The 121,896-nt window shown below is 39.0% G+C and overlaps 2 protein-coding genes, 1 long non-coding RNA gene, 1 other non-coding gene and 1 pseudogene across 9 annotated transcripts; 3 read left to right on the top strand and 2 right to left on the bottom strand.

Moving 5' to 3' along the window:
• Positions 1-10,003: 10,003 nt before the first annotated feature.
• Positions 10,004-44,483, bottom strand: LOC139440774 (uncharacterized). Its single transcript, XR_011650932.1, has 3 exons — positions 44,372-44,483; positions 43,431-44,064; positions 10,004-10,274 (listed from the first exon to the last, which is right to left on the bottom strand). It is a non-coding gene; the product is annotated as an uncharacterized lncRNA (long non-coding RNA).
• LOC112318567 (short/branched chain specific acyl-CoA dehydrogenase, mitochondrial pseudogene) lies at positions 15,538-18,409 on the top strand (annotated as a pseudogene).
• Positions 44,484-54,101: 9,618 nt separating the features above from the next.
• On the top strand, positions 54,102-104,030 carry AMN1 (antagonist of mitotic exit network 1 homolog). Its single transcript, XM_024575437.3, has 7 exons — positions 54,102-54,255; positions 78,488-78,620; positions 84,488-84,632; positions 86,121-86,338; positions 86,654-86,710; positions 92,433-92,544; positions 103,842-104,030. The coding sequence occupies exons 1-7, from the start codon at positions 54,227-54,229 to the stop codon at positions 103,913-103,915; spliced, it is 768 nt and encodes a 255-aa protein (XP_024431205.2). The 5' UTR covers positions 54,102-54,226; the 3' UTR covers positions 103,916-104,030.
• On the top strand, positions 59,206-59,308 carry LOC112318703 (U6 spliceosomal RNA). Its single transcript, XR_002976231.1, has one exon. It is a non-coding gene; the product is annotated as a U6 spliceosomal RNA (small nuclear RNA).
• A 2,993-nt stretch (positions 104,031-107,023) lies between the features above and the next one.
• Positions 107,024-111,457, bottom strand: ETFBKMT (electron transfer flavoprotein subunit beta lysine methyltransferase). 6 transcript variants are annotated; one of them, XM_045184105.3, is made up of 5 exons: positions 110,744-111,254; positions 110,206-110,272; positions 109,469-109,889; positions 108,573-108,703; positions 107,024-107,772 (listed from the first exon to the last, which is right to left on the bottom strand). In XM_045184105.3, the coding sequence occupies exons 3-5, from the start codon at positions 109,792-109,794 to the stop codon at positions 107,429-107,431; spliced, it is 801 nt and encodes a 266-aa protein (XP_045040040.2). In that variant the 5' UTR covers positions 109,795-109,889; positions 110,206-110,272; positions 110,744-111,254; the 3' UTR covers positions 107,024-107,428. The 6 variants fall into 6 exon arrangements, with proteins under 6 accessions (XP_045040040.2, XP_045040037.2, XP_024431521.2 ...); XM_045184102.3 differs by having other exon boundaries at positions 110,206-110,359; XM_024575753.4 differs by lacking the exons at positions 110,206-110,272; positions 110,744-111,254 and adding an exon at positions 111,266-111,457.
• Positions 111,458-121,896: the final 10,439 nt, after the last annotated feature.

The following is a 121,896-nucleotide window of genomic DNA, read 5'->3' on the forward strand; positions in this document are numbered from 1 at the left end:
AGCCACTGGCCAAGATTGAACTGTAAAATATTTATGGAGTTTGAGTGACAAAAATAAAAATTTTTTAAAAGCAGGCACTGGATTTAGAGACAAGGAGGTCATTGATAATCTCGGTAAGGACCATGCTGAGGGAGAGGGCAAAGCCAGATTGCAGTGGCAGAGGAGTAAGTATGAGGTGACAGGGAGTGTAAATGACTGAGAAACAGATAAAAAAAAAAAGGAGCTATAGACTACAGAGTAATCTCTCAATAAACAGTTTTAGTTATTGCTATTTTATAGTCACTTAATAAATTTTATACATCCTTGGGAATGTTCACTTAAGTATCAAATTTACTTGCTTAGTCCACATAATGTTTGATATTAATTTTAATTTAAAAAATATGTGATACATTCAAATGATTCCAAATTCCCACCCTGTCCTTCAACTCCTAGTTTCTTTCCCAGAGGAGCCAATATTGTGTGTTTAGCTGCTTCATCCTTTTTGGAAGCTACATGGTGCTAAACTGAAACCATGGGTCTAAAAGGGAGTCACTCATGCTGAAAGCCCAGGATACCAAACCTAGATTTAATATCTGATCTAATTGCAGTTTCAACCTCTCCCAGAACCAGGATCTCAATCAATCACTCTGGAATTTCCTGATAACTCCAGTGAGGTATTTCACCTGACAAGACACCCTGCCTTCTCCCAAGGGAAGACATCCTTGCTTAAAATAATCCACTCTTAACTTCTTAGGCCCACCCCAATCCACTCATTTAACTTCCTCCACCCTCTTCCTGCTAATAAAAACCTGCCATCTGTACAACTGTAGTTGCTAGATGGGATGCTGCTGATTCATTTAATTAAAGCCAATTAGATCTTGAAATTTAATCAGTTGAATTTTGGTTTTTTTAACAATGGTAAGTATTCAACTATATGTTATATTATTGTGCTTTGTTTAAGCAGTATGCTAGTGATAGACATTTAGCGTATTCTTTTGTTATTATTGTACAAATCATGAAGCAATGAATAATCTTGTGTCATTCCACATGTGTGTGTCTTAGGTCTGTCTCCCCAGAAGCAGATGCTGGTGGAGGGCTTTGTGCACAGGATTTATTAGAAGAACACCCTCAGGGGAAACCTAGGAGAGTTAGAAAGCAAGAATGTAGTTCAGATGAAGTCTGCATTCAGTCTGTTTCTTCAGGGAGCTCGGAAGCACTAACTGCAAGCAGAATCTGTCTGCTCTTAGGCTAGGGACCAAGGCATTTATTACACCTCCCCACCCACACTCATCCCTAGTCAGTCACTGGCTATGGGCTGGTCTCAGGTGGGAGGGCAGGGAAGGGAGGGGTGTGTATGGGGGGGTCAGCACAGAACTCTGGTTATCAGGCACTTCTGGTTCAGAGGCTCTGCTCATCTAAGGGCAATCCTCCGGGGTTGCAGGTGGAAGCCATTCCCAGGAGCACCCACAGCTGCTAGGGGCATGAACACACCAAAAGGTAGTGAGACTGGAAAAGCCGGTGTTTGTACCACCTGTCACCTACCAGACCCAATAAGCAGGGACAGGGATGGACTTTTTATGGACGCTTTATTCAGATGGCCAGCGATCTGAGAAGACAGCAGTTTTGTACGCTAACAGACCATCTTAAATTCCATTTTAAACTGACTCTTTTTATAAAGAGAAGAAAATTATAGGTGAGGGACTTAGAATTCAGGGGAAAGGTTAAGCAGATAAAAGATGCAGCATTCTTTCTTCTGTGTCCTAGGCAGTGGTCTTTATCTGTGCCCTGGGCAGTGGGTGTCTCACCCTGGAGCACAATGGCTCAGATACCGTCCCAATTGCTTGCAGTCCTCTTGAGGCACAAAGGTGAACTGCTTATGGTCTCCTGAAGTCAGGGTGAGTCATACCTTCTGTTTTTTACATACTTTGATTACTAAGCTTATTAGCTATCACCTGAAAGTAAAATTTTTCCAACATTTGAGTCCCCATCAGTCCCATGGACTGCCAGGAATCTAGGTGAAGGCATCAAACGGTTCTGTGACGATGAATATACTGCAGGATCAATTCTTAGAAATAAAATTGCCATACGGGCCTAAGATTGCTTGTTGCCAACTCAAATAATATCCACCCCAACCCCTGCTGACTCCTTCTTCCTGATAAAGCCTTGATTTTATTTGAAGTAGTGTTAATATTAGCTTTTTCCCAATAAAGAAACATTTCCCCATCCTCCTTGGCATTTGGGCTGGTCTTGTGCCACAATTATGTGTAATAAGATGAAGCTAGTAGTTCCTGAGGATGGTATCCCTTTCCAAATAAAAAGGCCCAGCTTATTTTGCCCTCTTCCCCTTTTATTTCACATTCTTCTTTCTGCCAGGAATACATGGCAACATGGCGGTAGGTGCAGCAGCCCTCTTGTGACCAAGAGGCAGAAAGCAGGAAAATGAAGTCCCATGCACTGAAGTGGGCAAAGTCAAAATGCCCAAAGTCAATGGGAAAAACCATGAATTAAAATAGTGTCTTTGCTTATGCAGGCCTCAGTGTAGTAGTATTAGTAATAATTATTATACAGATTGACATTTATCTATAGGGCATTTTATAAATATGAGTGTGTTTTCACAACATTTATCTCATTTCATTTTTTCAGTTCCTTCCCTTCCATGTGATATGCTTCATCACTCTTGGAGAAAAATATCTTCCACGATATCAAGAGCACATAATTCATTAATGGTCCATTTTGAATTTGTTTGCTTTCCTTCTAGCAACTAGCTAAGACCTGCTACCCTAAGAGTGTGGGGTTTTTTAATTTGGGGATATAGGACAAAAGTAATGTTGCAGCATAGAGTATTTTGGGAAGGGGCCCATACCCCAAAACTAAAGTAACGGGAGAGTCCCACAAGAGCACCAAAGGTGGAAGAAAAGATGCACTAAATAGAAAGAAGGAAAAGGGCAGAAAGGATGTCCACGTTACCAAACACAAATTTTACCCACTTTGAAAATTGGCACTGTCATCTGTGGGAAAATTATTTCTGTGTTCCTGCAAAACCGCAGCCTCCTGAGCCATGGACACTGATCTACTGAGTGTTTCCTTGTATGTCCCCAGGAACATTTATTCTTTACAGCCTGGATTGTGGAGCCCTTTACTGGCGTTTACAGGGTAATGAAACTTCTCTATCCTACCTGGAATCAGTGCCTTACATTCCAGGATAGGGAGCTGCTTTTTGTCCTTCCTAGAAAGAACCCAGAAGGATTTAGAGAACTATCTTCCTTTGTGTTTACAAAACAAGAGAAAAACTTGGTTGTAGTCTCAAAGAGGCTGTTTTTATCTTCTCTAAGAGACAATTTAGATAATTTGGATTCCAAAAATAATTTACCTTCCAAAGGGTAAGAATCCAAGAGAGTGACATCACTCTCTTGATTCCCATCTTTTCTCCCTGGCTACTTCTCAGTGTCTTTGCTAATTCCTCTACATGTCCCCATACTCTAAATTCTGGTGCGTCCCAGAACTCAGTCTTTGGGCATCTTCCCTTCTCGGTCTACTCTTGCTCCTTAAGCGCACTTCACTAGTTGTATGGCTTTAAGGATGATCTACAAGCTAATAACTCCCCAGATTATATGTCCAGCCTAGATGTCTTCTCTGAACTCCTGCCTTTTCAACATTCCATGTGGATATCAGATAGTCATCAAATACTCAGCTTACCTAAAAACAAAGCCTTGACTTCCTTTGGAACCTACGAATTCATTATACATCTCATGAAGAAAAACTTTTACGTGTTTAGGGCAAGAATCTTAGGGTCATCTTTCTGTCTCTCAAGCTCATTATTGGCTTTAAATTCAAAATGTAATATATCTCTAATCTGACCACATCTTACCACTTCACCACTACCACTGTTCCAAATCATTTCTTGCCCAGATTATTGCAGTAACTTCCTAATTAATGTAGCCCAGATTAATAGTAACTACCTCTATTTCTCTGTACCTATTCTTCATGCTGTAAAATAGACGTCAGATCACGTCACACTTTGCCTCAAATCCTCCAATGACATCCTATCTCACTTATGATCTTATAAGCAACACCCGGCTCTAACATCCCTAACCTCATCTTCTTATGTTCTTCCCCTTGGTCCCTCAGCTCCAGCCATACTGGCTTCCTTTTTGTTCCCTGAATGCAAGCGTGCTTCTACCTCAGGACCTTGGTGCTTACTCTTCCTTCTGTTTGGAGCACACGTTCATCATATAACAACAATTAATATACAGTTTGAAGATGTTAATTAAATTTATTGTGGTGATCATTTTCTAATATATATAAATATTAAATCATTACATTGTATATCTGAAACTATAGTTATATATTAATTATACCTCAATTTTATAGACTTATACATATTTATATACAATTTGAGACACACAGTGACAGTGTTCTAATGTACCAAAGACCTCAAGTCAGTCATGTCAGTAATAATAAGTATTGCAAAGGTGTATTTATATGGTACTTTAAAAATTCGGGTGTGCACTGGGTGCTTATTACCTTCTTACAACCACCCCATGAGCTAGGTGTTAACACTTCCATTTTTTCTTTCTGGGTCTGGTTGATGTAACTTTATTTATTTATATAATCTTTCTTATTTTTTTTCCCCATTGCCATTTAGTCCCCTGATACTCCTATCCCCCAGCAATTGCCACCCTGTTGTCCATGTCCATGAGTCCTTTTTCCTTTTTGCTCAATCCCTCCACCCCTAACCTCCCCTCACCACTAGCTTCATCTGTTCTCCATCTGAGCCTTTTTCTGTTTTGCTCGTTAGTTCAGTTTGTATAATTGATTCCACATATGAGTGAGATCATATGGTATTTGTCTTTTTCTGATTATCTTATTTCACTTAGCATAATGTTCTCCAGGTCCATGTATACTGTTTCAAAGGGTAAAATTTTTTTTACAACCCAGTAGAGTTCCATTGTGTAAATGTCCCAGAGTTGATTAATGCACTCACCTATTGATGGACACTTGGGCTGCTTCCATATCTTGGTGATTGTAAATAACACTGCAATGAACATAGGGGTGCTTATGTTCTTTTTTGAATTACTGTTTTGGGTTCCATTGGATGTATTCCCAAAAGTGGGATTGCTGTGTCAAAGGCATATCCATTTTTAATTTTTTGAGTTATCTCCATACTATTTTCCACAGTGGCTGCACCAGTCTGTATTCCCACCAACAGTGCAAAAGTGTTCCCCTTTCTCCACATGCTCAGCACTTGTTCTTTGTTGATAGCCATTCTGACAAGTGTGAGATGGTATCTCGTTGTGGTTTTTAATTGCATTTCTCTGATGATGCTGAGCATCTTTTCATATGTCTATTGGCCATCTCTATGTCCTCTTTGGAGAAGTTCAATGCTTCCATTTTACAATGAAGTCATCATTGCTTTGTTTCCTCCACTTATAGCAACTCAGGATAGTCATGACAGCCTAAAGGGGTGGCTACAGACCCCTAAAATCACTTCATTGAGAAAGGACATACCATTTTGAAAACAAACAACTCAACCAGTAACTGTTCAAATAGAAAACTACCAGTATAGTATGGCAGTTAAATGATCACAATCTGAATCCCAGCTCTAATACTTCCTAGCTGTGTGACTTTGGGGAAATTAATGTGGAAATAAATCAACCAGAGCACTGTCAGCATAAGACTTTAATTAAAAATGTCTGGTCATCTGGCCAAGATGGCAGCAGAGATAAATGTAGCAATCACCTCCTCCCACAACCACGTCAAAATTATAACTGAACTACTGAACAACAATCACTCAGAACTACCTGAAATGGAAGTCCTACAGCTAAGGAATTAAAGAAGAAACCTCACTGAGACTTATAGGAGTGGCAGAGAAGCAGAACATGCTGGTCCCACACCCTCATGTGATGGATAAATATTGGGAGGGATATTTTGGCTACAGAGGTCCCCCCTGAGGAGCGAGGGGTCCTGGCCCCACACCAGGCCCCATAGCCCAGGGTCCCAGTGATTGGAAGAGAAGTCCCCATAACTTCTGGCTGTAAAAACCAACGGGGATTGAAAGTGTTTGATAAATGTTATTATTATTTTCTTTCACTTACCTTTGCCTTCTGAAGGAGGGTGGAATGGGAAGAGGGTGCTAGAAAGATTATGGCAGTGCCATTGCCAGAATTTTTATACAGGGCTTAGGGCTGACTATTTGCTTGGAAGGAGAGCACAGTGACAAAAGGTGTCTTGAACTGACATTAGCACCTCCATAATTTTAATGAACTCTCCCACGTGTATCCTTTGATGTAGACAAACAACTTTTTCTCAAAACACTAGCCCAACACAAACCCCCATTACACTGTCCCATTTGCCACTTTTTTCACCCCAACCAAGTTGCCATCCCTAAAGACCAACATTCTGAGTCTGGGAGGGACAGGTAAGGGGTTTTGTTGACAATTTCTTGTCTTTGCATAGTAAGTTCACCAGTTTCTACTTAGATTATATGTTATGGATCAGTAAATATAACTCAACTTACTAAAGAGGATTTTATTTACACATTTCAGGTTTGAAAAAGTATCAACTATTTATAAATAAGAATGAAAATTCCAAAAGACATTTGAGACATGGTTTGAGGATGGCATGAAGATTACGGAGGAAGGGGACCTCCCAAGCCATACTTGGGCCTTCACCACTCAGATTGGAACACGGACTGGTGATAACATGGTAGTTTGAAGGTGCTTTATTTGTTACACGTTACTCAAAGATTCTACTATGTTTCCCTGAAAAAAAAAAATCCTTTTTTTGCTTTTGGAAAATCAAGGTGATTTCTTCATATTTCAAGATATTAATGACAAGTCCAACAGCTTTTCTTTAGCCCTAAAACTAAAATAGTGATTAACTTCCATCTACTGCATAGCAGTTTCATCCCCAGCATTCACAAATTTTCCATCATTTTCTTGCTTTACAGCTCCAATTCTGTCCAGAACCAAAGGCTCTCGTAATACTGACGTTTTCTATTGTGTCAATGTCCTATACATTCTTAACTCTCTATCTCTACAGCAAAAAGGTCCTTGTAGAGACATGTGCTGCTATTAAGCAAGGTCTGGAAAGGCTGGCCATTTCCCCCCCATGTTAAAGCAGTCTCTTCTGAAATCTGAATCTTCTGAAAGCAACAGAATTTCAAGGCACAATTCTAAAAGTTAAAAGCTTACCTAACAAAAAAGATATTTCATGTTTTACTCCATGGAACAAATATAACATAAAAATGTAATAATGAGCCCTGGCTGGTGTAGTTTGGTGGATTGGGCATGGGCCTGTGAACCGAAGGGTCACCAGTTTGATTCCCAGTCCGGGCACATGCCTGGGTTTCGGGCCAGGTCCCCAGTAGGGGGCACTTGAGAGGCAACCACACACTGATGTTTCTCTCCCTCTCTTTCTCCTTCCCTTCCCCTCTCTCTAAAAGTCTTTTAAAAAAAAGAAATGTAATATTTTTAAAAATTCACATTTTTATTTCTGAATTTAAGGTTTATAGTTTTGGCATCAGACTAGATGGTCCTCCCCCATCTCAAGATTATACAAATATTCAACTCGTTTTTTTTAAAAAGATTGTATTTATTTATTTATTCTTAGAGTGGGGAATGGAGGGAGATAGAAAGAGAAACATCAATGCATGGTTGCCTCTTCAGCTCCCCCTATTGGGTGCTTGATCTGCAACCCAGGCATGTGCCCTGATTGGGAATTGAACCAATGACCCTTTCGTTCGCAGGCCTGCACTCAATCCACTGAGCCACATCAGCCAGGGTAGTTTTTTTTTTTCTTTTGTATTTACTGTTTTATTACAAGTGTACCAATGGTTCAATTTGCTCCTCTGTATTTTCTGTATTTTAAATTGAACAAGTTTTACTTTTATACTAATAATAAAGAATATTACAATAAGAAAAATACATGCACATGTGAGATTTACATAGTATCAGAAAGAGTTCACAGAGGAAAAAGGATGAAGACTAAGGTGGCTAATAATGCTTCATGAAGGAGGTGGGATTAAAACGGACCCCGAAGAATCAAAATGATGTAGGTTAAGAGGACAGGAAATGGAAAGATCAGTGGAAGGAGAAATGGGATCAGTTAAGAAGGAAATAAGTCAATTTGTCCTAAGTGTTCTCTTTAGGCAAAGGAGAAAACTTAGTGGATGTAGGATCCACATTGTAAAGAGCTTGGAATTAGGATTTAAGGAATTTTATACTTAGAGACAAACGCAAGAACAGACTAGAGTTTTAACTTGCATTTACAAAAGATACAAGTTAGAATGAAATTGGCTCACCTAATCAAGAAATTAACATGTATTTGGGTAGAAAATCATAAGGACAGGTGATAACTCATATTGTTCTATGGTAGTAGACAATTATGATTGGATAACTTTTGGGTTCATTTTGCTAAAAAGAAAAACAAGATGTTTCTGTCTTTTGAGTAAAAAATGACCTTATGTCTTAATCTTGTAATTCAAGGCTTTTAGATATTCCTGTTTTTTAAGGCTTATCTTAGAGTACAAGGCTTTTAGGAGTGTCAGCATTTTTTCATGCAATGGTACAGGATGGGCTTGATTAGTCATTATCGTTAGATAAGATAACAGGTTTTTTTCTTATATCATATAGGCTACAGTGTAAACTCTGAAATACTTGTAGGCTTCAGCAGGGCCACCAGGTAGAGTTGGGTTGACAGCACAGGTTGTGCCCTGGACAATTCTAGGGACGCTCAGTGCACAGTGCCCCCTGAAGTTACACAAGGCAAAATCGGCTCAGTCATACCACAAACCCAGAGGCCAGGCAGGTCACACAATCAGTGAAGATATATGGCCCATCTCAAGGGTTCCAGCTAATTGAAAAGCAAGGTTCAGAACACTGAGGAGTTGTAATAAAACAAAATCGTAGTCTATATCTAGCTTCGAAGCTCCAGTTTGGGACCTTTGCTCCAGATTGTAGAGTCAGTCCATATTTTGAGCAGGGTAATTTTGCATGAAAAAGGTTTGTAAAATAGACTATAGAGAAAAGAGACTAGAAAGAAGACTAGCCAGAAAACTAGCTCAATAACTTAGAGTTGAAGAAACATGGGCCATGGCAATAGGAATGGAAAGGAAAGAATTACAAGGATTCAGCGGTAGATTTAATATTTGATTTAGGATAAAGTCCATTCTGGCGATATCCCACATGAAAGAAAGAGAAGCCAGAATGGTGCACGGATTCGAAATTGGGTCCTTAGGGAAATACTTGCAGGGAAAATATTTATGTTTGAAAAAATTCAGATCTTTTAAAAAATATTTTTAGATTTTGTATGCAAAAAAATTTTATAATATGATATTAAAATCATGTTTTGAAAGATTAATTAATGCTATGGTACTGATAATAATTAAAATATTAAAAAAACAAAGAAGGAGAAGAAAATTGGAAAAACTGTGCAAAAATGCTAAGTGACTATGAGTAATGTGGTTATGAACTATGATAATTCTTTATACCTGTATGTAGTTTCCAAAATTTCTACAATGAATGTGTTAAATTTATAATCAGAAAAAAATTTAAGTCTCTTAACGGACTTTCTTTTTACATGATCCAAAAATTAAATCTAGATTATTTGTTTTTGTGGCATCTATTTCCAACAGCAAATTCCAATACTCTGGCCTTTTGGTGCTGGGAAAATGGCTTCTATCCTAGGGTCCTAGATACAAACTCCAGGAGTTAAATATTTAATGTTTCTCATTAATGTAGATTTGGTTTAGCCATTAATTTCTGATTCAGAAATTAATTTCAAATGTGTTTTTAAAAGACACAGTTATTTTTCACTTTAGCTATTAGCCTTTCTCAAGTTATATTCAAGATTTAAAGCCTATCTGAGCTTTTGCCAAGAACTTAAAGATACAAGGTAATAAGGAATGATAATAGCATCAACAATTAAAATAATATGTTTATAGTTCTTTGAAGTTTAAAGATGGCTTCCACATATGTTTGATGTGAGATTCATTTGACCAGTATGTCATCATGGCAGGATTTTCTTAGTTTTATTTTGTGAAGGAGACATTGAGACTCAGAGAGGTCAAGTCTCTTGCTCAGTGTAACACAGCTACTAAACAGTAAAACCAGAATTCAAATCAAAGTCTTGCACTTCCAAGTACTATCATTTTTTCCACAGATTTGGAATGGGAAACCGTGAAAGCCATGCCTTGCCCACAGGGTCAGAACCTTCTCTGCACTGACAACGGGGCCTGTTAACCTGGGACCTGGTCCAGCTCCAGTCGTCACTGTGGTCCAGCCTGCTCCAGTCCACTGAAACCCAAAACACAACAAAGAATAGAAAGTGATTAAAAAGTCTTTGGTTAAATAAATAAGTAAAAATTTTTTTAAATCCACTTTCTTTACAGCATATTTTGACAGTTTAAACTTTGTACAACGGTTTGCACATAAGTCCTTCCTAAAATGAATGTAAGAGTAAAGGTCTGAGCTAAATAATGGAAATGACTGAAAAATTTAAAGTTTTTACCACAACGAGTCACATTCACCAGCAGAATAATTTCTTATGCATGAATTTCATACTTACTGTAAATGGTTAAAAAGGGAGCACAATTCTCTTGACTAACCTAAAGTCGAACCTCAACAATCAGCTTCAGTTCCACCTTGTTATAACCTTGAAATTAGTTTTCCCTTGATATTTTTTGATATGATCCCATTCGGCAGTTACACCCCCTTGCTGGAAGAATTTCTCCTTGTTCTGTGATCAAGGGTATTCATTTGTCTTAACTGAGGCTCTGTTCGTCATGCAAGCATGATTTTTGCTTTGAACATAGTTTTCATTTGATACATTCTCAGATTGTTCTTCATGCATGCATAGGTTTTTTTGTATGCATTTTTTTTTTCTGCCTGGATAATTAACTTCTCACTGTTTGTGTATTTGTTCGTGCTTTTACGCTAATAACCGCACCGCTTTGTCCAGTAAAGACTTATTGCTGGATAACTTGGATATATTAGCAGATAGGTCCTCTATCACTCTGCTAATCACTCTAAGAGGTAAATTTAAAGAACAGGAACTTGTAAAAATGGTCAGACATGACAGCTTCTCAGAGGAAACAGAATCCATCATTCTGCCCAAAGTTAATCCCCTGTATTATTTATCTATTTCTGCTGATGGGCTCAGGCTCAGTAGATAAATAGGGCTTTGCTTCTTTGCCTAGTACACTTTCAGTCATCTCTAACCAAACCACGCAGATATGAATTACTCCAGCTTAATACAAAATCTGCACATCATTTTTTAAAATCAGCAATACAGCTATGAAACTACCTTGCTTATTTCCATAGTTTTAGTAAAATTTGTGCTCTGGGAATCACGAAAGTAGAAATTTAGATTTTTTTTTCTTACTCAGCCTATTGACAGGGTTCAGGATGTGCCACCCCAAAATATGGCATGTTGGCATATTGAATATATATTAAGCGGAAGTAGTGTGAAAAACAGCAGAAGCAAGAAGGTCACTCTGACCTTACCCTTCTCCCTTGAAACTGGTCATGAAACCCTCATGTCAGAGTGCCCGCCCTATACCCAGAGGAAAGCAGCATCTTTATCTCTAAAGACAAAGGGATGTCAAGCCAAGAAACATCCAAACAAACAGGCCTCGCTAAGTGTCCCCAATTTACAATTACCTCATATTCCTCACCCTATCATATTTCTCTTCAAACTGTCCACTCTTCACCAAACTCAGCATAAACACTCAGTTTTAACTCTTTCTTTGGGTCTTGTGTCTTGTAAAACTTATATGAAATAAATCTGTATGTTTTTCTCCTGCTATCTGTCCCTGTCAGTTTCATTTTTAGACCCTGCCAGGGACCGTAAGAGGGCTGAAGAAAACTTTCTCCTCCCCTACACTGCATAACTATTTGAGACTTAGTTTAAAACCATAAACATTTATTACCTCATGCCATTTCAAGTGGTGAGGAATCTGGGAACACTTAGCTGAGTGTTTGTGGCTCAGGGTATCTCATACTGTTACCGCCAAAATGTCAGCCAGGGCTGCAGTCATCTGAAGGCTAACTGAGCTGGAGGATCTACTTCCAGGCTCTCTCACACGGCTGTCAGCGAGGAGCCCCAGTCCCTCAGCGTGTGTGCCTCTCCATAGTGTTGCTTATGAAATGGCAGTTGGCTTCCCCAGAGTGAATGAGGGGATGGGGGCGGGGGGCTGTGCAAGGAGCACACAAGCCACCAAGATGGAAGCCACAGTGTCTTTTATATCCCGTCTCAGAAGCAACATAGCATCACTTCTGCCATATTCAATCTGATATGCAGACCATCCCTGGTACAACATGGGAGGGGATGACAGAAGTGTGTGAATACCAGGAGCACAGACCACTGGGGCTATCTTGGAGTCTGGCTACCATGCTGCCCTTGAATCTTTCATTATCTTTTCCTATTTCCAGCAATCAGCCTTTTGCTCTTAGACTTTGACTACCTCCTCTTTACTGGTTCTTCCCTATCTTGGTTCTGGATATCCTAAAACTATACTCAGAAGCTTCACTTTTGTACTTTCCTGGGGAAGAAGAAAAAACACAAATCTTTGTAGACTGTAGGTTCTGCTCTAGTTTCCATTCTGTTCCCAAAGCTGAGTCTCCTGAAGGAGAAGCCCATAAACACCTCTACTTCCCCACTTCTCCAGTCCACAATAATTTGACCTGCACCCCAACTTCTCTAATGTAACTATGATCCCCAGCTCACTGTGACATCACAAGGACTTCTTGGTTGAAAATTCCAGTATATTTTTCAGTCCTTAATCTGTACAGATTTCCATGAACCTCTTTTCCCTCTGCTGCTGTGACACCATTCTTTCCTGCCTTTGGTCTTAGCCCTTTAAAGACTGTTTCTCAGTCTCCATTGCTCATCTTCTTCCTTTACCACTCTATAAATGTTGGTATTCTTCACAATTCAACCCTCTCCCCTTTTTTCTTATTATTCTAAAAACTCTCACTTTCTAACTTCTTTTGTACTTGAGGCTTGAGCTACCATCTGTATGTTGTGAACTGCCAAATCTAAATTTCCAAATTAGTTCTCTTTTTTGAGTTCCACTATAATCAACTCCTTGCTTAAGAATGTGAAAGTTCCGGATTTCTGGCCAAGATGGAGGCGTAGGTAGACACACTGTGCCTCTTCACACAACCAAAAGAAGGACAACAACAATCTAAAAACAAAAAACAACTAGAACTGACAGAAAATCGAACTGTATGGAAGTTCAACAACCAAGGAGATAAAGAAGAAACATTCATCCATACTGGTAGGAGGGGCGGATATGGGCAGCCGGGTGGAGAGGACTCGCGGCAAGGTGGTGGCTGGCAGACCCGGTGGCCCCACATTTGAGCACAGATAAACCAGGAGGAACAAAGGGGAAGCAAAACAGACTTCGCAAATCCAGGGCTCCAGCATGGGGAAATAAAGCCTCAAACAAATGAAAACACCTGTAGGGGTTGAGGTGGAAGCGGGAGAAATTCCCAGCCTCACAGGAGAGGTCATTGGAAGAGACCCACAGGGGCCTAGAATGTGCACAAACCACCCACTAAGGAAGCAGCACCAGAAGGGCCCAATTTGACTGTGGGTAGAGGAGGGAGCAACTGAAAACTGGCAAAGAGCGGAGCAAGCAACATTGTTCCCTATCATACCCCTCCCCCACATACTGTCACAGTGTAATGACGAGTGTTACCCCACCCTGGTGAATGCCTAAGGCTCCGCCCCTTTACATCACAGGTGCACCAAGACAACAAAAATGGCCCAAATGAAAGAACATATCAAAGCTCCAGAAAAAATACAACTAAGCAACAAAAAGATAACCAACCTATCAGATGCACAGTTCAAAACACTGGTGATCAGGAAGCTCACAGAACTGGTTGAATTTGTTCGAAAACTAGATGAAAAAATGAAGCCTATGCTAAGAGAAACAAAGGAAAATGTACAGGGAACCAATAGTGATGTGAAGGAAACTGGGACTCAAATCAATGGTGTGGACCAGAAGGAAGAAAGAAACATCCAACCAGAAGAGAATGAAGAAACAAGAATTCAGAAAAATGAGGAGAGGATTAGGAACCTCCAGGACATCTTGAAACGTTCCAACATCCGAATTATAGGGGTGCCAGAAGGAGAAGAGGAAGAACAAAAAATTGAAAACTTATTTGAACAAATAATGGAGAACTTCCCCAGTCTGGCAAAGGAAATAGACTTCCAGGAAATCCAGGAAGCTCAGAGAGTCCCAAAGAAGCTGGACCCAAGGAGGAACACACCAAGGCACATCATCATTACATTACCCAAGATTAAACAGAAGGAGAGAACCTTAGAAGCAGCAAGAGAAAAGGACACAGTTACCTACAAAGGAGTTCCCATAAGACTGTCAGCTGATTTCTCCAAAGAGACCTTACAGGCAAGAAGGGGCTGGAAAGAAGTATTTGAAGTCATGAAAGGCAAGGACTTACATCCAAGATTTCTCTACCCAGCAAAGCTTTCATTTAGAATGGAAGGGCAGATAAAGTGCTTCTCAGATAAGGTCAAGTTAAAGGAGTTCATCATCACCAAGCTCTTATTATGTGAAATGTTAAAGGGATTTGTCTAAGAAAAAGATGAGAACTATGAACAGTAAAAATGATAGCAAACTCACACCTAAAACAAAAACAAAAGCAAACTAAGCAAACAACTAGAACAGGAACAGAACCACAGAAATGGAGATCACATGGAGGATTATCAGCAGGGGAGTGAGAGGGGGAGATGGGGGAAAGATACAGAGAATAAGTAGCATAAATGGTAGGTAGAAAATAGACAGGGGGTGGGTAAGAATAGTATAGGAAATGTAGAAGCCAAAGAACTTATACGTATGACCCATGGACATGAACTATAGGGGGGGGAATGTGGAAGGGAGGGGGTGGGCAGGATGGAGTGGAGTGAAGGGGGGGAAATGGGACAACTGTAATAGCATAATCAATAAAATATATTAAATAATTTTTTTTTAAGAATGTGAAAGTTCCACCAATTTCTCAATTGATAAATGTGCCGGCTCAATTTGAGGGGATCGATTACTTCTGAGAACTTCTGATTGGGAGGAGAAACTTTTTAGAAAAGTATTCTAAAGGGAATCTTACTTCCTAAGTTTTATCTGTTTGGTACAACCTTTAGTGCAGAGACATAATGGAATATAGATACAGCATACATTTCCCTCCCTTCCTAAAAGTGACCAATATGTCCACCAGGCCATTATTTATAGCTTTAGTTCAACATAAAGAAGAACAGAAGGCTCACCTAAAATCAGTTTACGCAGCGAATGATAAATGTAACAGCTGTACCCAGACACCTCATATTCAACTGCTAATCTGTGGCCCACTTCAGATACTTCATTCATGATGGCTGTCCTTCTAGACATAATTGCTCTACTAAGACCAACTTCTTCTTGGAACACTCAGGGTTTCAGACCTAACCTTCTCCTGAACCACTGTTATGAGGCCAAGTTCTAAGAGTCTTGACCCACAGTGAGCTATTAGCATAGACACTGGTCCACATTCTGCACCTCTTACTACTATGGCCGCTCCTGCTGCCGCTACATTTCTACCACATAAATGTGCTGTGAGCAAGAGGTCGTCATCTTCAATAACATCGTAATGCCCAGTCACAGGACCCCAGGCGGCAGCCTGCTGTTTGTGCACATATAAGGTTAGACAGTTTTAACATTTCCATGTTGGTATATGCCCTTCCTCAAGAGCAAAAGCAGATGTCAGGTCAACAGGTATTTCCTCTCACTGAAGCCAGGAATTTTTGCCATTGACATCACTTGGTATTGAGACTGAGCACTCAGAATTTCTCCAAACATTTGACTCTCCAGAGCCTACTTTCTAAGACTGATGAACCTCCTCTGTATTTGAAGCTCATCTAGTCAGAAACTGCCCAGAAACCAGTCAGCAGTGTTACTGCTGCTCTAAGGTTTAAAACTGGTCAGGGACTACAAGAAGAAACTCATGTTTCATCCAGGAAAATACCTAAAATAGAAAAAAATCAGTAGCCTAGGGAAAATGGCAAAATAAAATGAACTTGTTTTGTTTGTTTTTTAAATATTTTATTTATTTATTCTTAGAGAGAGGGGAAAGGAGGGAGAGAGGGAGAGAAACATCAATGTGTGAGAGAAACCTCAATCTCACACACCTCTCACACACACCCAACCAGGGACCGGGCCCACAACCCAGGCATGTGCGCTGACTGTGAATTGAACCAGCGACCTTTCACTTTGCAGGACAACACCCAACGAACTGAACTACACCGGTCAGGGTTAAAGTTTTAGATAGGAAGATAATTGGAATCATATGTCCTGAGAAAATGCCATGTCTAACAAACTTAATGCTTGCTCATTATTTATTGCAATTTAAATAGGCAGAGAGGAAGGAAGGAAGGGAGAGAGAGTGGGAGGAAGGAAAAGAGGGATAGAGGGAAGGAAGGAAGGAAAGAGGGGAAAGAGAAAAAGGAAACCTTCTTATCAAGAAATCAATGACAAAGGTACAGGGCTTGTTTGTGAGATACCCTGAAACTGTATTTTCAAGTTAGCCAACATTCCTTCATCTCATAGTGCCATTTATTACTCATTATTGGCATTCCTTAGATTTATGGCTGAGATTCTATACTAATCTGTATGTATTTTTGTAATGTTGAGAATGCCTTACAGACTCTTTGTAATTAAGACATAATTCTGATGCTTTACCATAAAAATTGTCTGTAGCTGCATGTAATCTTAATGTTCTAATATTAACGGGGAAGAAGGCACACAACATTTCTAATAGTATCTCTGGTTCCAGGACAAGCCAGGAATATTCTGATCTTGATAGCCGTCCAAACAAAAACTGGATAGTACTGCTTTGCCAGCGTACCAGAAGCCCACAGTAATAAAATAAGCTACCAGGCCACCTGGCCTGCAGCACCTACTGAGGGAGCTGCTGTGAGGCAGCATGCTGCTAAGAAGAATCTCCCTAACTTGCCTGTCTTCTTGAAGCCTCCTGCTTGTGTCCTAAAATCTTCCCAGCCAGAAGCTCTGCTCAGTACAACAAACAATGGGCTACCCTGGGCCCCATGGCAAACACTTAGAGATGAGGAGAGAATAATGAAAACCACAGTCAACAAATTGCTCCTTTGGTTTCAACAATGGCTGAAAATTCAAAAATGGAGAAATCAGTAATACAAGGATTATTCCAACAAGAGTGATGACTGTTGAAACTGACACAAAATAGGGAGGAACAGGAGTTCATTTTCTCTTCCCCCTGTCCTAGTGACAGAAGACTTAGCCTAAGCTGATGTACCTGCGGCTTTGTTAATGTGACACCCAGAGTTAGAGGGCTGATTAGAAAACATGGAACAGAAGAACAAAAGGCTACCTATCTGACCCAGCTAGCCACAGAAAAAACAGGAAGTCTTTGCCTGCCAGAGGGTAGAGCAGGTAGCCATTCATTTGCTTTAAATATCAGAGCTGATAATAAAGGAAACCCGCTGTCAGTGGATCAAAGATGTGGATCAGCAATGCTAAGGACACATAGTTCTTCCTGGTGATGGTGAAAGTAGACCCTACCATGGGGTATACAGGAATTACCTGCTTCTTAGCAGATCGTGATACTGAAAGCCTGCGTATAGGAAAAGCAGAAAACAAATTGGGAATCAGAGCTTCTTCCACCTGCCCACTAACATTCGAAAATGTCAAGGTTCCAGAAGCTAATATCCTGGGGCAAATTGGACGTGGCTATAGGTATGCCACAGGGAGCCTTTAATGAAGGTGGAATAGGAATTGCTGCACAGAGGCTGGGAGTGGCTCAAGGATGTTTTGGCTACACTCCTCCATTTATTAAAGAAAGGTTACAAAAGAATATTTGATTTTCAGGGGTTCCAACACCAAGTGGCAGATAGCCGCCCAGCTAGATTACTAACATAAAAAACCGCTAGGCTTTTATTATTTTTTAAGATTTTATTCATTTCTTTTTTTAGAGAGAAAGGAAGGGAGGGAGAAAGAAAGGACGAGAAACGTTGATGTGAGAGAGAAACATTGATTGGTTGCCTCTTTGTACACATCCTGACTGGGGAATGAATCTGCAACCCAGGCATGTGCCCTTGACTGGGAATCCAAATGGCGGCCTTTCACTTTGTGGAATGACGCCTAACCAACTGCGCCACACAGGTCAGGGCTTTTCGAAGCTGGAAGGCCATTCATAAAAGCAGCATCAATGGCCAAATACTATGCATCAGAGATTCCAGGACTAACAACTAGTTAGTATATCAAGTGGATGGGAGGCATAGGATTGGTTATACCAAAGATTACCCTGTGGAAAAGTACTTCTGAGATGCAAAGATTAGTACAATATATGAAGGAGAGTCAAATATTCAGCTGAACACTATTGCAAAGAACATCAATGCAGAATACTGATGTCTGCGGGAGAGGGACCACTCCCAGACACTGGTGCAAAATTTTAAACTCTTGCGCCTTTTGGGCAAAGTAAGCCACCAGAGTTTTAAAGTACTTTATTTAAGTCCTTAGTTATGGACCTTGGAGTGTACCTTTTCTATTTTATCTTCAGGTCTGCTTAACTTAGATACAGAAAATCATTTTAAAAAACATCCACATTTTCTTGAAAACTGATTTAAAATTTTTTTTTATTGATTTGAGATTGAGAGAGGAAGGGGGGACAGGGAGGGGGAGAGGGAGAGAGAGAGAGAGAGAGAGAGAGAGAGAGAAAGAGGTGCGTCAATTTATTGTTCTACTTTATTGTGAATTCATTGATCACTTCTTCCATGTGACCTGACTAGAGGTCAAACCCCTAACCTTGGAATATCAGGACAATGCTCTTAGAAACTAATCTGCCTAGTCAGGGCTTAAAAAATGATTTTTTAAAAGTTCTATAGGTATTATTTTAGCTTCAGGGTATACAGGAGTTTCACTTTACCAGCCCTTGGAGTATTACTGACAGAAATGACTACTTTTTTAAAGTATATTTTATTGATTACAGTATTACAGTTGTCTCTTTTTTCTCCCCTTTTTTCTCCCCTTTATTCCCCTACGCCCTGTACCCCTCCCCTCCCGACACCAGCATTCCCCTCCCTTAATTCATGTCCATGGGTCATACATATAAATTCTTTGGTTTCTCCATTTCCTATCCTATTCTTAACTTCCCCCAGTCTATTTTATACCTACCATTTATGCTTCTTATTCCCTGTACCTTTTCCCCCACTTCTCTCTCTTCCTGCCCATTGATAACCCTCCATGCGATCTCTATTTCTCTGATTATGTTCCTGTTCTAATTGTTTGCTTAGTTTGTTTTTATTTTTCAGTTCAGTTGTTGATAGTTAGGAGTTCGTTGTCAGTTTACTGTTCATAGTCTTGATCTTCTTTTTCTTAGGTAAGTCCCTTTAACATTTCATATAATAAGGGCTTGGTGGTGATGAACTCCTTTAACTTGACCTTATCTGAGAAGCACTTTATCTGCCCTCCCATTCTAAATGATAGCTTTGCTGGACCGAGTAATCTTGGATTTAGGTCCTTGCCTTTCATAACTTAGAATACTTCTTTCCAGGGCCTTTTTGCCTGCAAGGTTTCTTTTGATAAATCAGCTGACAGTCTTATGGGAACTCCTTTGTAGGTAACTGTCCTTTTCTCTTGCTGCTTTTAAGATTCTTTCCTTATCTTTCATCGTGGGTAATGTAATTATGATGTTCCTTGGTGTGTACTTGTTTGGGTCCAACTTCTTTGGGACTCTGAGCTTCCTGGACTTCCTGGAAGTCTATTTCCTTTGCCAGATTGGGGAAGTTCTCCTTCATTGTTTGTTCAAATAAGTTTTCAATTTATTGCTCTTCCTCTTCTCCTTCTGACACTCTTATGACTCGGACGTTGGAGCGCTTAAAGATGTCCTGGAGGTTCCTAAGCCTCTCCTCATTTTTTTGGATTCTTGTTTCTTCATTCTTTTCTGGTTGGATGTTTCTTTCCTCTTTCTGCTCCAAATTGTTGATCTGAGTCTCGGTTTCCTTCCCTTCACTGTTGGTTCCCTGTATATATATTTTTATTTCACTTTGCATAGCCTTCACTTTTTCCTCTATTTTGTGACCATACTCAACCAGAAATGGCTATTTTTATATTCCTATTTGATCTTCATTTTGTGATATCAGTAAGAGGAATGTTTATAGTATAGCTGGCACTTCTATAAGATAGATAGATTAAAATATAAGCTGCTAAACTAGGTAGAAACTGATAAAATTTTCTGTAGAAAAATCTAAAAGTTCTATTTCTAAATACCTGAGAATGGTGGAGAATAAGTGTATAACTTCATAGGACATACAACTGAAGAAAACATTATTTTAACAAAGTAAAGCAACATAATTTGCTATAACTGACCTGTGTAAAAGATGCATTTCATGATAGTTTCAGTGATCATTTTAAAAACAAATCTCTGCATTAGTTTTAAGTGTAAAGCTTAAATAACTCTGTTAATAATCAAAACATATTCAACATTATAATATTTACCCTATCATGTACTATTTTTCAACAGTACAGTTTCTCTCTGTATTAAATTGAATACTGTCAGAAGGAGGAGAAGGAAGAAGAGGAGGAGGAGGAGGAAGAGGAAGAGGAGGAGGAGGAAGAGGAAGAGGAGGAAGAGGAAGAGAAGGAGGAAGAGGAGGAGGAGGAAGAAGAGGAAGAAGAGGAAGAGGAGGAAGAGGAGGAAGAGGAAGAGGAGGAAGAGGAAGAGAAGGAGGAAGAGGAGGAAGAGGAAGGGGAGGAGGAGGAGAAGAAGAAGGAGAAGAAGACAGGAGGAAAAGCTATCGGATATGACCTTCAAGTCCAACATCATCAAATTAGGAGGAGGAATTTCAGCAGCAGAGCCAGTTATAACCTCACTCCATTGATCTACCATCTACCTACTGCACATTACGAAGTGGTACATGTGTGCGAAAGGAAACACAGAGTCCCTCTGAGCATCACAAACACTTATTACTGGATGTAGATAATGGTAAGCAGACTCTGATTGATGTTGTAAGCTCGGGACGGCTTTGATCATATGTTTTTCAACAGTTCATTTTTATGAGCTGGGTTTGAGAAGTCGTGACACTGGCATGAACCACAAGGTCAATAAAACCTTTGGAGATTCTGCAAGCCTGGTACTTCTGTGTTCTTGACATTCTCCTGTAACACTTGAGACAGGCTGTTGAGATTGAGGTGGAGGTTAAATGAGCAGCTTGAGGAAAATTATAAATGTTTATAAAATCTGCTGAGGGGATTTTAGAGAAGCAGATGGCCCAGAACAAATAAAAAGATTGTCAAGCTCTGTGGCAAGTTCACCTAAGTTTAGTGGTCATGGACTTATTGTGGCTATTGCATGCCAGACCCTTTAAGTGTGTTTTCACCCTTAAGTCTCATGACATGCATATATGTAAATATAATTTTCTTGATTATACAGAATTTAAGTCACTAATACAAGCTTCCACAGCTAGTCAGTTTGAATTTTGTGCTACACAGAAAAGAAAATTACTCTGGCTAACATAAGATAATGCCATTTCATGGAAAGGATATGTGAACCTATCGAAACAAAGGGGAGGCTAATAAACCAATATGTAAAGGACGAAACCAAAGTATTTTCACAGGTGCCACTCTTAAGAACAGATAGATGATTTTTTAGGACACTGTTATCTATGTGATTCACTTAATGTCTTTGGATCACTCCACTCCTGAGTCCAATTCCAGAGAGAGAAACTCTGCCCCAGCAAGGGCCACATGCTTAGTTAGGGAAGCTGCCTCCCAAACTGGAGTACGGTGTTGGAGATGAAATTCACCAAAGGAGAACTGGAATGTTGCTACCAACAGAAAAGGGATTGAATGATGGTGAACAAAAATGAGTAAGTGTCTACTGCAGATGAAATAGCAGACTTAAGATCTGAATCTGTATTTGTTGGATGTAAAACCTAATGTTGTATCTTGTTTTCCAATTGCCTCCTAATCAAACTGGAGCAGGTAGATTGTTATTTGGGGTGGGGGTTAAGGGAATAGCACAAATGAAAGAGAAGAGTAAAAATGTGAGAGAACTGAGAATGCTAGAAATAGTGATGGATGATGGGGCCTCTGAACTAGGCAAGAGAGTGAGGCTAGAAGGGGACTGGAAAACCAGAAGAACTGGAGGGACAAGGTGGTAAAACCTGAGGTGAGGACATTCCTGAGAATCTTCTGAGATGATGCTAGAAACTCTATGATCTAAACCAAGGGAGAGACATGTCCTGAGAGGCTGAGGTATGTCATGAAGGGTCATCAAAGAACAAGTAACGTTCCAGCTGTGTTTTAGTTTCTGATACAGTCAGAAGCAAACTAGTTTTTTTTTGTTTATTGAAAACTTAAGCAGGAGGCAGACAGTTAATTACCATAGCCATCTTTAAAATAAAAGCTACTCCAGAGATTTTATGGGTTAAGTTGAACAAAGGAAAAATGAAAACTGTATCAATTATGGTATTCACAAACAACATGGAAAATGTCTGAAGAATATTTTATGAACACATTTTTCTACACAATCTCTTCCCCCAAAAGAACTGTTTTATGACTCTGGGTAATTTGCTCAAAACAACAGTGGTAACACAAGCCCAGCAAAAGGGTTTTGGTGGCTAAAGACAGTTTTACTGCTAGAAGAAATTGAAAACATGTGTCTTTATTTGCATTGTATTAATAGCAAGGAAAATACAGCAAAGGAAATCTGTCATTTATGAGAAGAACAGAGCATAGTTAAAATGAACCTTCCTGGAGAGGGTAGGGGTGGGAGACAAATGAGTGTGCCTATAAAAGGGCAACATGAAGGATCCTTGCAGGGACGGAAATATTCTGTATCTTGACTGTATAATGCCAGTATCCTGGCTACAATATTGTAAAGTTATGCAAGATGCTACCACTGGGGAAAACTAGATCAGGGCTACATGGGATCCCTATTATTTCCTACAACTGCATGTGAGTCTATAATTATCTCAAAACAAAAACATTTCATTGAAAAGAAAAACAATGCACACACATCTACACACATACACACATCGAACTTCCTTAGTTATAAGGAAGAACAGTTACCTCCACCCCTTATACTTCCATATACAGTAACTTTGGCAAGACCAGGGGTTCTTCAGCCTAGCTGCACATTTGTCCCCTGGGTGACCTCAAACTCCCAGGATGGCTGAGAATCACTGAGCCTCTTCCCACCCATCATTTTCTCTTCCCCGGGGGAAGAGGAGCAACTAGTTGGATACTTGGGGAGAATAAATAGCTCAGCCCTTCCCTTCCCCCTTGTTAGACCTGTATCTTGCAGAGAGTGGGTCTGCTCTCCTAGCATGGGCCTGCACTGTTCTACTGGGAAGCCTGTGTTGTTCACTGTGCCAGGGACTAGGGACAAGTATGAGCATGCCCACTTGGCCACATCTTCTGGTCAGCTTTATTAAGGTGACATTTTGACCTCCATATCTGGTTCTGAAGTCAGGAGGAAAAAAGGGACAATACTAATTAGCCCAGGCAAGAAAAGGGTTATCAGAGATCTGAATGAACTCTTATTACAGACTCGGGGGCCCTAGAGAAATGACCTCACATTTACCTTCTGGTCACTCTGCTCTCTAGAATGTAGAGAAGACAAATGTGGAATGTTAGTGAGTCAGGTTATATCTGGTTTACAGAAACATTCATTATGAAATCTCTGGCTGATGAGTTCAGCCACACTGGGAGGCATGTGACTTTAAAGAGACTGTGCAACAAGCATAGGCTACGCACAGGTAGGGAATAGAAAGGATAGCTGGCCTATAGTGGTGTCACCTGCTCCAGGTTCAACGTCATCCCTTTCAGAATGAGCCCTGGGTTGTGGAAGAGAATGGAAACCACACTAACCTGTTGCCAGATGTCAGAAGGACTCTGCTCTTTGGCCATGTGCATTGCTTACTGTGTTTTGTTTTTTGTTTTTTGTTTTTTGAGGACATGATCCATATTTTATTTACATTTTAAGACTAACTTTAATTTCAAAATCACATATTCACACACCTATTTCCTTGCTGATGTCACTTAAACTTAAATGCATGTTTGCCAAACAGAGACTGTAAACAGATGCTTATCACGTCTGTTACATGTAACACACAGAAACAGCTTTTAACGAAAATTTATCAACTGTCCCCACAACATTTTTTATTATGAATACAGGTCTCAAAACTATATTCAAATATATTCTGAATATATTTTTGGTGCTACTGATAGTCAACACCCATACCAGCTCAAAAATTAATTTGTGACAATATCCATTGTACCTCTACTTTAGATGATTTAAACTGAAGCCTTTTCACTAAGATGGATAAAGTATGCCATTTCTCCTTTTCCTTCTTGAGATTTTTACTTGTTAGAAACATACATGCTTCCACAGCCATCTGACATTTCTCACCACACTTTCAAGTTGTAAACCTGAATTCTATTCTGAGTACACCAGGCTTATGTTTAAATGAGAGTGCCTTCAGAAAACTGTGCTGCATTTTTCCTCCTGTTACCTGAGAACACAATGTGTATACGTATATTAACTCTATCTTACAAATGTCCACGTCATGTTTACTAGCTGGAATTCTTTCACTTAACGTGTGGGTATTTTGCATTGTGATATTTAATCAAGACATTAACATGAGTAGACGATTGATGATGTAAGACAAGTATGAGATCACTACAATTAATAGCCGTACGTTTGTCGTTCTGGTGGCTGTGGAAGCTTATATTTTCTTTGGACATCATTAGATGCCGCGGTCCAGCCGCAGCAGAGTCTAGGGGGTCCCGAAGGTGCTATGAGGCGTCAGCGCGTGGAGATCAGGCAACTACACAGCTCAGAGGCAGGTGAAGCACTGATTCGTTTATTGCAAATACAAGTGGATTTTTATATTTTCCTTGTTAGCATAGATTAACATTTGCAAGTGTATAGCATGATCAGTTAAGCAGAAAAATCAATACAAAGGTAACCAGGAAAAGTACGAAAGTTTCCATGGATTTAATTATATTAAACAAGGATTGTTTCGACCAAAGTTTTCATAGATTCAGTTATAGTGAACAAAGATTATTTTAACCAGGAGAGTCATAAATCAGACGATTAGACATTTTCAGAAATTGTTCATAGGGCAAAAGTATATGGTAGATTGAGCAGAGGCAATAAGGCCTTTGTGATATCTAACTTAGCTATCTATCTTTTCTGTCTAAAATGTTTCTCTGTGTACTATAAACTTTAACTTCATAATAATTGTTTCTACATGCTTAATAGCTAACCAGCTTTTCTTATTTCTATGGCTGTCTAATTGATATATATTCTTATTTAAGGTAAAGGAGGGGCTGTTACTCTAACAACTTTTAGACGTTCAGGGACTTGTTGACCAGAGACGCATTGGTCTGATTTTATCCTGTTTGTGTCAGCTGCTGGTCAATTCTAAGAGTGGTGATCATTTCTAGGAGGTTCCAGATGATTAAGGCAGTAAAAATACAGATTCCAAGAAAGAGAAAGAACAAAATCACACACAGATCCCAAGTAATGCCACGTCCTCCAGGCCAGGATACACTTCTTTGAAGATATATCCCCCATGTCTGGACTTGGTCAGACAACATGGTTGACTGTACCGGAACTGGACGTGGCAATTAGACATCTTAGCTCTTGAAGTACAACTTCAATGCTATCTGAATTTTGCCATTTTGCTAACACTGTTATGCTCTACATATCCACATTATTCCACTGGGATTATTTATTCCATTCATATTAATTTTGGTTACAAATCTAATTGATGGAGGAACTTCTGGGTATTTAGGTCCCCATTCTACTTTCAGGCTCTATATTCTGTTTACATAATTTGTCTTTGGAGATGGCCATCTTCTCCTGCACCCAAACACAACCATCTGCATGCTACTGTGTATCTTTAAAGCTAAGTAAACTGGTGTGGGCAGTAATATACCATGATTTGTGAGTCTTTTTATCAATTTTGAACCTAGGAACAACTGACATTGAGTAATATCTGTAGCAAGTAGTCCACTAAAATTCTAACATCTAGTAGCTACTCTTCAATAACTGGATAAAGTTCTTTGTTAAGTTCACTCAGTTGTTGCAGCCATTCTGTAGGTTAACGTATCTCTCACTGACTGCAGCCCTAATTTCAATTTCCCTTCCTTATTTGAGAGAAGCTAAAAACTTCCCTTCTCAGATTGTCTTGCAGTCAGAGGTGTCCCCATGACTCAATTACAGCTGATGGAATGTAAAGTGAACTTCTCTAGTACTGCCTTTTCTGCTTCAGTCTTCTTGCCTAGAACATGTGTGATATGTAAGGCTTTGCAGTCATTGCCAAGAATGAGAGACAGCAAGACAGAATGAGTCAGTTTCCCGGATGGCATTGTTGAGCTACCATACCTGTCTTGGACCTCCCATCACCAGACTTCCAGTGCATGGGACAAAGAGATCCCTTACTTATTTTTAGAAAGTCAAGTACAATCCTAACTGATTTATTTATCGATTCCATTTCCAAGTGTGATGGGTAGAATAATGGCCCATAAAGATGCCCATGCCCTAATACCTGGAACCTGTGAACATAACATCTTCACATGGCACAAGGGACTTGGCAACCCAGATTAAGTCAAGGAACTGGGTGGCAGGGGGTGGCAGTCTCCTGGATTATCCAAGTGGAAGCAATGTTACCATAAAGGTCCTTATAAATGAAAGAGGGAGGATCAGAGAAGGGGATGAGACAACAGAAGCAGGGTTAGAGAAATGCTGTGTTGCTGACTTTGAAGAAGAAGGTAGGGGTCCATGAGCCAGGGAATGTAGGCAACATCTAGAAGATGGAAAAAGAAATGAAACGGATACTTCCTTGAGCCTCCAGGAGGAACACAGCCCTTCTGACACCTTGGCTCTAGCCTGTGTCAGACTTCTAACCTATCGAACTGTAAGATAACAAAAGTGCACTGTTCAAGCCAGTATATTTATGGTAATCTGTTACAGCAGCAGTAGAAGGAGAACACACTGTATTACAGCTTCTTAATAACAAATCATAACTCCAAGGAAATTACTTCCTCTCAGTGCAAGACATCTCTAGTTTCTTAATCAAAGATGGGTAAAACAATTTTTAAGAATAAAAAAAATCCACCTAGCCATGACTGGTGTAGGTCAGTGGCTTGGGTGTTGTCCTGCAAACTGAAAGGTCACCAGTTCAATTCCCAGTCATGCTCATGCCTGGGTTGCAGCCAGGTCCCCAGTTGGGGGCATGTGAAAGTCAACCAATCAATGCTTCACTTGAACATTGGTGTCTCTCTCCCTCTCTTTCTCCCTCCCTTCCTCTCTGAAAATAAATAAATAAATTCCTTTAAAAATAATTTTAAAAAAGTCTGGCCTAGGCAAGTGGTTCCGTTGGTTGGAGTGCCATCCTGTACACCATAAAGGCTGTGGGTTTGATTCCTGGTCAGTGCACACACCGAGGTTGCAAGTTTAATCCCCAGTCAGGGACACGTGGGCGGCAACTGATCAATGTTTCTCTTTCTCTCTCTCCCTTCCTTTCCCTCTAAAATCAGTAAACATCCTTGGGCAAGGATTTTATAAAAAAAAGACTAAAAAGATTCCAGTGAAACTGACATTTTGCTAGCCATGGTAACAAATAAACACCAATACTATTTTAAAACAAAGACAGACACATGAAGGAAAAGAACCAATAGAGGAACAGAGGTTATCGGAAGAAAAAGATAAAATGGCTATAGGAAATCCTCATACATCAATAATTACCCTAAATGTAAATGGACTGAATTCAGCAATCGAAAAAGACACAGAGTAGCAGATTGGATCAAAAAACAAAACCCAACCACATGCTGCCTTCAGGAGAGACATCTAAGCTGCAAAGACAAAGAGACTGAAAGTGAAAGGATGGAAAATCATTCTCCAAGCAAACAGTATCCACAGAAAAGCAGGTGTGGCCATACTTATATCTGACAAAATAGATCTGAAGATAACAAACCTAATGAGAGACAAAGATGGACATTTTATAATGATAAAGGGGACACTACATCAAGGACACATAACATTTCTTAATATATATGCACTGAATCAGGGAACATCAAAATACGTAAAGCAACTACTAACAGAACTAAAGGGAGAGGGATCCAAGATGGCAAAGGAGTAAGTGGAAGCTGCACAAACCTCCTCCCAGGTCCAAACTGGAATTACAACGAAATTGTAGAGAAATCATCCTGAGATGGTTTCCTCAAAACATTAAGAATGCCGTTACCATACGACCCACCAACCCCTCTTCCGGATAGCTGCCTGAAAATTTTTAAAACATTTATTTGCAACGACATAGGCACCCTTATGTTCACTGCAGCACTATTCACAGTGGTTCAGACGTGGAAACAACCAAAGTATCCCATAGACACACACAATGGTTTGGTGGTTACCAGAGAGAGGGAAGGGATGGGGGGACTAACGGGTAAAGGGGCTCTAATATATGGTGATGGAAGATTTGACTTTGGGTGGTGAACACACAATACAATATACAGATGATGTATCATAAAATCATACACTTGAAACCTATTTAGTCTTATTAACCAGTGTCACCCCAATAAATTTAATAAAAAAAGAAAAATAACAAAACATTTTACTCTCTAGTTTGACTAGTTCTCTCTCATTTCTCTTATTCATCAGACATGTTCTGATTTTTCAGTTTTTCTGTATGAACTTTAGAATTTGTCTGACTGAAAAAAACCCTTAGAATTGGGGAGGTATTATAGATTAATTTGGGAAGAATTTTATACATTATGATCTTAAGTCAGCCTATCAGGTAAATTTTGCCTTTCCATTTCTTCAAATTCTTTTGTTTCCCTTAGTAGTGAGTTAAACGTTTTATTTAGATTTTGTACATTTCTCATTAGATTATTCCCAGGAATTCTTCTTTTCTCATTTCTATTGTAAATAGAGTTTTTCAACTCCTTAAAGTTTGTACATATGAAAATTATTGATTTCTAAATATTAGTGTCATACCAACCCACCTGATTCTCTTATGATCTATAAAATTGTGTGTTTTTCTTCCAGATTTTCCAGGTATATAATCATATCATCTATAAATAATTTATAAATTTACCATTTCCATTCCCCCAAATAAGTCCTTTGTTAAAAAGTTTATTACCATATAAAAAGCTGAAAGCTTAGCAATGCTTTTTGAGCTACAATTAAAATATGATAAAATATGATACATGATTTTAAAGTGTGTAAGTTAGTGATTTTTAGTATAGTGACAAGATGTTTCCAATATTTTTTAACTTCTAATTTTCCCCCAAATTATAAAGATACTTTCATTAGCTAGAAAAATTTTAGTGGTAATAATAGTCATCATTTTTATAACCTTTTATTAATAGGAGTGCTTTTAATATTTTCCTACTGAACATAAGCTGGCCTATGGCTTAAAATAGATTCATGTCATCAATTATTATTCTTTTACGAATGTTTTTTATTTAAAAGATGTTAAAAGTTTTTATTGACTGTTTTTCAAAGTCTGTGGAGTTGATCTTGCTCACATCTGTTCATAAAATAGATGTCCTAATAGTTAATAATTTTTCTATATATGAAATAAGTCCCATTTTGTCATGTTATTTTTTACAGATATTGCAGGATTCTTTTTTCTAATATTTTACGTAGTATTGTTCTATCAATATTTTTAGGTGAGATTATAGTCTTCGTCAGATTTAGTATCAAAATGATCTTGTTCCAGATAAAGGACTCGGAAGTTTTCTCTAAGTACTGGAATAGCTGAAATAGTCTTAAAACGTGCAGCATAATCAGCTATGGAAAGTACCTGGTGCTTTTTTGTAGGGGGGGACAGTTCTTTTATGTACTTTCTTTTATGGTAATTGATTTGTTTGTATTTGTTTCTTTGGAGATCAGTTTAAGTTATACTTTCTCTAAAAATCCATTTTATCTGGAATTTCCAAATTTTTGCATAAAGTATATTTTTGCTATTTTCTTAATTAACTTAGCTAAGCGTTTATCTATTTTTCCCTCAAGCAACCAGCTCTTGAATTATTTAATTCTACCTTTTTTCGTTTTCTAATTAAGTAGTTCCTGCCTTTATCTTTTTAACTTCTTGTCTCTGCTTTCTTATTTATTTTGCTGATTTTTGTTTAACTTCATGCAGGTGCTTCCTTCATTTGTTTTCATTCTTTCTTATTAATGAGTTTTGTGAAAAATTTCAGCTGCTTTGTGATTTATTCACCTCTGGCTAAAACCTAGTCTGCAATATTTGTAGAACCACATTCTAGGATATGTTTGTGTCGCTATGACCTGGAATGTAAGTAATTTATTTCCGCTTAAAAGCCAAAATTATTCAAGCACTGAAAGCCAATGACAGGGCTGGTCAAACTTAGTGCTTGACATAACTTTGATCTGCTAAAGGGTGACTAGGACCTACACTTGATGCAAACTTTTTTGCACAGTGACTTGTTTGCTCCATCTCAGACCCAAACCCCACACATGTGCCTACCACCAGCTAAAATATCCTGCCTTGATCTTACTGTTTTTGCAATATTTGACACAGTTCATTAAAGTCAAGACTTCCCCCAGCAATTTTGGTATGCCCTTCCCCTTCGTACAACCACCTGTCCTGTGGTCTCTGCTTATAAAAGCTTTGCCTGCTCATTCCTTCTCAGAAGTGTTTCTAGCTTAGGCCTTGAGTATCTCCTTACTGCAATAGTCTCCCTTAATAAAGTCTTGCCTTGCTAATACCCAGACTTGCGTCTTTGCATGATACCATATGAATTTGAAAGATACTTTGATTCCTAAAATGCTATTGATTTTGGATTACAATTTTGCTGCTAGTTATTTTTGCATATGAAATAATATATGTATAAATGTAGTAGGTTTTTGAGATCTCCTAATATAATTCCTAGCTATTCTGAATAAATCTAGGTCAATATAGCTGCTATTGTGGCATATTATAAAAGTATTTAAAATATAATGTTTTCTCTAAACACTGCTTTAGCCGTATGACATGGGTTCTGATATGTTTTTATTATCATTATTTTCTAAATAGTCTACCATTCTATTTGGATTTTTCTCTTGGGCCCCAGAGCTGTTTAACCCAAGATATTTTATTTCCAAGTGGGTAGGGGCTTTTGCCTTCTCATGTTATCACATTGCTCCTAGAAAAAGTTGTCTGTACTATTTTATCTTTTTGGAATGTAGTGAGGTTTCCTTTATATTTCTTTAAAATTTTATTTTATTTTACTTTTTATCCTCAACCAAGGACATTTTTTCATTGCTTTCAGAGAGAGAGGGGGAGGGAGAGAGAAATAGAAATGAACATTGATTGATTGCCTTCTCGTGTGTGCCCTAACTGGGGATTGAACCCACAACTTGGGTATGTGCCCTAAACTGGGAATTAAACCCACGACCCCTGGGCTATGCTCCAACCAACTGGGCCACATTGGCCAGGGCAAGGTTTCCTTTTTTTTTTTTTTTTAAGATTTTTATTTTTATTTATTTTTAGAGAGAGAGGAAGGGAAGGAAAAAGAAAGGGAGAGAAACATCAGTTGCCTTCTCACATCCCCAAATGGGGACCTGGCCTGCAACCCAAGCATGTGCCCTGACTGAGTTCAGCCAGCAACCTTTCAGTTCACAGGTTGGCGTTCAATCCACTGAGCCACACCAGCCAGGACACGGTTTCCTTTTTAATTGGGAATATAAATAGGAAGTATATCTCTTTGTAGAATCACAGACTTTGGTATGCATCAATTAGCTCTGTCTTATTGTGTTATTTAAGCATGTAAAGTGACCCTCTTTGCCTTATTTAATGCCTTTTGTTCTGAACTCTGTCATATTTGGAATGAAGATTGTGATCACTTTTGTTTGCATTAGCCTAGTCTGGTTTACCCATTCATTTATCACTTTTTCTTTTCATTTTCCATTTTTCTGAATCTCTTAGTTTTGGGTTTTTCTCTTTATACAGTGTAGAAATTTTTTTTTTGTATCCCATATGACATTTAAGGGTGAGTTTAACTTATTTATAATTGTTATAATTATTTACAATTATTGATATAAAAGACATGTTTAGTCATGGGTATGTCATTTTATTTTGTGTGACAGTTCATGTTTTCAAAATTAAATAAAATTTGCCTGTGTGAGATTTTGCTTGTTTATACATGCATTTCTTCTGATGATTATGAATGTTTGTATTTTTGTCTAATGTCTAATCTTCTCTTTTCTCTGGACAGTATCATAAATGTTCTATTCTAAACAATAATGAAATCGGTAGCTTTCCTCCTCTTTATACCTCTCCTTTCTTTCCGTAACTTCCCAATTTTAATTAATTATATTACCTTTATGTTATCTTTCTGTTCAATAACTATAACCCCACATTTGTTTCAGTCTTAGTCCTTATCAGTAATCCTCATACTATCTACCATATGCTTTCTAGTCACCTCTTCTTTGATAAAATGTGTCCATTGGCATATTCTTCAAATGAGTTCATGGAAACTATCTCTAAGGTCTTATGTTTTCAAAACTGTTTGCCTTTATACTTAAGTGACAGTATGACTGGGTATAAAATCCCTGAGTCACCCCTCTTTCCTTGAGGATTGTGTCTCTTTTACTCCGTCTACAATGTCTTCTAGGAAGGAATGTGGAGAAGAAATTTGAAGCAGGCCTAAGTGTTCCTCATTATAAGTGACATATTTTGACTTTCAAAAAATGCTTTATTTTTTAAATCTAAAAAGTTTATGAGCATATATACTGGCGTTGACCACATGGGGCCATTTTAAAAACAGCATATGTCTTTTTACATTGTCAGACTCAAGTCCCCTAGTTCTGAAATTTTTTCTTGAGTTATATTAAAAATTTTTTTCTCATCTTGTCATTTTTTTCTTCTTTGCTTTCAAGGTCTATGGATTTATGTTTTCTCTCAGTTCTCAAAAATTCACACTATTATCCTTTCATATATTGCCTCTCCTCCTTTCTCATTCCATTTGGAACAATTTTATTTTAGCTTCCATATCTCTTTACCTTTTTTTTCATATTTTCCATTTCCTTGTTTCTCCTTATTGCATTTGAGATCAGTACTTCAGATATATCTTCTGGTTCACAAGTTCTCCCTTGAATTATCTAATCTAGTCAGTCCCTCTACTAAGCTTTTTGGGTTTTCCTTTTTTTTCCTTTCCTTTTCTTTTTTTTTTTTTTTCTTTTTTTGCCACCAACAACCATACTTTTTATTTCTGGTTTCTTTGGAATTGTTTCCATACTGCTTCTGTTTATTCATTTCCAAAGTGTTTCTAGTTAAATGTTCATTTTTTAAAATTACATGCTTCACATATAGCTGTTTTATGTTGTATGTATGTAATTGTAATTCCAACACTTGAAATCATTGGGGAATCTAAATCTGTAGTTTCTTGTTTCCACTGACTCTCACTCATGGGTATTGTCTTCTTGTATCTTTGGTAATCTCTTTTTGAGTTCATTGTTTGATCATAATCTGTGGAGTCCTCTGAAAGAAATTTGGAGTGCTTCCCTCCAGACAAGGTTTGTTTCTATTTGTGTTAGTCACCAAGACCACTTCCTCTTTGGGGTTTTTTTGCTTAGAGCGACCCATGTTCAGCTTGTTCAAGTGGCTGCTGTGCCAAAGTTTAGAACCAAAACAATTGTCTTGCTGTAAGAATCCTTTCTCAGGCCAACATTGTACTTTTTGGCATCTTGCCCATCCAAATAGCTTCCTGTTACTCTGACTCTCTACTGTTTTCCAAGCCAGCAGAAATTTGGTTTATAACCAAAATTTTATTTCTGAGTTTGACCTTGACTTCTCCCCAGCCAATGGAGATAGGACATTAGAGAGATGTTCACAATACAAACTTTATGTGCTTGCTCATTGTCACAGGTGCAGACTGTTTTCTGCAAGTACAACTTCTCCATGTTGCTGCACTTTTTCTGATTCTTGGAATCTTATCCAGTCCAGGGAACTTTCCACAACCAGCCTCTGAATCTCGTTCCTGCCTTTGAAACAAAAGATTTAGGCTCTCCACAAGAGATTTAAGTTATGTTCTTAACCTTCAAGCAGTATATTTTGCTATTTAACCCTAACCCTGACCCAAATCCAATACCAAACCCTAAATCTCATGAGACCTTCCTAAAATATGCACTCTTAACATCTTCCCATATTCAACTTTTATACTTCTTTTGTAATTTAGGGATTTGTCTCATGGTATTTTCTTCTCATTCTGCTTATGACTTTTAGGTGATTACCCCTCCAAAAGGAAAAATGCTAACTTTACACAACTGTCTTCAAATCTTAAGTCCCACTACATTCATGTACCTTAAAAACTGTATTTGGCAGTGTGACTCCATTAACATTCAATTACCAGGTGCAACTCATCTTGGTTTAAAATATTTTCATAACACTTCAATTTTACATGGGTTGCCACTGTGTGGTCTCCTATCTCCAGTGCTCAAAAAATGTTATCAAGGACTTTGAAAGTATTTTGCTGAAGCAAAAACATACTGATGAAATAGTAAATATTAAAGTTCAGAATATCAAATATAAAAAGTGAACAAGACTTCCATTTTTAGATAAGTGAAGAGGCAACTGTGATAATTTCATAGAAACATGTGAAAAATAAAAATATGAATAGAAGTATAAGAGTGGATATCTGAAAATTAGCAATCCAGCTATTTTTCCTTATTATTTCCTTAGAAACTTTGTCAAGTTTTGGCATGAAGTGAAGTATGCTTTAAGTTCAAATTCTAACAAAACACTGCGACCTCTGGCAACCCAATTACATTTTTTTGTTACTAACATAATACAGTTTGGTACAAAATTAGATAATTATTTTTGCTAAAGTCAGAAAGAGGCCAAAACTACAGATATTTTATTCAAAGTTGCACTCCTTATATGCTGAAATAAATAGTTCTTGCCATTGTTAAAAGATTTGTAAAAAGTAGCTGCAAAGTTATTGCAAATATGCTTAGAGAGAAAGTAAAACAAGGTACTAGCAAAATTCCATTGTCAACTTATTTGTCATTGTGTAATGTCAATGGAATTCAACCTGAAAGAGGAATTACTGTCCTATGCTAGCAAATAGTGTGTTTAGAGTTGGAGGAAGCCACCAGTCACTATATGCACTATTCTGTGAGCCATGACATAGACTGGGAAGGGTGTGCTGGATTCCGTTCTGATGGTATATCACCTAACTACATGTAACAACAAAGGGTGCACATTAAAGCCAATACAGGCATTGCTTCATCAAGAAGAATGGGTGCTCAGTAATATGCCTCCTAATCTTTGAAGGAAACTGTAAAAAGAAATGTGAATAAACCAAATGGTGGTCCCTGAGTGTTCCACTCCACTCCACAGTGTGCCATTTAAAGCCAGTCAGGCTTTTACCTGCTTCCCCTACAAACAGCTCTTAATTGAAGTTGCCAACCATCGTTATCTTGTAATGTCTAATGATTAGTTCACTCTCCAAATCATAGTTGATCTCTCAGCAGCATTTGACCATTCTTTTGAAACATTTTATTCTCTAAGCTTTCCTGAAACCACTCTCGAATTTTCCTTCTTCATCACTGGCTGCTGCTTCTCATTCTCCTTTGCGGTACCTATCACTTTCTCTGCCCATCCTCCAAATCTCAGCACACTCTAGACCTGGGTCCTTGATACTCTTCCAGGAGCGTCCAACCCGCAGCCTGCAGGCCATGTGTGGCTCAGGTTGGCTATGAATGTGGCCCAACACAAACTAGTAAATTTACTTAATACATTATGTGATTTTTTTGTGATTACATGTCACAATGTATTAAATGTGTGGCCCAAGACAACTCTTCTTCTTCCTGTGTAGCCCAGAGACACCCAAAGTTGGACACCCCTGTTATCCTTTTCCTGTAATCCAAACCAGTCCCATGGCTTTATGACAACTATATGTCACGGAGTCCCGAATGTATATCCTGTTTTATCCCCAACTCCAGATTAACAAATCCAACTGCCTTTTTTTTACTTTTCCACTTGTATGCTGAAAAAGGCACTAAATATACTCTAAAGATAATTTTGTCTCTCCCTCCTAAACCTTGCTCCTTCTGCATTCATTGCTATCTCAGTAAAAGGTTCCACCCTGCTGCTTCAGCCAAAAACAGAAAATCCAACTGGTCTTCCTGATTTGTCTCTTATTTCACTACAACTTATTCTCCACAGACAGGGTACTCCACACAGTCTCAAAAACAACTGTTTCCTATTTGTCCCTTTAAATCTATGAAATATATTTCACATACAGAATAATATATACACTGTATTATGAAGTAAATATCCACACACAGCTTTAGAAATGGAACACTAGATGCAAAAGAATGATGTTGGACTCTCTACCTCACACTATATAGAGAAAGTAACTAAAAAATTGACCAACGATCTGAACATAAGAACTAAAACTATATAACTCTTTGAAGAAAATATAGGAATAAATCTTTGTGTTCATAGATTTAGCAAAGATTTCTTAAATATGACACCAAAAGCACAAGCAACCAAAGAAAAAAGTTGAACTTCATCAAAACTAAAACCTTTTCTGCTTCATACAATGGAACATTTCCAGTACCTCATAAGGCTGCTTCCTGCTTACATCTCCTCCCTTCAAGTGGAAATATGGCAATCCTTGTATTTTTTAAAATTCTCTCACTTTACTTCAGTTTACCAACACACACACATGTCCAAGCAATATATGAGGGGGATCTTAAAAAAAAAAAAAAGGAAATTATCTTCTGGAGGGTGGGCCCCTTCTAGCACAGGTTTCCCCCACTAGGTGAGTGTTCTAGGAACCCATCTGTATCAATGCACCAGCTGGCGTTGTGAGAGGTTGTGTTCCACTTCAGTGAATTTTTTTTGAAGACTCTTTCAACATGTTTGCCCATTTCAGGATGGGTGATTTACATGCACACCTGCCCACACCACCCTGAGCATTGAGCACTTTTTGACCAAAAAACAACATGACCCCCATGCCCCACCCTCTGTATTCACCCAATCTCACCCCTCACCCTGGAGCAACTTTTTTTCTGTTTCACCAGATGAAAAATGTCCTCAAAGGGAAATGTTTTGCTGATGTGGAAGCAGTGAAACAAAAAACAGAATAAGCACTAAATGGCATCAAAAGCGATGAATTCAAAAACTCTTGTGCATTGGAAAAGTTTCAATAGGTATATTGCATCAAATGGAGAGCACTTTGAAGGGGACTAAAGTTTAAACATGTAAGAATAAATACACAATTTTTTATAAATAAATTCCAGGTTTCTTTGGGTCTCCTTCATAATTTAGTTTTATCAATCTTGAAATTATATAAATGGAGTCCCACTGTATATATTTTTTGTGACTTGTTTCTTTTTGCTCAGTGTATGTTTGTGAACTTCATCCATACTGATCGATGTAACGGTAGCTCTATATAAAATTTCATAATATATCATAATTAATGCAATTAGATTATACTATTTATGGACTAGGGGGTGTTTTCAATTACTAGAGCTACAATGAACATTCTGATACAAGTCTGCTGGTCCTCACACGGAAGAGTTTCTCTAAGACACATATCCAGGAGGATATAGATATTGGACTAATAAACGTGAAGGCAGGCGTGAATTTTCCAAAATGGTTATACCAGTTTACACCCTGACCCCCAGAGGGTGATTTTTCATTGGTATTGACAAAGTTCTTTGGTAATGTAATATATATTTCTTTCACTTTTTTCAATCTGGTGGCTTATACAGGAATTTTTTGTGTTTTAATAGGTATTTCTCTGGTCAATTAAGAGTTTGAATATTTATTATGCTTATTGATTATCTGGATTTCTTCTTTTGGGAAACTGCCTACTTAAGTATTTTGCTAATTCTTCCTTTTTTTTTATCATATTAATTTGTAAGAGTACTTTTCATACTCTAGATGCTAGTCTTCTTTAGTTATTTGTGTCACAGATATTTGCCCCAAATTTATGGCTCCATATTGATCTGTTCAAAATGCTTATCAGACCTTACATCCTTGTTTAAAGACTTCCAGTGACTTTCATTGCAGTTAGCTGTAAACTTTCATGATCCTCAGGGCCCCATATAACCTAGTCCCTGCCTACCTCTTTGTCATTATCTCCTTTCTCCCTAAGCTCCAGCAACACTGGCCTTTCTTTGGTCCTCAGTTATGTTTATGAGATAGATTTAAGCTCCCACTCACACACAACTTTGGAAAAGTGCCAGTTCTTGGCATATATTCACTTGCATCCCTGTACCTCTGCGGGAAGTTAGAAAGGCCCACCTGAGAGGTGCATAACACTAGCTCTGATAAAAAATATTTTCTTACAGCTGTGTAAAACCGGAAAACAACAACAAAAATAATCTCAACTACAAAAGAGGAAGACAGAAATTAACTTGGGTAATATCTATCGTTAAAGCTTATATCCAATGAAAAATTATCAGCTTAACTAGTGGACCAGATGTCATGTGTAAGAATTATATAAATCACAAAATAAGGCCCTGGCTGGTGTAGCTCAGTGGATTGAATGTGGGCTGCAAACCAAAGGGTCAATGGTTTGATTCCCAGTCAGGGCACATGTCTGAGTTGCAGGCCAGGTCCCCAGTGGGGGCCACATAAGAGGCAACCACACATTGATGTTTCTCTCCCTCTCAATCTCCCTCCCTTCCCCTCTCTCTAAAAATAAATAAATAAATAACTTTTTAAAAAATCACAAAATAAGCCCTTCAGATGAGACAAGGTACACCTACTAAGGGTTGGAGGTCTGTTGGAGGCCATACATGCTGAGTGGCTTGAAGCCTAGGAAAACTGTGCATTCCTGGGAGAGAAAGAGTAACAGGGACTATCACACCTGAAAATACAGGGTTTTTCTCTATCTTTTATTAGAAGTTCTGAAATTGAGTTCCATACCCTTTGTTAATACATGAACTATCACTAAGGTCTGCTATGAGAATTCTCCACTGAATCTGACCCACTGAATTAAACAATTCTTGTAATTCATACCAAGTTTGTCTAACCCAAGGCATTTGGGTTACTGTTATTTTTTTTTAAAAAAGCTTTGAGATATCATTCATCTATTATACAATTCACCCACTGAAGTATATAGATTTTTAGTATATTCACAGAATTGTGGAACCATCACCACAATAGATTTTAAAACATTTGTATCACCCCCAAGGAAACCCGGTTCCCATAAGCAGTACTTTTGCTCTTCTTTCCATTTGGAATGTGAGTCTCCAGATTTCCTAAGACTGGCAACTACTTCTTGAACAAGACTCAAGTAAAACATGACCATCTCTAGGGATATCACCCTACCACTCCTTTTAATTATTCCCTGACTGTGGATGGTAGTGTTTGTTGCTTACAGTCATTTCCTCTTGCCTCCTCTTCTCTTTCAACAGAATCCTGATTTTGTTCAGGTATTGGTAGCCACAATACCTGATACAGGGGTGGTCAGACCTGTCCCCAATGCCATGGGATAAATCACAACTGATCTAAGCCAAAAATGATGTCTTTATTTCCTCTGGCAATGACTGGTTTTGTCATGGTAAGCGCTACAATACAAAGGGTACTGCTGGAGGTTGGGGGGGGGGCATTCTTCTAGACAAAGATTTTTGTGTATTTAAAAAGAAAGATTAAACAAAGGTACGTTTTCCCCGCCTCCAGACACCTTAATGCAAGGATGTATTGCTTAGATCCTTAAAGCCGTCTTACAAGCATTTGAGGAAAGCTCAAAGAAAATCACAGAGTTGCTGGGCTGGAGTCATAATGTCATTGAACCACTGAGTAACCAACCCAGGGGAGATCCTACTCTGAGTTTTCATGTGAGATAAAAACCTTAATGTTAAAGCTATGTCGAATCGGGTTGTTAGCCACATCTGTCCTACATAATAATCAAACATAAGTGTCCTCTTTTAGTTTCCTCTTAGCACTTAACATTCTCTGCAACATCTTGTTCATTTATTGCTTGTCTCCATCAATATGAAGAATATGAATATATTCTAAGAATATGAATATAAGCTCCTTGAGATCAAGGACCTTCTCTTGTTTGCTACTGCACCTGAAGCATCTTAGATAGTACCTGGTATCTTGTCAATAGCCAATAACTATTGGTTGAAAGTGAATGAATGAACAATGCTTTGCTTTCTCTTTCCCTCATTTCCAATCCTTCAGTAAGTCTCATTGGTTCAGTCTTCAAAATGTATCTAGTCTAACCATCTCTGGGCTATCATCAGTGTGTGTCCAGGTTGGAAATGTTTTCTCACCTTCCTATTCACCTGGTAAATTTCTCACTTCTCTTCTTATTTTTATTTATTCCACTTCCATGGAGGTGCATGCAGGACACTGGGCTGCCCTCATGAACCCATAGTCTAGTGGAGGAAGTGGGAGAAGTATACTGATATGGATTATTACTGTCCAAGAAATGGGAGGTGCGCAGATGGGTATGGTGGTTTGGGCAGATGGAGACCCACAGTCTTTACTTCAGTTGTTCAGCACACTAGGTGAGAAACAAGAAGCCACTCTATGCTCCATGCAGGGGTGGAAGATTGGGGTGGGTAGAGAAGAAGAGGCCAAGCAAACCCTTGCATCTGTTCTTCCCCTCAAGTGATACTAAAAACAAAAATAATCCCTCAGTCCAGAGTGAGTACACATTATCATAACCTCTCCTCTCATATATTTAGGTGGGAGGACAAGCCAGCCCCAGTTGACGGAGAAATTGAGACTCTACAAGGAGAAGTCAGCATGCATCCTTACCAGTAAGGCCACAAGCAGACCAAATGCCTTTTTGCTCAGGAGCAGCTCACATTACATCTTGCTAGGCACCCAGTCAGCCTCCCCAGAATAGAAGCTCAATAAATAAGAGTTGCTTGCCCACATCTCTTTCTGGTCTCCTCTGAGAAGCCTTCCTGTTAGAGATGGGGAAACTGAGAAATGACTTGCAAGGAATAACAGAGCAGACAGACTGACCTGCCCAAGGACCTCTGATTCTCTTCATAATAATGGCCAATATTTATGGTGCATTTCCTATGAGCTAAATCCTGTTCCAAACCCTTCACACATAGTATCTTTCTCCATCTTCCAGAAACCCTATACGGTCAACCCCTTATCTGTATTTGGAAGCCCCCAAATCTCTGAAAACCAATTGACTTTCTCTATATTTGCTGCCCAAACTCTTTTGGTAACAAAATTTGTCCTGAATGAATGTGAGGTTATTTATGTTATTTATAATTTATAAACAATTTTTTATTTATAAAATTAAAAAATCAGGACATAAAGGCACGAATATCTATTATTAGTTTTCTATTGCTGTGTAACAATATTGCTATAAACTTAGTGACTTAAACCATCATGTATGTACTATCTCTAAGTTTCTGGTGGTCAGGAATCCAAGCCGCGGTCCTCTGCTTAGGGTCTCACAAGGCTTCAAAGTGTCAGCTGGGGCTGCTGTCTCATCTGGATTCAAATTAGGAAGGATCCACTTCCAAGCTCAGTCATGATACCAGCAGAACAAAGAGATCAAGGCGAGGGGGTTGAAAAGTTCTCTACGTGCAGACAAGCACAGTCCGTTCTGATAAGGCAAATGATGGTCCAGTGTGCATTATCCTGGCTTAGTCATCCTGGCTGCACGTCATCCCAGCTCCATGTTTGAAGTTCAGCAAATCTTCCAGAGCTCAGATGCCTGAAGGTTGGAGTCTGTATCTCTTGAAGTTAGTTCTAAGGATTCTTATACAAACATGCTGTTTATCTCTAAGCTACATATTAGTCAGAGTCAGCATTTATAGAAAAAATGTTAAAAGAAGGGTAGGGTGGGTTACAATTCCCCACCGTTACAGAACAAATGGTCAGAACAACAGACAGCTAGCTAATACATCACAACGCCCTATCCTCCCGAACTGAAGATGCCTGAGAATGGATGGTTTAAACCACCATAGTCAGGAAGGAAGATACCAAAAACCAGTAAGATCCAGACTAATCCAAGATAGAGGTAAAATTGAACAGAGAATGACCCCAAAGCTCATTGTACCATCATTATAATAAAAATTGACACCACAAGTAAAAAGGAGGCCAAGGGGGACAAATGCCAAGACATTTCCAGAATGAACCATTTTAGTCAGAAGACTCCCTCCCAACCAGAAGGCAAAGTCAGAATTTGGTTCCACAAAGCTTGGAAACAACCCCTCCCAACCTGGAAACACTTAAAACCTCAAGAACTAACTGCAATTCAGGCGTGAGTGCGCCCACATCCACTCAGGCGCATACTTTTGGCTTCTTTCACAGTGGCGCCTGTGCTCTCTCACGCTTTTCATTTTCTCTACCTGAATAAAAGCTGCTTTGTTCTCACTCCAACTTGTCCTTGAAATTTTTCTTGGGTGAGTCAAGAACCCAGAGGTTGCCTGACACACAAAGGCGCTGGACCAGACCAGACAAGACTGTGCCAGGGCAGGGCTGATAACAGCACTGTATTACTATTCTCATTTTACAAATGAAGAAACTGAATTACCAAGAAGTGGTTCAGTCCAAGGAAAACTCACCACCATGTGTTTCTCATCTATACTTCACTACTACACTACTTCACTTCTGATGCCAGCTGTGTGGGGCTTCCACACATCAAGCAGCTGGGTATCCTATAATTTAACTCAATTCTGACACTGTCTACCTGGAGACAGCATCAGATCTACCTGGAGTAGTAGTTCAGTCCCACAGGTGCCCTCCCCACCCTGTCCCCACTTCAGATGCCAATGACAAGTCCAGGTTGTTACCAGCCTTCTAACCTGCTGTCTATAAATTGGAGGTTCCCATGAACCCCTCCTTAGGTTCAATTTATTTGTTAGAGCAGCTCACAGATCTTGAGAAAGCATTTTACTTACTAAATTATCAGTTTATTATAAAAGAATGTATCTCAGCAACAGCCAGATGAAAGAGATGCATAAGGCAAGTTTTGTGGAAAGGGGCACAGAGCTTCCAGACCCTGTCTGAGCACACCATTCTCCCCAAATTTCCAAGTGTTCACCAACCTAGAAGCTCTCCAAACCCTGTCCTTAGGCCTGATTGATCAAATAATTGGCCATTGGTAATAGATCTAACATCCACCTCCTCTCCCCTCCCCAGAGGTGAGGGAGGAGACTGAAAGTTCCAGCCCTGTAATCACAAGGTTGGTTTCCCTAGCAACAAGTCCCCATCCCTAGGGGTCCCCCCCTCTAAAGTCACCTCATTAACATAAACTCTGGTTTGGCTAAAAGGGGTTTGTTATGAATAACAAGACACTCCTTTAACATTTATGGCCCTGGAGCTATTTCAGGAACCAAGGACAAAAGACCAAATACCATAACAAAAGATGTTCCCTTTGCTCTTAGGAAGTTCCCAAAGTTTTAGGAGCTCTGTGCCCGAAAAATGATGAAGACCAAATATGTATTTATCATAAATAATATCACACTCACCTTAGGCAAAAATAAGCGTTCAACTTCCAGGTCAGAGCCCAAGCTTTTGGCCACATGAAGTTTCCATGGTTCTGAGATTTAGGAGTCTATGATGCAGAGATTCCAAGAGCTATTGTTGCCATGACGATAGCTGAGGATTGCAGGCATCAGGGTCCCAGGTAAGAAGGTTCGGGAGACACACTTGCTGCTTACCACCAGCCCACAGAATTCTTTTCCTGGAGGTTACCTTCCACCTGCTCATGGAGTGGGCTGAGGAGGCTAGATGGGGGCTAAGGAGAGGTATAGCTCCTGGGAAAGCCACCACAACCAGGCTCAGCTCTGTTCAACACATGCTGTGAGTCACTCCCCACAGCCCCTCCATTCTTAACACTGCAGCCCAAGTGGTATCAATCCCCTTCTTTAAACTTTCAATGTTTTCCATTTCATTCTGAGTAACACTCAAACTCAGACCTTTGATCATCAAGGTTTTACCTGGTCTGGCTTTTCTAATCCTACCTCCTATTCTACTCTTCATTCAGCCACACAGACCACCTTCAATCCTTCAAACTTTACCAAGCACATGTTTTGCTTCAGAGTCTTAATCTTCCTTTTGTCCCAGGTCTCTGCACGGTTAGCTCTTTTTTATCCTTCGTATCTGTTAAATTAATTAAATAAGGAGGCGCTTAGACTGTGGTGGCTCTAATGCCATGGAGGCCTACATGAGCAAAATAAAATCTAAACCTGTAAATGCCTCAAGGTTACAATATCAAAACACTTAGGGCAAGCAATCACAAATAGCCAACTAGGCTTTAAGTTATAGCCAACCAAATAATTTCCTTTCTTTACTTCTACGCTTTATACTTCTCCTTTTCCTTCACCCCCACCCCACCACATCCTGTCTGCAGAGTGCCCCTACTCTAGGTTTGCCAGGGGATCCCGCTCAAGCCACAGTGTGTGCATACCTTGGAGATACTGTGCGCGCAGTTCCAGACCACTGCAGTAAAGCAAGTGTTACAGTAAAGCGAGTCGTAATCCTGCTGCTGGTGGAGGATCCTGCCTTCAGCTTGTAAAAAAACCTAAACAGCTGTAAAATGCAATTAAGCAAAGTTTAAGAAAACAAGATACACCTGTAATCCTCTCTATCCCTTCCCCCTCTCTCCCCATTCCTATGTTGCTCTTTGTAATCCTCGTCTCCACATAGTTTTGCTTGTATAGTTGTTTTCTGTAATATCTCTCACACTACAATGTAAAAACTCTAAGAGGGCATGTTATTATTTTGGCTCAGAGTAAGCTATTGTTCTAATTTTCAAAATGTTTGTGATATTTAATTACTTTACCTAAAAATTAGTTGTCTGTTTATGAATTGGAAATTTTTCACTCTTGTCCTTTTTTATTCTGGGCTGTAACAGACTAACTTGATAAAGTGCATAAACTGGGATCCTTGACCTTTAATTTCTGATTGGGTTGAAGCTCTGACAGGTACCAGCAGGTCAGCATGAGGAGGATGGAAAAGGGATTACAGTATTTGTTCTTCAAGCTTTCTCCTGGCTGGTTTAAAACAGACTGACTATGTCCCTTTACTGACCCGAAAGCCATAGCTCCTTTTAGGTGGCCACTCTCCCCAGGTTTTGGTAACTACTCCCTCCCCATCCTTTCAGGACCAGGAGACATAAGGGCTTCCTTCTATTGCTAGTTCTGGGATATTGAACTGCCCCTACCCTGCTTTCCCTTAATTCTGCCCATCCCTTGGTAAGCAGCCTCTTTATTAATATGAACTTGGCCAGCTTTCTCTTGCTTGGATTTTGAGTCATACATTGTAAGCCTCAAACTCTTGAGAATTTGAAAGACCTGGATTTGTAGTGAAGGAAACCAGAGTTTTGCCACCCTGAGGCTGCCTTTTGGGGATCTTGGTTTTAAGCAGGCTATTAAGAAACAAGACGTAGAAAGAACCTTTGAGCCTCCCCTTTCTGGCCTAAGAGGTTCAGATGGAAAGACCTACACCAGGCAGGGACATCTTAGGATGTTCTCCTTAGCCTGAATAGCCTAATTTGGATGAAGTGTGGTAAATAGGAGGGCTTTTGACAGGGGCCTGTTAGCTAGATAACCCCTGGGTCCCATTGTTTCTGGGTTGCCTAGCAAGGATTTGCCTGCCATGTGTTTCTGCTCTTCCTCAACTACCTGTAATCGCCCATTTTCAGTTTTGAAATCTAATACCCAACCCTCCTTCCTCCTTTGTCCAAAAATGTCATATGTACCCAATGTTGCTTCACTGTCTTTGGAATTTTCATGTTTATGTGAATTCATCATGCACATGTATTAAAATTTGTTCTTCTCCTGTAAATCTGTCTCTCTATTCATTTAATTATTAGCCCAGTAGAAGAACTTAGAAGGTGGGAGGAAAAGTGTTAATTTTTTTAGCACCCACAATAGCCTAGAATCAAATTAAATCAAGGGTCCAGCCAATGAAAAATTTTAACAATGCACAATAATTCATGAGCATGGGCACTACTGTTTCCAATTTAGAGTAAAACATAATATGAGATATAAAAAAATTAAATTAAATAGCACATGTTCTTTTCACATTGGCACAAGTTAAGGTCACTCCTACTTGGAAATAACCTGTACATAGTAGGTTGATAAGTAGTGGCTCATCTGGCTTACCTTTATTCTGTTTATTTTTAGTCTTCTTCACAGTTATAACCTAAAGATCAACTTTAAAATTATATGTTGACTAAGAGATTGGCAAACTGAGGTTCTAGTCCCGTCTTTGCCATTTGTCTGCACACATCTTGAAAAATCAGTCAATGTTTCTGAAAGTCTCTCAAACTGTAAAATTAAGATGTTGGAATAAATTATAGCCAAGATATCCATTAGTTCTAAATCTTTGATATCTACCAGTATATTTTACAATCATGAAAATGGATAAGTTTTTTATCTAGAAACATAAAGGTAGAAATATACATAGTCATGCTTAAGAACCCAGCTGTAATTGTTGGGTAAACAATCCTAATTGTTTCATTTCAAATCCCAGCTCTACCACTGACTAGCCACATGAGCTTGGGCATGCTTCTTAATCTCATTGCAGCTGTGCTTTCTCATCTGGAAAATGGGCAATAATGGTAAAAATACCTACCAATCAGGGTTGCTTTGAGGATTAAATAAATTAGAACTTTCAAAATGCTTACTGTGTGCAAGGCATTATGCTAATCACTCAATAAATGTTCGCAACTATCCTTGGTAACTGTGGAAAAAAATTTCCACAGACAATTTACTGATCTAGTAGGCTTTTATTCAGCAATTCATAATGAGGTAGCATCTAGTCTAGCAGACAGAAAGGAGCTTTGAAGAACTGTACAAGCCCTCAAATGTTTACAGACCTAAGTGAGAAGGAAATTACACTGGGCGTTTGCCGATTGGTTAAAGTGGGGTTACTTTCCTTATTTGGAGCAAAGGGAAGTGTAGGAGAGGAATCAGGTAAATTATGCTGAGCAGGCAAGTATTGATTGGTTGGCTTAGGACTTCCTTTTCTGGGAGAGTAGGGCACAGAAATTTAGTTTGTTCCAGTTTGCAGATATGGGGAGTAGTATAAGTGACTCCACCTTAGGCCTAGTCTGGGCATTTTAACAAAACCCAATTGAAATGATTTGGGATTAGTAATAGATGATGATGTATATGTTATACTGAACTGAAAATTCATACTAGAAGAGCAATTGCTATTTTGAATCAAAATAAGAACGGTATGGCTTAAGAGTAAAGAACCTCACTTGTAGCCTGTTCTCGTGTTTTGAGATATGACATATAAAGTCAATTTGAACAACAATTTTTGCCATCTACTTGTGTGGACACACATTCTTATTGACCTAAGATTGTATATATGTAATATATATAGTGTAAGAGATATACTTGGTCAGTTAACATATACATTTATTATAGATTTTTATACACACAAACACACACTAGAAATGAATAGCATTATTTAAGAAAAGTAATTCAGAGGAACAAACTATAATAAAGTTTTCTTTGCTTAGTACCCAGTGTAGAGAATGGAGAAGGTTCTGAGCTAGAGAAAAATACAGTGAAGTGGGCACAGCAAGCAAAGAAGTGAGAAAGGAAAAATAACACCCTGTCCTTAGCCTTGCCCTGTCCACAAATCACTTACCACGTAGCAGAAAAGGCTTTTGCTCTTAACCTTGCATTCCAAGATAAACCATGAATAACAGGAACTTCCTAAAAGTCTTGACTTAACAGGAAATCCTAAAAACTTTGCCTCCCAAGATAAGCCACAAGAATAATAACATCCTGTTTTCCTTTCCAAAAGACAGGAACATCTTGTTCTTAGCCAATCTGAACTGTCAACTGCCATATCTGAGCTGTAAATATCTGCCCTATCATGCGATCTACAAATTCCTCTTATTCTATTTAATGAGCCACTACTTCTGAAAGCCTGGTTCCCTGAAACAGCTAGTAAAGATGATTTCCTGTGTTCATATCTGTCACTGAATTTTATTTCGACAGAGAGTTCCTGAACAGTCAGTAGATGGAACTGGTTTTCTTTGAGAAGTCCTGACCTTGGATGCACCAAGAGCCATCCTCAGGGATGGGCCACTTGTGCAGCTGCACAGGGCCCTGCTTTGGCTTAGTGCTCCGCTGTCACCATCTTGAAATTCTTCATAACTTTTTAGAAAGGGGCTCTGCAAGTTATATTGCTGGTCTTGGAGGCACCATAAACTTCTCTCCTGAGCGCCCGAAATGGAATAGAAAGTACACGGTCTTCTGAGTCTGACAAACTTTTTTATTTGGGAAGCTCTCACCTTTATCTATAAAATAGTATATCTCAGACTTATTTGATGATTCCATGAGATCACATAATATTTATCACATTGGATACCTAGAAGGTCTATAAATAATAGTTCTGAATTGTCCCATTATATTTGCTTTCAAGTGGAGCTATGTCCTTATACAATCTACTTTTCTTCTCAGCATGAGTCTAAATAGAAGCAGCAATTCATTCGCACAAGTATTTATTGTGTGAGGCTACTTCTTTGTTCATTTCCTCACTTCCCATTCATTCTTCCCATTACAATCAGCCTGCACCCTCCACCACTGCCTCAGTGACTACCAATGACTTTCTTGTTGCTAAATCACCTTCAAGTGTTACCTTACTTGACCTCTCCACAGCATATAACAATTTTGATCACGTTTATCTTCTGTAGCACCCTAATATTCCTTCCCTACCTCTTTGGGTGTTTCTTCTCAGTGTCAATCACCAGCCAATTGCTGTTCCTCGGCTCTCTCATCCAAGGTTGTTGTTCTCACTTTACATACACCTGTTGGGTGAACTCATCTATTCCTATACCTTCGATTTCCATCTATATGCTGGTGACTCCTGCTCTGAATTTCTAACTGTTAGGGTGTTTTTGACTGCAAGATACAGAAAATTAAACTCTATTGATTTTATAACAACAAAGGAGATTAACTGCATTATATAACAGAAAGTAGTGTTAAAATACATTTCTAGGCCCATAATGGAGACCCTCCTGCCCAGGGTGCCATGTCAGCAAACCAAACCTTAGACAACTTTCACGTTCCAGCAAATGCTCTGCCTGACCAGAGGTACAGTATATTTAGCCAGCCAATACCCAACCGCCAAGAATCTATAATGATTTCCTTATTCTCAGATTTGCAGCCCCAGTCTATCAACTTCAGCCAAATACTCTTTGCTTATTCCCCAGCTAACCTGCTAGCCTTGTGTGGAAACTTCCAACCTCCTCGCCAGTCATGCGTTTCCTCGTTGTTGCTTCATTCTGTAAATCTTGCTCTTGCCCAAACATCCCTCAGGAATAGTGCTCCACTGCTTGTGAGACCCTGTTTTCCCTCAGTCCATGAATTGTTTTCCTTTGAATAGAAGACATCAAGCTTCTGGCTGAATTGTTTTATTTTTGTCATTTGACAGGAGAGAGGAGGGGTGGTGTTCAGGAACAGTTCAATCGGAACCCTGGCTGTTCTCCTGAAATTCTCTTTCTGTCTTCCTCTATTTAACGTCACTCAACATGGCGATGCTGAGAAGACAGTGTGCTGCTTCACAAAGCACTGTCGTAAATTTGAGAAAACTTCTTTCCCAGAAATCTTCAGCAAAACTTTTCCTGCTTCTTATTGGTCTCACATGGGTTACATGCCCACATGCCCATTCTTGAACCCATCCTTGTGGCTGAAGAAATATCCTGACTTCCTGATTGGTTTAGGCCTGCCACACCCTGTATCTATCACTACAGCAATCACTGATTAGCTTAATCTTATCCCACCTTGGAAGATGGGGTCAATTCCCCAAACTACCAGGCTGCTATAAAATAAGGAAGGAATGAAATGAGCATGGCAAGGCAACCAAAACATATATCAGATCGATCTTATTCAGTGGCAAGAGACTCAAAGTAAATTCTTTTTTAAAAAAACAAAACAAAACAAAACATTTTATTTATTTAGAGGCACGCTCCTAAATGGAGACTTGGCCCACAACCTAGGTATGTGCCCTGACCGGGAATTGAACTGGCAATCCTTCAGTTTGCCAGGACGATGCCCAACCCACTGCACCACACCAGTGAGGACTCAAAGTAAATTCTTGAAACAGTTATGCCAAGTATCTAAGAGGCTTGTGTATAGATACTGCTGGCCCTAAAATCTGCAGGCAATCATTGTAAAACTAGTTCTAAGAATTGTAATATCATGAGGGCTTACACATCTTTGACCTTTGAAATAATTGGCTAGAAAAGACTAGGACTTACATTGTTATATAACTGACATTTTCTTAAAAGGAAAAAACACCCAGCTGTGATTATTTTTTTGACTACTGAGAAGAATACACGCACCCAAAGCTGAACATTTCATAATACTGGGGTAAGTGATCTGAATTTTTCTGGTCTTGAAGAATCAAGTAATCACTGGGAAGACCGAGATAGACAGCTGGGCAGCACTCAAGCTGGGCTGTATTCAATGGGTAGGAAGGACCATGAAGTTCTGCCCTTTTCTGCTCTGTCAAGGTCATCTATGGTCTTCCAAGGTCTAATTTGCTCCCAGAGCAACAGAGGATTCTTTCAAAAAATCACTGTATTCATAAGCAAATGCGCGTACTGTCACTGCTATTCGACCTCTTCTCGAAAAGCAAACCAGCACAATTTCCAGATTATAGTCCCAAAACTTCATTTTCCACAGACACTTCAATATCCATATGTCCAAATTTTAAATAATCTCCCCCTTTTAAAAAAAAAAATCCCTTTAGTCCTCTTAGCTCAATAAATGGCACCACCATATGACACCCAATTCTCCAAAGCCAAAACCTAGAAATTAGCCTTGACTCTTCACTTTCTCCCACCCAACCCCAATCAATCTCTAAAACCTATCAGTTCTACTTCCATTACCTCTTGAATCTGTCTATTCCAGTGCTATTACTTAACGTAAGATATCAAAGACTCCCATGGGGTCTCTGAACCTCCACCTGTGACCTCTACAATTCCCTAACCACTGAATAGCTTTCAATTTCCTTCTAAAACTCATCTATCCTACGCATGCTCTATCCTTGCTTAAAACCTATCTGTGACTCTGCCCAAAGTCCTCTAAACAAAGCCTAAATTGTTTTACATAACACAGACCATCAGACCCCATTTTAGCTTTCCAGATCAGGAGAGGGCAAACCGCCGGCCAGTCAAATCCAGCCCACTGCCTGTTTTTATACAATTTAAGGTTTTTACATTTTTAAGTGGTTGAAAGATATCAAAAGATGAATATTCTATGACACTGAAAACTATGAAATTCAAACTTCTGTGTCCATAAATAAAGCTTTATTGGAACACAGCCCCTCCCATTCATGCTGATGTACAAGTTGAATAGTCATGACTAAACCAGTATGGCCTACAAAACCTACAATATTTACCATCTGGCCCTTTATAGAAAAAGTTTGACAACCCGTGCTCTACACTCATCTCTCACCACTCTCCACTGCAGCCATCCCAAACTATTTGAAGTCCCTAACAGATCACTCTTTTCTCTTTGACCTGCTCGGCACCCCCCTCTGTGGGTGCTCTCATAGAAGTAACTCCACCTTAGCATTTAACAGTTACTCTGATTGTCCTTTTACTTGTCTGGTGCAAGTGTTCACCACCAAATCCTCAGCACCCAGCACAATCCCTGCTCTCCTTCAGTGTTTCATAAACGTGTGTTGATGAATGAATGAGCAGCATCCTGAAGAGATGAACAACATTGGCTGGTGTAGCTCAGTGGATTGAGCGTGGGCTGCGAATTAAAGGGTTGCCAGTTCGATTCCCAGTCAGGGCACATGCCTGGGTAGTGGGCCTGGTCCCCTAATGAGGGCCACGTAAGAGGCAACCACACACTGATGTTTCTCTCCCTCCCTTTCCCTCTGACTAAAAATAAATTAAAAAAATATTTTTAGAGATGAACAAGACTGGGTTCCAACTTTCAAGAGATTACAAAGGGAAATCAGTAATATAAATAACAAGTTAATCTACAAAGAAAAATGAAAAAGCACTAAAAAGTAGCATGTATGCTGCAGCATATCCAAGGAGAGAAAATTGCACCTGGGGAAAGTCGCCCCTCCTTTATGAGGAAAGACTAAAGAAATAAAATGGAATCACTATGGTCAAGTTGCTAAATTTGAAAAGCAAGTAGGCTGAGATATGACAAAGAAACACTGTTCTTGCTTTAACTAGCCTGGAAACTTAAATGTTTGAACTTTTCAGTTGTATCTGAAGATAAATATATATATATAATTTATCTATTATATCTCTATTATAATATATCATATTTCATATATATTATATATAATAGATATATAACACATCTATTATACAACATATAATTATATTATATAATTACATATTAATTATATAATTACATATTATAATTATACTGTATATATTATATAATATATACCGATATGTGATATATAGAGATATATATTTATACATACATGTTTTATGAAAAACATCCAGTCTAAGAGAAAATTATATAAGCATTTATTTGTACCAAATTGACAATTGCCAGGAAGCTAAATCTCAACAGATCAAGAAAATACTCCAGAGAATGGCACTTTCACAGCTTATTTTATACGTTACAATCAAAGGAGAAGTCATAAGGAGGGGTACATGAAATTTATTGTTGGTAGATTAGGGAGGCAGGAGAAAGCAAAGTAGGGAAATCTCTGAGACTGGATCAAAAGCAAAACGAAGAGAAACAGATTTCTTTTATGTTGGTGGGTACACAATAGTTAACAGTTCCAGCAGATAGAGATGGTAGGTGGGCAACAAGACAATAACCAGAGGTTCGATGGTCTCCTGCTCTGGTGCCCAATGTTGTGCCTTCGAGAGGTCTGGAAAAATACTATTCTGACATTTCAAAGGTATGTTATCTTAGATGCACAAAGACAACAGACAGTTTTAAAGGCAAAGATTGACCTTTGTCAAGGAAGCTACAGGCCTAAGATGAGACTACCCACCATGACCTGCTTTTAGTTAGGAATTTTTACATTCAGACCACTCTGTGTCTTTACCTCCAGTCTCTGGGTTTATGAGGCCTGCCTGGGCCTCCCCTGAGCTTGTCAGGTTTGCTAAGTGGCCCCTTCTACATTCAAACCCTCTGAAGAATTTAGGAAAGAATGTTCACATCTCCAGACCACCTGACAGCCATCATCCAGACCACTTGACAGCGGTCTGATTACCATCTTGAGCAAATTCAAAGGCTGAGCATGCAGGGCTGATTCTTCTCAAGAATGTGACTTTTTATTGTAAAACTCTCATCTTAAGATTGCAATAATTTGGCGCAGTAACAGATGGTTTTAGACAGTGCGGTGATCACATCATGAGGTACATAAATGTCAAATCACTATGTTACACACCTGAAACTAATATAATATCGAATGCCAACTACACTTGAATAAAAACATTTTAAATATAAAACTCTCAGCTTTTCTTCTTCACAACACTATGGGTAGTGCTTAGTTTTGTTTCTGACTTGACTATCCTAAGATCCTTTAGTAATTCTTTATCATTTATTTCTAGTCAAAGCCTTCTCACTGTGCTGGGTGGACATTTAGAATATTTTCTGATTTGAACATAAAACCCCTGCCTCCATGATGCAATTCTTATGGGGTTTTTGTGAGCATATAATGTCCTCATCTGTAAAATTAGGCTCAATGATTCCAACTTCACAGGATTAAATGCACCTGGTTAATTATTGAAGGCACGTAGCGCAGTGTGCGCTTCACAGAAAGTGCTCGGTAAAACGCAGTCCTCCTGGGATACTACAATGCTCCATTTAACGGTAATGGACTCTGTGTCCAAGGGGCTCCCCAGTGTGCACTACCAAATGTATGGCCCAGCATCAAATGCATCCTTCTAGTGAGTGCAGCAATTTCCCAGCAGTGCACGACAAATAAGACCAGCAACTCTCAACAGTGCGCGACTAAAGATGCACCTGGCTAGGCTGGGCGTGGGGCTGGAACTGCCGGGAAACCGCCCAGAGCCGGAACCCTCCAGGTGGAAGAACTACAACTCCCACAGTGCTTCACGCGAGTTAAGGGATACTCTCTATTTTATCACTTCAGCCTCTGCGCGGAGCTCTCAAAGACTCCGCCCCAAGGGTTCTCTCGCTGCCTTTTCAGTCCCGAGCGTGGTCCCGTCCCAGTCACCGGAAGAACCCGTATGACGTCACGAGGCCCTACTCGTTGTGTGGGGAGGAGTTGACGGACGGTCTCTGACTGGGTTCCGGCGGCCCTGGAACCGCGGAAGAGGCTCTTGAGGACCGCCGCGATGCGGCGGGTCCATAAGCTCCTGGATCTGTGAGTCGACCCTGTCCCCGCCTCCTCTTCACCCCGGCCCGGCACCTCCCCTGCCCGGCGGGGTTCCGCGCTGCTCTCCCTCTTCTGTCCCACCTCCTGGGTTCCTGATGTGTCGTCCACTCGTCTACTCGTGGATGACAGTTGTTCCCCAGCGGGCTGCTGGGCAGGGTTGCCCCTCCGTCCCCTGCCTGGGACGTCCCCAGATGGGAGTCTGAATTCTCAGTCATCCTTGACAGCTCGACGCCCTGGTAGTTCTTGGCAGTGGCCTGTTTGTGACTGGAGTTGAAAACCTTGGTAGAACAAAACAGTAGATGGGGCTGTCAGAAGCCTTCAGCCAAGTTCAGTGACTGGTATAAACATTGATTCTTTGATTCTTTGAGGCAGCATGGATTCTTGCTGCGATAACTGGGTGCAGCTCCCGGCTCTGCCTTTCACCAGCTGTGTGACCGTGGGAGAGTAACAGCTTCTCTCTGTGCCCCAGTGCTTGATAAACAAAATTAGTATAATGATACTGGTCTCGTGGAGTTGTAGTGAGGAAGAAATTTGACATGTGTAACGTCCTTAGAAGGATGCCTAGTGTCAAAAGAAATTTCAGAGAGCCTTACTTGATATGAATTTTTTTTTTTTTTTTGAGGGAGAAACAAGGAGCTCAGAGACAGGTAGTTAGGATGGCTTATAAAGTGAGTGAGGAAGTTGTTCAACCTTCAGGATGGTTATTACAATGTAATGAGACACAGGGGGTTGAATAAAAGTGATTATGTTATGCTTATTTTTTAGAAAGAGGGGAAGGGAAACATTGATGTGAGAGAGAAACATCCCGGAATAGAATCGGTGACCTTTCACCTTGTAGAAGGATGCCCAACCAACTGAGCCACAGGGGTCAGGGCCAATAAGCTGGTTCTAATGTGTGCAGCTCATTGTCTTCTTCTGGAAGGGAATCACAGAACCTTTTTGGACCTGGTGAAAATAAACCTTTCAATATTCCATTAGTGCCTTACCATATTGATTGCACTATGTCATGATTACTTAGGATAAACATAAGGAGGCCTTATTTCAATAGAAGTCAGTGTTAGCAGTAAGTTCCCATGTAAGTTAGGCCTTTATATGGTATAAGCAATTAGGTGTTTAATAAAAAGCACTTCTATGAAACAAAAGACAAAGATTAATAGTTAGAGCAATTATAAATTTAGATCCGGAGTCAAGAGCAGCCAGTCGAGAAAATTTCTGAATTTGAACTTGAATCTTTAGATGGTGGAATTAGGATGGCAGTTTTAATCTGCTGGATTTTCCTGGTTTGCAGTGTGAATGCCTTTGATGATGTCATCAGGTGTTCTGGTGAACTTTCTCAGTGGTCCACACAGAAGTAGGTATGAATATTGTTTACACACGATCTGTTGTGGTCTCGGCTCTGCCATTATAATGTGAAAGCGGCTATAGACATGGCTGTGTTCAAAGAAAACTTTATTTACAAATGCAGGCAATAGGCTTTGGCTAATGGGCCAGAGTTTTCTTACCCCTGGTCTAAGGTAAGGATAACAGCTTTCACATTGCCCTGATCAGCCCATACTGCAGTCTCATTGTGTCTTCCAAAATTCTGACTCAGCTGGACACCCAGTGAATACCATCAGCTTTCACCTGAGCTGAACCGTCAGTGAACTACCTAGGCCCAGATATTTAGGGAAACTTCTGTGAATCAAGGGCTCTATTGAACCAATGGCTTTGCTTCAGGTGGTATGAGTGGTAGATAAAGTGCCCCCCAAAGCTGTCACTTTTTCACAAAAAGCAAAGATCCCTCCAGAGCCAGGCCAACTGTGATTTTTTTAAAAATTATTTGTGACATACATCTTATTTGTTTCAGGTGTACAACACAGTGACTTGACACCTGTATACCTTACAAAGTGACCACCATGAAAAATGTAGTAACCATCTGTCACTGTACAAAGTTATTACTATAGTATTGACTGTATTCCCTATGCTATACATTACATCCCTGTGACTTATTTATTTTATTACTAGAAGTTTGTATCTCAATCCTCTTCACCTTTTTGCCCTTCCCCTTTCCACCCTCCCCTTTGTAATAATCAGTTCTCTATCTCTGAGTCTGTTTCTGTTTTATTTGTTCATTTCTTATTTTTTAGATTCTACAGAGAGGTGAAATCATATAGTATTTGACTTATTTCACTTAGCATAATACCATCCATGTTGTTCATGGCTGAGTAAATATTACATTGTACATATATATGTATATATATATATGTATGTTGTATCTTATATATCCATTTATCTAACACTGGACACTTAGGTTGTTTCCATATGTTAGCTTTTATAAATAATGCTGCAGTGAACATAGGTGTACATATATCTTTTCAAAAGATTGTTACTGTTTTCTTTGAATAAATACCCAGAAATAAAATTGCTGGGTTGTATTGTAGTTCTGTTTTTAATTTTTTTTCCATAGTGGCCATACCAGTTGATCAACTTGAATATACCATTTCCATATGATCAGCAAGGCCTTTGGGTCCTTCTCATATAAGTTATAGAGTCCAAGTTGATCCATGTCAAAATAAGGATATCAGGCCATATAGTCAATCACAAGGTCTCATGATCAGGCATTCAACAAGAACTTATTAACAGGTTAATAGCTGCCTTAAAAAAAATATGTGGTGGCAGCTGCATCAGGCAGGTAGTGATGTTATATAGGCATACCTCATTTCATTGCCCTTTGTTTTATTGCTCTTTGCAATTTTTACAAATCAAAGGTTTGTGGCAAACCTTAGCTGAGCAAGTTTGTCAGTGCCATTTTTCCAACATTTCCTCACTTCATGTTTCTGTATCATATTTTGTTCAAACTTGCAATATTTCAAATTTTATTATTATTTGTTGTGGTGATCTATGATCAGTGATATTTGATGTTACTATTGTAATTCTTTGGGTCCTCCACAAACCACATCCAGATAAGATGGCAAACTTAATTGATGAATGTATGTAGTCTGACTGCTCCATCAACTGGCTGATCCCCCTTCTCTTTCCCTCTCCTTGGGCCTCCCTATTTCTTGAGACCCAATAGTATTGACATTAGGCCAATTAATAACCCTAAGTGTGGCCTCTAAGTGCTCAAGTGAAAGGAAAAGTCACATGTCTCACTTTAAATCAAAAACTAGAAATGATTAAGCTCTGTGAGGAAGGCATGCCAAGAGCCAAGACAGGTCAAAAGCTAGACCTCTTGCTCTAAACAGCAAAATTGTGAATCCAGAGGGAGCATTCTTAAATAAAATTTAAAGTGCTACTCCAGTGAATACATGAATGATAAGAGAGTGAAACAACCTTATTGCTGATATGGAGAAAGTTTTAGTGGTCTGGCTAAACAGCTACAATATTCCCCTATGCCAAAGCTAATCTAGAGCAAGGCTCTAACTCTCTTTAATTTTATGAAGGCTGAGAGAGATCAGAAACCTGCAGAAGAAAAGTTTGAGACCAGCAGACATTGGTTCATGGGGCTTAAGGAGAGAAGCTAAATCCATACAAGGTAAAGCAGCAAGTGCTGATGTAGAAGCTACAGCAAGTTATCCAGAAGATCTAGCTAAGATCATTAATGAAGGTGGCTACACTAAACAACTGGTTTTCAATGTAGGCAAAATAGCCTTCTATTAGAAGAAAATGACATTTAGGACTTTCATACTCACAGAGGAGAAATCAATGCCTGGCTTCAATGCTTCAAAGGACAGGTTGACTCTTTTGTTAGAGGCTAATGCAACTGGTGACTCCAAGTAGAAGCCCATGCTTCTACCATTTACCATTCCAAAAATCCTAGGGTCCTTAAAGATTATGTTCAGTTTACTCTGCCTGTGCTCTATAAATGGAACAACAAAGCCTGGATGACAGCTCATCTGTTTACAACATGGTTTATCAAATATTTTAAGCCCACTGTTGAAACCTACTGCTCAGGAAAAGAAATTCCTTTCAAAATATTACTGCACATTGACAATGTACCTGGTCACCCAAAGGCTCTGATGGAGATGTACATGAGATTAATGTTGTTTCATGCCTGCTAACACAACATCCATTCTGCAGCCCATAGATTAGGAGTAATTTAGACTCTTGAGTCTTATTTAAGAAATACATTTTGTAAGGCTATAGCTGCCATAGATAGTGATGGTAGATGGTAAATTATAGATGGATCTGGGCAAAGTAAGTTGAAAACATTCTGGAAAGGATTCACCATTCTAAATGCCATTCATGGGAAGTCAAAATATCAACATCAACAGGAGTTTGGAAGAAGTTGATCGATAACTTCAAGGGGTTCAAGACTTCAGTGGTGGAAGTAACTGCAGTGGGGTAGAAATAGCAAGAGAACTAGAATTTTTATTTATTTATTTTAGAGACAAAGAGAAAGAAACATCGATATGAGAGAAACATCGATTGTTTGCCTACTACATGCATCCCTACCAGGGATCAAATCCACAACCCAGGTATGTGCCCCTACTAGGGACCAAACCCACCATCCTTTGGTGCATGTGACCATGCTCCAACCAACTGAGCCTCCCAGCCAGGGCAAGAGAACTGGAATTTTAAGTGGAGTCTGAAGATGTGACCAAATTGCTGCAATCTCATTTAAAAAAACTTCAACAGATGAGGATTTGCTTCATATGGATAAGCAAAGAAAATGGTTTCTTGAGATGGAATTGACTCCTGGTGAAGATGCAGTGAAGATTGTTCAAATGACAACAAATGATTTAGAATATTACATGAACTTAGTTGGTAAAGCAGCAGCAGGATTCGAAAAGATTGACTCCAGTTTTTTTTTTATTCCAATTTTAAAAGAAGTTTTACAGTGGGTAAAATGCTATTAAATAGTATCACATATTACAGAGAAATTGTGTGTGAAAGAGTCAATCAATGTGGCAAACTTCACAGTTTTTTTTTTTTATTTTAAGAAATTGCTGTGCTCGCGTGCTTCAGCAGCACATACACTAAAATAGGAACGATACATAGAAGATGAGCATGACCTCTGCACAAGGATGACATGCAAATTCATGAAGTATTCCATATTTTAAAAGAAAGAAAGAAATTGCCAAAAGCACCTCAGTCTTTAGTGGCCACCACCCTGATCAGTCAGCAGCCATCAACATCAAGGCAAAACCCTCCACCAGCAAAAAAAGTTACAATCCACTGAAGGCCCAGATGATGGTTAGCATTTCTTTTGGCAATAAAGTACTTTTATACTTAGGTATGTAAATTTTTAGACATAATATTACTACACAATTAATAAACTACATTATAGTATAAAGTTTTATATGTACTGAATAACCAACAAAATTCATGTGACTCACTTTATTGCAATATTCGTTCTATTGTGGTGGTCTGGAACTGAGTCCGCAATATCTGCAAGTTTGCCTGTACTTGAAAAAGGCTTGTCTGAATGCTGTCGTAGCTTTAAAGTCTTTAAAGCTGTGATTTCTCTTTCTCTTCTCGTGGTTCTATATTGTTTCTGCTGTATTCCTCAGCAGAGGACAGAGAGGTAGGTTACATGTTCCATATTACCACTCTACACATGGCTGTTCTAAACAGGAGAATCAGCTCTGATGCTTATGTACTAGGGAAATATAACCATGTAACACATTTATATCAATTCTGCATTCAGTAGCATAAGCTGCAACAACAATTTATTGATAGACCCAAAGGGCCCCACCCATAAGATCACTTTAGCTTCTCTTCCTCATTGAGAACTTTACCCAAGCCCCATCAGTTGAATTTGTGTACCTTTTCCCCCCTAAGGTATCAGAAACCAGAAGCTTTTTAAAAAGATTTTATTTATTTTTTAGAGAAAGGGGAAGGGAGGGAGAAAGAAAGGGAGAGAAATACTGATATGCAAGAGAAACAGCGATTGGTTGCCTCTAGCATGCCTTTTGGTTCACAGGCTGGCGCTCAACCCACTGAGCCACACCAGCCAGGGCAGAGACCGGAAGCTTAATGAATGTATAAGTTATGAATTACAGCAACAGTCAACAGGAGACTATGTTATTCCATGGCTATCAGTTTGAGAAGTGCAGAGTGGTTGGAGAGGCTAGCTCACAGGGAATCTTAGGAGTGTCAAGGGTGCTTTTTTCCTCCCTTGGCTGCCTAGTCTAATATTGGTGCCTGAGCATAGGCACTGCTTCCTCCTCTGGGTACTTAGAATGATCACTGTATAGTGATCATTCTAGCTCAGAGGTGCCTTTCTTTATGCCCCACTGGACACCACTGCGTTTTATCTTATAGTCATTGGTAATGTTGGCCATCTTAATACTCACCACATCATGATCCTCACCAGTCACATTGGGCTGTGGTGGGAGCAAGATACCTGAGCAGCTGGCTTTGTACTATTTGGCAAGGATTTATTATTCCCTTATGTGTTGAGGGGCTGTTCCCTGTGGCTCAACAAGATGAACTTGTAATGGTTTTGATTCACCCAAAGCTCTGTCAGATAGCAAGATCCTCACTACTGATACCATTTATTTCAGTTTACCTCAGAAGCCACAATAATGTTGCCATTTAACTAAAGCCACAGGGTTTGCTACCCTAATTGTCATAATAACATTCCTTCCACCTCTCATATAGAGGAGAGTGAGCAACAACCAAACACCACTCAGGTGGCTTGTTTCAATCCTACTTCTCATCACTCAGCCTCATCAACACTCAGGACAGTGGACAACTCTTACTCCTTTTGCCTTCACCCACCAGCTGGGTGAGAGCATTTGCTTCAAACCTCAGAGAGTCTTCTCATATCCCCAAACCTTCCCCACAGGACTTTTGCCCTTCCTCTTCCATAAAGCTATGTTTTGGTCAGCATCCAATTCTCATTACCAAACTGTCAGATCTAGGATTTGATTTTACTTCACTTACACACTAACAGGTTAGACTGGTACTGTTTCATGGATGCTGACAGAAGACACTAGATTCCTGGGCTAGAGACAAAGGACTTTGTTACTCACAGTACAGCAAGTAGCATGAGTATTAACATGTTTGCCTCCGTTCCCCTTCTTCCCTAAATCCCATGGGGGTGACACAGAGGTCTCAGATGGATGCCTGCACATATCTGTGGGTGCATTACAGAAAAGGAACACAGAGCTTGGGTAATACACTGTTTTATAGCAAACAATATGCATACTTGTCCTTTGTCCTGGAGGAAGACAACACCTAATCTCTCAGAATTGCTTGTTACAAAAACAACCAACCTGAGAAATGATGCAAATAAAGAGCAATCAGGGCCTTTCATTTGTGGCATACTCACAGAAGTGTGAAAGACCTAACTGTGACCAAAAGGCAGAAGTTGGGACATTATCTCACCTCAATTTTTAACCCAATTTAACAATTTATAGGGTTTTAAAAATATACAGTACATTAGTATGTCTCTCCCCCATGCCTCTCTTTCTGTTTCTCTCTCACACACACGCACACACAACACCCTTTCCAAAAATTGTTTAGAATATAGTGAGATGGAAAAACTTTATACTCAAAAGTAAGCAAACTTAAAATGATCAGTCCATTTGAAAAGAAACCAAGTATGTATTTGAAAGAAAAAGAATCACAGCATTTCCTGCTAATGGGATTCAGATTTCTGTTAAATGGATGAGAAGGTTGATGAGATTTGGAAGACTTACAAAATGGTAGAATGAGGAAGTTCCATGGATCTGCGCCCCAGTAAAATAAGCATGAAGTTGAAAGTAACAAAACAAAAATAACCACTTCAATTCTCTGGAAATCCTCCTGAGGGCATGCAACAAATAAACATTCATTCAGGATAATCTATTAAAATTCAGAACAGTGAGAATCGTGGCATTTCAACTACACCTGCTCCCTCCCTGCACCAATTCCCCCACCCCAGCTTGACTGGAAGCTTCACTCCAGGTGAGTGTACCCCAGATAATGGGGCTACCTCTCCTCCAAGCTCCCAGTTGAAGGCTTTGGTATCTTCCTGACAAGGGCAGGATGCCAGTGCTTCTTATCATCTCCCACTCCAGATACTTTTTCTCAGGCTAAATTGTAGTCAAGTATGGCTAAGAGGTTGGGGGGGTGCTACTTCCACCTACCCCACACTCATAGGGCAGAGGCTTATCTCAGCATGTTATGCCGACTATACTGGGGTCTCAATCTCCCTCATCCGAGCTCATTCATGGGTGAAGTTTTCATCCTATGAGAAGCAAGCCAAGAAGACCGGAGGTTATTGCACAGCATCCTGCTCCTAAACCAGGGTGTCACTCAGAAGCAATCATTATTTATTAGAATGGTCAGTGACACGGGCTGTGAAAGAATTCACAAAGAGAAGAAAGTATAGAGAGTAAAGTTTTTCACTCTCCAAGAAAGGAGAGGGGTGTGGTATGGAGAGATACACCAGCATTGAGCTGGTAGGGGCTTTGTGCTTTTATTGGATTATAAAAGGGTGGTGGCTGCTGTTGTGAGGCCCCTGGGCTGTTGAAGGTATTGTAACAGGAGGCTGCAGTTTGTTTTCTTTTGCCTGTGGCTGTAGGGAGTGGTTAATTACATTCTGTTCTTGCTTTTCAGTAATTTCCAGTCCTAGGGACAAAAGCTCAGAAGGGTAAAATGGCAGTTATGTTTACCAAGGTCATAGGCCTACTAGGCAAATGGTGCCATTTATTCTTTCATTATCCCCACTCCCAGCTCTGAAATTGTGTCTCAGAGGTTTTTTTCCAGAGGGAGAGGCAGACTGCAAAACAAAGAATACCAAAGCTCCCAAGAAACTGACTTTATTTGAACAGAGGGTGGGTGAAGTTCAAGCCTAAGAGCACTCTGAAAATCAATGGAGATTTTTGGCATTAAGTAATTACAAAGAGGCTGATAGCTTCATGTGAGATACAAGATAAACATAGGCCAGCAAGTTTATTAGAGAAAACCCAAGAAAGAGACATCTTACAAGTCTGCCTGAGGTCAAAACAAACCTTAGAAACTAACACTGCAAAGGAGTCCAAAGTGAATTAGATGACATTGTGGAACAATTTATACTCCAGGAATTGTTGAAAACATTATAGCAATCGATCTGCAATAAGTGAATGCTAACAGCTGGCTTAATAAAATAGTGAAAGAAAGAGATATAGATATAGTCAAAGAGAGCCCTGCCAAAATCACAGTCATCCCAGGGTGACTGTACTTACATCCAAGGCTGTGCGTCACAATACAAACAACACGAGAATACTGCAAAACTACTTGTGCAAAAGAAGAATTAACAATCAAAACCTGCAAAGCATGAAAAGAAAAAAAAAATAGCATAAAAGAGACTCAAAAGAAAATAAGAGAATTGACTTTAGGAACAACAGATGATAGAACAATTTGAACGATATTTTAAACCAAATATATTAGAATGTTCAAAAACAAGGAATAGTTATATTTCAAGAAAGAACACAAATAAAATCACAGACATTTTAAAAAAATTAGAAGCCCTATGAAGGAAAAATACAGTCTTTGAAATAATATCTAAATTACCTTGCATGTCTCATAATGGGTCATAAACTGGATACATTGATCCAGTCTATGCATACATAGACTTGATACATCCTGTCTATCTAAAATAAGACCTACTGGTTCCGCTTTCTTTTATACTTATGCATAGTAAGTTGAGTCTGGGACCCTGGCGGCACCTTTGAGGTCTTACTGAGGGTTGGCCTTATCCTACTATTTGGCTTACTATTCATAGTAGCCTTATTTAAATGCTTTAAGAGACAAATTGAACAGATTTGATTTCAGCATCTGTTGGTCAAATTAATCTAAGTAGCTGACAGTGGCATACTTATATTCTTCCATGGACTGCTACATTCCTGCTGAGTATACCCAGAATGCAGGGCCCTGTTTGCTGTTCACCTAGGTCATTTCTCAAGGTTGCATTTGTAGCAAGTAACCTTAAGAGTGAAGTGTTGTCTCCTTCCAAAAAAAAGCAGGCTTGCTCCAGTTCACTATAAAAGTGTTGACTCCCCAAGCTCATTGTTCCTCTCCTATAATACAGTGCACTCCATGGGAAAGCATCCATCCGGGCCTAATGATATACTGTAGGGCAAGGAGGCCACATGAAACTCTGCATACTGCTCTTGTTGTGGGTAATAAATTTCTTTTTCTCTGAGACAGCAATGTCATGTCTTTTCCCAGCATTCATGAAATGATAATAAGCTAATTTTTAGCCTGTAAGTAGGGTAAACTCTCAGACCCTGCACATCTCCTGAAAAATGCAAAAATAAATTACTGGTAGCTTTTAATGAAATTAAAAAGTGAAAGTAAAACAATAAATTTAGTAAAATTTTTTCTAGAAGAAAACATAGGAGAATGTCTTTATGAACCAAGGACAATAAGAGTTTGTACACAGGATACACAAAAAAATAACTTGTCATAAAGAAAACACTGATATATTGAGCTACATTATGATGGTTTTTTTTTTTTTTTCAGCAAAAAGCATGATTAAAAGAGTAGAAAGGCATTCCACAGAATGGGAGGTATATTTGTGATACATACAACCCACAGAAGGCTCATGTCCAGCATATAAGAGGAACTCCTTCATATCAGCCAGTAAAATTGTAAACTCAAAAGAAAACTGGGCAAGATACTTGAATAGATACTCCACAACAGGCCATCAAAATTAAGTAATATTCAGGTATTGTAATTTAAAGCCACATTGCATGGCTATGATACAAGGTCTGTCAAGAAAGTATCCAGACATGTAGTGTGAAAAATAGAGACATTTATTAAAGAAGACACAAGGTACGAGAAACACTGTACATAGGACAATGATGCCTCAGTCCCTTTCAAAGTAGGCACCTTGGATCTTCATACAGTTCTCCCAATTACCCTCAGCTGCCCCGTCATATTTTCCTGAATCTCATCAATGGTCTAAAATCTCTTCCCTTTCAAAGGTATATGTGTGTGTGTATACAGAAGTGGGTGATTTTAGTTTTAGCAAAAGCTAGAAGTCACAGGGTACCAAACCTGGGCTGTAGGGGGGCTGAGTCACCTGGGTCACTTGATGTTTCACAAAAAAACTGCACAACATGTGAGTGGGTGTGTTGTCCAGACACAGCTATCTGCATCAATGCAGATGACTCTTGCAACATATTAACAAACGAAGCCAAAGATGATGGAGCAATATTAAAGCCAAACTGAGAGAGGCCCAAAATGGTGGAGGAATAAGTTGAAGCTACACTAACCTCCTCCCAGGACCAAACCGGAATTATAGAAAATTATAGAATAATTACCCTGAATAACCAACTGAATAGTAGCTAGAAATAAGCCTTATAACCATGGACAGATAGAAGAAGCTACATCATCACAAGCCAGGTAGGGAGTACGGAGGAGGCGCAGAGGGCTGGCTGGGCTCCCATAGGCAGTAGCTGAAGGCCTGGAGGGATATTTCAGTGGCCGGGTGGTTAACCCTGAGAACTGTGAGGTATAAACGCCAAGCTGAGCTCCCTAGCCTACAACCCCAGAACCAGGAAAGGAACCCAAATAACATATGGCTATGAAAAGCAGTGGAGTTTCTGTCTACCAGGGAGAGATGGCTGGAGATGCAGAGAGCCTCTTAAAAGGCCAACACACAAAATTCCAGTTGCAGCCACTTACCCTGGACTCCAGCAGAGGGAGGGTAGAGTGGACTAGTGATGCATGGGGAGAGTCTGAGGCTGGTGGCTCTGGGGAGAGAACTGAAGGAACTGAAGAACTGAGAGAACTGAAGAACTGCCAGGATCTCTGTGCTGAGCCCATTCTGCATACTGCAGGAGCCGTCTTCCTCAGGCAGAGCAATCCCCTACAAGTGGCATCAGCCTAAGGGGAAGCAATAGCCCCCTCCACAGGAATTACTGTGCCCCACCCTGTGGTGCTTAAGCCCTGTTGCTGAAGAGTACAGCTGGAAGACTTTCACTCTTTAAGCCTAACAGAAAGCCTTCAGGCAGAGACAAATCTCTGGGAGCTGAAGCATTAGCTGACCCTCCCACAGGCCTGATGCTGGTAAAAGGTGGCCTTGGTATGCATCCTGGTTCTTTCTGCGCATACCCAGGCCCAGCAGAGGGAGACACAAGCTGTATGGATTGCTGATAGCTCGAAACAGGTTCCCCAGGGCCAGTTACAGACAGGGTTTGTCTTAGGCATGGATGAGTTCTACCTAATACATAGAAACAAACACAAAGAGGCAGCCGAAATGGGAAGATAAAGAAGCAGGTCCCAAATGAAAGAACAAGAGAATTCTCCAGAAGAACTAGAAGAAATGGAGACAAGCAATTTATCAGAGTGTTTAGAGTAATGATTATAAGGATACTCAACAGCATGAAAAAAGACATAGAAACCATAAAAAGGACCCATCAGAAATAAAGAATGCAATATCTGAATGAAACAAATAATACACTGGAAGGAATAAACAGTAGCTTAGATGAAGCAGAGGATCAAATCAGTGATTTGGAAAACAAGGTAGCAAAAAACACCCAACCAGAGCAGCAAAAGAAAAAATAATTAAAAAAAAAAAATGAGAGCTTAAGAAATCTTTGAGACAATGTGAAGCATAACAACATCCACATCATGTGGATACCAGAAGGAGAAGAGAGTGAACAAGGGATCAAGAACCTATTTAAAGAAATCATGACTGAAAACTTCTGAATGTGGTAAAGGAAAAAGACACACAAGTCCAGGAAGCTCAGAGAGCCCCAAACAAGTTGGACCCAAACAGGCCTGCACTGAGACACATCATAATGAAAATGGAAAGGCTTAAAGATGAGGACAGAATCCTAAAAGCCACAAGAGAAAAGCAGATAGTTACATACAAAGGAGCACCAATTAGACTGTCATCTGATTTCTCAACAGAAACATTTTAGGTCAGAAGGGAATAGCATGAAATATTCAAGTTGATGAAAAGCAAGGCCCTTCAACCAAGGCTACTTTACCCAGCAAGGCTATCATTTAAAATTGAAGGAGAAATAAGGAGCTTCCCAAACAAGAAAAAACTAAAGGAGGTTGTGAACACCAAACCAATACTTCAACAAATGTTAAAGGGCTTGCTTTAAGAAGAAGAAAAACAAAGAAAAACAGGAAATATTTTTTAAATGGCAATAAATATGTATCTATCAGTAATCACCTTTAATGTAAATGGCTTAAATGCTCCAGTCAAAAGACATAGGGTAGCTGAATGGATAAGAAAACAAGATCTTCCAGTACTTGGCTATTGTAAATTGTGCTGCTATGAACATTGGGGTGCACAGATTCTTTTGGATTGGTGTTTCAGTGTTCTTAGGGTATAATCCCAGCAGCGGAATTACTGGGTCAAAGGGCAGTTCCATTTTTAGTTTTCTGAGGAAATTCCATATTGTTTTCCACAGTGGCCTCACCAGTCTGCATTCCCACCAACAGTGCACGAGGGTTCCCTTTTCTCCACATCCTCTCCAACATTTGTTTGTGGATTTGTTTATGTTGGCCATTCTGACTGGTGTGAGATGATACCTCATTGTGGTTTTAATTTGCATCTCTCTGATGGCTAGTGATGCTCAGCAAACGAGTGGATCCAAAAACTATGGTATATTTACACAATGGAATTCTACGCAGCAGAGAGAAAGAAGGAGCTTATACCCTTTGCAACAGCATGGATGAAACTGGAGAGCATTATGCTAAGTGAAATAAGCCAGGAAGTGAGGGACAAATACCATATGATCTCACCTTTAACTGGAACATAAGCAATAGAAGAAAAAAGCAAACAAAATATAACCAGAGACATTGAAGTTAAGAACAGTCTAACAATAGCCAGGGTGGGGGTGGGGGGTGGGGGCGGGGACAGTGGGTAGAGGGGATTACAGGAACTACTATAAAGGACACATGGACAAAACCAAGGGGGAGGGTGGAGAGGGGGGAGGGAGGTGGGTTCACCTGGGGTGGGGTGGAGGGATGGGGAGAAAAGGCATACAACTGTAATTGAATAACAATAAAAAAAAAAAAGAAAAGAAAACAAGATCTATATATATGCAGCCTCCAAGAGACCCATCTCAGGTTGGAAGAGACACACAGAATAAAAGTAAAGGGATAGAAAAAGATATTTCATGCAATGGAAAGGAGAAACAAAGCTGGGGTAGCAATACATGTATCTAGCAAAACAGACTTTAAAACCAGGGTGCTACTAAGATACAGGATACTACACAATGATAAAGGGAACAATCCAACAAGAGGATAAAACCCTAATAAACATTTATACATCCAAAATAGGAGCACCTAAATATGTAAAGCAAATCTTGATGGACATAAAGGGAGAGATCAACAGAAATACAGTCATAGTGGGGGATTTTAATACCCATTTGACTTAAGTGGTTATCTTCCAAACAGAAAATCAACAAGGAGACAGCAGCCTTAAACAACACAAAAGATCAGATAGATTTAATTGGTATCTTCAGAGCATTTCATCCCAAAGCAGCCGAATATACATACTTTACAAGTGCATGTGGAATGTTTTCCAGGATAGACCATGTATTAGGACACAAAACAAGTCAATAAATTTAAGAAGATTGAAATCATATCAAGCATCTTCTCTGACCACAATGCTATAAAACTAGAAACCAATCACAAGAAAAACACTGAAAAACACACAGTGACATGGAAGCTTAACAACATGTTATTATATAATGAATGAATCAACAATGAGATTAAGGAAGAAATCAAAAGATACCTTAAAACAAATGAAAATGAGAACACAACAAACCAAAATCTGTGGGACATTGCGATAGCAATCCAAAGAGGGAAATTCATAGCATTACAGGTCTATCTCAAAAAATAAGAAAAAGCTCAAGCAAACCATCTAACTTTACAATTAAGAAACTTGAAAAAGAACAACAAAGCCCAAAGTGAGTAGAAGGAAGGAAATAATAAAGATCAGAGCAGAACAAAACAATTTACCTAGAAAAACAATTCAAAGGATCAATGAATCCAAGAGCCAGTTCTTTGAAAATATAAACAAGATTGACAAACTTTTAACCAGACTCATCAAGAAAAAAAAGAGCACCCAAGTAAATAAAATAAAAAATGAAAGAGGAGAAATAATAACTGACACCAAAGAAATACAAAGGATTGTAAGAAAATATTGTGAACAACTATATGCCAATAAACTGGACAAAATGAGTAAATTCCTAGAAACATACAATCTTCCAAAATGAAATCAGGAACAATCAGAGAATCTGAATAGACAGATTACACCTAGTGAAGTTGAAGTAGTAATCCAAAAACTCCCTATAAACAAAAGCCCTGGAACAGATGGCTTCACAGGTGTATTTTACCAAACATTCCAAGCAGAACTAACACCTCTCCTCAAACTATTTCAAAAAATTTAAGAGGAGGGAAGGCTCCCAGGCTCATTTTATGAAGCCAGCATTATCCTAATTCCAAAACCAGATAAAGACACTACAAAAAAAGAAAATTATAGGCCAATGTCTCTGATGAACATAGATGCTAACATCCTCAACAAAATATTAGCAAGCCAGCAATGCATCAAAAAGATCATACATCATGATCAAGTGGGGTTTGTTCTGGGAATTCAAGGTTTGTACAATATTCACTATTCACAAATCAATAAATGTGATTCACCACTTAAACAAAATGAAGGATGAAAACCACATGATCATATCAATAGATGAAGAAAAAGTATTTGATAAAATACAGCACCCATTTATGATAAAAACTCTCAGCAAAGTGGGAATAAAGGGAACATACCTCAACATAATGAAGGCCATATATGACAGACCCACTGCCAGCATCACACTCAATGGGCAAAAACTACAAGCATTCCTCTTAAGACAGGGAACAAGACAGGGATGACCACTTTAACATCTCTTATTCAAAATAGTACTGGAAGTCCTAGCCACAGCAATCAGACAAGAAGAAATAAAACGCATTCAATTTGGAAAGGAAGAAGTAAAACTTTATCTGCAGATGACATGATACTGTACATAGAGAATCCCAAAGATTGCACCAAGAAACTACTGGGACTGGTAAATGAATTCAGCAAAGTAGTAGAGTACAAAATTAATATTCAGAAATCAGTTGCATTTTTTCTGCCAATAACAAACTAACAGAAAAGGAAATTAAAAAAACAATCTCATTTACAACTGCTTTAAAAAGAATAAAATACCTAGGAATAAACCTAACCAAGGATGTAAAAGACCTGTACTCAGAAAATTATAAGACACTGAAAAAATAAACAGAAGAAGATACAAATAAGTAGAAACACATACCGTGTTCATGGATAGGAAGAATTAACATCATTAAATGTCTATACTACCCAAAGCAATTTATAGATTCAATGCAATTCCTATCAAGATTCCAATGATGTATTTCACTGAAACAGAAAAAATATTTCAAAAATTTACATGGGACCACAAAAGGCCCCGCACAGCAACAATGATGTTGAGAAAGAAGAACAAAGTTGGAGGAACCATGCTACCTAATATCAAACTATACTATTAGGCCATAGTAATCAAAACATCACGATAGTGGCATAAAAACAGACACATAGATCAATGGAACAGAATAGGGAGCCCAGAAATAAACATATCTTCATAGTCAATTGGTATTTGACAGAGGAAGCAAGCACCTACAATGGGGTAAAGACAGTGTATTCAATAAAAGGTGTTGGGAAAATTGGACAGATACATGCAGAAAAATAAAACTGGACAAAACTTCTTACACCAGACCCAAGAATAAATTTAAAATGGATTAAAGACTTAAATGTTAGACCCCAAACCATCAAAATCTTAGAAGAAAACACAGGCAGCAAAATTTTGGACATGGTTCCTAGCAATATTAAATATCAGATATATCTCCCCAGGCAAGGGGAATAAAAGGAAACATAAACAAATGGGACTTCATGAAACTAAAAAGTTTTTGCACAGCAAAGGAAACCATCAATAAAATGAAAACTCAACCCACTGAATGGAAGAACATATTCACTAATGATATATCTGATAAGGAGTTAATATCAAAAATTTATTTAAAAAAAAAACTTGTAAGACTCAACACCACAAAAGCAAACCACCCAATTAAAAAATGGTCAAAAGACCTGAATAGACACTTCTCCAAAGGAAACAAATTGATGGCCAATAGACATATGAAAAGATGCTCAACATCACTATCATCAGAGAAATGCAAATTAAAGCCACAATGAGATATCATCTCACACCTCTCAGAATGGCTTTCATCAGCCCTAGCTGGTGTAGTTCAGTGGATTGAGCGCAGGCCTGAGAACCAAAAGATCTCTGGTTCATTTCCTAGTTAGGGCACATGCCTGGGTTTTAGGCCAGGTCCCCAAGTACGGGGTGTGAGAGAGGCAACCATACATTGATGTTTCCCTCTCCTCCTCACTTCCCCTCTCTCTAAGAATAAATAAATAAATAATCTTTTTTAAAGAAATTACTATCATCAATTAATCAACAAGCAACAAGTGCTGGCAAGGATATGGAGAAGGAGGAACCTTTTGCATTATTGGTGGGAATGCAGACTGATGCAGCCACCGAATAAAGCAGTATGGAGATACATCAAATAAATTAAAAATGGATCTTCTTTTTGACCCAGCAATCTCACTCTGTGGACCTATCCAAAGGACCCCAAGACACTAATTCGAAAGAACATAAGCACACCTATGTTCATTGTAGTGTTTACAAGTGCCAAGATAGGGAAGCAGCCCAAGCGTCCATCAGTATGAGTGGATAAAACCACTATGGGACATTTACACAATGGAATATTACTTCACTGTAAAAAAGGAGAGAGTTTTACCCTTTGCAACAGTATGGATGGACCTGGAGAAGATTATGCTAAGTGAAATAAGTCAGTCAGAGAAAGACAAATACCATATGATTTCACTTATATGTGGAATCTAATGACAAACTGAACTAACAAGCAAAATAGAGACAGACTATAGATAGAGAGCAAGATGACAGCTAAGGGGGGTAGGGGAAAGAGTGGAGGGATAGGGCTAAAAGGAAAAAGGACTCATGGACAACAGTGTGAGGAGGAGGGGGATATAGGGGACTAATTGGTAATGGAACAAAAATACAATTAAAAAATCATTTAAAAAATAAATAAAATCTGCCCTGGCTGGTGTGGCACAGTGGACGGAGCACCAACCTTCGAACCAAAAGGTCACTGGTTCAATTCCCTGTCAAGGCACATGCCTGGTTTTCCAGCCATGTCCCCAGTTGGGGGCGAGCAAGAGGCAACCAACTGATGTTTCTCTCACATATAGATGTTTCTCTCCCTCTTTCTCCCTCTCTTCTCCTCTCTCTGAAAATAAAATCTTAAAAAATAAAACAATAATAATAAAAATAAATAAAATCTTTAAAAAACTAAAATACTAAAAAAACTCCACAGTGAATAGAATCTGAAGTGAAAAACATAATATGGATAGATAAAGGCTCTACTTAATAATAAAAATGAATATTCCACAAGAAGATATAATGATCATAAATTTCCAGCTAACACCATAGTCTTATAAAAAAAAAGTTATCACAAGTCCACGGACAGTTGACAAATTCAGTCATGTAGAAACTTAATACACTGCATTTTATGAATACATAAAATAGTGCTCCCATGTTACTTATGGATCTGTTTTAGTATTAAAAATATAATAAAATCATGGACAGAAACGGTTTCAAACAATTCAGGGTAAAAGTTGCCTCTGCAAAGGGAGATCAAGGGAGTAAGCCTGAGTAAGTATTCAAGAGGCTTTAATTTTATCTGAAACATTTTATGTCTTAAGATGTCTGATACAATATGATGAAATAGTTAACACTTTAAATTTCTAGGTTTGGGATACATGAATTTAAATATTTCTGTTTTATTTTTCTATATTTTTTTAAAATTTCATTCTAAAACAATTAGAACATAAACTAGCCAAAACAAGTACAGATAAAAGGAAAACATTCAAAATATAAGCATTATAAACTAGGAATTCTACAGATTTTGTAGAAAAAAACAGAATTATTAATACCATCAATAAACAATCGTATAAGGTCTGTCCAAAAGTTATCCAGCCATGTAATATGAAAAATAGAGACATTGATTGAAGAAGATACAAATACAAGAAACATTGTACAGGACTTATGGTCAAGATGGTGGCATAGGTAAACACTGCTTGCCTCATCACACAACCACATAAAATCACCTCTAAATACAGACCAACCATCACTCAGAACCATCAGAAATTACATTGAATGGAAGCCTGAATCTATGAAATTAAAGAAAACACATTCATCCAGACTAGTAGTAGGGGCAGGAACGCAGAAAGGGCTGGTCCCACATCCACATGTGGTGGATAAAAAATCGGGAGGGGTATCTCAGGAGTGAGGAGTCCCAACCCCCCAACCCAGGGTTCCAGTGCCAGAAAGGTTAGTTGCCCTAACTTATGGCTGCAATTTCCAGCAGGGATTGAGTTGGTGGGAGAAATTTCTGGAGTCCTAATAGTTCCCTTTAAAGAACCCACACATGGATTCACCTACTCAGACTCACTCCCTTTGAGCTCCAGCACCAGGGAAGCAGCTTGAAAGGCACCAGTGGCATACAGGGAAGAACTGAAGTGTCTGCATCAAGGCGGGAACTGGGGAAAGAGCTTTCTCCCAAACTGAAAGGCAGACAAAGGCCTTTCTGAGGCCATTGTCCCTTTTCTGAGCCCTCCCCCCACAGGGCCACAGAGCCAACAGGAAGGTTCTGAGACTCCATCAACCAGGCTAACACTTTTTTCCCTGCTCTGGAAATCCCCTGAGAATCCTTCCCATCCAAAATATGGGATTCACGGCTTGGCTTGGCCTGGGAATCTCTAAGCCAGGACAAGTAGCAACTATCTCAGTTTGCTTTATAGCTCATGCAGGGAGGCCCCAGTCAGAACACAGGTGGGGCCTGACTTTGGCCCGCAACACCCAGGAAACCCCAGAGCCTGCACACCCAGTGGACAGCTCATGTCAAAGCACCACCACACTGGCCCTGCACAGGTGGTCCTCCACAGAAGGTAGAGATGGTGGTCAGTGGACACAGCCAGTCTTTGCAGTTGACTGGCCTGGGTAAATCCTTCCCGTTAACTTCCCAACAGCAATCAAGGCTCAACTATTAGAGGAGGGTGTACTCAGCCCACATGAAATGTACACCTCGAGTACCCAGCTTGAGTGATGGGGGGGCTGTGCCACTGCATGCTACAGGATACCTACTACATTAGGCCATGCTACCAAGACGGAGTCAAAGCAGCTCTACCTAATACATAGAAACAAACACAGGGAGGGTGCCAAAACAAGGAGACAAAGAAACATGGCCCAAATGAAAGAACAGATCAAAACTCCAGAAAAAGAACTAAACAAAGGGGAGATAAACAATCTATCAGATGCAGGGTTCAAAACATTGGTTATAAGGATACTCTAGGAACTTAGTGAGGACCTCAACAGCATTAAAAAGGGTCTAGTCAAAAACAAAGGATGCACTAATCGAAATAACAATTTACAGGAAAACAACAGTAGAATGGATGAAGCTGAGAATCAAATAAATAATTTGGAACATAAGGAAGAAAAACAATCAGACCAACAGGAAGAAAAAAGAATCCCAAAAAACAAGAATAATGTAAGCATCATCTGGGACAACTTCAAGCTTTCCAACATTTGCATCATAGGTGTGGCAGAAGGAGAAGAAAGAAGTAAGAAATTGGAAATCTACTTGAAAAAATAATGACAGTAAACTTCCCTAACTTGGTAAAAATAGACATGCAAGTCCAGGAAGCACATAGAGTCCCAAACAAGATGGATGCAAACACGCCCACTCCAAGACACATCATATATAATATGCCAGAGGTTAAAGATAAAGAGAGAATCTTAAATGCAGCAAGAGAAAAGCAGTTAGTTACCTACAGGGGAGTTCCCATAAGACTCTCAGCTGATTTCTCAGGAGAGACTTTGCAGGCTAGAAAGGCTTGGCAAGAAATACTCAAAGTCATGAAAAGCAGGGACCTACAGCCAAGATTGTTCTACCCAGCAAAGATATCATTTAGCTTCAAAGGGCAGACAAATAGCTCCCCGGACAAGAAAAAAACTAAAGGAGTTCATTATCACCAAATGATTATTATATGAAATGTTAAGGGGATTTATTTAAGAAAAATAAGATCAAAACTATGAACAATAAAATGGCAAAAAACAAATCTATCAACAATTGAATCTAAAAAACAAACTAAGCAAACAAGAAGAACAGAGACAGATTCATGGATATGGAGAGTGTTTTGATGATTGCCAGATTGGGTGGGGGGGAGGTTGTGGAGGAATAGGTGAAGAGGTGAGGGGATTAAGAAGTACAAATAGGTAGTTACAGAATAGCCATGGGGATGTAAAGTACAGTATTGGAAATGGAGTAGCCAAAGAACTTACACGAATGACCCATGGACATGACCAATGGTGTAGGGATTGTCTGAGGGGGTGAGGGGTGCTGTGTGGATCGGGACAAAGAGGGAAAAATTGGCACAACTGTTATAGTATAATCAATAAAGTGTAATTTTATAAAAACACCTCCAAAAAATATATACTTAGGGCAATGATGCCTCAGTCCCATTCACAGAAGGCACCTTGGGAGCTCACACAGTTCTCCCAATTGCCATCAGCTGCCCTGTCATATTTTCCTGAATCTCATCAACAGTTTGAAATCTCTTCCCTTTCAAAGGTAATTTCAGTTTTGGGAAAAGCCAGAAATCACAGAGTGCCAAATCTTGGCTGTAGGGGTCTGAGTCACCTGGGTAATTTGATGTTTCACAAGAAAACTACAGAAGACGTGAGTGGGCTCATGTCTACCCACTCACGATGAGGCTGCCAATCACCAGTTGCCTATAGCTATGTCCATCTGTATCATCTGAATAGGTTCTATGGAGGAACATTAATATTTAATGCAAGATTTGATATAGATTTGTTGCTCTACTCATTTGGAATGCCATGGCCACACAGTACTTGTGCCCAGTCAACGGCGTCTACACCTCCACTGAGTCGTACAGGGAAGTCATCATTGTTCATGAGTGCACATTCCAGTCCACTCTTCTTGGCTGTCAGGTTACACTGATGTTGCACAAAGTGCTCTCATTATATTAATAATGGCTGGACTTTTTCTGGACAGAGCTTGTATATTCACATAATTAATTTGTGTGTATACATATACAAACAGATAGACACACACACACATAATAGAACCTACATCTCTCAAATAAAGAATATACATTCTTTGAATATTTATAGAGCATATACAAAATCAATCATATATTTGGCCACAAAAATATCTCTTACAAATTTAAGTCAAAAAATATCAAAATGGACAAAGGCTATGAATACGCAATGTAGAGAATAACATCTATATAGCCACCAAATTCATGAAAAGATGTTAAATTTACTAGTAATTAGCAAAATACAAATTAATAAGATGGCCCTTTTCACCCATAAGATCTTCCAACATTTAAGAGTAAATACATCTTAAAAACATAATGATTCAAGGGGAAGGGTGGAGGCAGGGGAGGGGGAGGGAGGTGGGTTCGGCTGGGGTGGGGTGGAGGGATGGGGAGAAAAGGCAGACAACTGTAATTGAATAACAATTTTAAAAATCCATTAAAAAAACCATAATACTGAGTGAAAAACTAAAGAAATCTGTGACAAATATACATAAGGTAGAACCACATGCCTACAACAATCATATTTAAGGGACAAATACAACAAAAGGAAACACATTTGACATTAGAATCATTTCCTGGAGTGATGGGGGATGGGATCAGGTAATGGAGATAATGGAAATAAATGGTAAAATATATAAATTGAATAGTAATATCTACTGCTTGAGGGATGTAGAGGAAAAGGAACCCTCCAATACTGATAGAAATATCAAGTATTAATTAATTAAATTTTGAGTATAATAGAAATATGAAGTATTACAGGTTTCCTGGAAAACAATCTGACAATATATGTTAACATATCCTAGAAACAGTGGCATGCTTATCAATAGGATAATGACTATATAAATCATCCACACTGTGAAATACTAGGTAGGCATTAAAGGAGACTAAAACTGTACTTCATGCTGTAAAGATGCTAATTTTATTAACAAGATATTGAATAAAATAAGGTGTAGAAAAATGAGTACAGAATGCTCCCATTTTAGAAAACCGTGATCCTCTTTTCACCCTTCAAGTGTGTATGTATGTGTGTGCCTGTACAAGCTCAGAGAAAAATATGAAAGAACACACACTAAGTTAGCTGGAAGAATTAAACCAATGAAACGGGGAAGGATAAGAGGGAATGGCAGAGGTAACCAAAAGAAGAAAAGAAAAAATAAAGATTACACTAAAAAAATTCAAGTGAATGACTACATTTATTCATGAATGTAAAATTATGTATATATGTGGGTATTTGTAAGCAGAAATTAAATAAATTTTATATTTGTTTAAAGTATGAGTTTCTCAGATAGTTGGGATTTCAGGCTACATATGCTACGTTGGTCACACAGGTCTCGGTTGTTGCCTGCTCTGATAACTCTCCTTTAAGCATATACTGTCTTGGCACTGTTTGTCTTCTCTATGATGGCTATTTGTGGAATGTTGGAGCTTATAGTTCTCTTTAGTGATTTCATTACCTGTATAATATTTTAAAGAAAAATAGTGAAAACAAATTTGATAGATTAACAGATAAAACTTGTCAAGTAGTAGTAGGCCCTAGTTTAATGCTTGCTTAGGAATAAGGGACTGAAATCTTGTGTCTTGGGAATTAGGGAGATTGACTTAGAAAAAAACACTTTTGGGGGGGTCTTTCAGAATGCATTTTAGTAAGTGAGGTGTGCTGAGAAAAAAAAAGTTAAAAATCACAGTGGTTAAAAATCACTCTTCTAAAAGGAAGAACAACTTGTCCATTACTGAGCACAGACCGAGCGTTGCATCTTATGAAGCTTAAGTTGTAAATATTAATATAAAATGTACACCCTCTCCAACAATGTAATATCTATGTATGACGCCAGGTGAGTACAGGAAATACTGGGGAAAACACTTGTGAAGTATATGATTATCTAACCACCATGCTATCTATACACATGAAATTAATACAAAATGGTATTAAATGTAAATTGTAATTGAAAAATAAAATTTAAAAAACGTACTCTTATGAAAGGACTAAGTGCTAATAAACAGCATTAAATAAATATGAAATTAGTACTGGTACAGTATAATTTACTATGTTATTATACATTTGTATTTCAGGTGCCTTTGGTACTTTACGAAGAATATTTCCAGGTATATCACAGACATTAAGCTTTTGCCTCCTGGCATAAAAGATAGACTGATAAGAATAATGAGCGTGAAGGGGCAGATAACAGATTCAAATATAAGTGAGGTAAGAGTATGTACAACTATAAGCATATTATATTTTACTATTTGGATGTGGTTTCAGATTTCTGGAGCAATGATATGTAATTCCATTACTAATAATTTTAAAATATAATAAACCATCAGGGTTTTTATTTTCTACAGATAACCAATATGTTCATGGGGAATAACTCCTAAAAAATCTCCCCCTACCATTATTTCAGTTACTTCCCTTGCCTTCATAGGACCAGCACCCTTGATCTCTGCGTTTTCAAAAAGCTTTAAACTTGTTGATCAAATATACCTCAATAAAGCTGGAAAAAGTAAAAAATTAAATGTAGGGTTAATAAACAAATGGCACCCAAAAAAGACGTATGGTAAGAAATAGATGTTACATTGTGACTCTAGCACACAAACCACACTTACCTGTAACAATACAGCAGGTCCTGGAATGATATCATTTTGTTATAACATTGATGAGATGCCACAGGAACTTAACTCTTGTTTATATCAATGAGCCCATGGTAAAATTGATTTCGGTAGATGTCATTTGGCTTAAAGTCACAGAACCTGTCGATGGCATCAGGTAAGGACTCACTGTACTGTATGCAGTACACTTGGATATTCTCTATTTTTTCTCTTATGTCGTATTTCCTTCTAAAATATTGACCACAGCCTACTAAATTGATTTTATCCATTTATGGATAACAATCAGCAGTTTTAAAAAACCACCCTTTTAAACTCTTCTCATGCCTCTTTATGGATACCTAAATCCTACTAATTTATACTTACTCCCTCCCTACAACTAAGCTAAAATTAGCTATTTTTAAGGCAGTAAATATAGTTAGGGTCTCCAACATGAATTAAAATCCTAGCTTTGTCACTCTTCCTGACATTGAACCTCAGGTTGTTTGTTTTGTTTTGTTTTGTTTTGTCTTTTTAAGAGACCTTTACTTTTATTATTGTTTTTTTTAAAAAGGAAGAAAAGAAAGAAGGCAAAGAAGACTCAAAATAGAAAAGATACTGAAAAAAAGTTCCCTCTCCCACCCACATCCCCAAGACACAGTTATACTAAGTCCCTTGTGTGTGTGCATGCACATGTGTGCACGCTGTGAGTGTGTATGTGGGGAGGACAGGCCTCTCACACCATGAGAGCATCCAAGGGCAGGTCCAGGTGCTGTTGTCACTGTCTGTGCCCGCTCCCGGCTTTCTCTGTAGGGCTCCAGCTTCACCTGCGGCCATGTAGGGTGTGTGCGTGTATATGTGGTGCGTGAGAGTCTTTGGGGTTGTAGCTGTCGCCACTGTCTACAGAAATTAGAACTACAGCAGTTTACCCTATCTGTGGGGGATACGTTCCAAGTCTCCTGGTGCATTTCTGAAACTCTGGATGTACTGAACCCTATGTATACTGTTTTTTTTCCTATACGTACACACTTTTTCACTTAAAGGAAGCACTTTACAGCTTCTCTTTGGTGTATCTGAATTGCCAGCATCACTACTCTTGTGCTTTGGGGCCATTGTTATGTAAAATAAGGGTACTTGAACACAAGCACCGCAATCCTGTGACGGTCACTCTGATCACTGATATGCCTACTAAGTGACTAATGTGCAGATAGCGCGTACAGTGTGGGTACACTTGACAAAGGGATCATTCACAAGTGGGGTGGATTGGAGTGGGACAGTGCAAGATGTCATCATGCTACTTAGGATGGTGCACAATTTAAAACTTAATAGATCTTTATTTCTAGAATTTTCCATTTAATATTTTTAGACCATGGTTGACCACGGGTACCTGAAACTATGGGAAATGAAATCACAGATAAGGGGGCACTACTGTACTAATTGCTGTTTCTGCCACACATTCTCCCCAAAGCCTGTGATCCAAAGGAAGCAAACTCTGATGGTGGCACTCCAGCATGTGCCCATCCCTGCGATTCTACATTGTACTTGTGCTTCAGTGTATCTTAGCGTTTCTTCTAGCATTAACCTTTAATGTTTATTTTCTTCACGTTAACTTGCATTTGAACATAGACTTTTTAGTGTTACAGTCTGCTTGGCTCTGTGGAGGTAGAATAATATCCAGATTCTTACTGTTGATGGTTCCATGGATATGTATAATTTATGCATGGCTCCTGGGTATGACACTACTGAAAACTGCTGAATTTCTTCTCTTCTCCACTGTCCTCATTTTGTTCTATCCCTTTAGTCCAGCAATTTTCTTTTTTTTTTTTTCATTTCATGGCATGCATAAACTAATTACTGAAATTATGCAACATACCAAAAAACATTCTTTGCCAATCTGACAAAAAAAATAGGTATAATTTTGATTCATTCAGACTGGACAATTATTGGGCTGACTGTTGTCATTTTTAAATTTGACAATGTAAGGAAAAGAAGTCAATACCCATGACTGAATAGTCAGGTATTGCATGTTTTAAAAATTCTCAGGTCATACCAGTGTGCCTCTTGCAGCACACCAGTTGAAAATAGCTGCTTTAGTCTATATTTTGGTGACTTAAATTTTTGTTTTATAGCAATCTTTAATATTCATTTAAACCTAATTTTACCTGAATAAAAATTGACTGAGGGGATAAATAAGAGAGAAAAAAAACAAAAGTATGATTTTCCCTGGTGCTCTCCCTCTAATCCCCATCCTTGCAAGAGCCCTCCTTATGAAACCAAGTGTAACTTCTGATGCAAAGTTGCACATATCTTTGGGTGGCTCTTTTTGAAATATTTCCTAAATCTTTTTATAGTCTCTGGATGGAGAAGACCTTTTTTAACATGGCACTGTGAACGAAAAACTGCAAAATGGAGTTGGTATTGTCAAGAGAGCAATCTAAAATGGATCCAGGAGGCCCTCAGGTAGCTGAGCTAACACAACCACTCCATATGAAGTTGAACTTTTGAAGTAGGCTAATCACAAATGACTACATCCTGCTATGCAGTTCCTGGAACTGGCTCTGCATCACTGAACTCTCTGTTAAAAACTAAAATTTTCACCTATCGAAAGACAAAGCAACAATTGTGTATCGATAGCGCAGTGCAAGTCTGCTTGACAGCACCAATCACAACTCTTAAAACAACTTGTGTAACCCCTCTGATAGTGCCCCTCTTTCTGTCTTTATAAAAGCTCTCTCTTTCCCCTTGGAACACAGTTGGATTTCTACCCAAATTTGTAGCTTCAGAATTGCAATTCCTAAGGATCTCACATAAAACTTCTTTTTACTTTGCAGTTCTTGGTCAAAATTAATTGACAACACCCAAGTCAGAAACCAAGAAGATAAAAGATTGATGCATTAGGTTACATCACAATATGAGCTTCTTTTTTTTAAATTTTTATTGTTATTCAATAAAATATGAGCTTCTTTATGGCAAAAAGAAAAAATAAGCAAAGTCAAGTAATTAGGAAAAATATGTGCAATACATATGAAATTCTATGGGTTTTTTTCTTAACAATATAAAGAATCCCCACAAACCAATAAGAAAAAACAAAACAAACAAATACTAAAATAGAAGAATCAGAAAATACTCAAAGTAAAGAAATATAAATCACCAATAACATTTATCTCAATAAAAGGATATATAACCTCATTAGAAATAAGTCAGAATCATGATACAGAGTGTTTTGATGGTTGCCAGATGGGATTGGGATATGGGGGAATGGGTGAAGAGGTGAGGGGATTAAAAAGTACAAATAGGTAGTTACAGAATAGCCATGAGGATGTAAAGTACAGTATAGGATATGGAGTAGCCAAAGAACTTATACACATGACTCATGGACATGAACAATGGCGTAGGGATTGCCTGAAGGAGTTGGGGGGGGTGCTGGGTGGAGGGGGGCAAAGGGGGAAAAATTGGGACAACTGTAATAGCATAATCAATAAAATATAATTTAAAAAGAAATAAAAGTCACAGCTTGTCTTTTAATTTGGCAGAGACTTAGAAAATAAGAATACCAGTGTTGGCAATCGTGTGGGGAACTGTCACTTTTATCCTCTGCTGATGAGAGTGGAAATTAATAAAAGCCTTTTAGGAGGACAGTTTGGCACCATCAAAAGTACTAAAATTTTGCTTACCATTGACCAAACGATTTCACTTCTGGTATTTTTTTTCCAGTTTTATTGAGGTATAATTGTCATGACACTGTGTAAGTTTAAAGTGTTAAATGCACATGATTATTTGATACTCATTTATTGCAAAATGATTACCACAATAGGGTTATTTAGCATCTCTGTCACCTCACATAATTATCAATTACTTTTGATATTAATCTCAAGAAAATAATTGGGAAAGTATACAACCATGATCATCATAATGTCATTTATAGTAATATAAAAAATAGTTGACAGTTATATACAGCATATGTTATAATAACCAAGGTAACTTTATTTCTAACAAAATATTATTCCTGTTTAATAATGACAGTAGTGGAGCACAAAAAACCCAGAGTCTTATCATACTTATCGTGGTTTTTAAAATTTTTTTCATAGTGTTAAACTCAGTTTGCCTCTAGAGTACATGTTCTTAATCACTGTCCCATATTGCCTCCTAAATAAGCCTAAATGTTCAGCTTGAGTGTTTGCCAGTATAAGATGCATTTAATAAGTTATGGAATAGCATGCAACCACAATTATTTTTGTAAAATTTGCTCCTAAGTGTGCGTGTGTGTGTGTGTGTAATCTCATTTTTCTTCAAAAGACTTTTTTCATTCAAACAACATCAAAACTAATATTATGTTTTTCTTTGGGTATTGGTATTATGAGCAATTAAAAGAGTAGCCTTTGAAATTAGAAAGACCTGGTTTCCAAACCTAGCTCTGCTCCTTTTTTGGTTGTGTAGTTTGTGTTGCTCTTTCAACTCGGGATGCCTCAATTCGCTCATTAAAAAAATGGCAATGACCAGTTAGTCTCTCAAGGGTGTGTGTATGTGTGTGTGTGTGTGTGTGAGAGAGAGAAAGGACAAGAGAAAGAATATTAAATGACACTGTATACAGCACACTTAATACCCTTCCTGGTAAGTACCCAGTAAGTAGAAATAGTCATTCTTACATTTGTAGAGTTTTTCTAAACTGAAGCCCTGGCCAAGTACCTCCAATGGTTAGAATGTCATCCTAATATGCTAAGTTGTAGGTTCAATCTCTGGTCAGGGCACATATGAGAATCAACAAATTAATGCATAAATAAGAGGAACAACAAACCTACCTCTCTCTCTCCCCTCCCTCCCACCCTTCCTCCCACCTTCTCTCCCTTCCTCTATTTCTCTAAAAATTAATAAATTAAAAATTTAATATAAATAAATTGGGTGAATGTTTCACAATAACAATGCATTACTCTTACATTCAGAAAAGTCAAGTCATTTTTCTATCTTGGAGAAAAGAAAAGAAAAATACTCTCAGAGAGAGCTCAGAATGCTTTGAAACTGATCTGCTATTTGTTGCCCTCAAGTGAATATTCAGTAATACTAGGTTTGTTTAAAAATAACGATGAAGGAGGTAAATGATAAGCAATACTACTGCTCCATAGGCATTTGGTATATGTGAGGTGCGTAGCCAGAATCTCTAATAATAGACAGGAACTACTTACTGGGACAGGAGAAGCACCTCCACCACACCGATTCTGCTTCTCAGGTCCAGTGGGACTTTACTCTGTACCCAGCCGTGTGTTCTCAGCAGAGCTATTTGTTCCAATAAGAAGGCATTAGAGGCATTAGAAGGTACAGTGCGAAATAGGCTTGGTTTTCTTGCTTTATGTATCTGTCTCCACACAGACTTGTTTCTATATTTTTTGCTGTATTTTCCATCCACCGGTTGTCTGTTATGACCACCAAAACATTTATATATATATTTATATTTATAGGAAAAATTAGTTTTTCAAAATCATATATTTATTACAGATTTTACATCCTGAAGTCCAAACTCTATATCTACAGACCTGTGATATTTCAGATACTGCTCTCCTGCACCTGTGTAACTGCAAAAAACTGAAGGAATTAAATTTAAATTCCTCAAAAGAAAACAGAGTTTCCATAACCTCAAAAGGTATGTTTGTTATGAATTGGTAGATTACTATTCACCATCTGCTATAAATTAGGAGAAGAAAGGGGAAAATATGTCAAAAGAAAGTATGAAATGTCAGAGAAGTAGAAGCTATAATTACCAACAAAAATATTCAAACAAAGATAAAGAATCCAAATTAGCATTCTTGCTTATAACCAGTGCCAAAATTTAAGAAATATACTGGGTAAGTCGCTACCCTGTATTTTCAAAATATTCAAAATAAACATGGATAGATACCTCTATATTTTAAATATTTTGCCTGACACAGTGGAACAAGAAATGGCTGGTTCATACTTTGTTAAGGCTTTTGGGATCTAATATTACAACAGAAAGTTAAGTTGCCATCAGATTAAACTTACCAGGCACTCTCCTATCAGTCTGCACAATACTAGTTTTTAAACATAGCCAGATGAGTGCATTTTTCAGTGTCATTAATGCATGAATTAGTGGGTTCTTACCTTTGTTTCAAAATAGGATTTTTTAAAACTTTTTCTTCAATATAAGAAAGAAGGACTTATTTAGCCAAGTTTCTGGAAAATTTTGTGGGTCGGCTATATTTTGTTATCATCTTGGTTAACAAGTTAGGATTTTCACAATATTGCAAAGAATCATAAGTTTTTAAATGCTTACACAATTAATGATTCGCTAAAAAGAACTTTCATTCTGTTCAAAGATGAATTTTTTTAAAGTTCTCTCTTAAGCTATGAAACAGTAAAAATTGCATACACATAAATTTACTGTCTTCTATTTTGTGTATTTTGTCCATAAAGGTATCTTATCACAGTAGACTGAAGGGCCTAGGATCCTGAAGTACAGTTTTATTTTTGTAGCACTTTCTCAAGTACCAGCCTCCCAGTGTGCATTTGTATCGGTTTAATTCGATTTAAGGACTTACTCCTTCTTCACCCTCAGTAAGACTGATCCAGGCTAACACAGGAGGAGCGTGGTGGTAGAGAAGGGCAGGGTGAAAGAGGGAAGGGAGAGTGCGTAGACAGCTGTGGATCCTAAGGATAAGCTTGGGAGCCTTACTTAAGACATTTGGGCAATTTAACTTGATTTTTCTTCAGAGGTGACAAGAAAATTGACTTTATTATTTTAAAACTTTTGTTTTAGCAAAAAGGAGAATCATTTACTATTTAATTACCTAATATGGTTCTGAATGACTTAGCTATTTCCTAAAAGCAAACCTCTCAACTCATAAACAATAAGGGCTGACTATTAATGGCAGTTATTCTGAAAAATATACTACAGATTGTGTAGAGATTTCCTAAAACATTCCAAAGACTTTTAAATAATGACAGCATCACTGGAAAATAAGTATATTCTCACAGGTGGACTACTTTGAAAAGGGCCATCATACAAGTAAATACATCATATCAGTGCTGGTGGTCACTAAAATGAAAATCAGTCACATTTCTCATGTATATATACATTTATAGCTCATTGATGTATAATCATGTTCTCCCCCAGGAATAAAAGCTGTGGCTTCATCTTGTTCACACCTTTATGAGGCTCGTCTGAAAAGATGCTGCAATCTTACTGATGAAGGAGTCCTTGCCCTTGCACGCAATTGCCGTCTGCTAAAGATCATCGATTTAGGTGGCTGCTTACGCATTACTGATGTGTCCTTACAGGCATTAGGAGAAAACTGCTTATTTTTGCAATATGTTGGTATTTCAGCTACTCAGGTAAATGAAATGTAGACTCAAAATATAGAGCTTGTATGTGTTTACCCAATGTATTTTTTAATGACTCCTTAGAAGAACATGATTACTTTTATTGAAATTGTTGATTACTTCATGCATTGGTGGTTAAATAATTGCAGTGTGATTTGGCACATGCTCCTCAGTTTTTTTAAGTAAGGGTGGAAGGTATATATGGCTAAAACACATATTTGCTGCATGAGAGGCAATAAAGCTATATGTAAATTATTAATAATATTTAGGAAAATTTACTTCCATCATCTCCATTTATGTACTGTGTTGCTTTTCCCGTTTGCTTAGGTATCTGACAATGGTGTGGTTGCGCTTGTCAGTGGACCTTGTGCCAAGAAGTTAGAGGTAATTTAAACGTATCTATAAAGATGATGCTAACTAAACTTTTATATTATCCTCAGAAATTATATTTTAAACCTAGCAGACAACTAATGCCTTTATATCAATTAAGTATTTCCATAGATTTTTTTTGTCTCTACATCTTTATTCCCAGAGTAAATAAAAACTGGTAAAGTAGGAGATAAAGTATTCTTTAAAATAAAAACCTATTTTACTTTCAATAAAAGTTCTTATTTTCCAAAAGTTTTAGCTTCTAACATATTTAAGGGTAGTCTTATTTTGGATGAAGACTGAAAATTTATCAATGTCAAGTGATATTCTTTATGTTTCATATCTGACTCATAGTTTCTACCAGGACTACTTATTCCCTTGTCATTATATTTTCTGGATCTATGAAGGGACCCATGATGAATACCACTTTGGCATTAAAATTATTTTTAGCTGAAGATTTTTGAGAATCAACCCATGCAAAAAGAAGCTGTGTCTCAACTATTGTTCTTGCCCCATCTACCTAAAAGCATAGCCTTCCAAAAGAATTCACTTGCCATCAAACCCCTCTCAAGGAAGACTTCTCATACAGCAGACATCACTCCTATCACTGGAGAAGTCAGATGAGAAATCGCATAAACAAAAATTGTCACGAGACTATCATACCTCCTGTGTACTCTCCTAAAAGCCCACTTTGTCTTTCTCAAAAGTCATTTATTTTTCTCTAAGTGTCCTTTATCTCTGGCCCCTTTACCTATCAAGATGGTATATAAACTAAATTCTAGCCTTTTTTTTTGAGCCATTTTCTCTGTAAGCATGCAGGCAAATACACTTTGTCTTTTTTTTTTTTTCCTTGCTTATCTATCTTTTGTCAGTTTAATTTGCAGGCCTCCAAAGACAGAACCTACGAGGATAAAGAAAAGGTTTTTCCTCCCCAACAGCTACATTGTACAGCCATTTAAAAAGATCTTAGATTAGTGTTCAGTCTTTAGATTCAATAATCTTTCAAAATATATTTATATCCCTGGCCAGGTAGCTCAGTTGGATGGAGTATTGTCTGGATACACCAAGGTTGTGGGTTTGACGCCCACTCCAGGGCACATACAGCCAATGAGCGCATAAATAAAAGCAACAACAAATTGACATCTCTCCCTCTCCCCCAACCCAAGTCAATTAAAAATATGTGTATTTTAGAAACCTTTTGTCCTGTGATTTGGGGTCGTCTTTCCCAGTTTATAGCCTCTTCGAAATGTATTTTTTCATGTTTTAAGTCTTCACTAGAGGATATGTTTTTATTGATTTTAGAGAAAGAGGAAGGGAGGGATAGAGAAACATCGATGTGAGAGGAACATCGATGAGTTGCCTCCCGTACGTGCCCGCAACCTTCTGGTGTTCCCGGTGACACTCCAACCAGTGGGGCCACCCGGGCAGGCCTGTAGCACTGTGTTGCGGGTTTCACTCTTGTGTTTAATGTGACTATGCTTGTCACCAGTAAGTCGCATCAGATTCTTTTTGGAAGTAAACATGCTATAGGTGAGTTGTAACTGTTAGTAATGAGTATTGTAATAGAATGGCAGTGACATGTTTTTGCCAAATATTTCCCCTTGAGTTAATGCCCAAAGAGATTATTTTTTGTGATATTTCATCTATCTGCATCCTGCTTGTATGTATCTGTGTGTGTATAAAATTAGAATATATTTATTTTTAAAAAACCTTTTGATTAAGAAATTACCATTTTTTCCTTATGCCAAGTTCTAAATTCTAAATTGCATGCTAACTGTAGGGGCAATAAACTCTGCCAAAATTTTTACTGTTTTAAATGCTAACATTGTTGAATATTTAACTATATTTCAGCCTTCATGCTACTGCCTTATATTTATTAGGTTATTCTTAGAACAACATTATTCTATAATCAACCATCATTTTAAATAAAGTTCTCAGTTAACCTAGTTCATCACTTTCTAATAAAACCACCAGGAAATTAGTTGTTATGCGATGATAGGAAATATACCTACATAGTTGCTTTAGCGTGATAAAATTGGAGCACTCACCTAAGCAGACTTAGGAAAATCCAATAACAAGTAAGCATTGACACTTATAGTGCCCTATCATTGAAATTTTCATTTTTCTAAAACTTACTGCTATAAGTGCTTAAATGGAAAACTATCTAAAATTTGTCAGAATTTAATTCCTTCCTTAAACAAAGTACATAGAGTAAATACACTTTAACCTTTGGCTCACTGCTTATTTGTGCTCACAGTTTCTGAGAAATTGAAATACAAACTCAACTGATTCTTCTCTTGTGGGTGATCTGTATGCCTACCTTTTATTGGATGCCCTCTTTCAATCTGTGGCTTTTAATTCGTTTTAGTCTGGGAAATTAATTGATCAATCTTGCTAAATTGTTTGTAACTTGAAAATAAATTTAATTAAAAGTTTAAGGACATTTTCGAAAGATTGTCAAGCACTTAGTGCAAACTTATGTTACAGCATCTACCCAATGTTGTAAATATTTCTGAAATCTCTGTTTATCTGAGTTCCCAGTGAGCAAGGACTATTTTTCCATCATTTCTGTTGTTATTTTAAACATTTTATTTATTTGTTTTTAGGGAAAGGGGAAGGGAGGGAGAAAGAGAGGGAGAGAAACATCTAAGTGTGGTTGCCTCTCACGTGCTCCCAAATGGGGACCTGGCCTGCAACCCAGGCATGTGCCTTGACTGGGAATCGAACTGGCAACCCTTTGGTTCACAGGTCAGCACTTAATCCACTGAGCCACAGCAGCCAGGGTCATTTTGTCATTATTTTATCTCTAGGTTTTACTGTGATTACAGACACCTGTACTCAATAAATGTTCTCATATTCTTATATTGTAGTCATTTATAACTTTCTGTAATATTCATGATTAAAACTTTAACCTGCTGTGTAAAATTATTCATGTAGTCAACAAATATTTATTAAGTACCTGCTACATTCTAGGCACTGGCATATCAGAGAACAAAATCTGTTTATATAATGTATCATTCTTTTCTTTAATCATTTTTCTGCTGGTAATTCAGATTATTTACCGTTTTTAGCTGTTAGAAATAGCCATATGTTGGGGCATATCACTTTTTTCTTCCATTGCTGTCACAAACTGCCCAAAATGGAACAAGTACATACATGAATTTGAGTGCTGTCTTAATGGTCCTAAATTCATATGGCTAAATTATTTCCCGCAAAGCTTATGTGGTAAATTCATAATTTTTGCCAGGACCTCAATTTGGCAGATAGAATTTTTTCTCTTTTTTTTTTAACCTTAATTTATTATATTTTAAATGGAACCTGAGTCAAAGTTCCTTCCATCTGTTGTTCTCAAATTATATTTCTTTGTCTGTAGCCTTTGCCAATTTATGACATAGGATACTTTTTGCTTCAATTTTTATGAGCTTTCAATATACTCAGGTTTTCTTTATCTCTAACATACAATGAATTATAATATGTACACCAACTTAATATTGACTTTTCAGGAGAAAAGAAATAGTACTACCATAAATATAACACATCAACTATCGTCAAATCTTCCAGAATTGTTAAACTTTTTTACAATTGTGGTCAAATATACATAATCACCTTTTGATATGTGTTTCCACCTTTTGGCTACTTTGAATACCCCTGCTATGAACTGGGTATGCAAATATTTGTTTAGGTCCCTGTTTTCAATTCTTTTGAGTATGCACCTAGAAGTGGAAAAGCTGGATCACGTAATTCTCCGTGTTTAATTGTTTGAAGAACGGCCATAGTGTTTCCACGGCAGCTGTACCATTTTATATTCTCACCAGCAATGCAAAAGGGTTCCAAATTAGAGCATCAAACAAAGGATATATAGTATTTCAAACATAAGGAGAAGTATAGAAAGTAATAAAACAGAGACCTGTAGGCCTATCACTTGAATTTTAACATTTTCATTTACTTAAGTTCTTTTCAAAAACTTATGTGTTATATCTAAAGCTCCTCCCTCACTTACTCCGCCTTTCTTTCTTCAGAGGTAACCACTATTCTAAAGATGCCTGTGTATCTTTTCTTGTGAGTTTGGGTGCTTCATCTTTCTCTCTGTGGTATTATTCTACAATTTTACATAATAGTTTCATAATGCATGTGGTTTTTTTTTACATTTTGCTTTTTTTAAAATTTATTTATTTTTATTCAGTTACAATTGTCTGCATTTTCTCCCCTTCCCTCCACCCCACCCCAGCCAGTCCCACCTCCCTCCCCCACCTCTACCCTCCCCCTTGATTTTGTACTTGTGTCCTTTATAGTAGCTCCTATAGACCCCTCACCCCACTATCCCCTCCCCACTCCTCTGTGGCTATTGTTACAATGTTCTTAATTTCAATGTCTCTGGTTATATTTTGTTTGCTTTTTCCTTTTGTTGATTATGTTCCAGTTAAAGGTGAGATCATATGGTATTTGTCCCTCACCACCTGGCTTATTTCACATTTTGCTTTTTAAGAACAGATTTTATTTATTTTTTTAGAGAGAGGGGACAGAAGGGAGAAAGAGAGGGAGAGAGCCATTGATCAGTTGCCTCTCACGCACCCTCAGCCCGGGATGTGGCCCACAACCCTGTGATGTGCCCTGACCAGGAATTGAACTGGCGACCTTTTGGTGCACGGGCAGGTGCTCAACCCACTGAGCAACATCAGCCAAGACTACAGTTTGCCATTTTATTCAAAGTGTTTTTGAAATGTTCCAAGCTTTATTGAGGTATAATTTACATATAATAAAATTTACCCATTTTAAATGTACAGTTTGATGGATTTTGGTAATTGTTATACAGCCTTGGAACCACCAACATATTAGGATTAGATCATTGCCATCACCCTAAGAAGTTTTCTGTCCTGCCTTTGCAGGCAATGCCCTGCCGTGACCCTCCCCACAAGCACACGGATTTACTTTGTTGTTATAGTTCTGCGTTTTCTAGAATTTTAGATAAATGGAATCATGCAGTATATTGTCTTCTGCGTATTTTACGTTCTTCTTTTGCTTCTTTAAATTTATTTAGTTGTTGAGATTTACCCATGTTGTTGCATGCATTGATATTTCATTCCTCTTTTTTTTCTGAGTAGTATTCTGTAGTCTGGCTATGGCACAGTTTGTTCCTACATTGACCATTTGATGGACATTTGGGTTGTCCCATTTTGGACTATTACAAACACCGCTGTGGACATTTGCATGCAAGCCTTTATGTATACACGTTTTTATTTACCTTGGGTAAACACCTGGGAGTGGAATTGCTGGATCATACAGTACATACATGTTTAGCTTTATAAGATATTACCATGCTGTTTTCCAAAGAGTTTGAGCTAACATTGTGTTTGAGATTTATGTCTATTCTATTATATTAATGAACCACCATTTAGTTACCCACTTCTTTACTATTACAAATAATATTGTGGTGGGCATAGTTATAAACTGTTTTCTTGCTCACATCCAAGAGTTTCTCTCTAAATACTGCACATCTGCAGTAGGAATTGCTGTGTTCCAAGGTACACTCATCTTCGGCTTTGATAGACATGGCCAAATGGCTTTATAAAATGGTTGGACGTTTAACTTACAAAGCTGCTATACCTTCCAAATTACTGCAGACTGACATTGGTGCTTTCTAGAGAGTTTTTCTTTTGTATCAGAGTATTTCTCAAACTTTTTCATGCTGTTATTATAAACCTACTTTTTCTTTTGATTGTCCTTTATTTTTAAATAGGAGATTCATATGGAACATTGTGTGAATCTGACTGATGAGTCTATAGAAGCTGTCATTACTCGCTGTCCTCAGATACGTATATTACTGTTCCATGGGTGCCCCCTGTTAACAGGTTAGTATGAGAGACTGCTTGGGCTCAAATCCTGGTTTTATCTTTTAATAACTGTATGACCTTGAGTGAATTATTTTACCCGTTGCATTATTCACTTTCCTTATCTGCTACATCAATATAACCTACCTCATAAACTTGGTCACGGTGATTGTCTGGCAACACTATACAGGGTGCAGAATACCTAGTAAGGGCTCGGTAAATGTTCATAGCAGTGGTGGTGGTGGTGGTGGTGGTGATGGTAAGTGTTCATAAATGTTAGCCATGATGAGGATGATGATGGCAGCAGTGGTAGTGGTCACGATACTAAACACAATGCTTTATGTAGACAATAAAAAGTTTATAATATTAGATCTATCAGATAGGCTAAGTGACCTGTTATCTATAATCTCATCAAGCTGTAGCCATTGAGATTCAGGATAATTTGTAATGTGATGCTTCACTGAAGGAGAACAAAGTAGTCATAGCCTATTTGGCCTATATAAGAGCCAAGATAACCACCATGCTCCCAAAACCATAGCGCCTCACCCCCTTCATATCACCCCTACCCATGCCAGAGTGTAACCTGGATCACACCTGTAAGTCCCAGTCCTTCCAACAGTTACTCTCTAGACTGAGTTACTATCCCAGACGTCCTTTTGACAACTTCTGTGTTTTGTTGTTGTTGTTTAGATTGCCAATATAAACCAAGCCTATAACGGATTACATTTGGTTATCAGTGACATCTATAGCAAAGGTTTTAAAAGGGTAGAAATGATGATTAATAAAGAATTTGCCCTGACTGGTCTAGGTCACTGGGTTGGGCATTGTCCCACAAACGGAAATGTTGCCAGTTTGATTCTCAGTCAGGGCACATGCCTGGGTCGTGGCCAGGTCCCTGGTTGGGGACATGCGAGAAGCAACCCATCAATCGATGTTTCTCTTGCACAACATTGATATTTCTCCCCCTCTCTTTCTCCCTCCCTTCCCCTGTCTCTAAAAATAAAAAAATAAAATCTTAAAAAAAAGAATTTTGGTGAGGACTTCTTTAGAGAGTGCTGCTGTTTGACCTTTTACCTGGAGCTTAACAGAGCTTCGGCAGGACTATTGGGTCCTGATATGCGCCCTTTGCACAGGCCAGCTGCTGACAGGGAAGGCTGCTGCTGCGTTAAAATCAGCCTGCCCTCCCAGGATCTGAGGGCGCGTAAGTGTTGCTGACAGATGTAGTTGGATCTTTTATAGTAGGGATAATCACAAAGTCACAGTGTTACCAAAATGTTCATTCAGAGCAAGGGAAGAATGATCACTCGATGAACAGAGACAAAGGAAGACAAAAATAGAATTGATATCAACATTGTACCTTAAGAGCTATGCTTGTTCAACATACGAGTTAAAGCACCATTATCCAAAAATGTCATGATATACTTAGAAATATTTTTAATCACAAATAAAGTGATAATTATAATGACAAAAACAAAAATACCAGAAAAATATCAGAAGAGCTGTTCTCATGCCTGTAGTCAATTAAAAGATTAATTCTCTTTCTACAGAAAAAGAGAAGATATTTCAATATTCTGATTTATTCAGAGGTCATAACAGCTGAGAACAGAATACAGTACAACAACCTAAACTGATTCCTTATACTGAGAGACTTACCTAGCCATTCCTACTTCCAGGAGTTCGTATTTGTCAATGTAAGGGGCCTGTTTAGATTGCTTATTTCAGTAGACCTGCAATTTGTAGCTTTATGGGCATGTCATGCTGGCAAATTCACATGGACTCTTTTCTATCTACGTAACTACCAGAGTGTATAAAAATAGAGAGTCCCAAAACAAACCAGCTTCCTCTGAGAACAGTCGATCACACATATTGCTGAACAGTTGTATTCATCTGAAAGCAATGTCTCATGGTTTATTCTTTGTAAGAAATAATGTTCCGATGATGTTGACTTATGTGTGCATGTTAAAGCATGTTTTTCTCCTTCCCTGTAGTATTTTGTTTTTATCTTCTCTCTAAAAGATATGTGCTAAAACTATAATTCGAGAAGACTCGTAGATTTTGTACCTGCACTTTGTTTCAGAACAGATTCTATTGGTTTTTCTTTGTAGTGTTACGTTGGCGATGAGATAAAACAACCACTTATAGTTTTTCAGTGGTTGAGTGAATACTTTGTGGCAGCATTTTTCAAATGGCTCTCAAGACCCATTTACACTCTTAAATATTGAGGATCCCAAAGAATTTTTGTTTATGTGGGTTGTATGATTAAATTAAAAATATAGCTGAGACTTTAAAAATAGATTTATTAATTCATTTTTTAAAAACAATAAACCTATTACACAGAAAAGGGAAGGGCAGTTTCACTCAGATAATCATTTTTCAGACCATTGTGGGTACTCTTTTTTGATGTTACCCCTAACTCATCAAGTAGTAATTTCTTAAAGGTTATTGCAATGTGGAAGTTGAAAATATATCAATGAAATTTTCATACACTTATATTATAATTCATTGGTCAGTCTCACATTTTGAATAGATCTTTTACCCATATATGATTTTGTAACATCTAGGCAGTTTGGAAAATATTGGGTCTCTGAGTGATCTTATCACAAAGGTACTATGTAGCTTTGAAGATACAATGACAACTACAAATTTTCTGAACTTCACCTGAAAGCTAAAATTTTATCATTGGCAACAAACTATCATTTGTTTTCTTTGAAGTGATAGGCTTATTTTGCTCCTTTTCAAGAAATAGTCTGCCAAATATCCAAGTCTGAATAACCTTAGGTTATCAGAGGTTCTTTCAGTCAAATAAAATGACTACTTCAGCTCACAATCCTGAAAGGACCTTGATCTGTAAGATCTGCATATCATACTTTAAGAAACATTGCTTTACAGTAGAGAAAAATTATCAGTCAACTTCAGCATTTGTAGCAAGAACACAATATCCCTTTCAAATTGCTTCTTATATTTTCATGTGGCTAATGAAGCAGTGGAATCAGATGTTGACATGGCAGGAATTAAAAATATTTTGAACAGAATAACAATATTTTTGACCTGGAAGGTAACCTAATCCAGCATTTACCACCTGTATTACTGTTAAATAAGTGAGCTAAGGACAGCTCTATATACTGTCCCTATACTGTTTACTTCTTCACAGCAGACTGGTACTATTCGCTCAGAAGCCCTTTGGTACCAAACTCAAATATTCACTCATCCATTTGTTTCAAATATAACCTAAATAAGCAGATTCTTAATCTATCCGTATAGAGCCTGGCTGCTTTGCACACCGTGAAAAAATGTACCCAATGTTTACTACTCATAGGTAAGCCAAAACCCAAGGCTATAAAAGACCCCAAGCTACTCTTGACCTTGGGGAATTCTAACCCAGAGACTCCTTACTTTGACCCTACCCTCCTTTTGAGTGGTGTTCCCCAATATGTCCCCCCCACACACACACATTTGGAGGGCCTCATGTGAGGGACGTCCTTTGCATGCAAACCTATACAAAGCACAGCCCAAATAAAGTTTCTTGTGTTTTGCTGCCACCTTGTGGTCATATATTTTTCCTTGCTCCGCCCCCAAATCCCTTACAGATTACATAGTATGGCATTCTGGAAGACAACAGTGGTGTAGCATAAAACAAATGTTTATATGTCAAAAAAGTTTGGGAAATGCAACACACCACTATAATAAATATTAACTTATCAAAGGCTCTGAAAATACTATAGCTAAGAAACTTAAATTTATTTATCCAAGCATTTCTCAAAAAGTTTTTAGCACAGAATACTATGTATATTACTTTTTAAAAAAAGATTTTATTTACTTGTTTTTAAAGAGAAGGGAAGGGAGGGAGAAAGAGAGGGAGAGAAACATCAATGTGTGTTTGCCTCTTGTACCCCCGCAAGTGCCCAGGCATGTGCCCTAACTCGGAATCAAACTGGTGACCCTTTGGTTCTCAGGCCGGCGCTCAACCCACTGAGCCACAACAGCCAGGGCTATATTATTTTTCTGATCCCTGACTTTACAGAATAGGAAAGGGAGATACTGAAATGTTATTTGCCCATTGTGACACAGTTTTTAATAATAGTACCAAGACTAAAACTAAAATCTCAAGCTGTAGTGAAATGAGCACCCTATCCCATTTCCTGCCATCTCTCCAAGCATTGAATAACATCTTTTATAGACTTCAACTTCCCTTTATGTCTAATTTTCAGTCATACAGTTGGAGGATCTGATAAAAATGCAAGAGTTAATACACAATGTTCTTTTATCAACAAAGTTTCTTAAAGAGAAAAAGCTGAAGTTTTTCAACTACCCAGATCATCTGTCCTCTCCTGCCTTTCCCATCAGCACTGCTACCATTCTGTATCGTTGCTGCCATCATTGAAAGAAAGCAAAGTGGGCAGATATGTTCACCTTATATTTAATTTGTAATATTTTTCTGCAAAGAAGACAAATGCTTTTTTTTGGCTTGAAAAATGAAAGTTCTTTCTTCTTTTGTGACACCTTATATAGCATGCCGCCCCTTAGAGTTATTCTTAAGTATTTTATTTTCTCTGAAAATATTTTTTAACATATTCCCTCTTATTTATGTATTCATGTATTTGCTCATATATGACTACATAAGACAATACAATTGATAGTCTGTAGAAAGAATATATGCGTGTACATATGTTTGTACAATTCTATTACTGTGTTATCTTCACAGCAACCTGACCCCCAAATTTGGCAGTGCCCACTGTGGTTACCCACCCCAGATTCCCTGAATTAAAAAGTTTATCCTCTATACTGTATTTCTAAATATTTATGAAATTTTTTGACCTTACAGTCAGACTATAAACAGAAGTTCACATCATAAATTAGGTCTTAAAACTGTTAGAAGCACTGATTTTATTTCTGCAGAAGAGACAACAAAACTAAGCTGCTATTTAAAAATAATCATATATCATAGACAAGAAGCAGGAGAATAATTTTTAAACTTACTAAGTTTTTAATTTAATTATGTCTATAATGATTATCAGTAAGTTCAGCTCACACTTTTGTTAATCTCCTACAATGTCCACGCATTTCAGTCTCTCATAGCTACCTGAACATGTTACACTGTTGTCACAGGCACGGAGGCTTGTATTTTAGAAGGGCATTAAAGCAATCAGACAGTTCCAGAGTCCTTGGGTTTACACTGAGAGGCCAAAACCCGACAGGAAATCTGCTACTTTGAATTGACAGAGTTTCAGCTATATCTGAGGGTTTGTTTCAGCCTGCTTACTTTACTAGCAAGTTCTTTTCATGGATTTCTAGATGATAACATCATCAAGATTTACCACAAAAAGCCAAAACAAAAGTATTTTAAGACCCAAGTAGTTTGCTTCAGTTGCCTTATAATTAAGCTGATTCCTTACTTAAAGGACAACCCTTTTTTTTATTTCATGTTTTCCATTTTCTAAATCCTGTATTATGCTGTTACCTCATCCTTATTTATTCATTCATTACTAATCCAGAACAGCAGGACTTCTCTGTGAAGCATTAGAACTCTGATCACTGTGCAAACGTGCACAGCCTCACTTTTTTCATTGTGTATTTTACAAAAATGTCTAAATTACATTTTCCTCGATCATTTGAAAAAATTGGTTTGTTAATTTGTATCTCCCATGGTTTCTTCCTCTTGGAGCTCCAAAAGCCCCTACCATGAGTCACCTTCAGAAAGTGGCCTCTATCTATGTTAGTCATAGACTTTTAGAGAGATGGTGAAAGTTCCCTTAGAATCATGTAAACCACTCCCCTGTTTTACAGATAAGGGAACAGAAATACAATGAACATAAATGGCTCACCCCAGATCTCAGAAATAGTTGATAGTAGAACTGAAAGTTAAAACCTAAGTTACCTGTTCCACAATCTCTAATTCTTTCCCCAACAGAGCAATTTCCCTAGAGTGTTGTCCCTGTAGCACGATAAACTCACAGGCATTGAATATTTCTACTTGAGTAATGTAATACTGCCGTCTAGATCAAAAAAAAATTTTTTAAGATTTTATTTATTTTTATTTAGAGAGAGGAGAAGGGAGGGAGAGAGGTAGAAAAATATTGATGCAATAGAGGAACATTGGGACTGAACCCACAACCCAGGCCTGTGCTCCAGCAGACCAGGAATGAAACTGGTGACCTTTCGCGTTTTGGGACAGACACCCAACCAACTGAGCCACACCGGTCAGGGAAAATTTTTAAATTACGTAAGAATATATCGTATGCTTACTATTGGAGGGAAAGTACCTTCTTACTTATGTTCAACAATAAATTCCTATGGAAGAGTGACATAGAGTCAGAAAACAAATATTTACATATAGTTTGACAACTATACTTCTACTAGTAAAAATGCCAAAATAATCCTAGAAACACCAACTAAAATGAAATTCCTTTTCCAATTTTGTTCTTTTTCAAAATTGTATTGATTCTTCTGGGTCATTTGAATTCCCATATAAATATTAGGATCATCTTGTCAATTTCTTTTTTAAAACAGGAGATTTTGGCAGGGATCACATTGAATCTGTAAATTGGGGGAATATTGTCATCTTAATATTAAGTCTTCCGATCTATGCACATGGATATCTTTCCATTTATTTAGATCTCCTTTAATTTCTCTCAACAATGTTTTATAGTTTTCAGAGTGTAAGTTTTTCACTTGTCAAATTTATTCCCAAGTATTTTTTTCTTTGTGATAATATAAATGAAATTATTTCCTAAATTTCATTTTTAGATTGTTCATCGGTGGTGTATAAAAACACTTGATTTTTTAAATTACATTTTATTGTTTATGCTATTACAGTTGTCCCAGTTGCACCTCACTACCCAGCCCCTCCCCCACCCCTCAGGCGATCCCCACACTGTTACCCATGTACATGGGTCATGCATATATGTTCTTTGGCTACTCTGTTCCCTATACTGTACTTTACATCCCCATGACTATTCTGTAACTACTTATTTGTACTGCTTAATCCCTTCACTTTCTTCACTCATCCAGCCAACCTCCCTCCCATCTGGCAACCATCAAAATGTTCTCTGTATCTATGATTCTGTTTCTGTTTTGCTTGTTTATTTATTTTGTTTTTTAGGTTCAATTGTTGATAGGTATGTACTTATTACCATTTTATTGTTCATAGTTTTTATCTTTTTTTCTTTAAAAAAGGACCCTTTAACATTTCATATAATACTGGCTTGGTGGTGATAAATTCCTTTAGCTTTTTCTTGTCTAGGAAGCTCTTTATCTGCCCTTTGATTCTAAATGAGCGCTTTGCTGGATAGAGTAATCTTGGTTGTAGATCCCTGCTTTTCATCACTTTGAATATTTCTTGTCAACCCCTTTTAGCCTTCAAAGCTTCTTTTGAGAAACAGCTGACAATCTTATGGGAACACCCCTGCAGGTAACTAACTGCTTTTCTTTTGCTGCTTTTAAGATTCTCTCTTTGTCTTTAACCCTTGGCATTTTAATTATGGTGCGTCTTGGTGTGGGCCTCTTTGGCTTCATCTTGTTTGAGACTCTCTGCACTTCCTGGACTTGTGTGTCTATTTCTTTCACCAAGTTAGGCAAGTTTTCTGTCATTATTTTTTCAAACAGGTTTTCAATTTCTTGCTTTTTCTCTTCCTTCTGGCACCCCCATGATGTGAATGTTGGAATGCTTGAAGTTGTCCCAGAGTCGCCTTATACTATCCTCAGTTTTTTGGATTCTTTTTCCTTCTTTCTGTTCTGATTAGTTGTTTTAGCTTCCTTATATTCCAAACTACTGATTCAATTCTTGGCTTCATCTATTCTACTGTTAATTCCCTGTAAATTGTTCATTTCAATTAGCATATCCTTCATTTCTAACTAGGTTTTTTATGTTGTTGAGGTCCTCACTAAGTTCCTTGAGCATCCTTATAACCAATGTTTTGAACTCTGCCTCTCATAGATTGCTTGTCTCCATTTCGTTTAGTTCTTTTTCTGGAGTTTTGATCTGTTCTTTCATTTGGGCCATGTTTCTTTGTCTCCTCATTTTGGCAGCCTTCCTGTGTTTGTTTTAGGTATTAGATAGAGCTGCTACATCTCCCAGGCTTGATAGAGTAGCCTAATGTAGTAGGTGTCCTGTAGAGCCCAGTGGCACAGTCTCCCCTATCACCCAAGCTGGGGATCTGAGGTGTGCCACAATGTGAGCTGTGTATTCCCTCCTGTCGTAGTTGAGCCTTGATTGCTCTTGGCACATCCAAGATCATCCACCAACTATATTCTGTTCAGGGTCGCACAGCATAAGCTACAAAGCAATCTGCAGATGGCAGCTACTTGTACTGAGCTTGGAGGTGCCCAGATGAAGCCAAGCTGTGAACCAAGGCTGGCTGCTGCTCATGCCAGGCCTGGGGCAACTTAGCGAGAGTTATGGGGCTTGCTGAGGCCAGATGCTACTTGTTTGAGGGAATTTAGGAAAATCTGAAGCATGGGCCAAGACAAACCATTCATATGGAAAAGCCACAGGAAACAGCTGGGGTGGGCCCAATAGTTGCATGGGGCAGGGCCTCAGGAAATCACCAGGGTGGGGAAACAGCGTGAGCCAGGCTGATGGAGTCTCAGATATGGAGCCAGCCTGCTGGTTCTGTGGCTCTGTGAAGGGAGGACTCACTAAAAGAACAGTGGCCCCTGCCAGCATTTCTGTCTGGGCTCCCATAACTATTGCCTTGATACTGGACAATTTAGTTCCTCCCTATACGTCTCTGATGCCTGTCAACCTGCTGCTCCTATGCTGGAGCTCAGAGGAAGTGAGTATAAGTAAATCTGTGCATGGACCCTTTGAGAGGAACTGCCTGAGACTCCAGCACTTTCTGTCTTCCACAGTTTCAGTCCCTGTTGGTTTTTACAGCCAGAAGTTATGGGGACTTCCCTGCCTGGTTCTGGAACCCTGGGCTGCAGAGCTTAGTGTGGGTCTGGGACCCCTTGCTCCTGAGATATCCCTCCTGATTTTTATCTGCCACACGTGGGAGTGGCACCAGCCCATTCCCCATCTCTGCCCCTCCTACCATTCTCAGTGTGGTTTCTTCTTTAATTCCATAGTTGCAGGATTCCATTCAGCTCAGTTTTTTATGGCTCTGAGTGATGGTTGTTCTATAGCTTGGTTGTAATTTTGATGTGGTTATGCAAGGAGGCGATCTGTGTTTATCTATGCTGCCATCTTGATTGGGAATACATTTGATTTTTGTATATTGATCTTCTACCCTGCAACCTTGCTGAACATGTTTCTTATTTCTAATTTTTTAGAGGATTCTTTAGGGACACTTTGTACACAATATTACACAATCTACAATTTTAGTTTTACTTCTTCCTTTCCAACATGAATGCCTCTGATCTCTTTTTCTTCCCTAATTTCCATGGCTGAAACCTCCAGTCCAATGCTGAATAGAAGTGGCAACAGCAGACATCCTTGTCTTGTTCCTCTACTTAGGGGGAAGACAATTGGTGTTTCACCATTAAGTATGATATTAGCTGTGGGAGTTTTTATAGGTGCCCTTTATCAGGTCAAAGAAGTTCCCTTCTATTCCTAGTTTGTTAAATGGTTTTATCATGAGTACTGGTTTTTGTCGAATGCTTTTTCTGTATTGAGATGACTATGTGGTGTTTGTCCTTTTTTCTATTGATATGTCATAGGCAGAATAATGCCCCTACCCAGAAATGTCCATGTTCTAACACCTATAACATAGACATGGTATGCTGTATAAGGTTGCAGGTAGAATTTAAAAATTGCTTATCAGTTGACCTTAAAATGAGGGAATTATTCCTGATTATCCAGGTGGGCCCAATATAATCATAAGAGCCCTTAAAAGTACAGGGGGGAGGCAGAAGATGGAGAATGCTAGAGAGAGTGTGAGAAGGATGCTGTCCAGTGCTGTTCACTTTGAACATGGAGGAATGCAAAGAATGTGGTAGCCTCTAGAAGCTGGAAAAGTCAAAGAGGTGGGTCCTCCCCCAGAGCCTCCAAGAAGAAAGGCTGACCTGCTAAAACCTGATTTTAGCCCAGTGAGACCCATTTTGGAATGCTGACTCCAAAACTCTACAGTAATCAATTTGTGTTCTTTTAAGCCATCAAGGTGGTGGTAATTTATTACAACAGCAATAGGAAACTAATACAGTGTGTTACATGAATTGATTTTCAGATGTCAAATCAGTCTTGCATTCCTAAGATAAGCCCCAGTTGATCATGGCATATAATCTTTTTTAAATGTTGCTAGATTTGGTTTGCTAGCATTGTGTTGAAAATTTTTCAGTACATATTGATAAGAGATACTGGTCTGTAGTTGTGTGTGTGTGTAGTCGTGTGTGTGTGTGTATGGTGTCTTTGTCTGGCTTTGGTGTCAGGTTAATACTGAGAAGTGCTATTTCCTCTACTATTAGTATGGCCACTCTTGTTATAGTTGCTATTTACATGATACATCTGTCCATCCTTTTACTTTCAACCTATTAGAAACCTGTTTTAATCTAGATTTCCTATAGAATAGATTTCAAGTTGTTCTGTTCTAGTAGCTGCTCCTTCCTCTAACATTTTTGGACATGTTGCAGCTTCCCAAGGTGCTTTACCATACCTGTTGGCTTTCTTTAATCCTGCTCACTCCTTTGTACATAGATGTTTCATTAAACCCTGTTCAAACACCTCCCTTTAGTCTGTCATCTATTTCCTCATAGGAGCCTGTGAGAAAAGCCATACACAGATTGACAATGAAATTACTCCATTACTCTTTGGTGGAATTACAGAGAAAGCAATGTATGTGTGTTTTTTAAAGGTATTACCATGGTCCTGACTGGTGTGGCTCTGTGGGTTGGGAGTCATTCTGCAAACGGAAAGGTCACAGGTTCAATTCCTCGTTAGGGCACATGCCTGGGTTCTGGGCCATCCCCAGTGGGGGGCTTGCAAGAGGCAACCAATCATTGTCTCTCTCATGTCGATGTTTTCCCTTTCTCCCTCCCTTCCCATCTCTCTAAAAATAAATAAGTAAATAAATTTAAAAAAATAAAAGTATGACTATGATATGTGCACTGCAAGGGTCACCATTAATTGTATTTTTAGTTGTATACTATACTTTTTTATTGTATTTTACTGTTTATGCTATTATAGTTGTCCCTGCTTTTTCTCCCTTTGCCCACCTCCACCCAGCCCCTTCCCCCTCTCTCAGGAATTATATACTATCATCTCATTTAGTCCTTTAAATAATCCTATGAGATATAACAGTTATCATCATCCCCAGTCTATGCACGAGGACACATGAAGTATCTCTGATTACTGTGAATTAATGTATTGTCACTGTTTCCTTTTGTAGATCATTCCAGAGAAGTCTTGGAGCAATTAGGAGGCCCAAGCAAATTAAAGCAAGTGACGTGGACTGTTTACTGATGCTTATCAAAGCTGTAGTCTCCATACTATCAGGAACTGGTGGTCTCGGAAATTGACTTTCCAACAGTGTGGTTTGTGACTTACCAGACTCTTAAACGCTTTAATAGTGCTATTATTCTGTGTTTGTTTGATGAGTCATTGTTTTTGAATGGTAATCCTAGCATGCCTTCTGATGGACTTGGGGTGGGGGGGGGGGTGAGGGCAGTGTTTGTTTCTCAAATAACAACGTTTGTAAATTACCTGTTTTCCCTGGAGATTTCCTTTTCCTACCTAGATGCTTGAGCTTTTGTAAAAGAAACGTGTACCAATGTGGATAACTTCTAAGTGAAGGTATTTCTAAAAGCATAATTACCTTTCTAGCTATTTTATGGCTCCTGCCTTCCTGATACATTTGAATGCCCATTGGCCAAAAGCAAAGGTGAACAAATGCCTGTAAATTCTTTACTGAATTTAATATTTCAATGAAACAAAGAAATATCGTATTTAATGTCATAATCCATGACATCACACCCCTTAGCCCTTCAGCATATGAAATGTTATTGAGGCCCTTGCCCAGTCACTTATTCCACTGATTTTTATGACTCCTGTTTCTAAAAAGGGTTCCCAGACCCAATTCCAACATGTGGTGGGGGGATAGAGTCAGATTCTATTCTATGCTGGAGACTGAAACAGAGTCCACAGGTTAAGGATTCAGTGCTACAAGACTGCCCCCTGCAGCCCTCCCCACACACATACACTTCAGATGCCTGTTGCCGGTTGTCACCTGTGCTTCTGACCAACTGGCTACAAATTGGAGGTTCCCAGGACCCCTTCCTTGGGTTGGATTATTTCCTAGAAGGACTCACAGAACTCAGGAGAACCTGTTTATTTACTAGATTACTAATTTGTTACGAAGAATAGTAAAGGCTAAGAATCAACAGCCCGATGAAAAGATACACAGGGAGAAGTCACAAAGGAACCTTCTGTCCTCACGGAGCGTGGGCCCAGAGCGGTGACAGGTTAGAAGGCTTCCAGAAGCTCTCTGAACCCCCTCCTTGTGGTTTTTATTATTTTTATTTTTAATCCCCACCTGAGGATATATTTATTGACATTAGAGAGAAAGAGGAAGGGAGAGAGAGAGAGAAAAACATCATCGTGAGAGAGAAACACAGATCAGTTGCCTCCTGCAAGCACCCAGGTATCAAATCCGCAACCCGGGTATGTGCTGTGACCGGGGATCAAACCCACAACCGTTTGGTATACGGGACAGCACTCCAAGCAACTGAACCACCCATCCAGAGTCTTGGGGATTTTTATGGAGGACTCATTACTTGGCAAGATTAATTTATTCATTGATTACTGGTGATTGATTCAACCTCTAGCTGCTCTCACCTCCCCAGAAAATAGGTGTGGGACTGAAGGCTCCAACCCTCTATTCAAGGCTGGTTCATGGCAACCAGCCCCCATCCTTAGGTGCTTTGCAAAAGTCACATTCATTAACATAAACCTAGTTACAATAACAAGATACCCTTTCATCTTTATGGCTCTGTTTTCAGGAACTGAGAATAAGGGACCAAATTTATAATAAAAGATGCATCATTGATCTTATTCCAGGAAATTCCAAAGGTTTGGGCAGTATGAGCCAGGAATTGTGGATGAAGACCAAATATTTTGGACATCTGAAAAACCAAATATATATTTATATACCACAATATCACATTTCCCAACTACTGCTCTCCATCTATGAACCTTCTCCCTCAAAAAGTGCATTCAGGAATGGGTAAGAATGAGTAAACACAGAAAACTACCCTTACAGAGGTGTATCCTGAAGCTCTACTGGTTCCGCATTGTGAAGTGAACAGCACAGGTCTTACTTCTCAAATGAATGTATTTACTCTTCTAGTCACGAAACCCTCTGAAGTAGACTATGCTTAAACTACCCCCAAATTCGGCATTTCTTGTGCCATGAGCCTGTCTCAGTGGTACTTTCTTAAAGATTTCTTATTTTAACTCTGATATAGGAAAAAACAAGGAAAGTATGGTATGGTAAATTTCTTATACTGTTTAGAGGAAGTATTTACATATTCAGCTCTATTCATTACTTTATAAATGTGGTATATTTATAGTGTGGAGCTAGATATATAGATACATAATGCACCACCAGGCTACATTTTATACTTAACATGTAACATATACAGTGGTGGCGTTTATAGCAGTCTTAAATTAGAGAATAGAAAATACAGAACATATAATTAGTACAAAATTACAAGACCCAAAGGTAAAAACTAGGTCTCCCTCCCACCCCAGTCCACCAGTTATCTGGTGCCCTCTCAGAAGACAACCACCATTACCAGTTTCTAATTTATCTTTCCAGGGGTATTCTATGTATACTGCAAGCAAATATGTATTTTATACACATACATACAGACCCAAAAAGATTCTGCAGGCTTTGCTAGAAAAAAATGACAAAAGATTTATTCAAGGGTCTTAAAGTTTGCAAACTGGAAATACAGCTAGGCAAAAACCCAGAAATATTCCAAAGAAGAAAAGTTAAGCGTTGTTAAAGTAAAAGCCATGTCCTTGAGAACGATCATTCCGGCATTCTCAGCCATATGATTGGTCCAGGGTGGTTACCAGCCAGTGTCAGAGGTCTGGATGATGGATGCCAGGGAGCCTGGAGGATGGGCACCAGGAGGCCTGGGCACATCCTGAGTCCTTTAGGTGGTAGTCAGAGGGTTATTCGAAGGTAAATAAATCTCTGGGCATTGACATGGGCCTGGAAAATTCAAAAGTTTAAGTTTCCAGGGTAGTTAAGACAAGAAAAAAATCATTTCCTTATGCCTCACACTTCATAATGTTAATAATTTAGCAGCTTGGTTAAAGTGATTCCATTTTGTATTTTCCCTATCTTCATTCTTTTCCTCAATATATACACACATCTTTTTTACAAAGTGGAATACTACACGCATTCTTCTTCACATTGTTTCTCACTTACATCATAGTGTTTTTTATTGATACATAGGATCCTCAAAACCTGGGACATGTAGTGGGGGCATCATCAATTTCTCAGAGGCATAAGGTGTTAGTACAGAGTAGGTAGGAAATTTTAACATCTTTTTTTCATCCATGGTTGTCAAATTCAGGCCCTAGTATGTACTAAATACTATATTCTTCCATATTTTGCATTATGTTTAATTAAATAACACATCATATAGTTGTCCTTAACTCCAGAAACAGACTCTGCTACAATATCAAATTCTCTCCACAACTTAAATTACATGTTGCTACCAGTTGCGTATTGCCTTCTATAATTGTACTCCTAGAGCAGTAACACTAGAAAAAATTACAGATACAGATTTATATATTTGGCATAATGCAGAACTAGTTACATAACAAAAGCTGACAAAACTTTAAACCTTCATATTTCGGGAACAACATTTGCCATTTAATAGGAACTGCAATCTTCAAACTGGAGAGTCTTTTAGGGTTAAACCCAAACATAGCTACATCCATCCTTGGAAGCAGCTGGACAACTCAAGGCTGGAATTCCCACACTGTGCTTGTTGTCAGTCCATTGTTTTCCTGCCTCGTAGGTTCTGGAAGTGAATATTCTACCACTTTGTGCAGCTGATGCCGAATGCTGTGTCCTCTGAACTGGGGTCGGCCAGGGTCACCAATCAGTACTTGAGTTCTGTGGGTCCTACAGCAGTCCTTCAGCCATCGATGAAGACTGTCTGCAAGGTCTTCATCATAAAACATATCTCCGAGCACAATAAGGTCCCACTTATCTTGTTCCAAATCCAAAACATTCTTGGTTAAAATGGGGAAAGGATCCAGTTGGTTCAATTCACAATTTAGTGTGATAGCCATTCCTGCAACTTTAAAAAAGCATGTGGTGGATGGGTATATGCTAGGTTGTTTTAATTCCCTATTGATTAATTTAAGTATCAATAATTTAGAAAATCTCCTACCAATGTTTCTTCCCTTTTTTCTTGAAAGATGTTTTTAGGTAAGGAAGCCTAAAGTATATATGCCAATGTAAGCTATTTATTGAGATTTTCAAATATATGAATGGATATCCCAAATATAAAACAAACAGTACAATATACCTGGAAATGTTGGGGTTTTAAGGAACATTTGCCAATCTCAAAACCACAAGGGTTGATTTGTTACAGGAGACAGGGAAACCAGCCTCATGCTTGAACAAGGTGATAAGTTAAAACTGGGTTCCCTGTGTAAGGATCTTCAAGGACTAGGTCCTTGGTGAAAGGGAGGACTGGGAGGAAATCAGATAAAATTAAAACTTACCTGCCTCAGCTTGGCTTCTAATGCAACAAAACTGCCCTCAAAGACACAGACCCATCCTCACTTGGGTTTAGGATCAAATAAACTCAACTATATATTTCAATAAATTCCTGGCCCAGGAAGTAACAGTAAGTGTTCTCAGGTTGCTATCACTTGGAGACATGTGACACATAAATACAAATCCTGGGGGAAAATGCACTGTCAACTTATGCCTCACAGAATTCCCACAGGTAATGTCCTGCTGACTGTAAGTTCACAATATCGTATCATAAAATGCACATGGGTACAAGCTATCATGTTGAGGCATCTGTAGATATTTATCCTGGAAGGGAAAGAGGATGAGTTTACATAGTTTTAAATATGGAATCCTTACTGGGGTCTATGTCATTGGCCAAGATCCTGGATGCCCCTCTCATCTTAGCAGCGATAGCTGTAGCTCCACATCCACTCCCAAGATCTAACACAGATCTTCCTCTGACAACATCGGGATTATCCAAAAGATACCTAAATTAGAAAGAAGGGGAAAAACGTTATCTAAGAGATGGGGGAAACTCAGTAAGAGCTGTCCAAAAAAATAATTCCTTTGGGTTCAGTGGACAAAGAAATAGTGAAACTTCGCAGAAGAACTTGATCCAACCGTAGCAAGTTTGGCCTGACTAGAGTGAGACAAAATGTTGACCTTGAGAGCTAGACAAAGGTGGCAGACAGAGGACCTGGAGGGAGGGAGCTTAAAAATGCAGATTCAAGTCATGAGTTCACCTGAGCTGTCAATAAATCACTAGAGAAGAAAATTCCCTTGAGCCCATTCGTTCACTCACATCTAGTTCTTTGGGAAACTGAGAAGAGGCAATGATGGAAAGGGCTTGAGGCTTAAGGAGCAACATTTATAGGATTAAACTAGGAGAGCCGAAGGACTGGGGCTGTAGGTTCCATCTGGGAGCTCTGCACTGGCCATACATTATGAACCATGAACCTGAGAACAGTGTGAGATCTGCATATTTATAGCTATCTCCGGCCTTGACAGCTGACCCTAGGATTTCTCTTGGGGAAAGATCTGTATTGGGATAAATACCTTGATAAGCTTGGAGTAAAACTATGTAACAAAGCAAACCAAAATTTTAAAAATGCTTAAACTGCTCTAAATTAAGAAAACAAGAGGAACGTTGGGTTTTTCTGTTTCTTTGTAAGGGGCAGGGAGAATGCAGAGTTGGAAGGCACGGAAGAGCGAGGTACTATCCTTAAAGGTTCCCATTTCAGTTAGGGCAGTACCTAGACAGGGCTTGGCCTCCTGGCCAGTAGATCGCCCAGTAGGGATCACTGTGGGGCCACAGGTCAGCTCTTTCCCACCAGAACTTGCATCTGGGGGTCAAAAGCCGCAACCGGATTTCAGGGGTGAGACTGCCACTGCTGGTGACTTCAGTGTTCTCCTCCAGGAACACTTTCATCTCAGGGTCCAAAGAGCTTCCGGGGCCTCCCCGGGGGCAGTGGCCCCAGGGAAATGAGGAAAGACCACTGCTTCTCAGGGCCTTCAGAAAGACACCACAGTGGGTCCCTGGAAACAGTGCAAATGCTCTCCAACCTGGGCTCAAAGCCATCGGTCCTCTTCCAAAACACAGGTTCTGTCACTGCTGTTGATGAGAGCTGCTCCTTATGGGCAAAGTATGTGAAGTCACCTGGAATCTCTAAGTCTCTAAAAACAGAAACAGGGCTGAAAATTCCAAGGGTCACAACACTTCTAAATCCTATTACATAGTAAGAAAATGTTACAGTATAAGCTCTGTAGCAGGTGATCCACAAGAACAAGTTCATTTTAGATCAAAGCATTGGTGCATCCATTTAGGAAAATCCAATCTTTTAAAAGCACGCTTTTTCACAACAATCCTTTTATAATAATTTCAAACAACAAATATACAAGCATTTTATTTTGAGAGAAATCTTCAGAAACAATGCTTGTTACATAAGATAAGGTATACCTTTAAAGTTCTTTTATACATTTAATCACTTACCTTTAAGCAGGCACAGTGCTTGGCAACTGTGAACAAAATAAAAGTCTGGGAAGCTTAGATTCTAGAGCTGGGATAGAACGATTAAAAAGCAAACACAGTTTTCGCCTTTGTGAAGTCAAGCCGAGAGTTGTGGAGGCTAACGAACCATAATTTTCTGTAGGCAGAGGTATACACATTACACTGACCACACTCCATTTCATTAATGATTGTCATAAGCATAAAACATCTATGTAAACAAGATTCAGGGTTTTCCCTTAAAAAAAAAAGACTGCAGATTTCATTGTAATAAAAGACTATCAACTCCCAAATCTCTTTCTATAAATATATGTGGTGATTCATCTTTACCAAGCCTGGGTTGAAAAGACTTGTTCTAAAAAAAAACACTTTCTAAAGAAAAAGTAGGAATGAGGAACAGCAGTTGAAACACAATTATACACACAGTTGTTTGTGACCTCTGGCCTGTTCTGCCTGAATGTTTTTAAACAGTCTTATATCCCCCTAAGTATTTAGAGTAGGGGCCCACAACTCAAATGCCTACCCGGAGGCAGACTGGGGATGGTACAAGACTGATGCAGGCTGACTGCTGGGTAACAGGGCACGTGGAGGCGGCTTCCAAACCCCGGCGGGTAGGAGAGACAACCCATCGTGTTTCTCTCTCACATCGCGTTTCTCTCCGTCTCCCTTCCTTCCCCCCCCTCTCTCTAAAAACAAGCAAAGGTCTGGGCAGGGCAGGACGCCCGTCAGGCCACCTCAGCGGGTGTTGGTTATCTCGGGTCCAAGCCCCGGGAGGAGCCCGGGTCTCTAGCGGCCTGCCTCCCCATCGGTCTGTTAGGTGACCTGGGTTTTGGACACCTCGTCCTCCAGACGGACGCCCACCCAGCACAAATCGGTTATGAGTATGTGCTCATGTGGAGGACACGTAGTATAGTTATTAACTGATCAGGAGATAAGACGGGATAAAGTGGGAAAGTCCCAAAAATGTTTGTGACCAGGTATTTCCCTCCGAGGAGGACAGGAATCGATCTTAAAGGGACAGGTACAGTCTTCCTTTTCGCCTTACCTGGCTTTGCTAACACGGCCCTGGGAAGCGAAAGCACAGGGCGTGTCTGTCACACGCTCTTGCGCGTCTTTTTGCGTTTTTTTTTTTTTTTTTTTACAACTGTGCGTGGGTCCAGCTTCCCAAGCCAGAGGCTGGTGCAGAGCAGAACAGGCTGCAGCCGGGCTGCCGGCAACACGCTCCGCCCTCCTTCCCAGCAGCGCTTTCTCTAGCTTTTCCAGCGCTTTCTTAAAGGGGCAGAGAGGGGGCGAAACCAGAATGCGCCCTGACCTCGCTTTGTAAGGAGACGTCAAGTTCTGATTTCTAAAATATTCATTATTAAACCATTTATAACATTTGGTGCCAATCACACTTCTCCGCACTGGGCATAGAGTGGTTTGCAACATAGAGTATGCACTCTTTATGATGCTTGCATTGAACTGCAACTAAATCATAATGTAAGCCTCCCTTTTATAATTAATGCTAATAAGTGTACAATCTAAACCTTTTTGCAACTTAAATCAGTCAAGTTCTGGACCCAGATGTCCATCTTCCAACCAGACTCAGCTATCCCACTGGCCCCTCAACTCAACATATTCCAAAATTAACTCACCATCTCACCTGACCGCAGTTAAAACCTGCTCCACATGTGCCAAAGGGGGAAAAAAATTGTCTCAAACCAAGAACCAGGCAAATAATGTTTTTATTTCTAACATAGTAGTTTGGCAGCTGCCTGTTCAAAACTAGAGCTTGTTGCTTGGGTTCCCTGCTTCTGCCTTCTTTAGAGATGGGGTTTCTGCTGCTTCTGTTAACTGGAACCTGGTAAACGGGAATGAAACTCTTATTCCTATGAACAGTGCAAGGTGCATCCCCATCATCGGCTTCTTAGACGAATATAGTATATTTATTTCTGATAGGCTACACGCCTGGCATTTCATAGTATTCTGCTCTTCATTTCCTCTAAAATTACTAGTATGGTGTTTTTATGCCTGTGAATAAAACTATAGTCATTAATTTACTAGCTGCTTTTTTATTAACTGCTTACATATAGTTTTCTCAACTATACCTCCTCAATTCCATACACTCACCAATTCTCTTGCAAACAATAAACTGTAATACATGTCCAAGACCAATTTGTCTAAGAATTGTTTTTAACCAGCTTGTGTTGTACCCCAGTGAATGGCAAGAACATCCCAATCATTGCCCAAGAAGCCAGTGAGAGGAGCAGGTCTACCATTTCTACAAAAGAGGGTTTCCAGTAAAAATTTTGATGACCATTACTGACGATGAATTTAATAATGTAAAGACACCTTATCCAAAGCTTGGAACTAGAGATTGCTGGATCCTTTCCTTCCCTTCCTAGTTTCACATTTTAGCTTTGATTCACTTCTTTCCAACATCCCACCACCACCACCACCACTGCCCATTGCCTTATTTCTGCCTAATGAGAGCTTGCCTGAGTCCCTCTAACTAGGCTCTGTCTCCAATCCTGCCTTCTTCTGACCCACTCTTTATACTGCAGCTCAAATGGTCTGTTCTGAAATTTATATTCTTATAGTTCAGAAAAGGCCTTACATTCCTATAGTCCCAGATCCGCCAGAAAAATAGACACCTCCGTTTTCTGGTATCAAAATTTACCTAAATGCAACCAAGCAGACTTACCATCTGATAACAATTTGAACTGTCTCTGACCTTGTGATTGTGGTGGCCCAGAATGCATCACCCCAAGCTGTGCCTCTGTGGTATGCAGATTGTTTTGAGCTAAAGGTAACTTTAGCCACAGGCTCAAGAGAAACTTCTTAGAACTACCTAGAAGAATTTGAATTAGAGGCCTTGTCCATAAGAGATTAACAGAGATAACTTCTTATGACCTATCTGTAGGGCAGGCAAACTTCCATTTACGAAAGGTCTGCTGTTCTTGTCCTGCAGTGACCTTTTGAAGCCCCCAAGGCCCCTTACCTCATCCCTAGCTCACATGTCTTATATACCCATGTTTCCTTTCTATCTCTGAACCTCCATGCATGTATGGTAGAGACCGAAGTCTGTTATATATACGAAGTTATATATGACTCTGTTATATATGTGAAGTTCCCATTCTGATGTATGCATTACATTGTTATTTTCTTTTGCTAACCTGTCTCATGAAGAACCTTGAGAGGAAAGCAAAGTTCCTCCCCCACATGATTTTTGCTTTTAACCATCATCCTATATTTTTGTTCAGAGAGCTAGTTCTCTGAAAACAGATCTTTCTTGCAAGTGCAAGTCAAACAAAAATTTTTTCATACTCAAATTTTTCTTTAAATGTTTTTTAAATTTTTTTAATTTAATTTCTTTTTAGAGGGAAGGGAAGGAGAAAGTGAGGGAGACAAATATTAACATGTGGTTGCCACTTGCATACCCCCTACTGGGGATCTGGCCTGCAACCCAGGCATGTGCCCTGATTGGGAATCGAACCAGTGATTCTTTGGTTTGCAGCCCATGCTCAATCCACTGAGCTACACCAGACAGCTGGTTTTTTGTTTTTTGTTTTTAATTAGCAGTATGACCTCAGGTACATTATTAAACCTTCTTACTTGGGCATAAGAATTCTTTTGACCTGAGGGCAATTGAGTTCCTGAAATCCCTTATCTGCCTAAAGCAGGGCCTCCCGAAAGAACTCAGTTGTCCTAATCCTCCTTTCCAGGAGCAACTCTTCCCTTCTTGACTTGAAAAGTAGACACCACACTCAAACAGACATCTTCACCTCCCTAGGTGACGATATAGATGGGTGATGAATAGATGGGTGACTATCTCCCATCTGTTCTCCTAAGAGAGAATTTGTCTTTTTCTCCATTTATCTTTCCAAAAAGTCATTCCCATACATGCCCTTTCTCCCCTTCCCAGTTACCTACTAAGTTAGGTGTATAAGCCCCAAATTCTTTTTTTAATATATTTTATTGATTATGCTATTACAGTTGTCCCATTCCCCCCCCCTTCACTCCACTCCACCCTGTACTCTGTGACGCTGTATGTGGGGGAGGGGCCAAGAGTGGAGCAATGGCTCTTGCTCCACTCTCTGCCTGTTTTCAGTCACTCCCTCTGCTACCCACAATCAAATTGGGCCCTTCTGGTGCTGATTCCCAAGTGGATGGGCTTGTGCACGCTCTAGGCACCTGTGGGTCTCTCCAACGAACTCTCCTGTGAGGCTGGGAGTTTCTCCCACTGCCGCCTCAACCCCCACAGATGTTTTCGGTCAGAGGTTTGAGGCTTTATTTCCCTGTGCTAGAGCCCTGGGTTACGCAGTCTGTCACCCAGTCGCTGCGATTCCTCTCAGCCCAGCTGCCCGTCTCCATCCCTCCTATCGGTCTGGGCGAATGTTTCTTCTTTATCTCCTTGGTTGTTGGACCTCCATACAGTTTGATTTTCTGTTAGTTCTGGTTGTTCTTTGTTTTTACATTGTTGTTGTCCTTCTTTTGGTTGTGCAAGGAGGCGCAGTGTGTCTTCCTACACCTCCAACTTGGCTGGAAGTTATAAGCCCCAAATTCTGAATTCTCCTGTATGCATGCGTGTTGCATGTGTAAATTCTGGTTCTTCCCTCATTGATCTGTCTTTCGTCAGTATAATTCGCGTGTCCCAGACACCGAACATATGAGGGTAGAGGAAACTTTTTCCTCCCCTACAAAGTCAGTTTTCTTGTCTATAAAGTGTTGATGATAATAATGATAATATATTAGAGAATTTAATAAGACAAAAGTAAAGTGCTTAGCACAAGTTAATGGCATATAGTAAATGCTTGGTAAGTGCACTATTACTTTGATTATTATTATTGGAAATATAGAGATAGTGTTGGTTAAGGGGCAAGACTGGAGGCTGAAGATCAGGTTCTCTTTGTGTGTGTGTGTGTGTGTGTGTGTGTGTTTAATTTTAATTTTTTATTGTTATTCAATTACAGTTGTGTGGCTTTTCTCCCCATCCCTCCACCCCACCCCAGCCAAACCCCCATCCCTCCCCCACTTCCATCCTCCCCCTTGATTTTGTCCATGTGTCCTTTATAGTAGTTCCTGTGAAGATCAGGTTCTCAGCTAAGAGGATTAGACCTGAGTTTGAGAAAAGTATTTAAGCTGCAGGCGGCAAATAGGTTAGAGAGAGGCAGGACTGAAGACGGGAGACCACAAGTTTGAGGATACCGTGACGGTCCGAGCAATAATGAGGATCAGAACCAAGGCAATTGCAGCAGGGATGGGAAGAACTGGACACCTCTGAAAATGATTCAGGAGAAGCTATTAGCAGAAATTCCAGACTGACTAACTATGCTCACTTAACCGTAACGACAGACAACCGAAGGGCAATAGGTCAGTTTTGATTTCTCAGCCTACCTGTGCTCTTAATCACCATGCTATCTGATCATGGTCTCCCTTGCTTAAAATCCCCCCTGGCTCCCCAAGCCTTCAATATCAAAGCCAAATCCCTGATCAGGGTTTCCCAGGCTTCTATTGATCAGTGCCTACTTATCCATCCTGCTTGTTTCAAAACCCTCCGCTTCTCTACAATTTGCTTTCCTTGCACGGGACCCATTCTCTCACCCTAAGCCTTGCTTAAGACATCCAGTTGCCACGACCACCACACACACACCCCTCCTCACTGTCCCTAACCACTTCCTATCCTTCAGAACACACTTGGGCTGAAGGTCCTCTGAAAGCCTTCTCCAATACGCACACTGATCTTGACTTGTTCTTAGCTTCCTGCAGGGATAGTCAGGAAGGATGTTGTGCAGAACTGTCTGTCATTGCCTGGCTGCTGGCCTGGACTTACGGACGGACCACCTATTTCTCCTTTATCTTCTGGCATAGCTGGACACTCGAATTCTGTTCAATGAAAGAAAAAGCAGATAAATGAGTAAATTAACAAATACCACATATCAGTGTCTCATTTTAAAACGTTAACAGCTTTATTGAGTCATAAGGGACACACAATAAACTTCACAAATTTAAAGTGTGTAACTTAATGTTTTGACATATGTGTACACTCACGAAACCGTCACCAGTATCGAGGCAGTGAACCTATTTAGGATGCCGTGTTGTCCCTCCCTTCTGCCCTTCCCCACATTCTCCCACATGCAAGCAGCCACTGATCTGCTTTCTCTCACGATAGATGAGTTTGCGTTTTATAGATTTTTATACGAATGCAATCACACAGCATGTAGTCTTTCTCTTTCACTCAGCATGGTTATTTTGAGATTCATTCATGTAGTTTTGTGCATCAATAGCTCATTCCTTTTAGTTGCTAAGTAGTGTTCCATTATATGTATATATAAAATTGTCTATCTATTTACCTACTGATGGGTGTTTGGGTTTTTCTGGGTTCTCTTGTTGTTGTTGTTACATGTAAAGCTGTTACAACGAAAGCTGATATAGACACTTGCGTTCAAGTCTTTGTATGGGCCTCTGCTTTAGTTTCCACTGGGTAAATACTTAGGAGTTGAGTGGCAAAATCAGATGGTCATGTGATCAACTACAAACTTTTCCCCAAATGGTTGTTGTTTACATTCCTCCATCAGTGTAACTGAATTCCAGTCCCCACATCCTCACCAACTCTTGTTGTTGTCTGTTTTTTTGATTATAGCCATCTTAGTAGGTATGAAACTATATCTCAGATATCTCATGTGGTTTTAATTTGCATTTCCCCAATGACTGACAACTTTTGAGCATTTTTCCATGGCCTCATTTGCCATCTATCCATCTTTTATTCAAATTGTGTCTCATTTTATTTAATCTTTTAAAAGACTTCATTTTGTCTGTGTGATTTTTGTACATTTCCTTTTATTGGTTTCTTATCTACTATTTGAGGTTAACGATCCTCTAGTTAGTCACTAGGCAAACTTCTAAACACAGGTTCTTAAGTCATTTCTAAAAATGCTGATTGCTAGCTCTTTGAGATCAGTTTGCTGTAAAAGATACTGAGCTCCCACTGAGAATTGAAATCTTTAATTAACTAAAGCTATAGTGCCATCTAGTGATAATTTAGCTTTGTATTGTCCAGGTGTATCTGTAAAATGGTTAAAAAAAAAGTGTACTTCCAGTAATGATGGTGGCATAGGCAGACTGGGCTCACCACTTTGCACAACCACTTCAAAATTCCAACTAAAATACAGAACAACCAACACTCAAACCATCAGAAATGGAGTTGAATTGAAGTCTGACAACTATGGAATTAAAGAAACCACATCCATCCAGACTGGTAGGAGGTGTGCAGATGCAGAATGGGCTGTTCCCTCACCCACTTGTGGTGAATAAAAATTCGGGAGGGATATCTCGGGAGCAAGGACCCCCAGCCCCACACCAGGGCCCCCAGCCCAGGGTTCCAGTACCAGGAAGATCAGTCCCCTCAACTTCTGGCTGCAAAAACCAGTGGGGATTGAGTCAGTGAAAGAAACTTCTGGAGGCCCAAACAGTTCCTCTTAAAGAACCCACACATGGACTCACCCACTCAGACTCACTCCCTCTGAGCTCCAGCACTGGGGTGGCAGCTTGAAGGGCACCAGTAGTATACAGGGAGAAACTGGAGTGTCTGGCATAAAGGAGAACAGAGGCGATTGTCCCTTTTCTAAATCCTCCCCCCACAGAGCTGGCAAGCTGGTGCCACATCTGAGACTCCATTAACTTGGCTAACACTGTTTGACCTTCCTTGGAGATCCCCAGAGACTCTGCCCCACACAACTTATGGGCCCACCCAAGCTGCTTTTCCATAAGAATGGCTGGTCTTGGCTCATGCTTCACAACTTCCTAAATCATATCAAACAAGCAACAGCTGGATTCAGTGAGCCCCAGGACAGCACTAGCAGCAGTTAGCCTAGATTCACAGCTTGGCTTTGCCTGGGATCTCCAAGCCCAGCACAAGCATTCTCAGATTGCTTTACAGCTCAGGCAGGGTGGCCCTGGGAAAAACACAGGTGGGGGTTGACCTTGGCCTGCACCACCCGGGAAACCCCAGGGTCAGCGCACCCAGTGGACAGTTACAGACCATGTCAAAGCACCACCACCCTGCCCCTGCACAGCTTATCCTCCATGGAGGATGGAGGTGGTGGTCAGTGGTCACAGCCAGTCCTTGCAGCTGACTGGCCTGGGTAAATCCTTCCCATCGATATGCCAACAGCAACTAAAGTTCAACAAAAAGAGGAGGGTGTACTCAGCCCACACAAAGGGCACACCTCAAGTACCCAGCTTGGGTGATAGGGAAGGCTGTGCCACTGGACCCTACAAGACACCTACTACATGAGGCCACACTACTGAGACACAGAGTCAAAGCAGCCCTACCTAATACATAGAAACAAACACAGGGAGGCTGCCAAAACAAGGAGACAAAGAAACATGGCCCAAATGAAAGAACAGATCAAAAATCCAGAAAAAGAGCTAAACGAAATGGAGATAAGCAATCTATCAGATGCAGAGTTCAAAACACTGGCTATAAGGATGCTCAGGGAACTTAGTGAGGACCTCACCAGCATAGGAATGATCCAGTCAGAAATGAAGGATACACTAATTGAAGTAAAGGACAATATATAGGAAAACAACAGTAGAGTAGATAAAGCTGAGAATCAAGTCAATAATATGGAACATCATATTATGGATTTGATATGTGATTTGATATAATGGAACATGTGTTTTTCTTTCTTTCAAGGAAATAAAAAACAACCAATCAGAGGAACAAGAAGAAAAAGAATCCAAAAGATATGAGGATAGTATAAGCAGCCTCTGGGACAACTTCAACCATTCCAACATTCTCATCATAGGTGTACCAGAGGAGAAGATAAGAGGCAAGAAATTGGAAATCTGTTTGAAAAAATAATGACAGATAACTTCCCTCATTTGGTGAAGAAAATAGACATACGAGTCCAGGAAGCACATAGAGTCCCAAACAAGATGGACGCAAACAAGATGGAGGCAAAGTGGGTCATCATAATTGGCATTATAATTAAAATGCCAAAGATTAAAGATAAAGAGAGAATCTTAAAAGCAGCAAGAGAAAAGCAGTTAGTTACCTACAGGGGAGTTCCCATAAGACTATCAGCTGATTTCTCAAAAGAAACTTTGCAGGCTAGCAGGGACTGGCAAGAAATATTCAAAGTCAGGAAAAGCAGGGACTTACAGCCAAGACTGCTCTACCCAACAAAGCTATCATTTACAATCTAAGGACAGAAAAAGAGTTTCCTGGACAAGAAAAAACTAAAGGAGTTCATCATCACCAAATCATTATTATATGAAAGGTTAAAGGGACTTAAGAAAAAGAAAATCAAAACTATGAACAATAAAATGGCAAAAAAAACCCCACATATCTATCAACAATTGAATCTAAAATACAAACTAAGCAAATAAGAAGAACAGAGACAGAATCATGGATATGGAGAGCGTTTTGATGGTTGCCGTATGGGAAGGGGTACATGGGGATAGGTGAAGAGGTGAGGGGTGTAAGAAGGTAGGTAGTTACAAAATGCTGGGGTCCAGCCTCTGTGGGTCTCAGGGTCCCCAAAGGATGGACAACGCAGGCAAAGAATGAGGGGTCAGACACTAAGTTTGATGCCGGAGAACGGACAGCCCTTGTGGGTCTGACCGAACTCTAAGAGTTTAATCAAGCTTTATTTTTATAGGGATTTGTTATATGACATCAATGGAACAGGTGCATGGCATGATTTTTCAAGCAGAAGAGGTCTATACAGAAATACCAAGAAAATGTACAGGAAGTTCTACAGATTTATTCATACTAAACAAAGATTATTTTGACCAGGAGGGCTATCAATCAGACAACCACAAGTAACTACATGTACAAAGTTTCAAATGTCTATTGATCATTTGATGTCTAACAAAGTTTACAGAATTTGGCATTGGTCAAAAAGATACACTAGACTAGACAGCGGTTATATGTCTATAAAGGGCCTATGTGGTTAGGTTTTCTAACTCAGCCATCTATCTTCCTGTCTAGGTTCTTTCTTTATGCGCTTTGCAGGGGACGATCTTTGTATTTGTTCCCTCGTGCTTAAATCATAATAGTTCACCTATTTTCCTTGCGTTTTTACCCATCTAGTTCCGTCAATTATTACTCCTGTCCAAGGTATGGGGGGGAGTTGTACTAAGGGGGACATCTAGTAAAATTTTTCTCCATTTTTCGAGCAGCTGGCCTGCCCATTGTCTAATATTAATCTTCCAATAGGTAGGAGAAGTAGGCTGCGGAGGGGTTATAAGGGACTTTTGTTCTATGGCCAAGAAATCATTTTGTACAATTGCATTGGAATTCTGCAGATCAGTGGGCCCGAAATACAAGTGCTCAAAAATCCCACCACCTAGTAATAGCAAAGACAGACATGCAAGAAGAGATATGCAGGAAGTCCAGCCACAGTCGCCTCCGCTGTGCAGACACATCTCATCCATCCTGACTGTGTCAAGGGTCAGCTGTTGGTCGGCTCTGGACAACAAAATAGCCATGTAAAGTACATTACAGGAAATGGAGTAGACAAAGAACTTACATGCATGACCCATGGACATGAACAATGGTGGGGGGATTGCCTGAGGGAGTGGGGGATGCTGGGTGGAGGTGGGACAAAGGGAGAAAAATCAGAACAACTGTAATAGAATAATCAATAAAATATAAAAACATAAAAAGTAAAAAAGCCTAACTAAAAATAAAAGTGAAACTATAAAATAGATTTAGTTATGTGTAAAGAGCAAAGATTCTCACCCTTAATGTAACCACAAACTGGCATACTTGTTTTTCTTTAAACTTGTATATTTTTAATTACTATTTACATTCAGTATTATTTTGTATTTCAGGTGTACATTGGAATGCTTGTTTATTTAAGATTGGGCATAAATACTTATTGCTGATAATAGTTAAGGCCTGATGTTTAAGAAAGATTTGATGTCATTCATGACACATTCTCTGTATCTCTCTCTCACACAGACACACACACACACATACACACACTCCACAACTAATCCACCAGCAAATCTTGTAGACTCTACCTTCACCATATATTCAGAACTGCCCACTGCTCACCACCTACACTGCCTCCCTCTACAAGCCACCATCACCTCAGTCTGCATCACTGTAATAGGCTCCTAACCTCTGTATTTCGACCCCTGCTCTCTGTGGTCTACTCTCAGAAAAGCCAAAGGGATCCTTTTAAAAGGAAGGCAGGTCACGTAGATCCTCCACTGGAAAAACCTCCAATTGCACCCATCACATCTCTGACTTGTACTCCTACTATTTTCCCCCTGACAACAACTTTCCAAACACTCTGGACCCACCGTCTTATTGTTTCTCGAACGTATCTGGCTGCTTCCTGCTTCGGAGTGTTTTACACTTGGCTATACGGCCAGCCTGGATGGTCTTTCCTCAGATGCATGCACAACGAATCCCCTCATCCCCTTTAATTTTGTCCAGTGATTTTTCTGCATCAATCAAGATGACCATATGGTGCCTTCCCCTTCATTCTGTTATTATGCTGGTGAATTTGCATATGTTGAATCATCCTTGCCTCCCAGGAATAATTCCACTTAGTCATGATGTACAACCCTTTTAACATGCTGCTGAATTTGGTTTTCTAGTATTTCATTGCAGATTTTTACCCCTCATCTCCTTTAAGCATTTGTTCAAATGCTACCATCTTGACAAGGTCTGACTAC

The sequence above is a fragment of the Desmodus rotundus genome, chromosome 3 (genome assembly GCF_022682495.2).
Source record: "Desmodus rotundus isolate HL8 chromosome 3, HLdesRot8A.1, whole genome shotgun sequence".
Taxonomy (NCBI): Eukaryota; Metazoa; Chordata; class Mammalia; order Chiroptera; family Phyllostomidae; genus Desmodus; species Desmodus rotundus.

Bases quoted from the DNA above. Each gene is read 5' to 3' on its own strand.
- AMN1 (XM_024575437.3), top strand. From the start codon at position 54,227: ATGCGGCGGGTCCATAAGCTCCTGGATCT. The intron at 84,633-86,120 runs GTATGTTTGTTA...GTTCTCCCCCAG, and splicing joins AGTTTCCATAACCTCAAAAG to GAATAAAAGCTGTGGCTTCA. The intron at 86,339-86,653 runs GTAAATGAAATG...CCGTTTGCTTAG, and splicing joins TTGGTATTTCAGCTACTCAG to GTATCTGACAATGGTGTGGT.
- ETFBKMT (XM_024575753.4), bottom strand. From the start codon at position 109,794: ATGGCTTTGAGCCCAGGTTGGAGAGCATTTGCACTGTTTCCAGGGACC. The intron at 108,704-109,468 runs GTACTGCCCTAA...TTTCTAATTTAG, and splicing joins GGAGGCCAAGCCCTGTCTAG to GTATCTTTTGGATAATCCCG. The intron at 107,773-108,572 runs GTAAGGATTCCA...GCTTTTTTAAAG, and splicing joins GGCCAATGACATAGACCCCA to TTGCAGGAATGGCTATCACA.